Raw genomic sequence first — 144,179 nt, forward strand, 5'->3', positions numbered from 1 at the left:
TCATGCCACCGTTATCGAAATTTGGCTCAAGAGAAAGCCCAATTTCAATCGCATGAATTTTACCATCCTTCCAAAAAACTAATTTTTGCGCCTCAGCTTCACGGAATGCACTATACTCCCTCTTATCATGTTGTACACTGTCACACCAGATACAACGTCTTTTGAAGCCTTCTCGTATGGGTCTTTGGGCAGCTGTCCATCCTCTTTCTTCCACTTTCACATCAAGCCTTTCCACCTTGGAATTAATCTCCGTTAGATTAAGATGGAGATCCCGCATGCTCTTGATCAGCTCGTCCATGACATCCTTCTTTGGAGGTGGAACAACAGGATTTCTTGGTTGCTCGGCCATAGAAACAGGAGGTCGAGATACAGGAACATGCTCTTTTATGGACTCAGATGGTGCAGAGGTAGAACCCCACCTTAGGCGCATCCGCTCTCTCCGAGCAATCATATTAACTACTTCAGTGACATCACCCCAAGCAGTCTTCCATCCCGTCTCAGAGTCAGGATCTTCAAGCCGATCAGTCAACTTCTCTTAAAGAAAAGGATCCGCAGCCTTCAGAAACAATTCAATCTTCTAGCTCTCCATACTCTACTGATCATCAGGATCTAGCTAAGCAAATTTGCTTTCAAATTCACGGTGAAGAGTAGTGGCAGTTAGTCTGTTATTGGGCCTTTCAACCCATTCAGTGAAGATTTTCTTTGTCATGAGGCCAGAAACTTCAAGAAATAATTCTTCTCGAAGAACCTTCTTGAATGTAGACCATCTCGCATCTTTTTGGAAAAGACCATGAATCCGGTCTTGGAGGCCATGCACGGCCAAACGAGCAAAGTATTGGCTCCAAGCATGATGAGGGACCCCAAAGAATACCATCTTGTCAGTATAGAGGTGGATAAAAGAGGACACATTTTGCCCATTAAATTGCTCGAACTTCTGCCCTGAGCTTCTGCCCAACTGCTTCCAAAGGTTTAATGGCAGCAGCATCATTTCACTCTTCATCTTGCCTCCGTTGTTGCTACAGTTGCATCTGCCTGCTGAAATTGCAATTATTTTTGTTGGTTCTCTTGCATCAGATGAATGAACTGCTGCAAGGCATCTCCTCCCGAACTTGATGATTCTCCCATTGTACTTTCTCTTCTTCAACCGACCTTCACGTCGAGTTCACCACTGTCATCGTGTGGGGGGGTCGAAGGTCTACCACCGGGGTTTGGAGCAGAAGAGGAGTGAGAGATTCAAGGTAAGGAGAGAGAGAGAAATGAAAACCCTAGACGACAAACCCCGTAACATTCCATGGGAGTGCTGGGCATCGACACTTAGATTATTTCGATGGACCGCTAAAACGTGCTTGGACAGCCGATAGGCGGGCAACGACACTTAGATTCTTTCGATGGACCGCTAAAACGTGCTTGGACAGCCGATAGGCAGGCACATTACAACCATGCTATTGTGGACATGGGATCCTCTGTCAACATTATGAGTTCGGTATTGATTGAGAGGCTAGGATTAGAAATAAAAAAAGATGCCTCCACAATCATCCGAATGGTTGATGACATTTTAAGATAACCCGAAGGTTGCATCACTAAAGTCCATGTGATTGTTGCCAATGTAGAATGCATTTTGGACTTTAGGGTCATTACGTTTGCAGGGCGACCTAGCTATCAAGTATTGTTAGGCAAGCCATGGATCTTATAAGCAGACTGTCAGGTTGACATACCCACTAGGCGATTGATCTTTGGTTGAGGTGTTAGATGTGTAGTAGCAGATGTGTATCATGAATCACCTCAGAGTGAGAGAGTTCCTTAATCTTCGTCAAAGTTTGATATGCTAGATTATCCATGTACTAGTGAGATGTCATCAAGTAACGAATCCAATGAGGAATCCACTACAAAAGATATTTGCCAAGTGACTTTGAATGAGCCAATAGAGGCTCAAGAGAGGATAACGGATGCATATGTAATTGATATTGACCTTGGTACGATGAATGGTTCACAACCAATTAAATTAGGGTCCATACTCAGTTTGGAAGAAAGGAAGGACTATGTGTCCTTGATTCAAGAATTCTACGATATCTTTTCTTGGAGTTATGATGAGCTAAGAGGCATTCCTTCCAACTTGGCTGTTCATACAATTCCTTTAAAATAAGATAGCCGCCCTATGCGATAGAAATTATGGCATACGCCTTTTGAATTAAGGGGCGAGCTATTAGAAGAATTGACAAATCTACGAAAGGCTAGCTTGATATTTCCGGTTCAACACACAGAATGGTGTTCACCAGTGGTTATTAGGAAGAAGAAGAACAATCAGATTTAGCTTTATAGATTTTAGAGAGCTTAATAAGTAGGCGTTAAGGATTACTCCCCGTTGCCATTCATTGATCAGATTTTGGATCAGTTAGCAGGTAGGGAAATCTATTTGTTTATGGATTGCTTTACTAGATATAACTAGATGGCTATTGTGGAGGAAGACAAATTGAAAATGACATTTATTACCATCTTTGGTACCTTTGTGTATCATTTGATGGCCTTTGGTCTATGTAATGCGCCTAGATCTTAGAAAAGAACAACTGATAAGACCTTTGGCGATATCTCCCCACACGAGTTAAAAGTCTTTATTGATGATCTGGGGGCAGCCACAATAAGGGAGTGACAATTGATTATTCTTAGGAAATGTTTTGAGTGTTGTAGACAGTTCTCCATTGCTCTTAACCCTAAGAAGTGTGTATTTAGAGTGCCCTATGGATTGCTACTCAGCCATGTGGTTAGTACAGTTGGTATTGCGACCCTGACCCTGAAAAGATAAAGGTTATAGTCTCTATGAGCCTATCGCGTACTTTAAAAGAGGTGCATACCTTTCTATCTCATTAGTGGAATATTATCAATGCACTAGTAGAAAGAGCATTGCCATTGACAAACCTTCTATCTTTTAACTATTTGTTTGAGTGGAATGAAGACTGTCAAGTATCCTTTCAGGATGTGAAGCAAGAATGAGCAAAAGCACCAATCCTAAAAACACCCAAAAGAGGTGAAGTTTTCTACGTATTTTCAACAGTCCAAAATGTATAGTATCAGCTCTGTTTAGCTCAAATTTGGAAGGAGAAATAGTATCATCCAATCGTCTTTGCTAGTAGGAAATTGGGGATATCTAAAGTTAACTATACGTACATGGAGAAATTGTACCTTGGAATGGTCTTTGCGACAAAGAAATTTAGGCATTATATTCTCTATGAGAATGTAGTATGCTTTATGAAGGCGAAAGGACTCAAATTGTTGCTGAACAAGTTATAGCTGCCTAACCGTTTAGCAAAGTGGTTAATCACTTTTTGCAGGAGTTTGATTATGAGATTAGGAGCAAGCCACCAAAGCAATAGGATATTGTAGAATGTCTTGTGGATTTCAAGGAGCCAAAAGAAATTCTGGTTGAGGGAAGTGATATTGGAGGTCTATTTAAAATCGATATAGCTTCCATCCCTTCCTGGTATGTGGCTATAAAACATTATTTATCTACATGAGGATTTGGGGATGCTTTATCGAAGTTTGAAAAAAGAAAGATTAAGAAGCATTAAACTTTTCGATTATAGCAGGTGTCTTGTATCAGAGAGGAGTAGATGATATCTATCGTCGTTGTGTAGTACCCAAGGAGGTACCATTTATTCTTGAGGAGTGCCATGATTCAGCATGTGGGGGACATTTTGCTGGTCGGCTTACCGCCCAAAAAGCTCTCCATGCTGGATATTGGTAGCCATCGATTTTCTAAGATGCTTTCAGTTGTATTAAGCGCTGTGATGTTTGTCAAAGACATGATGCGAGGGAAAATCGTAGGCGATCTCTAAATCCCATTTTGGTTGCATTACCCTTTGAAAAATGGGGTATTGATTTTGTGGGACCAATATCCCTTAAGGCATCAACTACACGAAAGCAGTATATTATTATAGCAACGGACTACTTTACAAAGTGGTCTGAAGCTCGAGCAACGGTGAAGGACAATGCTAAGGAGATGGCCAATTTCATTATGGAGCAAATTTTTTGTTGTTTCAGTCCACCGAATGAGATTTTGTCTAATCGAGGAACACACTTTTTGAACAAGGTTATAGTGGCCCTGATTGAATCTTTGAAGATTAAGCACAACAAGACTACTTCGTATAATCCTCAAGTGAACGGTCAGGTTGAGAGTACAAATAAACAACTGGTAGTACGAAGCTTATCCAAGATAGTATCAGAAAGCAAGCGCAACTAGGATAATAAATTATATGTGGAAATGTGGGCTTATAACATGACATTCAAGAGAGCCACAAGCCACACCCTGCTCAAGTTAGTGTATGGGGAGGAGTGTGTTTTACCATTAGAAATAGAGCTTCCCAATGTATATTTTGCCCTCAATCATTCATTGGGAGAGGAAGAAGTGTTACAAGAATGGTATACTTCTCTGGCACATCTTGATGAGATTCAGTTGCAAGCTTTATTACACCAAGAAGTAGGGAAGAGGAGAATGAACGCACTTTGACATTATCTTCAGGCTAATGATTCGGGCTAAGAAGTACAAATTTGTGAAAGGTCACTTTGTTGTATTATGATGCTGAACTCTTTCCAAGAAAATTAGAACCTAAATGGAATGGACCATACAAGATTGTACGTTTAGGAAAAAATGGCTCTACGACTCTTCTAACAAATTTGTAGGGGGTAGAGTTTAAGACTAAAGTTAACTTTAATAAGCTAAAGCCTTACTATGTGTAAGGGCTGACATTGGGCTTGGTGCCTATGCAGGTCCTTTAGGATTTAGCTTTAACTTGCAGTAGGTATCAAGATGTTAACCCTCAAACAAACAAGGTGGAAAATCCAAAAAATCTAAAGCAAAAGACAAGGCCAAGGCAAAACTAGAATGAAAGACAAAGGCACGCCAAGAAAAATATGGAAACACAAGAAGTACAAAAAAATCCTAAATTAGGGAGAAAGACGCACAAGAAAATGCACAAGTCAATACTTTTGTAAAAGAGCGCAAGGCGCACCGTGATTTATTTTAAGAGCGCCAAGCTCTCACCCATGCAAATTGTAAAGGAAGATCGGCGGTAGGAAGGAAGTTAAGAAGATAGGAGAACAATGGGAAAAAGGGCCTAGGCCATGTAAAAAAGGGGATAAGGGAATGACCACCCAAAAGGGATTTAGGGCTTTGTATATAAAGTTCAAAAAGTGAATGAGAGCTCACTCTTTGGTGTGTGGCAAAGTGGACTCTTCTTCTTCTCTCCTTCTCTTCTCTTGCTTGCTTGTGAGTGCTTGAGGGAGGGAGTGAGGGAGCAAGCTTGTGAGAGTGAGGGATCTTGGAGGTGAAGCTCTCCACCTTCTCCTCTCCTCCTCCTCCTCCTCTTCTTCTTCTTCTTCTTCTTCTTCTTCTTCTTCTTCTTCTTCTTCTTCTTCTTCTCTCGTGAGTGGCTATGGAGGATGGAGCTTGGAGGAAGAGGCTTGAGGATGCTTGAGATTGCATCACGAATCGTGGAGCTATCGGAGTGCTTAAGAGAGGAAGCAACTCAATAGAGCATCAAGGTAAGCTCACTATACTCGTAGAGAGGGATAGCGTGTCGGTTATGTGAGAGGTAGCCATTAGTGCTTGCTTGAAATACTTAAACAATAAGCGGTCCATGGGTCTTGGTGGTTGAGCTTGTGCTCTCCTCAACATTTTGGTTCCGTTGCCAGGACCAATAGATCCAAGCTTGTGCGCTTGTACACTTCAAATTGAGCATCAAAGTAAGGGTTCCATCCCCGAACCAAAGCTTGAGGTAGATAGGAGATTTTGGGTCTTTAATCTATGCTACAAGTAAGTACTTTTTATCTTTGATGGTTGGTTTAGTAGGAGAAATTAGTTTAGTACCTTGCTTTTGATTCTTGTTGCATTTAGAGTAGGTTAAGGTTAGAAAATCGGTTGGAAAAGTGTAGGGTTTACTGCTATAAAACAGGCCAAACAAGGAACGCATCTATGAAAAATGGGAGGAAAGAGAGTTGAAGGGAGTTGAGACCGACAAGCAAGGGGGTAGAAGTGGCAAGAACTTTGTGGAGGAGGGGTTTACCAACCAAGAGACCAAGGGGAAGCTCATTTGAAACCCTGGTTACCTTAGAGAGAGAAAGAGAGAGTGGGAGAGAGCTTCATTGCGTGGACCTGCTTCAATCTCATCGCCGATGAGCTCATTGCCCACTATAGGTATTCCCACACCTTCTCCTACATGTGTAGCTAGGACTTGGAGGTGCCCGACTAGTGGGAAGGCCTCGATCATTCCTTGATCATTCCACACGATGAATTTTGTGCAAGCTTGTTGAAAAATGTGTCGTGTTTGACCCATCCGAGTGATGATGATTCTGAGCCGAGTCCCAGAATCGGCCCTCAGTCCACCTTGTATTCGGCCATTCGGCCCACTTGACTTGGACACCCGCCACTCGGCCTATCCAAGTCAACCATTTGGACCAACTCAATATTTGGTCCATCTTTCTTGGACACTCAAAAATTCGGCCCTTGGCCTTGTCGACTTGGCCAAAAATCCCACTTGAACAAAGCCCGCCCGAACTCACCTTTTAGGCCTCGGCCCACCTGACTCGGCCCTCAGAAGTTCAACCATTCGGCCTTAGACAACCGCATTCAGACTGTTCGAATTTGACATTCGGACCAATTGCATTTGGCCCTTTCTCATTTGGCCCTCGGCCATTCGAATGGGCCGAATCAGACATTCGGCTCCTGCAATTCAAACCTGTTGGATTGAGTTTGAATTTTTAGAATCTTTTGAACATTAGACCAGACCACCTAGACACCAACTGTCTGAACATCAGAAGACCACACAGACACTAGAGAAGCCTTTCTGGCACAAGGAACAAAGGGATCATCAAGACTCAAGCATAGAAGTGACGCTAGTCAACCATCTAGTGATTCAACCCAACAACAGTGTCGAGAGGAGTCTTAGGGCACCATTGAATCATGACAAGGCAGAGAGAGCAGTAGAGAACCCTATAAACTAGCAGGGATAAAAAATTGGGCATACAAACCTATCGAGGTAAACCCACGATGAGAGTGATAGAGTCATCTAGGCACTTATCTTCTCACTCACTCTGAATTCCAGTCCTCTAAGCACAACTGAGAAAAGTTAAAAGCCTGACTTCACATAGTACACTAAAAAGAGCACACACACGCACAAACACACAGAGTGAGGGTAAGTTGAGGACTGGTTGTAATTAATAAGAAACTCGTCTAGACATAAGAACTTGAAGAAACCCACCAATAGGAGAAGACCCAAAGACATAGGTGGGTGATTGAATCCCCGAAGGGATGACCAAGCGAGGAATATAGCTGAAAACTAGACGCATACTATTGTGGAGGTGGATCTACTCAGCCTTATCAACGTGATCAACGACTTGGCAATACAGGAAGTCCTAGACATGGAAGAGGGTAGCTCAAGCCATAGAAGGGATGATGAGCTTAACCTAGGAGACTTTCCTGAGGTTGTCCAACAGTTAGTGTACAAATACGACGCTCAAACCCATCTAGAACACCACGGTAGACTAGTCGAGGACATCTTAGCAGACTTAGAGGAGGAAAGAAAACTGGCCCATAGAGCTCTGCAAGGCCTAGCTACGTACAACCAAGATCAGCAAACTAGGAACTTATGCCAGATTTTAGAAATGCGAGAGATACAAAGGGTGCTAGCTCTAGCAGGCAGGAATCGATCAGAGAGTGAGAGAGTGCTAGAAGGAGATCTCACATTGAGCAAGCTCCTGACAAAGCGGCTACTGGATAATACGGCCACAAAACAAAGCGTTGCAGCATTGGCAACATTGCTAGTAGCAGGGTTAGGACTCAACCAAGGCTCTAAGAGCCAATCGAAAATCCTTGTGGTAGCAAAATAGCTAGACAAATACAGAGCTACCAACAATCCATACAGCTTCGTGGAGCAGTTTGAGTAGGTCCACGAGGCTAACGGCCTCACTGATCCTACTCAATGCTCCCAAGCATGCTTACGCAACAAGGGTTGGTGGACCTGGTACTACACAAGGCTAGATGCTGCAGAGTGTGCTGATTTCAATGGCTTGAAAAATCTCTTCATTAAGAGATTTTCCAAACCTGGATACTCCGATAACCTATTAGTGTGACCTATGAACGTCAAGTAGAAAGAGAGAGAGGATGTTCGAGATTATGTGACCCACGTAAGGAGCCTCTTCAAGAGAATTCCCATGAGTGAGAGGCCAACCGAAAGGGCAGTATCCACAGTATTCCTCAACGGAATACGAAGTGAAGAGCTCTACAAAGCCTTGGCTAGCAACTCAAGCTTACAGCAAGACACACTGGCAAGGGTCTTTGAAGAAGCTATTAGAGTGGATGACCATTTTAAGGAAAGAGGATCCGGAGGCTTGAATCAAGAAGAGTCTAGTGCCAAGAGTTCCGAGAGAATCTCAACACCAAGTGAAAGAGTAGACCCAAGCATGCTAAATAAAGGGAAGGGTACTGATTCTAGACAAGAGCTAGCAGAGATCAAGATGGACATAGACAAACTGCAGGAGATGATGAGACGGCCAACACACGCCCGCATGTTCAATGTGTGCATTCTAGCGGAAACCACTTGCCAGCTGAGTGTCATGATCTTAGGTCACGACCTTGTGCTAATTGTAGGTTTGGCCATGACACCATACATTGTCAATTACCTCAGAGCCTCCCATACCCACAACCTTACGGTCAACCCTACCTTGTGAACAGGCCACCGACCCTTTTCAGAAGGGAAGCCCCATTGGCTCTCCCGACACCTAATGTCGCTAAACCAACCATCCCTAGAATGGAAATAAATCCCACAAGCATCCCTAGACTACCAAGACCCTACGTGACCCACCCACCGAGTGATACTCCAATCCACTATGTGGACAAGCCTAGCAGCGAGACGAGCCTTATGTAAACCCATATGTGTCGTACAATGAGGAAGGCAAGCTATCCTCATGGACTCGACCAGTACCGTTGATGGCATTAGGTAGAGGGAGAGATAGATGCCTAGAAGGGCAAGCCCAAGAACCGATCATATGTTGGACTTGCGGTCACCCTAGACATATTTCTTCACGCTACCCCGAGAGGGAGCAAGCAAATAGAGATAAAGATGACTTGAGATGCACTGATTGTGGAATCGCTCATCTCTTTGTTGATTTCCCTAGACGGAGGCCATTCTAGTTCAGCAACCAAGCCATTAGTTCCATTGGGGTTGTTCGGTGTCGAGACACTCGACGGGGAGGCCACACCTATCTCGTTGCACATCATGACCCGAGCGCAAGCATGTCGGCATATCATTGCCAAGGCCTAGCAACCTTGACACAACCTTGGTTGGAAAGAAGAGCCAAAGATGAAGGAAGAAAAGACCGGATACCAAGGTCACCCTCAAAACCAAATGTGCCACAACATTGCCGGTTGAAAGGAAAGTCATTGATGCAGAGGAAGAAATGTCGGCTCCACGGATAGCTGAAAAGGGAAGTGCTAAGCTCAAGGGGTACCCCAATCCAAAGCACCAACTCAAAGCCATAAAGAAGGTGAAGGAGTGGGTGAAGGAGGCCCAGGAACACCTAAAGGATGTTGAACCTATACAAGAGGACGAGATCGATGATCTCTCAAGCATAAGCACACCAATCTCTCCCCCACAACCAAGATCAAGGGAGGAGATGGCACCACAAGCTGGGCCACCCAAACAAAGTCTAAATGCTTTGAGCCACCAAGCCAGTCAAGGCCATTGGGCAAGAACCGCGGAGTTAGAAGAGGGGCAAGTGGCTAGCAACCTCCTCAATACACTGGTGACCACCCATGTAACTCTAAGCTTAGGCGAACTGCTTAGGCAGCACCCAATGCTATGGTTGGAGCTAAAGCAGCGGGTTGAAGAACCAAATGAGCCAATTACCACGGGCTTGCCTAAGCATGACATAGAAACTCAAATACTGAGTCTGACACTACACTCCATGCCTAAATCCCTTCACGTCAATGCCTTTTGGGAAGGCACAGAAATGCATGTGGTCTTACTAGGGGGATGTCACAAGAAAGGGAATTGTGGACACAAGGGGGCAGGAGTGAGTGTGCTAAGCCATGCGGTGCTCCAAACTTGGGGTAACCCACCAGTCAAGACTGCTAGGTTTAATGTCACATTGGCAAATGGAATGAAGGTGAAGCCATTCGAAGTGTTGAAGAATTGGCCAGTAAAGATCATAGGGATCCAATTCTCTATTGACTTCATAGTCATGAAGGGAGTGGACTACAACATCTTGCTAGGCCGACCCTGGATGTGCAACGTAAGAGTTGTAGAAGACTGGGGCAATGGTCTTATCTTCTTAAGCAATCGAACAAAAGCTATGAGAGTGGAGATGGACACTTGGAAGACCCATGAGTTGACCTAGACGCCATCTCCACCATGATGAAGGGCGATGGACAAACTAGGGGGTCCTATGGAGCTCTTATCAAGTATATCTCATGCCCTAAGGAGCAAGACTGGATGCATGTTCTTGTTACCATTGACCTACTATTCTCGGACACTGAGGAGTACGAACAAGCCATCAAGGCAACTCACAAACTCAAGGACACACCTTCGGTGCCAATTTGCATGATGACTAGAAGCCTACGTGGAAGACCTAACCCTTTTGCATCCCAAGTCCCAAACAATAGATGAGAGCCACTAGAGATCCTAGGGTACTTGATCAACGAGTTGGCTAGCAATCTAGCAACTAATCTTAAGCCACTCCTCTTGGACAAGCCTGAATGGCGATGGTCCAAGGTACATGATTTAAACTTGAAGTACAATTGGGCCTTAATCCTCGACCAACAAGAAAAGAATTCTCAAAACCAAAAAAATGATGAGCAGCCAAACAAAGACAGCTCTGATGACGAATATGAGGACTACTATTCTTTCAGTGACGAGAGCGAAAGGGAAATCGATACCATAGAATATGACACTAGGGGACATATAATCAAACAAATACGAGTAGACTCCAGACCACGCAAACAGAGTGGCCTTAGAGTAAAGAAAAGAGTCAGCAGACACAAGGACTGCGATTGAACTTGGTTGGAGCACACGGGACCAATCAACTACGAGCAAGCATGACTAGCTCACAACCGAGTGATACGCCATTGCTACGAACAGACTCACCCTTCGAGCTACGACCACCAGGAGAGAGCCCCTCTTCTAGCAAAAATGAAGAGTTTGATTCTGAATCGGAAGTTAGCTCAAATGCTGGCCCTAAAATACATCGACCTTCCAAGACTAGATACACTAAGGGGGACCTACCCATCCACCTATGACATTGGCAATTAAAGGAGGAACGACGGGCGTGGAACAAAGAAACATGGACAGATGAACAACAAAACCACAATACCTGTCAAAATGATTCACAAAGTTCAAAAAGGGAGATAGGGTGGTGATCTTGCTGGGAGCCAAACGACAGGGGCATGCAAGCAAACTAATCAAGGGACCCGTCAAGGTCAAGGAGGTCAATTTAGCCAGGGAAGGCGAGACCCCATGACCTATCTTTATAGCATATGACTTGGCTGAGCAAGATGAAGCAAGTCTCGTTACTCTCCTGCGAGAGTATATAGACTTCTTTGCTTGGTCCCTAGAAGAGATCAAAGGAGTAGACCCGAGCGTGGTGACTCACAACATACCCATGATGTTTGACACAACACCTGTCAAGTAGTGACCATATCCCATGAATCCACAGCATGCTCACGTTATTAAGGAGGAAATTGAAAATTTGATGAGAGTAGGATTCATCTATGAAATTGAACACACGGACTTGGTCTCGCCCATAGTGTGGGAGCTTTCACTCAACCGCCAAGACCCACGGACCGCTTATTGTTCAAGCGTTCCAAGCGAGCTCTCATGGCTATCTCTCACCAAGCCAACACGCCGTCGATCCTATGAATGCAGTGAACTTACCTTGATGCTCGATCGAGTGCCCTCCTCTCTCTCATACTTAGGTAGCTCCACGATTCTTGATGCTGGCTCAAGCATCCTCAAGCCTCCTCCTTCTCCAAGCCTCATCCTCCATAGCCGCGCGCGCAAGAGAAGAGAAGGAAGGAGAAGAGGAGAAGGGGGGAGGAGATGGTGGAGAGCTTCACCCTCTTGATTCCTCACTCTCTCACGTGCTCACTCCCTCACACTCTCACACTCCCTCTCTCAAGAGCACACACAAGCAAGAAGAAGGAGAGAAGAAGAGAGGAAGGAGAAGACTAGTTTGCCACACCAAAGAATGAACTCTTCATTCACTTTTCAACTTTTTATACAAAGTCCTACTTCCCTTTTGGGCGGTCATTCCCTTTTTCCCTTTTTTACATGGCCGGTCATAGCCCAGGCCCTGTTTCCCATTGTTCTTTTCTCTTCCTTGCTTTCTTTTCATTACCCTTCTATCTTTACAAATAGCACGGGTGAGAGCCCGGCACTCTTTTACAAGATTTTAGAGTGCGCTTTTTATGCGCCTTTCCCTTTTTATGGTTGCCTTGGTCTTTGACGATTGTTCTTGCGCTTTTTGGGCTTTTCTCCTTCTTTTCCTTCCATCGGGCTACCTTCTTTTCGCCTTTGCCCTGCGTCTTCTCTGCCTTCTTTCGCTCTTGTCGTGTTTGAGGTTAACATTGCCCCCCTTCTAGACGAGTGCCAGTCCCATGGCACTTACTGGCGGAGGGAGCAAGTGGTGGTAGGCGTTGAGGACTTCGGGGGGACCGGGGCTTGGGGGTTGCAGTGGCGACTGGGTATGCGGGGGTTGGTTGGGGATGTCACGTTGGTGGAGTTTGTTAGCTCGCTGGATGCCGGGTGGGCAATTAGCATGGGAGGTTGATGAAGAATGCATGCCACTTGGGTCGTGGTTGTCGATACTTGCAATTGAAAAACCTGTCAGGTGGTCTCTCCCTAGGGGGGGGTGCTAGTCTCTGTATTGTGCGCAAGACTTAGTTTGGGAGACAGGTCGAACTCTGAGCAAGCTGAGAGTGTTGTCCTGCACTTGAGGACCCAAACTGTGAATTAGTTCTGTGTAGGTATTATATGAGTGTCGTGCGTGTGCATACTTAATTATTACGTAGTTAGGAGACTGGGCGACGGGGGCCGCGTGGAGCAGGAGGGTGGTAATGGGGAGATAAAGTACACCTCAGTTTTTTGTTTTTGTTTTTTTTTTGTTTTTTTTTTGTTTTTTGCCATGGTTACATGGGAGCAGCAATACAAGGGATAATGGGAGTTCTACCCCTCATCATCCGAATTATGGGGGAGTGTGGGTGGAGGCCGGGGGGCCTTGTTGAGGAACTTCCGGCTTAGCAAGTAGCCTTTAGTATGGAGGCCGGTTTTAAGGGTGGTGGTGGAGAGAAAGGGGTGATTGCACTATGTGAACTTGCTGTCATTCATGTCCTCCAGCAATGCAACACAAAAGGATGGCAAAAGGGCAGTGCGCATCATGAAACGAGTCATGGTGGTGCTATCTATGGCGTTGGGATCAAAATAAAGGGGTGGAAGATGGCGCTCTTGGGGTGCAGGTTCCTAGTGTACTAGTATTCTAATTAATCTGAGGTAGTTACAGGTGGTGATGAAGGCTGGGTCAGGACAAGAAGAGAATTCAGTAAGGAATTTATTTATGGAGCTGTACAAATCGGGTAGGGTGAAGAGAAGGGCGCTCCGATGGGAAGTGGAGTTGACATTGTAAATAATGGGAAAGTCAAACCTGTCGTGGATGGACGGGTTAAAATCGACGCCTACCCTTCGAGGAAATGGCATAAGGGTGGGGTCGTTCCTTTCCGAAGGGAGGGTGTTGCAAAACGCCATCCACGCCTCCAGGTTGACGTAAAAAATGCGCTGCCTCCAGGTAGGTTGGGAACTATATCCTTCCACGGTGCGGGGTACCTGGAGGACTTTGTCCTGCCAAAATTTGCGGTCCTCGGTCCCCCAAGCAGTTGGGTGGGCCTCACGCTCTTCTAACCATCTAGCCTTGAGCTGGGCCCCCATGGCGATGACATCCTCCACCAACTGAATGGGCAGCACCCTATTCAGAGCGGTGGGCAACTCGAAGCGTAGGTCGAAGGGGACCCGGCTATACTCCTGCTGCTCCTAGATGATCATCTCAGCACGGTACTCAGCGAGTGAGTCTTGGGTGCGCAGCGGGAACGGGACAGGCTGTTTCAGGGCGGGTCTGGCCTTGAGTTTTCTTCTTGCCTTCTCCACTAGTTCCTTCCTTCGAGTGGTGTGGGCCGCTCTTCGTTCGGCAGGTGCGTCATGGGGTGGCACTTCGGTTTGTTGGGGTTGAGTGGGTGGCGGGGCATATTCCTCGTCCTGAGGCCCTAATTCAAGCTCGTGCTCACCCCCTTCCGCTTGCTCCTCCTCCTGTGTTTTTTCTTCAGTGAACCCCAGATCATCCATTTCCTGTGTTGTGAGTCCTGCTTGTGCCAGATATTTCCTTTGTTCCTCCAGGCTCTGCGGAGGGCCTTTCAGTTGCGGTGGTACGTGCAGGCCTGCCGTAAGGGCCTTGCGCGCAATGGTTAGCTTTTTCTGCAACTGATCATTGGTCTCTCCTGTTTCTGAGTGGGTGGTGTGGAGTAGCGTGTTGATGAGAGTGTGCTGCTGAGCCATCATAGCAAGTTGAGCTGCCTCTGCTTGGTTTTCAGCCATCACTTTGTCACCCTCAGCCTTGGCCAGCTGGCGTGCTAGGTCTCGCACTCTCTGCTCGTTGTGAATTGCCCACTCCTTTGCCCGCTTCTCCATGTCCTCCAGGCTCTCTCCTTGTCGGAGGGTCATTGCCCTGAGCTGCTGTTGTTGGGCTTCGAGCTCCTGGTGCAAACGGGACTGCTCTCGTTGTTGTTCTGCAATCTGCTCGTTGAGTTGGTCCCGCATCGCCTGTAACTAGCGCATCTATTCTACCCGCAATTGATCCAGCTTTGCAACGTCTTCTCTGATTTTTTCGAGTTGGCTCTGTGCTTCCAAGTTAGTTGCAGATAGATGGTCATTTCTACGCTGAAGGTGGGCATGTCTCCCTTTCCTTGGTGAGACGCTCCATCAGAATTTTCCTTCATCCTTCCCAAGTAGCATCGCGCTCCTTCAGGGTTTTCAGCTCCTCCACCTCCTTGGTGTTGGCTTCCTCCTTAAGCGCAGCAATTTCTTTTTGATATTCTGTTATTTGTCTTACTCTGTCTAGTTGGAGGACCGCTTGCGATTCGCGCTCCGCTGCCAGCTCTTCCACCGCCACCCGCCTTTCCTGCCTGGCTGTTTGCAACTGCACGAGCAGCTCCTTTACATAGTCATCATAGTGGCCTGATGGGGGTGGAGAGTGGGGCCTGATCGTAGTAGTGGCAGTCTCCTCCACCTTTTGTCTTTTCTCGTCTGGCCCCTGCTCTAGTTCGGTCTTCGCCGCCCTTTTGGCCCCTGAGACTGGGGTGGCCTTGGCTGCGTCCCTTGCCAATTCTCGTTCCACTAAGAATTGTAGCCAGGTAACTATATTGCTTTCATCTACCTTTGCGGTGTGCACCAGGGTGGCCGTGTCAGGGGGCGTCACCTTAAGGGGAGTGGCTTGTGCGGCTGGTGCGGGGGAAGGGGAGGCGGGTCTGATCGGTTCTTTTCCCTTCCCTTCTGTAGGAGGCGGCGGCACGGGTTCCGGTGCACCAGTGCTGGGGCCGGGCGCTTCAGATTCAGATTGGTATGCCCTGCCCGCTCTCTCTATTTCTTTCCTACACTGTTCCTCGATGGAGCGACGCGTTGCCAGCTCCAATTCTTCTTCTTCTCTCCTCCTCAGCTATTTCTCAGCTCTTTTTCTTCTTTCCTCTTCTTCTCTCTTTCCATGCAGGGCTTTGGTTCGTTGCTCCGCTTCCTTTTCTGGTGCCGCCTGGCGCTCTTCCTCCTTGTCGGCGTCCGTCTCTGTTTCATCTGACTGTTCGTCCGGCCGAGGCTGGGACTGCGACGGCGATTCGCCTCCTTTTTCGCCGCCTCCCTGTTTGTCCTCTTCAGCACGTCCCTACGCTATTGCCTCGTGGAGGATTGCAGTGAGGACACCTCCAAACCTTACGGTTGAGGCCTTGGAGGACGAGGCCTTGCGGGTCGATCGAGGCGAGAGGGATTCTCCTGCCCCGGCCCTTCCTACCATTGCCAGGGCCTTTGCTAAGGCCTCGATCGTCCTTCTCACGAAGCCATTGAGGTTTACCTCATCCAGTGCCTGAGCCGCGATGCTTTCGAGTAAAGGTACATTTATCCTGGACATGATGCTATTGTACCATTGACTCGAAAATAGGGCATGCATCATTTTTGCCTGCAGCTGGATCTCTAGATCAGGGATGTCTGCCAAGTTGACTCCGTCGTTGGTGTGAACTTTCACCTTGTCCATTCCCAACATGGCGTAGACGTCCCTTTTCGGCTTCTCCACCTTGTTCGGAAGTTCCAGAGCTCATTGTACTAGTTCCGAGGTTAGCTCAACCTGCATCTGTTTGGTGGCTCCTGCGTCCCGTATTGTGATGGTGCCTCTGTTTTTGTTGAAGGTGCATAGGAACTCTGCGCACAGGGCATAGTCTATTCTCCGGCCTACTACTTCCAGGTACCGTTGCAAGTGGCATTGCTCCATGATCCGTCGCACTGCTGGCTCCTCAATAACTACATCCTCCAAATTGAATATATGGCGGAACTTCAGCTGATTGAATGCTCTGGTTTCCACCGTGAGGCCGTACAACACCTGTTCCTCCTCCGAAAAAGGGAGTTTGCCCACCTTGTCTTGGCCTGCCATGGTCACTACCTGTACATCTAGTCAACTCGCTCCTTAGTATTTTGGCAACCAATTTGTGGGACAACCATAACAGATTTCATCATTTTTTAAAAAATTATTATTATTTTTTCAACTTATATCACCTGTTCCTGCATGGCATTTTAATTTGGAGCTTTTTCATGCGTGGTTCACTTTTTTAACTTTCATGCTTGGTTTGCTTTTTAGATTTACTGATTTACTGCCCCACTATTTAGATTTACTGATTTACTGCCCCACTATTTCCTGCCCTTTCCCTAGAGGAAAAGAAAAATCCGTCCTAGGATTGGGGTGTGGGCTACAGGTGGTCAGGTTGTTTTAAGGAGGAGCCAATCGTAGAAGTTGGGGTTATATTCGAGGTGTGCAGTGTGGTCCAGGTCACAAGGTCGGATGCCTACGTGGGTGATGTATGTGAGGACATCGGTAAGGAAATCTCCGGAGTTGGTCCGACTTGCGATGTGGAGCTCTTCTTCGGTCAGGATTCAATCGAGATAGGGGTGTCCTAAGATATGATCATCCATGGTTCGACCTCGAAGAGTGGTTAACACTTGATACGAGGTGGGCGTGACGTATGTGGGATCATACTCGGCGGTCTTGATGGCTCGGCGTTGTTCGGCGTTGGTCATTGTGCGGCATCCTTCTATTGTCTACTTTAATCGAAGAGTGTACCATTGCTTCAAGAAGGGAGATTCGGTGTCCGCGAGGTGGGACAACCTTGCTGTTTCTTGGTTGGTGAGGCTGGACACCATGCACGGGTCAAACGATGGGATGAGGCGTTGCCTAATGGCTTGCTCTTCGGAGACCTCGCGAGCGAGTAGCTCAGCGGCAGAGCGTGAAGCTTGTGCGAAGGTGAATTCGAAAGTCTCCCAAGAGCAAGACATAGTGCGTACGTCCGTTCCAAGGGGTTCTGCTAACAGTCCTAAGTCTAGGCGGTCATAGCTAAGGGCCAATGCCATAAAAGTGGCGTCGAGTTGTTTGATGCAGTCCACAACGTCAATCCCTGTGTCCTCGGCAAGGTCCGCGGCCAGCGTTAGGAATGACTTCCGTTCATAGGAAGGCTTAAGGCCATCGAGTGGTTGAGGTTTGTTGGGGCGAGAGGTTCGGTCGGCACAGAGCTGCTGGTGGGGGCCTGTTTGAGTCAGCGGCTCGGCCAACGATTGAAGGGACGGGTCGAGGTTGGTCTGAGGGACCGTGCTCGGGCGGTCGGCAGGGCTGCTGGGTTGCGGGCCAGGGTGGTTGGGTGAGACCGCCGGCAGTAGTGGCCGGTGCTTGGGCCGTTGGGCGTGTATGACGCCTGTGGAATGACTATCAAGGGAGTCGGATGGCTGGGATGGATTGCGCGGTTTGTGGTCTTGAAGTGTCCGAGGACCGGACTTTGCGATTGATGTAGGAGCAGGACCTGTGTCAGTGGGGACCTTGGGGATCCACAACAAGGCATTCCCTTCATAGTAGCCTTGTGCATGCAGCAGGGTTTTAGGGACCCATATTTTCTTGACCACGCGGCGCTTGTGATGATGGCATTTTGGTCTTCTAGGTTTAGGTTTGTATGTGTTTTGCGGATCCACACGTCTAGTTGTAGACTGATCCCGCGGCTTTTTCGGCACCCAATGCAAGCGAGTCTGTTGGGGTTTTGCCTTAGGTTTGGCGGGTTGCGGTGCATGGGGATCTGGGGGTAGTAGATATGTACGGCCTTCTTTCTTGGTCCTTTGTGCAACTATTTCTAATGGTGGTTCGTTGAGCAAGGTTGGGGTTACGAGCCGCTGGTTGAAAGTCGTGGTAATGGTCACATTTCCGATTGTTAGGTGGATGCGTTGTAACTCATAATCAACATTACAGCGGGTCTGCTTTTTAAAAGCTCGCCCGAGTAGTGACTCTGCGCCTGCCTCCCTGCCATTGGGTAGGACATAGAACAACATGGGGATAGTTTCAGTCTCGATAGAAATTGCAACCCTGCACGTGCCAAGGAGAGGGTAGGATTGGGCCCCATATGGATTCAATCTGGCTGCTATGGGGTGAAGCGTTGGAGCGCCCAGTTGGGTCCAATGCTCGTGTGTTAAGATGTTAATATCCGCCCCCTCGTCGATCAGGGCGTTGATCGAGCACGTTTGCTTGGCCGTGATCGTGATGCGGAGGTAGGCGGGTTCGACAAGCTCGTCCTCATCTTCTTCGATTTCTATAAGTGTGGCTACTCGTATTTTAACGAGCGGTTCCAACATTGGTTGTTCATGTAGTGGGTGCGTGGGCGGATAATACTTTTTGACTCAACTGCCGTTAAAGAAGCCGATGCCCTCTCCATCCAGGGTTTCCAGCTCGACATTACCAGTACGACTGATTGCGCGGACCTTAAAGAGCCCAAGGCCTCTGAATTTCATCTTCTCTTTGTCTCCTTTAACTGAATAGAGGAGTACTAGGTCGCCCTGCTCAAACTCTCGTTGCTTGACGTGCTTGTCAAACCAGGTTTTGCGTCTAGCTTTCTCACAAATAAGTGCATGGGTGGCTAGCAGACGTACCTCCGACAGGCGTTCTAGCTCGACTAAGCGTTGCGTCCATGCCTCCCTCCCCTCCCATCGTTCTTGTAGTGCTATCCACAGGCTAGGGACAAAGAATTCTAGGGGGAGAATAGCTTCGGTCCCATAGGTTAGCCTGAAAGGCGTTTGCCCGACGGCCGTCTTATAAGCTGTTCGATAGGCCCACAGGGCCGCCATCAACTTGTTATCCCAGTCACTTCGTGAGGTTGAGACAACTTTGGTCAGGACGGTGATGAGAATTTTGTTGGTTGACTCAGCCTGGCCGTTAGCCTGAGGGTAGTATGGTGAGGATTTGCGATGGATGATGAGGAATGTGGATAGGAGATGGGCTATCACTTCGTTGATGAAGTGCGTTCCCTGGTCGCTGACCAATTCGATGGGGCACCCAAAGCGTGAGATCACTTGTTCCCATAAAAACTTGGCAGTTGTCCTAGCGTCGTTTTTCCGCGTGGCTCTCGCCTCCGCCCATTTGGTGAGGTAATCAGTGGCTACCACTATATATCTAGCCTGTGAATATTGTGCCGCAGGGCTGATGGGTCCTAGGAAGTCCATACCCCACTTTTCAAAAGGTTGGCGAGCAATGACCGGGGTTAACTCCATCTGATCTTTACGGATTGGGACCCTCGTTCATTGGCCGTTTCAGGATTAATCGCCTAAGTCGTGCCCGTTCCATTGGCCGTTCGGGCAGCCCATGCTCGAGTACTTGGACTATGTCGTCTGCCCAATATGGTGTCAGGTCGGCCCTGAATAGGTCTTTTTCGTTGGACATGCGGAATAAGTGGCTGTCTGGTAAATCGTCCACTATGCCTTGTCCAGCAGCTTCTCCTGTGGGTATTCGGGACAGATGGTCAGCCATATAGTGTTGTTTTCCCTTCCATACTACCACTGAGAAGTCGAACTCTAGGAGCAGGAGAAGCCATCGTGCTATACGCCCGGTAGCGCAAGGTTTGTTGACTAGGTAGAGCAGGGCTTGATGGTCGACAAAGAAGGTGAAGGGGGTGGCAAGCAGGTAATGCCGGAACTTCTTCACGGCGAACACCATAGCTAATCCTTCCCTTTCTGTTGTTGAATAGTTCATCTCTGTTTCAGTGAGCTGCCTACGTGCAAAACTTACTGGGTAATCTAAGTTATGCTCACCTAGTTGGCACAGCACCGCCCCCACGGCGAACTTAGAAGCGTCGATGTGTACGTGGAATGGCATGGTCCAATCTGGGGGTCGTAGGATAGGTGCTGTCATTAGGGCTTTTTTCAGTCCCTCGTAGGCTCACTGGCAGGCCTCGGTCCACTCGAAGGCAACTAGTAGTTGGTACAATGGCCTAGCGATGAGCGCATAGTTTAGTACAAACCGCCTGTAGTATCCTGTGTGACCTAAGAAGCATTGAACCCCCCTATAATTGCTTGGGGGTGGGAGGTCCACGATAACCTTGACTTTTGAGAAGTCCGTGGCAATGCCGTTCTTGGACACCACGTGTCCCAGGATGCAACCGTGCTTTACCCAAAATTGACATTTCAGGGGGTTGAGGGAGAGACGGTATAAACGGCACCGTTCAAAGACCGCGCGGTGTTTTTCGAGATGCTGGTTCCAAGCTAAATGGACACACAGGTCATCGACGAAGACCTCCAACTCCTTGCGAAGCATATCCTTGAATATGGTGCACATGAGGCGCTGAAAGGTGGCGGGGGCATTGGTTAGCCCGAATGGCATGACTACATAGGCGAAGACGCCCCACTCAGTGGCGAAGGCGGTCTTGTGCCTATCTGCAGGGTGCACTTGCACCTGATTATATCCCGAGAAGCCATCCAGGAAACTGTAGGCTTCCTCACCTGCCACCCTCTCCAGTATGTGCTCAGTGTATGGTAAGGGGTAGTTGTCTCTCTTTGTCGCTGCGTTTACTTTCTTATAATTGACGCACACTCGAATCTTGCCGTTTTTCTTCATCACAATGACTATGGGTGATACCCAGTCCGTGTGCTCAATTTCGTAAATGAACCCAGCTCGCGTTAACTTGTGAATTTCCTCCTTAACAGCATGGGCGTGCTTGGGATTCATGGGGTATGGTCGCTGCTTGACCGGCATTGCATCCGTCGTCATGGGTATGTTGTGAGTCACAACACTCAGGTCCACCCCTCGTAGCTCGTCTAGGGACCAAGCAAACACATCCCGGTACTCCCGCAACAGAGTGATGAGGTTGGATTCCTCCTCCGTGGTCAGGTCCTCGGCAATGAACACCAGTCGGGGTGTTTCCTCTTCTAGGGCAAGGTTTATCTCCTTGACCTTGGCTGGCCCTTCGATGGGTTCGCGGATTTGCCCTTGGCGTTTGGCGCTTAGCAGAACCACCACCCTATCCCCTTTTTTGAATTTCGAAAAGTGCTTAGGGAGGTCCCGTGGCTTTCGTTGTTCTTCCGATCGCATGCCATTGGAGCGCTTTGTTTTATTCTGTCGGAGTCGTTGGCGCCTCAAGTGGATGGGCAGATTTCCCCTGGTGCGTCTGGCCGTGGGTGGCCTGGGGATTTCCGGGTCATCCTCCGAAGTAACTTCAGATTCAGAGTCGAATTCCTCATTTTCACTAGGGGAGGTGGTCTCTCCTGGCGGCCTCAGTTCGGAGGGCGACTCGGTTCTAAGCAGGGCTGCTGCTCTTGGTTGGGTCAGGCCGGCCTGCTTAAAATCCACAGCCCCCATTTGTTCTAACCACGCACGATCGCATTTCGCACACATGACCCCTTGGTCCATCCAAATGGCCGGCCTCGGCTGTGGTTTTCCATCCGCTCGGATTTGCTCAATCTCTCGCCCTTCGGTATCATATTCTACCGTGTCCATCTCACCCTCACTTTCTTCATCGAAGGGTTGGCAATCTTCGTATTCATCGCTGGAATCCGCCTCGCTGGACTGCGCATCGATCTCCAGGGCCTGTTTTGCCTCATTTTGTTGGTCGGAGACCAATGCCCAGTTGTATCTGAGATTTAGTTCGTGCACTCTGGTCCACTTCCATTCGGGTTGTTCCACGAGGTCTTGGAGCGGCTTGAGATTGGCGGCTGCGTTGAGCTCCAGTCGGTTCGTTAGGTGTCCCAGTATCCCTTGAAGTTGTCTCCTATTGGTTGGCACTTGGAAGGCGATAGGTTTAGGTCCGTCATGGAGGCTTGCTGCCATCATGTAGACAAGCGCGAGCTGTGTTTCTCTTGGCTTGCCAACTGTTTGGACAGCCTGCTCGTACGCTTCCTGATCTGAGAATGGCAAATCGAGCGTAGCGAGAACGTGCATCCAATCCCGCTCGTCCTCCGGGCAAGGGATATACCTCGTCAAGGACCCGCGGGATTCCTTGTTCTGGTCGGTTCGTTTGAGTAGAGTGGAGATGGTATCTAGGTCGACTGGTGAGGTCTTCCAAGTGTCCATCTCTATTCTCACAGCGTCAGCTCGGTTGCCCAAGAATATCAGGTTGTTACCCCAGTCTTCGATAACTCTGGCATTGCGCATCCAGGGTCGACCCAATAAGATGTCATAGTCTACTCCCTTCATGACGATGAAGTCGACAGAGAACTGGATTCCTGCAATCTTCACTGGCCAATTCTTCAAGACCCCGAATGGTCTCACTCGTATGCCATTTGCTAGTGTGACGTTAAACCGGGCAGTTTTGACGGGTGGGTTTCCCCACTTCTGTAGCACTGCATGGTTGAGCACACTGACCCATGCGCCTGTGTCCACGATCTCCCTTCTCGTTGTGTCCACTAGGGCTAGGATTGGCAGGACTGCGTGCATTTTTGAGCCCTCCCAGAAGGCGTTGATGTGCAAGGACTTAGGGCTTGAGTGTAGCGTCAAGCTTGGCAAATGCGTTTCCGCGTCCTGGTCTTAAGCATTTCCTGGTGCTTGCTCGTGCAGTCTGTCGATCCACCGCTTGAGATCCTGCCACAGGGTCGAGTGCTGCCTGAGCAGCTCTCCCAGCGCAACCGTTACAGGGGTGGTTACTAATGTGGTTAGGAGATTGCTAACCCCCTGTCCTGGTCTATGTTCAGACTGTCCGGGCCAACGGCCAGGGCTGTCCTATGGTTCTGTTACGTCTAGGCCTGGCCTTTCCCTTGTCGGTACTGCTTGTGGCATAGCCGCCTCGGCAGACTTAGGGTGGGGTAGCGATGATGGTGCACTCATGCTGGAGAGGTCCTCAATCTCATCCTCCATGATAGGCTCGATGTCCTTGAGGTGCTGTTGAGCCTCCCTCACCCATTCCTTTACCTTTTCTATGGCTTCCAATTGCCGCCTGGGGTGTGGGTATTCCCCCACCTTAGCGCTCTCCGGTTGCGCAGTTCTAGGGGCTGAAGTTTCTGCCTCTGCGTCTGAGACCTTCTTGCCCGAGGGGCAAGGTTGTGATGCTGTCGGTTTTTAGTGCGACCTTAGCCTCTGACCTCTTCTTTTTACGCCTACGACTTTTCTTTCCTACAGAGACAGCGTCGAGATTGCTAGGTCCTGGCAGAGAGACGCCGGCCTGCCTCGTTTGTGCTCGGGTCATCACTCGTAGAGGGATAGGTGTGGCCTCCCCATCCGGGTTTTCAACCCCAAACAGTCCCAGTGGGACGGACGGCAAATTGGCCGTCCCAGAAGGCGGCTTTCGCTTTGGGCAATCTATAAAGAGATGAGTGATTCCGCACTCCGCACACCTTTGGTCGGCTTTGTCCCTATTTTGCTACTCTCTTTCTGGGCACCTTGACGAGACGTGGCCGGGATGCCCACATGTCCAACAAGTGACTGGATCCGGTGGCTGCCCTCCCAGGCCTCTACCCCGTCCTTGTCCTAGTGCCATCACCGGTACTGGTCGATAATCCATGAGGATTGCATTGCCCTCGTCGTCGTGCGAGACGTACGGGTACATGTAGGTTTCTTCGTCACTAGGCTCCTCTACGTAATGCACAGGAGCATCACTCGCCGGGTGGGTCACATAGGGACTAGGCGGCCTAGGGATACCGGTAGGGTTGATGTCCAGCCTAGGGACCGCTGGCTTCGCATCGTTAGGTGTTGGTAGGGCAAGAGGAGCTCCCCTTCCGTAGAATGGCTGTGGCATGTTAGCCGGATAGAGCTGGCCGTAGGGCTGCGTGTACGGCAGTCGTCGTGGTAATCTGCAGTGTGCGGCAGCATGGCCGAACCTTCCGCAGTTAGTGCAGGGTCTCGACCTAGGGTCCTAACATTCTGCTGGCAGGTGGTTTCCTCCGCAGTACACGCATTGGGTATGCTGACGCGCAGGTCACCTTAACATGTCATGTATTTTGGCCAATTCTGTCTTCACCTCGGCCAAGCCATGGTCTGCCTCGGCAGACTTCCCCTTATCATAGGATGACGTGTTGGGTCGTTCGCTAGAGTTGGGGTTCGTTCTAAACTCCGTGGGTTGAGTTCTTCCGGGTTCGAGCTCCTGGAGCTCCGCTCCCTCAGCTGGTCATCGGCCCTAATGGCCTCCTCGAAAACTCTAGCCACCACGTCCCTTTGCAAGCTCGAGTTGCCCGCTAGTGCTTTGTAGAATTCTTCATCCCGAATTCCGTTGATGAACACGGTTGACACCGCCCTGTCGGTCGGTCTTTCGCCCAAGGGGATTCTCTTAAGGAGACTTCTAACATGGGCGACGTAGTCGTGGATGCCCTCCTTCTCCTTCTGCTTGACGTTCATCAGACGCACTAGCAGGTTGTCAGAGTATCCAGGTTCGGCAAATCTCTTAACGAAGAGATCCTTGAGGTTATTGAAATTGGCCCGTTCTACATTATCTAGACTTGTATACCACGTCCTACCCTTATCACTTAAGCAAAGTCCGAATGCTTGTGAACGCTGGGTTTGGTCATTGAGGCCATTGGCTTCGCAGACCTGCTCGAACTGCTCGACAAAGCTGTACGGGTCGTCCGGTGGTTGATACTTGTCGAGTTGCTTAGTGACAATAGGTATTTTGGCCTGGCTCTTTGAGCCCTGGGTTGCCCCTAGTCCTGCAAGTAGCGAGGTTGCTAGTGCAGCGGCATTTTGCTCCGCCGCGGTGTTATCGAACAGCCGTTTCATGAGGAACTCGCCTAGCGTCAGGTTTCCCTCGAGTGCTCTCTCCTAGTCTGTTCGGTTTTGGCCAGCCAAGTTCAGTACTCGCTGCACCTCATGCAGCTCCATGCTTTGCCTTAGGTTCCTGGCTTGTTGGTCCCTATTATAGTCTGCTATGCCCTGCAATGCCTTGCGGGCTAGCCTCCTCTCCTCCTCTAGGTCTGCAATAATTGCCTCCGCTATCCTGCCATGGTGTCCGTACCAGGCGTGCGCATTGTAACTGCTCACCATTTGATGTATGGCTTCCGGAAACGTGCTAACATCTAGCTCCCCTGCAAACTGATGATCTGGAACTCCCTCTGTCATGGTGAAATCCTCACGCATGGTTGTCCGTCCACTCTTCGGCAATTTATCTGAGTGAGTTTTTTTTTAATTTTTGAATGCAGCGCTCAACTTAGGGCCACTCGTAATTGTGTTATCCTTGTGCACTCGTGCTCAAACAGGCTTTCGACTTTCCTAAGTGTTCTTCAAGTGCGGAAATTCGATCAAGTGCTGTGAGTGCTCTCCCTGTGTCTTGCCCACTCCTGTTCGTTTTGGGCCTAACAGGCTTTACTACTCTCTTCCTAGCCGCCTCATGGGTCGCAGGGCCCCATGCTGCTTCCTGTTGCGCACGTGGGAGGTGGACCACCAGGGGAGTGCCCCAATGTGCTCCTAAATGGGTCAGATTTTGTTCTAGGTTGACTCTGGGAATCGGACGTCCGATTTACCAGTGGTCCGATTTACCAGTGGTCCAATTGTGGGGATCGGACCAGGTATGTCAGGGCGAAGTGGGGGTCTTAGGGTCCGCGTGTCCGATTCTCAAGAATCGAACGGGCGGGTGTGCGACGAATCGGTCCGATTCTAGGAGGTCCGATTCTAGGCGTGTAGAGCTCTGTCCGATCGGACCGGTGGGTCCGAGTCGGGGCGTCCGAGTCGGTCCGAGCGGTTGAGTCGGACGAGTTGGTCCGAGCATCCGATTTTAACAAAAGGGACTCATCGGTCCGAGTGCCACGTGGCACATCCGATCGGACCAGTTCGTCCGAGTTAGTGATTGAGTGGGAGGTCCGATCGGACGATTGTCCGAGTGTCCGATTCTGGGAATCGGACACTGGGCCGGCTGTCCGATTCCGTCGATCCGATGGGTCGCACACACCGACTTGCTTGATTTTCACTAGGTGTATTATCCTATTGGTCGTGCGACTACCCCGCGACAGAGTTGGAATGGGGTGGACAAGATCGATTACCTGAAGTCACCGAATGCAATGTCCTCCTGGCTCCAGACGATCGGACAGCTGCCCAGCTCGCTCACTCTCTCCTTCTCTGTCTCTTTCGCTCTCTGTTGGTTGAAAATGGGATCCTCCTGCCCCCCCCCCCCCCCAGAGTTTTATACTCTGCTAGTTCTGCCCTACACCCTCCAGGTTCTGTCCCTGGTGTTCCTTATGCCGTTACCTTGCATCTACTCCATTTTTTCCCTTTGTTCCTGTGATCTCTCCCTTGTTTCACAGCAACAGCCCTCTGCCTCCTCGTGTGTGATTTCCTACTGCTAATCTATCCTAAACACATCCTGAATCGAAAACAAAAAACTGAACCAATTTCTCCATGTTGTCCAGTCATTATTAACCAGATTGTTCAAAAACACTTACATGTTCTGAAGATCAAAAACACCAAACTTCTTACCTTTCTCAAGCTCCGTTTCAGGGTGAATGCCCTACTTCGGTGCTCGATATGGGGCGCGCGAGTGCTCGAGCTTGAATCCGTCAGTCCCGGCAACGGAACCAAAATGTGGGAGCTTTCACTCAACTGCCAAGACCCACGGACCGCTTATTGTTCAAGCGTTCCAAACGAGCTCTCATGGCTATCTCTCACCTAGCCAACACGCCGTCGATCCTATGAATGCAGTGAACTTACCTTGATGCTCGATCGAGTGCCCTCCTCTCTCTCACACTTAGGTAGCTCCACGATTCTTGATGCTAGCTCAAGCATCCTCAAGCCTCCTCCTTCTCCAAGCCTCATCCTCCATAGCCGCGCGCGCAAGAGAAGAGAAGGAAGGAGAAGAGGAGAAGGGGGGAGGAGATGGTGGAGAGCTTCACCCTCTTGATTCCTCACTCTCTCACGTGCTCACTCCCTCACACTCTCACACTCCCTCTCTCAAGAGCACACACAAGCAAGAAGAAGGAGAGAAGAAGAGAGGAAGGAGAAGACTAGTTTGCCACACCAAAGAATGAACTCTTCATTCACTTTTCAACTTTTTATACAAAGTCCTACTTCCCTTTTGGGCGGTCATTCCCTTTTTCCCTTTTTTACATGGCCGGTCATAGCCCAGGCCTTGTTTCCCATTGTTCTTTTCTCTTCCTTGCTTTCTTTTCATTACCCTTCTATCTTTACAAATAGCACGGGTGAGAGCCCGGCACTCTTTTACAAGATTTTAGAGTGCGCTTTTTATGCGCCTTTCCCTTTTTATGGTTGCCTTGGTCTTTGACGGTTGTCCTTGCGCTTTTTGGGCTTTTCTCCTTCTTTTCCTTCCGTCGGGCTACCTTCTTTTCGCCTTTGCCCTGCGTCTTCTCTGCCTTCTTTCGCTCTTGTTGTGTTTGAGGTTAACACATAGTCATCGTACTAAAGAAGAATGGGAAGATTAGAGTATGTGTCGATTACAAGAAGGTAAACATAGCTACCAAGAGAGAGATAACTACCCGCTGCCGTACACCAAGCACATGCTTGAGAGAGAGTAGCTGGCAAGGAGGCCTATGGCAATCAAGTGCAAGCGCATCCTAATGATAGGCATAAGACTGCGTTCACCACTGAATGGGGAGTCTTTGCCTACATAGTCATGCCTTTTGGATTGACTAATGCGCCAACCACTTTCCAACTATTGATGTGTACAATATTCAAAGACATGTTGAGGAAGGAGTTAGAAGTCTTCCTGGACGACTTGTGTGCTCACTCCACTTGGCGAGAACACCTGGATAAACTACGAGCGGTTTTTGAAAGGTATCGACTATACCATCTCTCATTGAACCCCTTGAAGTGCCCGTTTTGGGCGAAACATGGATGTATCCTAGGACACATGGTGTTGAAGAATGGCATTGCCACATATTTTTCAAAGACCAGGGCCATTGTCGATCTTCCACCCCCAACTAATTTCAAGGGTGTTCAGTGCTTCTTAGGACATACAGGGTATTATCGGCGGTTTGTATTGAACTATGCATTAATTGTTAGACCTCTATACAAGCTATTGATCATATTTAAATGGACCGAGGAATGCCAATGCTCGTATGAGGAATTGAAAAAGGATCTGACCACAACACCAATTCTACGAGCCCCAAATTGGACACTTATGTTTCATGTACACATCGACGCTTCAAAATTTGCCATAGGAGCGATGTTGTGCCAACTTGGTAAACACAACCTGGATTACCCGGTGAGCTTTGCTAGCAGGCAACTCTCTGAGACCGAAATGAATTACTCAACAACGAAGCAAGAAGGATTGGCCATGGTGTTTGTCGTAAATAAATTTTGGCATTACCTTCTAGCTACACCTTTTACTTTCTTTGTTGACCATCAAGCCTTGTTGTACCTGGTTAACAAACCGTGCGCTACAGGATGCATTGCTAGATGGCTTCTTCTTCTTTTGGAGTTTGATTTCTCCATGACGTTGCATAAGGGGAAACATCATTACATGGCTGACCATCTATCTCATATCCCCACGGGAGAACCTGCTGGACAAGGCATTGTGAACGAACTGCCAAATGCGCATCTATTCCGCTTGTCCAATGAAAAAGACTTGTTTAGAGTTGACATGACACCTTACTGGGTAGATGACATAATTCAAGTGCTTGAACACGGACTATCATAACGACCGATAGAAAAGGCCCGACTTAGGTGGCTTATCCTGAAAATCCAACCCTATCAGTTGATAGCTGGTCAACTTTATAGGCTGGGGCAAGATGGGTTACTGTGCAGATGCATGTGTGAGCATGAGATGCATGACATACTGACAGAGGGACACAACGGAGTCGTAGGAGGACATTTCGATGGAGACATGATAGCTCACAAAGTGTTGCAATCCCAATTGTGGTGGCCTACCCTCTTCCGAGATGCGATGCAACTCGTGAAGCATTGTGATGAGTGCCAACAAACTAAGTACATATCTGTAAAGATCACATGGAGCTAACCCCAACTATCGCATGATAACCTTTTGAGAAATGGAGGATTGAGTTCATCGGCCCCATTAGTCTTGTGGCACAATATTCACAAGCTAAATACATAATTGTGGCCATCGACTATCTAACCAAATGGGCAGAAGCACGAGCTACAAGAAAGAATGATGCTCAGACCACCGTTAAGTTCCTATGGGAGCAAGTGATCTCATGATTTGGTTGACCCATCAAACTAGTTAGCGACCAAGACACCCACTTCATCAACGGAGTGATAGCTCACCTCCTATCCTCCTTCCTAATCATCCATCGAAAATCTTCACCATATTACCCACATGCAAACAGTCAAGCTGAATCAGCAAATAAAATCCTAGTGAACGTCATGACCAAGGTTGTCTCTGTGTCATGCAGTGATTGGGATAACAAATTGATGGCGGCCTTGTGGGCCTACTGCACAGCTTACAAGATGGCGGTAGGACAAATCCCCTTTAGATTGACATATGGTACAAAGGCAATCCTTCCCTTGGAATTCTTCGTACCAAGCCTCAAGATCACCCTTCAAGAAAGATGGGATGGGAAGGGGGCATGGACAAAACACTTGATTGAACTCAAACACTAAACAAAAACCTGGCTTCTAGCCACCCATGCGCTCATATGCGAGAAGGCAAGACACAAAAGATGGTTTGACAAGCATGTCAAGCAGCACAACTTCGAATAGGGTGACTTAGTACTGTTGTACTCAATCAAAGGACATAAGCAAAAATTGAAATTTCGGGGGCTAGGACCTTTCAAGGTTTGAACCATTAGCCGAACTGGCAATGTAGAACTTGAAACCCTAGAGAGCGAGGGCATAGGCTTCTTCAATGGTAGCTGCATAAAGAAGTACTTTCCCCCATGCATCCATTGCATGAGCCCCAATGCCAATGCTACATGTCAATGTATGAGTAGCCACTATCATTGAGATGGATAGTGAGGATGAGGAAGTAGGACCATTAGCTTACCTATGCATGGACGGTCACTGTCAAACACACATGCACCATCAGCGCATTGATCGATGAGGGAGCTAATTTTAATATCTTGACTCATGACCATTGGACCCAAATTGGCAAACCGCAGTTGTAGGCCACTAATACCAGTCTCACCCCTTATGGAGGCCAACCTTACAAAATTCTAGAAAAGTGCAAGGTTGAAGTTTCTATCGAGTCTAAAACCATGCCGATAATTTTCATGTGTTGCCCAACACTAAGATTATAAGCACAGAATCACTGTTAAGACGAACTTTCAAGAAGAAATCTCATTGCAATGTCGACTACGAGTCTCATCGCATCCACCTCACCATGGGTAACATCCACATAGTTATAGCATTCAACAAGGGTGGTGTGACTCTTTCCAAGTCCACAAAGCCACCAGTAGAGAAACCCACCGCCAAGGCTAAGGAGGGGGTCGTGACTCGTCACAACCACCTAGCCTCGAGGCCAGCAACCCATTAGAACCCACACTGAAGGCCATGAACCCCTGTTCAAATGGGTACCTAAATAGGGAGGGCCACCTAGGAATAGAAACCCATCGCCTCTCAAGGCTCATCATTTGCACCCAAAACCTAGGAAGCCAAGGCTTTGCCATAAACATTGACACACTGATCCCGAAGACCTTATTGCAAGCACAAGGCTACTATGCGGGTAACACCTAGATTTGGATACCTAAAGCCAAAACAACCAAAGGCTCTACTCAAAATGCCACCCTCAAACTTGACCACACGAAACATCATGCCAGAGACACTCACAACACAAGAGAATTGGGCTGCTAAATCCGTAGAACCTCCAAAGTCTAGCTCAGCAGGGCTTGAACCAATGTATCACCCAAAATCACAGCCTGCCCTACTAGCAAAATGCCCATCTCTAGCGCTAATGATACCTCTCACATCTCAAATGCATCTAGTGGCATGACAACTTTAACTCCCACTAAACCCATCGAATGTGAGGCCAAGCTCCAACCTAAGGAACAACCCAAACTACAACTATTGGTTGCTAAACTCTCTAGTCTCGTTAAGCCTCAACCCCCCACCGGCCTTCAACCCTCTTATGAGCGACCATCAATCTTAATCTTGTCCATAGACTTAGCTGAAAATACGGGGGACGACTTGGTTGCTTTCCTTTGACACTTGGCCACTACTTTCATGACCTTGGCTAAAAGCTATGAACGACTAGACTTAGGCCTCTTGGACAAACCTATAACAATGGATGTATGAACACTCCCTTGCTCTTGGGAAGAGTTAGAATTTGTATTCCTCAAGGCTTCCAAAGCAGCTCAAGAATTAATTGCAACAGAGATATCCCACGAACAAGCCATCAAGAAACATCTCATTATGTCATATAACAAGACTACAACCCCAGCCACAAATCAAGAAATCACGGAGTTGGAACAGCTTATCAACAATGACTCCTCCTTCTTACGAAAATGGTATGCTCTACGATTGCAATGGGAGCAAGTGGGATACCAAATAATGACCAATGTTGAATAGCAATACATAATCAAGGCATCTGAATATGACCCAACCTATGTCTCACTCCAACTTCCTATAGAGTGTTAACTTCCATTTATAACCAACCCCTAGAAGAACACATTGAGGGACATCCATTTTTAGATCACATCATCACAGAGGAGGAGTTGCATGTCGCTAGTCAAACAGACTCCAGTGACTTCTTGCTTGATGTCCTCACTTGTATTACGCATGTAAGCATTTGGCCTTTCGACATGGATAGCTATGCCAATCTCGAGTATAATCCAAATTTCTATGCCTAGCTCATGCAAAGGTAAAGCTCTCACATTATGTATTGAACGGCCATCATCCTCTAACCCTTTAATCCTAGGAAGGATTCTTCTCAATTTAGAGAGGGGGAAGTGTGGTGAAACTAACCAAATACATAACACGAACCATAAAGGAAAATAACACATGCAGAACATGAGAAACCTCAATAGTAGGACAAAGCAACTTGTGACTGAGGAATTGACAATAAAACTTGGAAGCAATGTACTTAGATTGTTTGGAAGAAAAAGTCTAATTATGTACTAAAAATGAGTTTATCTGCCAAGCATGAAGTCTTTTCTTTCAGTGAATAGCTAGGTGGAAAAGCACTAATGGCAAACCATGGCTTATGACAGGAGCTGAAGATGTCGCACCAAGATCGAGCCCATCGCCTACCATTTAGAAAAGAGGAAAGAGCGAAGTACGACCTACTAACCCTTGAAAATTGGCAGCTCAAGTTTAGGAGCATCCACAATGTCGAACGGGTGGTGACCAGTGAGAAAGCCGTTAGAAAGATTGTGGATCAATGCAACCTTGCCACATATATCCAAAAGTTTAGACAAGAGCCTAACCACACTAAGTGTGTGGAATTCCTGAGGACATATGACCCCGATAAGGAGAGTGGGATAGTGTCCTTGGCAAGTAGGGAACCAAGCAGGTGCATGTCCCACTCAACAAGACCTTCATGGAAAAGGCACTGAGATTGGAACCAAAGGTGGAGAAAATGCACAAAAGAGACATCTATGCCATGCTGGGCATGAAGAAGGAAAGTGTCTTAACAAATGATGGCATAAGTATCCATGACATTCCCAACGCGGAAATCAGATTGCAAGCAAAGGTGATCCACACCCTTTTGTCCAACCTAAGGTACAATTTTCTCATGCATAGGATTAGTGTGCCCGTGCTGGAGAGCATGGCGGCTCATTCATTACATGAAGTGGATTGGAACGGCCATGTTAGGAAAACCATAAACCAATTAGGCAAGATACTCAACCTTAGAAGTAGACCGGCAGGTGGAGAATCCCCAACATCAAAGGAAACTGACAGGAAGAAGCCCTCAGCCAAGGCCACATTCATAAGGTAAGGAGGAGTCTTGACTGCCCTTATTTAAGAGGCTATAAAAGAGGCACAAGATGGAGAAGAGGGATCTGATGAAACACGTGAGACGTCACCTCCTCGGCATGGCAAAGATCCACCAAGTGAGAGGATGATTAGTAAAGAAGAGGGAGAGCAAGAAGCTCAATCCAGCAAACAAAAGGTAAAGACGCCTAAAAAGAAGGAAACGAAGAAGAAGAAAGAAGAGAGGAAGAAAAAAGAATAAGCGGACCTACTTAAAGCCAAGGCTAAGTCAAAAAGAGCTACGGAACAAGAAGAGGAGTTGAGAAGGAAAGAAGAGGAGGACCTGGCACAAGCTATGCACATGTCCATTGAACAGCAGTGCAGGCAGGAGGAACTAGCAACAATGAGCCCGCCTAGGCAGGATAGCAGGCCGAGAACCAGTGCCCAAACGACAAAAGACTTGCCTCCACCCGGTCCCTGAAGGAAAGGGCAAAGCCACACTCCACTCAACCCCGCCTACCCTCTTGCCCACTACCCCAACCATCACAGCAATGCCAAGCACTCTAGCCATAGTGGACGTCAGCAACCTCATGGCATGGGTGCAGTTCTTAGTCAATAAGGCACATACCCCAATTCCCACCTCCAGTGCGGGAACCCCAACTACAGGAGTGAAAAGATCAGGCTGCAGACATCAAATCTCAACAGGGACCCAAGTGATCAAAGGTAGATGCTATCACCAGGGAGCTGCATGCCGTAGACTAGGACGAGCATGTCAAGGAGCTCTACGCTCAGTTGGAAAGGGCAAAGGAGGAGAAGAGAGCAGCAATGGCGATGCTGGAAATGAAAAGGGAAATGGCAAATGCCTCCTAACTAGAAAAGACCCGCCAAGTGGCCTTGCAACACAAAGAAATCTATGCATTGAAAGCAGAGCTAAGAGCCAAGGTAGACGGCAAAGAACAGTGGCAAAAAAAACTGGAGAAAGAGAACCAGGAGCTGGTTGCAATGCAAAGGAAATATAAGCTCATGGTTCTACAGCAGGCAGAGCTCGAAGCACAGGTGAGAAAACTTCAAGAGGGCATCAAAGAGCTTGCCGCGTTGGAAGCAGAGAGAGCACAAGAGCAGGAAGAATGGAAAAAAGAGAGAGAAGAAGTAGAATGTGGAACACAAGACAAAGGGAAGAACGAGCAACACTAGAGGAGAAGATCGGGCACCTAACAGAAGAAAAAGAGGACCTTGTACAAAAATCGAAAAGGCAGGAGCCAGTGGTAGTAGCGCTATCACAAAGGTAAAGCAAGGGCCTGGAAGAAATGAAAAAGAAGGCAAGGGAATGGGAACCCAAGAGTGAGAAGCAAGTGAAGGATCTAGCGAGCCGCTTGGCCCTTGCAGAGGGAGGTTGAATATTAGCAAAAAACTAGAAATAGCCCAAAAGGAGATCGAAAAAGGGGTGTGTTCCCAGGTCCAAGATGCAAGCCTCGACCCGATTAGTCAAGATTAGCAAGAGAAATGGTTAAGAGCAGGCTTGACACCAAAGGAGATTGACGCCCTAGAACTTTAAGAATAACAATCCCAAGAGGCAGGGGTAGGGTCAAAATCCGTGAAGGAAAGTAACAAGATGAGGAGTGGATCTCACCACCCCCCTCACCACAACCAGAGCCCCCTCAAGAACAAGATGCCATAATTGAAAGGAAGGTAAAAGCAAAAAATAATTGATCACTAACCCCCATCAATCCAATTGTGACAACCCCCAAGCTCTCTTGCCAAAAATCCCCTCTACGATCTCTCGATTAAAGACTATGGCCCCAAAGAAGTAATTAGGTAATTAAAAAATACTCTCTCGAGGAAAGCAAGAGGACGGATCCAAACCTATGGTTGGGTGGTCTCAATAAGCCAAGGGCTTTCCTAAGAAGGAATAAAAATTGCATTTTTGATGGACCGTTAGAGATCAGAAAGCCTTGACTTGCATCACTTTAGAACCATGGGCATAAAGGATGAAGGTGTCGTACTTCCCTTCATTTATCATTCTCTTTGAACCTAGCACAACGTAAGCCCGTTTCAATCAGCTATTTTTATAAGGGATGGAATCTTGAACCATTGACACCAGTCAACTATTAGTAGTTGATTTGACAAAAAAGACTCAGGTTGATCCTCATGGGAACGTCCAGAACTTCCACTGCGGAGTAGACTCAAGTGAGCCTAGTTAGCAAACTATGAGGGTTTTCATGAAAATCCCAGATGGCATTTTCTAGGACTTCTCTTAATGGGCTACTAAGAATGTACTACCAAAGAAAGCTCTAGGCGGGCACGTTACACATTTTCAACCATTTGCAATCAAGATTTATAACAAAACAATGAAATTTATCACTTGCTCATAAAATCGCACTTTATCTCACACGTATCTCATATTTGGAAGGCTACTGACGCTCACTAACAGCCACTAATGCTCCTCCAAATATCAATCTATGCTCCATCGTGTCTCAACATCATCTCCCAATCGAAATCTCTCAAATCAGTCCACCCCCTTCTCTCATAGATTAAGGCATAAAAACATGCATCAAGAGGAGAGAGAGAGAGAGAGGAGAGAGAAATTTTGAATTTTGACATTCTCATTTAGGCAGCAATTTCACACAAGGAATCTGGCCATTGGAAGTAAAAATTTCGGAGAATCCATGGAGATGATCAATTTGATGCCTTGTTTTCAACCCCAAATTCCCCCTCTCCCACAAATCGACATGAAGGCGAGGGTGTCGTTCTGCAACAATAGGCCACCATGAAACACCCCCCCCCCCCCCCCCAATTGATAAATTTTTTAAGTTTTCCCTAAAGGCCATGCCCAACTCAATTTTAGTCAAATTTTGACATTCTATGTGCTCGACTCTAGTTTCTTCCCCGTCCGGCAAACCAATTTGCGATTTGAAAAATCCTATGCATCCAACTTGAGGTCTAAACGATTGAGAATGGATCTTACTTCTATTTGGCACTCAAAAATATTATGAAAAATATGCAACCATTACAAAGGTTGAAATTTCCATTCCCATCTTCCACGGTCACTAAAAATCGTTGAATCTGTGTCTTCCGCTTCCATCGGGCTTTAAATTTAGCATTGATTTTGCATCATTTTGCTCCTTTCTAGCATGCCTTGGGTGTTTAAAATCCCACTCTCAGAAAGGCATGATGATCACAGCATTGTCCCAAGTAAGTCCCAACATCAAGATTGAAGAGATTAATGTAGTGCAGATTGATTATGATCATGATGACATACTTGCAGCTTCTTTTCTATGTTGACCGCCCCATATACCTCACCCTAAAATGGTATGGATGAGAATATAAACAATATGATTCAAGATAGAGTCTATAGGATGCTTAGCCATATAGGCTTACCATAATATTTTTGGGGTAAGGTAGTTACTAAAATCGTACATTTGATTAATGGATTCCCATGCATTGCTATATTGGCTATCATGTTGTAGAGGAGGTATGATCTGTATGCTTCTTTGCACGTCTTTGGTTGTGAGGCTTTTTGCCATGCTCCCATGGACACATGTAATAAGCTGGATCCTAAGTTAGTGAAATACATTCTCCTTGGTTATGGGGATGTAGGTGAAATGGGCTATCACCTATGAAATCCATAGGCTCAAAAGGTCATCCATAGCCCCATGATATTGTTCTCCATGAAGAGAATATCCATAAGTAGCCTAAGCAAGGAGTTGAGGTACACATGGTGATATTTTAGGAGGAGCCTTCTACTTCTGTATAGCCAACTAGATAGCCTGCAGCATTAGCTAATGCTCAAATAGCCCATAACCATGATATTAGATAGGATGTAGAGGAACCACGACCTACTTTGAGATGTTCTACTAGAGATAGATGTCCTCTTGAGTGGTTTGTGCCCTCCACGAACTATGGTATGGTGATAGATACTAGTGTTAAACCCCTTGCTATTGGGGGTAAAGGCACCTATAGACCTATGCCTAACCGCATATGTATTCATTACACTGATAGTACCTACATTTCTTTACATTGCAAGTGGCAGGCATCCATCACTGTCATTTCATTCTTTATTCTTTTAGTGACATTTGAATAAGGAAAACTAGTCACACATTGTGACTATTGGAGTTCCCACATCCTATGTATCTTGCTCTTAGTCTCTTGCTTCTCCTACCATAGCTCTCACTTTTTCTCATGTGCTTTCACTTGAGACTTTCCCCCTTCAACTAGTATCAATCTTAGTCCAACGAGCTTCTCTTCAATTTGTTTAGCTCGTGACAAATACTTACAATACTCATACACTCATCAGTAGCCATTGCTCTAGCCTCAAGTGGTAACCATTGTTACTTACTCTTTGCCTGACTTGACAAAGCTTCTTCCAGGCATCATTTAGGACATATTGAGCATTGCTTTATGCTCCATTGAGCTTAGCATTGCTCGCTCCACCATTTTTAGTAGTAACATGAGCTAGATAGGTTGCTTCTATTTTCAAAATAACTCCACCCTTGTTTGGCAACCTTTATACTCCTCGGCCTTGGCCATGAGTTTTGGAGCTCCCAAACTCTATTATTGTTGTATATGAATAGTAGACATGATGTAACACACTTGGAATAGCGTCTTCTCAGATATTGTGGCTTCTGTATTGCTCTATTGATTCTCATATGCATATGCATTGGTGCTGAATCATTTGAGGATATATTAGATTGCTTTTAGGATCGATTTGAGCTCTCATTGACTTGATTTTGATAGTTTTTTTACTATTCTATACTATAGGCAGCATCATGTTGTAATAGTAGCAGGACAGATATTTCATCTATCATTAACATCCATTTGATATAATTTCCAACCATAAATTGAAGCTAAGGAAATCATTGATCTCATTGTAATCATCTTTGCCGCTAGACTAAATGTCTCCTCATAGTCCAATCCATATGTCTATGCATAACCCTTTGCAACCAACCTTGCTTCGTACCTTTCCAATGAGCCATTTGACTTGCACTTGACTTTATAAACCCATTTGTAGCCAATTTCCTTTTTCCATAAAGCAACTCAACAAGATCCCATGTCTCATTCTTTCTCAATGCATCCATTTTCTCATCCATTGAATTCTTCCAATCTTTGCTTTTAACTACTACTTCAAAGCAAGTAGGCTCTACATGTTGCACTTTCCCCTACCTCTAGGCATAAAATCACCACTTCCAAAGGTATGATCATGTACAAAGCTATTTGCATGACCATATGAAGATCCTCTAGCTCTAGAAGCTATCATGGCCTCTCTAATGATAAAATATGCTATCCTGACTTGCATTGTTTTCACTATTATAGATGCATTGAGGCCTAACTTAATATCTTTATAAGTAGCAAAGAAAAATCAAACATAGAGTTGCCTCTCACAAAAATGAAGGTGTCAAGGGACTTGTATGCATATCCAAGTAACAAATACCAAATCATCATCATCAATTGGTGCATTGATCGAAGCAATGTCTTTTGCAATATGTTTTACCTCTACCACATAATCACTAATGCTTCTATTTCTATACCACGCACCATGCAATCTCTACTTTACCTATATCTTCTTAGCCTCCATGTAAGTACCCTGTATTTTCCCAATGATCTCATGAGCATCTTTTCACGTATTAGCCTTTTTAATAATGCAAAATCAATGCCTCTAAGATGCATATAGATATCCAATGCAAGACCTTCCTATTTTTAGCTGTCCAATCCTTGTATGCATTCTTTTCTTCCTCCATGCGCTCATCAAGAAGTTCAAGGCATGCATCTTCATCTATAATGATATCCCATATACCTCTCCCCATTAAAAAATTCACCATGTGGTAGAGCTATACACTCTAGTTGTACTCCTTAATCAATTTGTCACTCACAATTTGAGTAATTGATGTGGTTTTTGATATTAGGATATCTAAAATTTCATAAAACCTAGCAATCTGTAATGTGCCAAATCATTATCCAAACATGTGAACAAGTCCCAGCATCAACCACTCAAATTTGAGACCAAAAAGTATTCAAAATGCCCAAGAAAATACACATAAACTAAGTTCCATTGTTATGGCTATCATACATGTATCCAATTGTTATCATATATACCCATAAATTATATCCATATGTCAATTATCAATTGTCCGACAAGAAACTATGAAAACAAGACTCAAATAGTGTTCATACAAGCTACAAATCATCAAAATATGGGCTTAAAATTAAACATTTTTCTTGCTATTTTTTTGTAGTTTTTTGTGCAAACAATGAAGTCCTAGATGAGCTCAATTCATAGTAATTTTCTTGGAATTTTTTTGACAAATTCTCCTTTTCCAATCAGCACCCAAATGGCATAAAACTGGTCTTTTAGCCTTCAAGCATCTAACTCAATAAGAGTGCAATGTGAACACTAAACAATGAACCGGTTTAGAGAATAACTAGGCAAGCTTGCCTTCAATGTGAATAGAGTTCATGAAATATCGAGTTCATAGAGCAGTGGGGCTTTCGTGTGAACAAAAATTCTCAAATAACCAATTCTTCTCTTAGTGTGAACACCCCAAAGCAATAAATTGGTTTAGTTGCCTCATGTGAAAACAACTTCTAAAATATCCAATGCAACAAGACCCAATGTGAACACAAATGATTCAAATCAATTTAGCTAGATCGTAGTGTGAACAAAGCTTTGTAAAAGCTTAAACTAAGGCTTATTATAAAGCCTTAACAAATCCGAGTGTGAGTTGTACAATGTTGTTTTCAACAGTGCCAATCTAACCAAACCTTTCACAGGCATTGATGAAATTGAATTGGTGGAAGACATACTCATCTACCATGCACTGAATTTTGGAGCTTGATTTATGTTAATCATAAATCATCACACATAAAACTCTTCTCTCTCTCTCTCTCTCTCTCTCTCTCTCTCTCTCTCTCTCTCTCTCTCTCTCTCTCTCTCTCTCTCTCTCTCTCTCTCTCTCTCTCTCTCTCTCTCTCTCTCTCTCTCTCTCTCTCTCTCTCTCTCTCTCTCTCTCTCTCTCTCTCTCTCTCTCTCTCTCTCTCCCTTTGTCCCTATAGTGATAAGGTCCCAGCTTAAATTAGCCTCCGAGCTTATTTCACACAAGTAGGCCATGCGGTTAAGCAGTCCCCAAGCTTAAGCAGCCCCCTTGCTTCCAACAATCAATACATAGGCCGATTTGAAACCAAAATCAATCAAAACCTTTTTGTCATACATCCAATTTCAACCTTCCATGGCTTCCAAATGCATTTAAAGCAAGCTCAATAGCTCCCAAATCCAAACCATTATAGCTCTTGAATTTGAGTAGCTATTTTTGAGTGGATTAGATGAGACTTTGTACCTAATTTAATGGTAGACAATAAGCTTTCAATTTGATGTAGACCTTGATTTGTCACACTCCTTGATCCAATCTTTTGCTTCCACACTCCCACTCTGATACCAACTAAAAAGAATCAATATGGATGCACAACAAAAGGGAGAGATGGCACAAGATATGGAGGCTCAAGCAATCTCCTTCTTCATTTTTCTCTTTCTTCCATTGTCAACAATCTAACACAAAGTATTTCACTAAAGTGATATATACCTTTTGACCTTTAAGTTTCTTTATACATAGCCTCTCTTTTATGTATGCATACATAGGATATAGACTTAACATATGTCTTATCTCTCAACATTGTGAAAGGGTGATATCTACATTGATCTTTTAAATCTATTAAGATGAATGAATTCTATATCCTTCATTGACTTAACTTGACCCTATAAGGATATTACTCGAAGTTTATGAGTCTTTGCAAGTATACACTGCCAAACGATGGCTACCCAAGAAATTTCAAGGTTTTGCCAAGGGTTAAATCCACCTCTAGATACTTCTGAATTGATGAGACTAGCAACCCTTGAGGATACCTTAATACAAAAAAACCCATAGCTAAATAAAATACTAGCATGCAACTAATATGGACAATGTGTAATGTGCCTATCAAATGTACACTCACGACACAATTTGGCAGTCCATCAAGAGATAGTCTTAGGATGTCATCTGGAACTCCCTTAGAATATAGTGGACATCGTTACCTAGGCTCACTTTAGTCTATATTTCATAGGAAGCTTCACTCCATACCCACAAGCATCAACTTCAAACAAGGCTCCTAGATAATATTAATGTCACCTAACAGTCTTCAAGCAGCTAATTATGCAAATCAACTCAAACTAAGGCACAACTGTGTCACACTTGCTTTAAGGAGGGTAGGAAATGAGGGGAAGCTTTTGTATCGACCCCTTTTCCCATATGGAAAAGTTTCGTATCAACCCCCTAAAATGATACAAAGTCAATTTTAAACTAATCTTCCTAAGATGGTAACATTTTTTACCTATCCTATTTTTTTTCCTCCTATCATCCCATAGAAACCCCTAAGCTTTTATTGAGACCACCCTACCACAAGATGGATTCCCACCCTCTCACTTTCCATTTAAGACAGAGTTTCTTAATTATCTAATCAACTAATACAATTAATTCAACATGTAAAAATAATAGCTTTAATAAACCCATTGATAGGAGGTTCATTCACATAACTTTAGAGATACAAATACAATGACATATCAAAAATGATTAATGCTGGTCATAAATATCACATTCAGTGACTCAAAAAAACAAGCATTCATATCTCTATTGTTGTTCATTCACACAACTACTTGTTCACTTGCGACCTCCGTAGTGTTTCACATATATTGGTAGCTCAAAAGAATACTTACATACATCGATGCTTTAGTTAGAGTACTCAAGACTTCAATCAAGTGCACTAGGTATAATCCTTTGTCCAAGCAAGACATTACAATCCCCACTATTGAGTGCACAACTAGCCCCAAAATTGTAATAAGATTTCTACAGCAATATGGCCTAAAAAATAAGCCAAAGTGTCTACCACAGTGAGTGCATTTCACTCACAAGTCTACCCCAAATTGTGACAGGGCTAAATGCATCCAAAACCCAGAGAGTCTATCTCAAAATGATAGCACACACTCTGCAACATATACCTTCATACCACTTTTAGAAGTACTCAAACACATGAAAATGGTGCCAGGTCAATACCAACCATTGGACAATGTCTAAATGTGTTTCTCATCAAGCATATGCAGTTGAATATGTTTGAAGATCTCCACGAAAATAGGTGCATTTATATTGTTGTTCACGTTGATTTCAAGGGTCTATCTGCTACTTATAATGAAGACTATGATGATTACTCAATAGAGCCAAAGTTGCTTCAAACATTGGCCCATAATAAACATCCATTACCTATGTCTCGAGCACCAATAGAATTTGTAATCTAATTGTTTGAGCAAGCAAAAAAAACAGGCACAATCTTCTTGTTCAGGTAATCCCATAAGCTGAAATTGAACACTTGATGAGCTCTAATGAGTAGTCAATGAAGCCAATGGAAGCTCCTCAAGGTAGATATAACACCTACCATACATTAATAACCAACAAAGCTATCTCTCAGGGCTACAAGGTTGCCCAAATATACAATGTGAAAACAGGTGCAACGCTTCTTAGATCATGTTGATTTGTTGGTGTGCTTTTTGAACAAAATGATCTCTTTCCAAGGCTTCAATACATGCCACTAAATCCACTTTGAATGCTTCAATAGGCCCTGACCAAGAGACACATCAAATGCATGCCTTTTACTTGAGACTATGGCTATCCATTTACAAGGAATTTTCCTTCACAAGCTATAGTCTACATTCAGCTCCCAATTATACTCCAGTTCCTATGCAAGGCCAAGCTTTGATACCATGTTGAAATACAGGAGGGAAAGGGAGGCAAAGCTTTGGAGCAGTGTGCTCTATCAATCATCTTTTTCCATTATTATTCATCAATCTTCTCACACTAAGTCTATAATAGTGATTAAAAAGATGTGTCTAACTGACCATAGTGACTAGCTATAGTTAAGCCTACTCAACCAATACTATGTATATCCTAGCAAAATATCAATCAGCCATGAAGCATCTAAGGAAGAGGCTGCCAATATGAGATCATTAGGCACATCAAGCACATTAATCTCCACAATCTTGATGTTAGACTTGCTAGGCACAATGTTGTGATCATCATTATTGACTTGCACTTTACCCTTTCCCTTTTCCTTGAGCTTCTGACATCAAACAATAGATGTTTATATGAGCTTCCCATGAAGCATGTACGAGCTCCAAACAATGAGGTAAAGCCTTCACAAACTTGTAGGTAGTAGGGCTATTGTTGTATACAATAGTGAATTGAAGTGTATGGACTCAAATCAAATGTCCAATGCTCAATGTCAATGCCAAGGGTGCCCAAGGAGCTAAGGGAAGAAGAGCAATGTGACTTGGAGCTTATCGGAGCTGGAGGAGATGCCAAATGGGGCCAAGAAGTGGGTAGCAGCAATAGGCACAATTCGTGTGGTTGCTTCTACTCCTGTTGTTGTATTTATTGATGGCAATGGGGGTGGGAAAGCACTTTAGAGTGCTCAAAAAAGCCTACTAGGGACCTAGAAGAAGTTGAATATCAAATCTCACCTTGAATGAAAGAAGCCATAGATGCCATTAAATGTGAACTATTGTATGAATTTGAATGCAAGATAAGAGCTCCTCTATGCCGATGCAATGGCTTTGATACCAATTGAAAGGAGTGAGCTCGAAGTGGAAGCAAGAGCTATGGAGAGAGAGAGAGAGAGAGAGAGAGAGAGAGAGAGAGAGAGGATGTGGGAACTCAAACAGTCACAATGTGTGGCCGGCCTTCCCTTATTCAAATATCACTTAAAAGAATAGAGAATGAGGTGACAATGATGGGTGCTTGCCACTTGCAATGTATAGGTATGCAGGTATTGTCAGTGTAACTAATACACCAACGGCTAGGCACAAGTGCCTTTACCCCCAATAGTTCATAGAATGAATGAGCCAAGATAAAGGACAATCATGCAAGTAATGATTGTTTGTACTACTACTAAGATCACCTTTATGTCCCAAAAGCACAAGCGGTAAAGGCCAACATCTTATGGGAGGCTCATAACAACCCAATTACTAGATAACTAGGATATTCCAAGAACCCTTAATGCAATTTGCAAAAGTTATCATTGGCCAAGACTAAAGAGAGATGTTTTATGATATATAACCCAATACCTAACTTGTTAAAGGGTTAAGACTAAAGGAGAGATGTTCTATGATATATAAGCCAATATCTAACTTGTTAAAGGGTTAAGACTGAAAGAATCAAAATGCCTAGGGAACTACAACCCTTCAATCTTCCATAGATGAAATGGGAATCAATAAATATGGAATTCATTGTCGCATTACCTACTATCATTGGTGGATATGATTCTATCATGGTGCTGGTGAATAGATTGACTAAAGTCACACACTTGATTTCAGTCAAGACTACATATTGATCATCTGATATTACCTAAGTTTGTATTATGGAAATATTTAGGTTATATGGAATACCAAGAAGGATAGCAATGATGGGAACTCAAAGTTCACCTCAAAGTTCTAGAGGTGCTTATTTTAGGCCATTGGAACTTAGTTGTGCTTTAGTATTGCCTATCATCCACAAATGGATGGCCAAATTGATAGAATGAACTATTAAGGATATCTTTAAATTTGACCATGGGGCAAAGAATTAAGACTATGGATTAAATGGCTACCTCTTGTGGAATTTGCCTACAATGTTGCTTTATCAACAAACAATCAATATTTTCCCATTTCAAGCCTTGTATGGGTAAGAATGGCACACCTTTGAACATTTCAAACTCCACCCTTGAAATGGAAGCATCCAAAAGTCATGCTTGAAGAAATGGACCAAAAGATTCAAGCTATCCAATACAACATCGAGGATGCCCAAGATCGAGAGAAAGCCTATGCATATCTTGAAAGGTCCATATGAACATTCAACGAAGGTGACATGGTCTTCCTAAAGAGTGAGACCCAAAAATAGTCGCTTTCCCTAGGAAAATACAAAAAGCCTTAGTCCGAGGTATTGTGGACCTTATGAAGGAATCAAAGCAAAAGGAAAATAAGCTACAAGCTTAAGTTGCCACCCCATCTCAATATTCATAATATAGTTCATGTAAGCCTACTCAAGCCATATCTACCTAATTTTGAACATGTACTTGTTGATGAACAAATAGTCACACTTGCCCAAGGAATTTTGGAAATGAGACCTGAGAATATCCTAGAGATAAGGAAAAAACCTCTAAGGAGTTGAATCCTAAGGGAACACCTTGTATAGTGGAAGGATTATCTTGAAGAGGATACCACTTGGGTTGACGAGGCAACCCTTATGAAAGAACACCCCTAGTTCCTCTTGAGATGAGGACATCTCAATTTCTTTTAGGGGAGAGGATGTAATGTCTTCATTCCTCAATCCACTTCAATAAACACTGTGTATATACAAATCACTTTTTTTTAAAAATGTGTGTTTTAAAAACAAGTTAATTAATGCATGAGTTATTTCATTAATGAAATATAAATACTTGTCACATTTTACATACATTTATTTATTATTAAATGTAGATGTATTTAGTAAAATTTAACTTGTAACGTTAAAATACAAAAAAAATGTACATGCTTTGATTTGGGACATTTAACATGGAAAAGAAAAATTAATAGCATAGATGTGTTCATCTCGAAAATTTAATCAATCTATATTTTTACAGTACATTAATCCAACATCAAGTGTGAATTAGACCCTAACATGGACTAAAATGCTTTTGAAACTGAGGGGGAAAGGAGAAGGGAAAAACAAATTAGAGCGAAAAAAAGAAGAGTGAATTTGGCTATGGTTAAAAAAAAGAAATGCACACTTTTTGGAGAAAAAAAGGTTTTCAAATATATATTTAAAAAAAAAGCAAAGGTGAGAGAAAAGCATGTCGTGCTCCTCTCCCCTAAACATCTAAATAAGCATTCCATATTATTGGGCAAACCATGGATTTGAATATCTAAGAGTTAGGTCAAACCCATGGAGCATTCTATTCTATTCTTCATAAGGACTCTAGCCATGTACTTTGATCATTGCTTCATGATTTGTGCTTTGTGCAATCTCCTAGCATCTTGGATATTGGCCCCCTCTTTTTTGGCATTTTCTTGTCCTTCTCAGTAGACATAAGTTGTTACACTCCCATTAAGTCTATTTATAGTATTCTTAGCTCTCTCCTCACTTACTCAAGGCCTTATTTCTACAAGTTAATCCCCAAAGGTCACCGAAAGGTCCAAACAACTTCAGAGTGAGTAGAGAAAATTCAAGAGAGTTGCTGTAGTCCTACTCTCCCCAGAGCAACAATAGACATAAAATTTAAAGGCCATTCACATGTGTTTGTGAAGATCATACCTTCAATACAATTCTTATGGCCCAAAGAGATGTAGATAGAGCATACGAGCTCCCATCAAGAACAAGGTAGCCCATGAAACTGAGGCTTAACTCGAGGCTAAAGCGCAACTTGAAAAAGCCCTAAAACCTGCATAATGTGAAGTTATGATGGTTGCATGCCAACCTAAAGTTGGGATGATTCGGTGTAATGATGGATGGATGGATGATGATAATCAAGTTTGGAGTAAGAATTATGATTATTTGTGATATTTTAAAATTATTCTTATAAATTCTCAAATTTCTTAATTATTTTATTGAGGTTGGTCGTATGCATTTAACGAGAAGTAAAAAAATAAACTCAAATTTGTGAAAGAAAACACGTAAGATTGGTCTTTTCCCTTCTTTTCCCTTTGTAAAATTATAATAGATTGTAAATTACTTGAAAAGAATTTAAGAAATACTAAAACCAACTTAGAATTATTTTTTTCAAATAAATAAATATGATAAGTAAAAAAGGATGGTTTTTATGCATGCATATGTAAAAATATGTTAAGAATATTGTTTTATGATTATGGATGTTCTTATATTTAATTTGTGATGGAATATATTGTCTTATGGTTCCGTGCTTGTAACAACTAGATAGTTTATGGATTAATGGTGGTTTGTGATGTCCAAATCTGTAGCCCAATGCTCCTTCGCATTCTGTGGGATGTCAAAAAGCTCATATATGCACATGGGGGAGGTATGTGCTTTTTGTTTACGGATCACTCAAGCGTTTGAGAGGGTAAAGGCCCGAGTGGTAAGTGCCCTTGTTACAACTTTAGAGATTTAGGGAAGCTTAGTGGGGCTCTAAGCTAGTAAATTCCTTATTGTCCTTAGAAGGAGTGCGATCATGTATAGCCCAACCTTGACGGGTTGGGAGGTCCCATCATAGGTGGGATGGTTGTCTTCTTGTAGAGAGACAAAATTTGTACCACTTTGTAGAGTGATGGTTTTGTATGTATTTTATGAAATAAAGCATTTCATGTTCCAAAGTGTTTATCATATGCTTAAGGCTACGCTAATGAACCCTATTTAACATGATAATAAAAGGAAGCTGTTTTTATATATTCCAAGAGTGTAGTAGTATGCTTTGCTAATTACATAACTAAAACAAACTCCTAAAGGAAAGTGGGAGGCCTAGGTCTTGATGATCAATCACCTATGGCTAGGTGGACCTAATAAGTTGCAAACCTTTTTTAACACTAGATAGCGCTATTTAGTATGTGATCCTCCATTTTTGATATGATAGTTAGTGGGGTTAATATCATTTTAGGGGGGGTTGCAAATGAGATTTTACCTTATAGGTAAAGGGGTTGAGTCACACTCCCCTTTGTCTCTCGCTCTGATCGAGCTAGGTGCAATATTAGCTCTACTCTTGCCTCTAATTGCTTAGAGGTGACCCTTCTTAGGTGGATATTTGACTAAGGGTGACTTGTCCATACTTCCCCTATGAAGTAGAACCGAGATTTCCATACTCAACTAAGTTAGACAGTTTTTGAATGGAGAGCGTGGTGATGTGCATGGCCATAGATTTCAATTGACTTCTCCAAGTCTATTAGAGGAGGCACCTCACAATTACAATATACTTGTTATTATATATTAGCACAAAGTATTATCCTAGATCACAATGATACTAGGGAGTAAAGTGACTACAATAGCTAAGCTTGTATAAAGTGGTTCACAATGAAGATATAGATTGAACTAAAATACCAACATTAGGGGTGTTAACGTTGAAGAGCATTCTAGATGCAATATAACGAGATCCATTAGATATTGATTTGTTAGAGTTAAGCTTAGCCACCAAGATGTTTCTCGCTCATCATGTGGCATCCATAGATCTTGAGGAATTTATTTGCATAGTGGCACCTACCTTAGTTGTAAGGCATGGAGTCTAGAGTCCATAAAATTGAATATAGATGTCTTGATAACTTAGAAATAAGTCTAGAGCTTATTCATTGAATATAGATATATTAATTGATAGTTTGTAGTTGGATATTCAACTATTTATAGGTTGGGAAAAATGGACATCGAGGTTGTTCCCATCTCCAAAATTGAAACTACTTTACATACATAGTGTAATATGTTGGTAAAAGTAATTTGTAGTGGATAGAAGTCATTTGTTAAGTATGCATGATAATGGATCGAAATGTTATTTCTAATAGAAGTTCCTATTCGTGTGCGGTACAATGGTTGCCCCAACCTCAAAGAGCTAAAGATGATTGTTCAAGTAAGATAATAAAATTGACACTCATAAGAGTGGCTATGAAGCCATATGATTTGCATAGGATTCCTGTTGTTAGAAAAGATTTAAGAGCAACAAATTGGATGTATTTGGCTTGTGCTCTAGAGATCCACTGCAATTGGATATTGGTGCAACATACGAGGACATAAGTATGGAGATAAGGACATATTCATGCAAGTAGAACCACCTTATTCATTAGGCATAAGGGATAATGTTCTAATTTGTGGAGAAGAATGTGCACTTTGGCGATGAAGTGTGTGCAAGAAGGTATTGAGATGTGATGTAATGGAAGTGATATTTGTGTGCAGTACAACAATGGCTACTCTAACCCTCACAAAGCTCATGATGGTTATTCAAGCAAGGATGGTTGTACAAATTGGACATGGGTATTAGGGACTGTGCAACCATACAGCTAAATAGGATTTCGAAAGTGGAGAAATCATACATATGTAGATGTAGACATGTTTATAAACTCAAGATATCCACTACAATTGGATGATGGCATACAAACGAGATCGTAAGTATGAGAATATGATACCTCTCTCTCTCTCTCTCTCTCTCTCTCTATAAACTAAGACCCTTCTATGATACTTCTATCTCTTCTCTTTTTTCTCTCTCTAAACAAAGACCCTTCGTAAGGGCGTATGGTGCCTAAGGTACTGTATCAACATGGGGAAAAATACTCTCTCAAAATAAAAAGACCCCTACCCAAGGTAGTATATATCAACCCGAGGAAAAATACTCTACCTCCTCCTCTTTTTCTGTCCCGGTCTTCGTGCTATCGATCAAAGGCGTCAAGATGCACACTGCTTGCAATTCTATACTGTGTTTACGAGGCCCCTACGAGGGTCCTGTATGCTGAGCTCCTTCTGTTTGTGGGTGCTGCTGCTGCTGCGATGAGGCAAGGAGGAGGAGGAGGAGGAGGAGGAGGGGGAGCCATAGCCATAGCCGCATCCTCAGCACCAGCAACAGCTACTACAGCAGGAACAGGTTCCCCTGCCATGGCCAAGCAGCAAGCAGCTGCCGAGGAGAGCGCCCAGCAAGCTGTCTCCTCCTCCATGGGCCCCCTTGAGAATTCTGTGCCCCTGTCCCGCGCAGAGAAGAGTGTTGCCCGTGGCGGTGAGCTCGCCGATGAGCCCCGCGAAGGTGGGCAGGAGTCCGTCGTTGTCGAGAAGCGGGGTGACCATGCTGCCATCTGCAAATGGACCATCTTCCAGTTCACCAAGGTCAAGGCACGCGCATTGTGGAGCCGGTATTTTGAGGTCGGGGGATATGACTGCAGGCTCCTAGTCTACCCAAAGGGTGACTCACAAGCCTTACCTGGTTACCTTTCCATTTACCTCCAAGTTATGGATCCCCGCGGCTCCTCCTCATCAAAATGGGATTGCTTTGCTAGCTATCGGCTCTGCGTAGTCAACCAACGAGATGAGGTCAAATCCATACAGAGAGATTCGTGGCATCGTTTCTCAGGGAAGAAGAAGTCACATGGGTGGTGTGATTTCACACCATCTGCTACAATTTCTGATCCGAAAGCAGGGTTCCTGGTGAATGATGCTATCCTCATCACTGCAGAGATATTGGTTCTGCACGAGTCTGTCTCATTCTCCCGAGATAATGAGCTTCAACCAATGATGGGCCCCATTCCAGAGGTACTAAGTGGGAAGTTTACCTGGAAAGTACACAATTTTTCTCTGTTCAAAGAGATGATTAAAACTCAGAAAATTATGAGCCCAGTTTTCCCCGCTGGAGAATGTAATCTCAGGTTGAGCGTCTATTTATCTTCAGTCAGTGGCACTGAATATTTATCTATGTGTTTGGAGAGCAAGGACACAGAAAAATCAGTGACATTGGAAAGAAGCTGCTGGTGTCTATTTCGTATGTCTGTTCTCAATCAAAAAGTAGGACAAAGTCATATGCACAGGGACTCATATGGGAGGTTTGCAGGTGATAATAAGAGTGGAGACAATACTAGTCTTGGTTGGAATGACTACATGAAAATGGCAGATTTTGTTGCACCAGAAATGGGGTATTTAGTTGATGATACTGCAGTTTTCAGTGCTTCGTTTCATGTCATAAAAGAGGCTAGTACATTCCCCAAAACTCCTGGTTCTGTCTCTGGGAGAGCAGGTGCCAAAAAGTCAGATGGGCACCAGGGAAAATTTATCTGGAAAATAGACAACTTCACAAAGCTGAAGGATCTATTAAAGAAACGGAAAATCACAGGATTATGCATCAAGAGTAGGCGATTTCAAGTTGGAAATCGTGATTGCAGACTGATTGTGTATCCGAGAGGTGTGAGCATTTCTATTTATTGATTTTGAATTTGATTGCTGCAAGTGGAGATCCTATTGTGAAAAAGGTTTCTTGTTTATTGTGCTTCATGTTACATCAAGCTTGGAAAGCACTTTTTAAAACAATATATATAGTAGACAGTGTTGCTTATCAGTCTACTTGTTCTGATTTCTTAGGCCAGTCGCAGCCACCATGTCACTTGTCCATGTTTCTAGAGGTTACAGACCCTCGGAATACATCAGCTGATTGGAGTTGCTTTGTCAGCCATCGTTTGTCAGTAGTTAATCAGCGCTCAGAGGATCGATCTGTCACAAAAGAGTCTCAGAATAGATACTCCAAGGCTGCTAAGGACTGGGGTTGGCGGGAGTTCATCACATTGACAAGTCTATTTGATCAAGATTCTGGGTTCCTTGTACAGGATACTGTAGTCTTTTCAGCTGAAGTTCTTATTCTTAAGGAGACTTCCACCATGCAAGAGTATGCTGATACCGATGAACTCACATCAGCTTCGTTGGGGACTGAGAGTAGTCGGATCTTGCAAAGGGGCACATTCACTTGGCGAGTGGAGAATTTTCTCTCATTCAAAGAAATTATGGAGACTCGAAAAATTTTTAGCAAGTTCTTTCAAGCTGGTGGCTGTGAGCTGCGAATTGGTAGGTCTTAATATCACACTCCTCAAAATGGAGTCGCCAACTTCCCTTAGTTCTTACAAAGATTCAGTGCCATGGTTTCACACCTCATTTTACCTGCAGGTCATGTACACATCCTTGTTATGAAGCTTGCTTGCTGGGCCCCATGATCTTTTTGGTGCTTAGCTAGTTTTTCTTCCGTGCAGGTGTTTATGAATCATTTGATACTCTATGCATATATCTAGAGAGTGATCAGTCTGCTGGAGTGGACCCAGATAGAAACTTTTGGGTTAGATACCGGATGGCCGTTGTTAATCAAAAGTATCCTGACAAAACAGTGTGGAAAGAATCCTCGATTTGCACAAAGACTTGGAACAATTCAGTTCTGCAGTTTATGAAGGTTTCGGACATGGTGGAGCCAGATGCAGGTTTCCTCATACGAGACACTGTTGTATTTTCCTGTGATATATTGGATTGTTGCCCTTGGTTTGAATTCTCTGATCTTGAGGTGAGCTTATATCCCTTGCTCTTACATTTATTGTCTGGTCCATCACCTTGTATATGTTTATGTCATATATTGTTTCTTTGGTTAATGGTTCTACTGGTTTGCTCTCATGGGCCAGGTGATGGTTTCAGACGAGGAGCAAGATGCAATCTCCACTGATCCGGATGAGTTGTTGGATTCTGATGACAGTGAAGGCATGAGTGGAGATGAGGAGGATATTTTTAGGAATTTACTGGCTAGAGCTGGTTTTCATTTGAGCTATGGTGACAATCCGCCACTTCTTTTAGATCCATCACAATTGCAAGTCATCCTCAGAGAAAAGTTGTTGATGGATGCTGGAGCAATAGCAGCTTTTCTTACAGGGCTTCGTGTCTACCTTGATGATCCATCCAAAGTAAAACGCCTACTTCTGCCCACAAAGTTGCCATCATCAGCAGCTAATGGGACAAAGAAAGGTACTGGAAAGGGAGAGGCCACATCCCCAAGTTTAATGAACTTGTTGATGGGCGTTAAAGTTCTTCAGCAGGCTATTGTGGATTTACTACTTGATATTATGGTGGAATGTTGTCAGCCTTCCAATGCAGATGAGTTTCCAGAAACCAAGTTACGGGTTGTGCTGTCAGACACAAGTCACCCTGGTACAAAGGGCTCTTTTGACTGGAGGGCTTTTACAGCTGCTGCACCTGATACTAATGCACAGACTCCTGTTGCTCATAGATTAGATAGCGGCTTTGATGCAGCAGTGGCAACTCAAGCAGTCCAAAGCAGTGACCCTTTCGCTGATAAGGCTTCCCTTCCACAGACTCTGCTGCTTTCAGAGTCAACGCAGCGAGAGTCATCTGTAGAGAGCAATTTGAGTCTGAATCAGAAGGTATTCCCGGTTTGAGCAGTGTACCTTCTTGAGTTTTATATTCCTTTTTTAAGGTAGGTTTGATGTAGATGTGTAGGTTGCAATTTATAAGTGAGAAAGCGGGTGCCTGTATAAATGTTAATCTGATTTTTGTAAACTTGTAGCCCAAATGGCCAGAGCAGTCAGATGAACTTCTAGGTCTCATAATAAATTCGTTGAGGGCACTGGATGGAGCTGTTCCACAAGGCTGCCCTGAACCTCGAAGACGACCCCAGTCGGCACAGAAGATAGCTTTAGTCTTGGAGAAGGCCCCAAAGCATTTGCAGGTTGACTTGATTACCTTGGTGCCAAAACTTGTCGACGTCTCAGAGCATCCCATAGCAGCAGATGCTCTACTTGATCGTCTTCGCAAAGCAGATGGAGAAGCTGCATTACGTTTGCCTGTAAGTTTGCTCTATTCTAGCACAAAAAATGCTTTATTTTCTCCCATACTTGTATCAATTCTCAAAGACATAACAAGAACATACCAACTTGCATTTCATAGGTATTAGGAGCTCTCAGCCAATTGGAAGTAGGTAGCGATGTTTGGGAGATAGTGCTGGACCAGGCTTTGAAAATTCTTCCAGATTCCAATGATGAGCCTCTGGCTGCTGTAATAAGCTTCACATTCAAAGCTGCAGTGGAGTGTCGACGGTTACCACAGGCGGTAAGTGGTTTGTCCTCAGAAAATCAAAATCCTTCTCTTATCCATTAGTCAAATGCTCAAATTAAAGTCCACGGTGTCTGCAGGCCAAAGCTGTTCGGGAGAGGCTAAAATGGTTGGGTCCTACAGTGTCACCTCGCATTCTTGATGTGGTTAGAAACGTTGTATGTAGCCAAACAGCTGTTGCAAAGGCCTTTCTACGGGATATGGACACAGACTGTGAATGCAGTGAGCCTGACATCTCTTTGCCATCATCAAATGTCTTGTTTGAGGATCGTGATTGTGGGGCTGCAGCTGAGCAGTTGCATTTAGCAGCTGCCTGTTGGCGTGTTGCTGATGTGGATATTCTTGTAGAGATGCTAACTGTACCTTCTCTCAGATTAGATGCACAGCAAGTTTTTGAGAGGGGCATAGCCAGGGGTGCTTTTGGTGAGCATTCTGTAGTCATGGTCTTGGAAAGGCGGCATTCTCAGAGACTGATCATGGATTCCTCATGCAATTTGGCCACATTCCAAAGTTCAGAATCGTCAATAGGAGGTGAAACAAGCATTTCAGTGCCAGAGAATGATGATGATTTTCCGGCAGTGCTTAGTTTGGCAGAGGCTTTGGCTGTCTCAAGGGATGCAAGAGTAAGAGAGTTTGTTAGCACGCTATATGCTGTTATGTTTAAAGTCTATGGCGATGAAGGTTATCGTGAGCGGATGTTAAGGGGTCTGGTGGAACGTGCAACAAGCAATGCTAGCGGACCACCTGAAGTTCAGCTGGCCATGGACATCTTAACTTTTTTGGTGCGGGAGGAAGAGGGTACTGCCAGACCTGTTCTTTGTATGATGCGAGAAGCAGCAGAGCTAGCCAATGCTAACCATGCCTCATTGTATCAGCAGCTTTGTGTAAGTGAAAGTCAAGTTGCACATGCCCGTAATGAAAGGCAAGGAGAAATTAACAATCTTGTAAAAGAGAAAACCTTGCTGTCTCAGAAGGTTGCTGAGGCTGAAGCAACGCAGGCACGATTGAAAGTGGGTTGCTCCTCTTACTTACAGCATTGATTTTTTTTTTTTCAGGACAATGATAGAAATGACTTCTCTTCTAATTCTTGAGTCTTTACACAGGGTGAAGCAAAGGCAGAGCTGGACAGGCTTGCACGGGAGAAAAAGGAGTTAGCGGAAAGACTACGTGATGCAGAGAGCCAGCTTGATTGGGTGCGGTCTGAATGTGATGATGAGATAGCAAGGCTTTCTGGAGACAAAAAGATTCTTCAGGATAGGCTGCGTGATGCTGAAACACAAATTTCACAGCTTAAATCTCGTAAACGGGATGAATTAAAGGTATTCCAGATGCTTCCTATGCTGACCTTGTTACGTTATTATTTGTGGCATAAATGAAACAATCTCACCAGTCTAGCTATGATGGTGTTCTTGATTGTATGAAGCACGAGACTTTCATCAGTTGCATGTGGGAAAGTTTTGCAGAGCTTAGAGTTACTGTCTTGATCAGTACAGCCGAAGGTACAAATGTATGTAATACATTGTATTGCTCTCTTACAAGCCTCAAGATTTGAAGACAAGAGGGAGGACTCCGCTCTTGTATTGGGACTAGAGCCATCACTTTCTTTGGACTTTGTTTTTTTGACTCTGCCTCGTAACAGAGTGTCCCTTTGAGAGGACTCTTAAGTAGAGCGCCAGCTATGTGCAGCGAGTCAATTTGGTCAAATGTTGTGGGATGGAAACACTCGACCAGAGGCCTAATTTGCTCTTGAAATCCTTATGTGAAATAGTCTATTGTCTCATGCTACTATCGCGACAGAGGTACCTAAAGGGATACTCTTCATAGAAACAAGAAACGTCCGGAATGGCCCCCCGGCACGCCGAAACGCTGTCCCTGGCACGAAATTGTCACGTACTGCATTCCCAAACTGTGAAACGTTCCCTGTCCCATTTTGGACAGGAAACTTCCCTGTCCAAAACGAGACACGGAATGCCATGTGGCATGCCACTTACCCTCCTGCGTGCGCCTCGTTTCGCTTGAGTTCTGCTCCCGGTTTGCTCCTGCCCGCCTGCAACTGCTTGCTTCCGGTCCGGTTTGCTGCCCCCGTTGCTCCCAGTCTGCTCCTGCCTCCCGCTCGCCTGCAGCAATTGCCTCACCTCATCTTTCTTCCTTCTTCTCCAAGTTCCAACCTCCCTCTTTCTTTTTCCTCTACTTCCCTCTTCTCTCTCTTTGAGTTCTCTATTCTTCTCCTCTTCTCTTCTTCCTTCTTCCTTCTCCCTTCTCTCCTTTTCCCTTCTCTCTTCTAAGTGCTAAGTTCTCAACTTCTCCTTGGACCCTCACTCTTAACTCTTGAGTCTTTTCCCTTCTCTCGAGTTCTCCCTTCTCTCAAGCCATTTTTATTTCAGTTTTCAGCCTAAAATGGCTTCATCTTCCCGCCCCGCTTGTTGTGTTGGTGGTCGAGGAAGAAGGTCTAACGATTGGTCATGATGGGAAGAAGTAAATGCCGATCGCCCATTGAGTGGTGGGGGATCTCGACCATGGGCTTGTAAGCTTTGCCCATTCAAGCGAACTAGTGGAGCAAACAAGGTAATCCGTTAAACTGAGCATTTCTGTTTTGAATTTTTATTGATTTTAATTTTTCAAAGTTACTTAAATATTAGAATATGGAATACCAATTGCCACTTGTTCCGTTTAATGGATAATTAGATCCGAGCTCATCTCCTAGATGAGCCAAACTGAGAGGTATAGTTTTGTCCTTATTTGACCTTGGAGAAGCAAAGGGAGCTTCGTGACCGTATAGTAGGTCAACAAGCTTATCTTACATCTAGACCACGACGCGTTTACCTTGCAACTTTTGTGACACCATCCCCATATTAGATGTGTCTAGAGCAGGATCAGTATCAGGTTGTGCTACCTCCATACCTACTGCAGGCATTGAATCGGCCATGGCATCAACACCACCACATGTTGCACGTAGACAAAGCACACTTGACGCTAGTTGGAATCCCAAGAAGAAGGAAGAGGTGAATACATGAGTGACACGTTTTTTTAATCATGACCACATTCAATTTTATGCAGCCAGATCAAAGGAATTTAAATTGATGTGCAACAAAATTGGTGAGTATGGCTTACACATCACTTTGCTTGACGAGGAAAAGCGCCTTGTTGAGCAAGCAACAGTGACTAGAAAGAGCTTGTGGTCTAAAAATGGAGTTTCGTTGATTGTTGATGGTTGGAGTGAAACATGCAAGCGATCCATTCATGGTATGGTTGCTTATTCTCATGGGGAAATGTATTTCGTATCTTCACATGATGCATCGGAGACAGGAAAGGCGGTAGATGTACTTGCACTAGAGTGGGTTACCGGTATTGAGCTTATTGGCCAAGAGCATGTTGTAGGATTTGTTGCAGATGGAGAGTTTGCAAATAGGGTAGCAGGTGCTATTATCCTTGGATATTATCAGCATATCATAGCTTCATATTGTATGACTCATTGCTTGAATAACCTACTAAAGGATATTGGTAACCTGCTATGGATTGTAGCTGTCATAGAGCAAGGAGCTCTAATGGTTAGCTTTGTTTTGAATCACTAGTTTCTTCGCCATTAGTTTTCTTTGCGGTCAAAGAAGACAATTTTAAAATACTTTGATACGAGATTTGTCTTTAACTTCTTGATACTAGGCGGATTAAGAGAATGCAGTGGTGCCTTGATGCAACTATTTCTTAGTGATGAGTTCACCTCATCAGTATTGGTAGATACTCCTACAGGTATCTTATGCTTGGAGAAAGCAAATAACTCCACCTTTTGGGATGATGTAAAGCGGACAGATGCTATGGGATCACCTATTGTGCATTTATTGAGGGTTATGGATGCTATGCAACCTTGTATTGGCAAGGTATATGAGGCTACGGATAGGCTAAATGAAAAGTTGTAGGAGTTGACACCAAATGATGAGGCATATAAGGAGATATGCCATTTAGTTGTGATGAGGTGGAACTCCTATAGCTTACTGATGTATGCAGTTGCATTTGTTGTGGAACTTGAGTTCCAGGGTAAGAGCTAGGAGAATGACATTGAGGTTATGGATGCATGGAGACTTATATTGTCTTGTCTAGTGTCTGATCATGGCACTAGATGAAAGATCAGAGACCAGCTTTCATGTTATAGGACCTTTCGGAGCTCATTTGGTTGTGGGGATGCACAGGCGGATCGCTGTAAGATTGGGGCAGCTTTGTGGTGGAAGGAGTTCGGATAGTCCTGAGTTGTAGCAACTAGTCATCCGTATTTTGAGTTAGTCAGTTAACTTCTCTTGTTTGGAGCAATTGTGGAGTACATACGCTCACATTGCTTGAAAGAAGAGAAATCGTCTTGGTGTGGAGAGGGCAAACGATCTAGTACTCGTTAGTGCTAATTTGAGGATGTTATGTAACAATATGATAACAAAGCGCGATCCATTCACACAGTGAGAGATGCAGCAAGAAGAGGAGACACATGCTAATGTTGAGGGAGATGTAGCAGTTCATGGTACACACGATGATGAGGCTAGCACTTCAAGAGTAGCTAGAGCAGCCTCAGATCATGATGATGATCTTTGATTTAGTTTGCTTATTGTGAGTCTCATGATACATGTACATTGTATATGATATTATGATCATTAATGACAGTGTGACACTTGGGCCGATGTGCTATGTTGACATTATATTGTAGTCTTGTAATTGCTCTTTGGGCTATTTTGGCATGGGGCATGCCGCATTTTGCGTCAGTCTAGAGATTAGACTTCATACTTGTCTTTTTTAGGGCAATGAGCATGTTTTTTCAAAGATTAGACTTCATATTTATAGTCTTTTAAGTTTTTTGGCAATGGGATCATGGGCATGTTCTTTTAGCTTAGACTTTAAAGTTTAGTTTATGGTTCATTGTTTTATGGCATATTTATTATGCGTTTTATAATTGAATAGCTTAACTCTTGAGCCTTGTAAGTTGTAATTCTATTCCTAATGAGTAGTTTTAAAATGATGTATGATATCGTTAAAGTTAAAACTTAAAATGATTTGTCATTGTGGATTATATATCTTGGTTTTAACACTCCACATGGATTATGAGTGAAATATTATTATTTTTTCATGAATTTTAATTTTTTAAATGTCTTCTGGATTCCACGTCCCTATTTCCTAGGTTTGGTGTCCTTGTCATCGTCCCCATTTCCCTTCCCCATTCTTGTTTTCCGTTTCATGTTTCTATGATACTCTTGAAACTTGTTGTAGTACTATGCAATGGTCTCGTGAGACAACGCAACTTGTTATTCTTCCTTGTGGCACAAACTATCATGATGATGTGAAATTTTATTGCTTTGCTTAGCATTTGATTAAAAGCTAATCAAATGTTTAAGTATGACTTGCACATGTGAGATATATGTTAATTATTTCATAGTATGGGACCTAGGACCCCAAGATAGCAGTTGATACCAAAGACAAAAGTCATAATAAGTTATGCATTACATATACTAGATGGTACGTGGTGTCAGGTTTTAGCCTAGACCAATTTATTGGTTACTAATGTCAGTGGTGATATTAGAGACCAGACATTAATTAATTAGTTAATGCATTGGCCTAGCTAATTTAATTATTGGTTGGTAGGATTAATTTTTTGAGTACTAGAATAATTATTAAATTAATTTTCAGAATTAGTATTTTGAAAATTAATTTAGTAAGTTGGGTAATGCTGGAAAATGAGATTAGAAGGTTGCCACCAGACAAAACTTGCACATGTGAGTGGGAAAAACGTTTTTGGGGATTGATGGATGTCTATTCCAACCATGGTGAGAGAGGAGGAGGTTATTTGAGAGCAAAAATTTGGAGCCACTAGGGACTAATCCTACAATAGGGGACAGCAGTGTGGAGCCCTCCTAAGTGTAGATGATAGCAGCTCAAGGTCCTTTTGGTGCAGGTGACATCATACAGGAGGAGGCAACAACCTTTCTAGTGGGCATAAGTCGTAGGTGATAGCTTCCATGACTGTTCGAGCAAGGCAATAATAGTCTTTCAGTCTTTATTGTGATGAAACTTTGAAATTTCTCTCTACAACATTCTCTCTCATCCTATAGCCATCTCTCAGTTATTTGAGCAAAATCCAGCCATTTGAGTCACTAGAGATGGAGATATTGGAAAATATATGCGGTAAACCCTAATTTATAGCAGAAATTAGGGTTTGATAGCCACCTTAGGATATGTGCTCAAAATTAAGGACTTAGGATTTAAATTCCAACAGCTGAAATTAAAGAATTTTAGGAAGATTCAAGAGGCCAGCCAACCTATATTAGATTTGGGGCTGAATTTGTCTTTCAAGAGGCGAGTGAAGGCCAATTCTGAAGCAAACCAAGGGGCAAATTGGTTTAAAGGCTTGCTGGTCTATTTTGACTTCAAGAGGCACTTGGATTACTTGAGGAGATTAGAGGAACTCAGTTGTACTTTATCCATTTGCAATAAAAGTTAAAGAATTACCACAAGGGGTGTCAGTTTTGGGATCAATAGGCTATCCATTATCCAAGATTAAAGTGGTAAAGTGTGCATTTCAATTTATTTGAATTAATTACTTGCTATAATTAGCGTTAAATCAGGTTAGTAGCATCCTATTTGAGAAGGAAGTCTATTTTTACAAACTCTTCCATAGTGGTGGAAATTTGGAATGTAAGACACTATAAGGCATTAGGTCCTAAAATAAAACTCAACATAAAATGAGAGAATCCAAATGATCCTCAAGTCTTATACTATAGTAATATTAGGGAAATGTATTAGGTATGGCTTTGACAACCCAAGTTGTGCTCCCATGTAGCATACTCCTAGACTCCATGTACAAGAAGAATGTTCTTGCCCAATCAAGGATAGTCTTGATCTTATGCAGCCACAAACGCTCTAGACTGTGCTTCTCGAATCTCTTAATGATGCTCATGCCATTTTGGATTCGTGATGCCGTTGATCACTTGCTAAGAGAAAAACTTGGACTACTCGAGTTCATGATCTTGTTGAAGAGAGAAGAAGACTCAATAGTGATAATCTTTTTTCTCAAATAAGGACCAAGAGTTGCTTACAACTTTGAAACTCTTAAGATAAGTTTCAAAGTAGGCTAAACTTTCTAAATAACTAAATAAATTTCAAAGTAGGCCAAACTTTCTAAATAACTACGAAGTCAGCCAAATCATTAAATCCCACTTTTTGACCATTAAAATGATTGTCCAGCGCCATTTTTTATATCTAGAAGTTTTGCCAATTATGTATCTATGGTCTAGAAACCTTTTTGACAAGATTCTTACTCTATAGGCTTTGTAATGAAGGCAATAATGTAGGACAAACACTAGCACTGTGAAATTACAAACATAAATAATGGAAGGAGTTTGTGGAGTGACTCGAAATGATCGTCCTATTTTGGCTGATCAAGGTAGCAGCATGGACACAATGTACACTATGGAGGGAGTGAAATGTAGTCCTTTGGGCAGGGGATGTTGAAGAAAACACTGGATCAATTTGGACAATGATGAAGGAAGCAAAACACAGTCCCAGCCAGCGATATGTTGATGATGACTCTGGGCAGCAAAACACAAGTTTTGTTGCTTGACAATCAAATTCCATGATTAGTTAATGAAAGTGATGGTGTTTGTCAAATGGCGGTCCGTTAATGCATCAAAATGCAAGTGCCTGGAGTGAAAGACAGTCAACAATGATGATTTAATGAGCACTTTGAATGGACCGACGGCAATGGAATCAACTAGGCAACAACTCTTGGCTGTTTTTTGTCTTTTCTTTGTACTCTATGCTTATGAGAGAGAGTGAAAGAGAGGGAGAGAAGGAGATTGTGAAGGAGAAGAATAAGGAGCTTGATGAGATCGCAAAGGAGAAGAAGACTAGTGCGAAGGAGAGCTTCAAGGGAGCACCCATTTGTCTTTGAGCCTTGAGGTAAGCCCTTTTTTTCTTGTTAGGGAAGTTCCTCTTTGGATCTTCTGCACTTGCATACTTGTATAGATGAGGCTCACCTACCCCACCTCAAAGAGGGGGAACACTTGGGGTGAAGGGGGGTGAGTGCGCAATGGAGTGCGAGATCAAGGCGTGAGTTGCAGAGCTAAGCTGAGAGTTAGAGAGAGTGAATGCAAAGATAGGTATACCAGTTTGTGACAATACACAAAGAATAAAAGAATGTATTTATATGTAGGGTACAAAGTACAATAAGGGCGTGTTCACACTTGTAAGACTATTTACACGGAGATGAAGGGACTTTACACCCAACAACCTCCCACTTAAAGGCTCGAAGTGGTACCTTTAAGCTAACCAACTCCCACTAAACGAATGCAATGCTCATGCTGAGCATTTGCAAGACACTTAGTGAGAATGTTTGCAAGGTTATCTTGGGTTTTGACCTTAGTCAGTGTGACAAGACCATCATCCAAGACTTGTCGAATAAAGTGATATCGAATATCTATATGTTTGGTACGTGCATGGAACATGGCATTCTTAGCCAGACATACTGCACTCTGGCTATTACAACCAAGCATCGGAGTATATGAAGAAAGACCAAAATCCTTGACTAGATGACCAAGCCAAATAGCTTCCTTAGAAGCTTCTGTGGCTGAAATATATCCAGCTTATGTAGTACTCAGTGCCACAATTTTTTGCAATCTTGAACACCAAGAGATAGCCCCACCAGCCAAAGTAAAAACATACCCACTGGTAGATTTCCTAGTGTCAAGATCTCCTGCCATGTTTGAATCACAAAATCCCTGCAACTCTAGTGTACCCTTTCCATAGCATATACACTTTTCTTGTGTACCTTTCGAATATTTGAAGATACATTTCCCTGCTTCCCAATGTGGCTTGCCAGGGTTAGCAATGTCAAGGCGAGTTGCAACCATGGCATACATCAAAGATCCACAAGCTGATGCATAAGGTATATCCTTCATGGCACTAGCAGTTGTATCATCCTTGGGGCAATTAGCTTTGCTAAGCTTTTTACATGGCGGTAAAGGCGCACCAAGAGGCTTAGCATCAACCATATTAAACTTGTCAAGTACTTTGCTGATGTACTTGTCCTGCCCTCTGTCTCTTTTAATGCGCATGCCCAAACTGTGTTCAGCTGCCCCCAAATCTTTCATAGAGAAGGCTGAATCCAGCTGCCTTTTAAGAGCATTCAAAGTACTCTTATGCTGTCCTGCAATCAGCATGTCATCCACATATAAAACCAACACAATAAGGCTGCCATCATCAGCCTTTTTAGTGTATAAGTAGTGATCCGCATGACTGCATTTAAATCCATGGTTGAGCATAAATGTATCAAATTTTTTATACCATTGTCTAGGAGCTTGTTTCAGCCCATATAAGCTGCGTTTCAACTTACAAACCAAATGCTCTTTTCTTGGAATAGCAAATCCTTCTGGTTGCTTCCTGTACAGCTCTTCATCCAAGTCACCATGAAGAAAAGTAGTCTTCACATCCATCTGATCCAACTCTAAATCCAAGGATGCAGTGAGAGCAAACAAAACACGGAGCGTAGTCATCTTCACTACTGGTGAAAAGACCTCGTGGAAGTCTATTCCTTCCTGTCAGAGTGCAGCGGTGTGGAAGCGTAGGACTGAGAGAGAGAGTTCGCAGAGAGAGAAGAGAGAGAAAGAGACAGTGGACGATGAAGATCTGCTGTATGAAGAATGCTGAATACAAAGCTATGCAGATATATACACGGGCGCAGTGCGCTGGACTGCGTGTCTCCACCTCGACGATGCAACCTGCTGTCCACCTCGAAGTCCGCTGCAATCTGCACTGTCTGCTGTCTGAAATCTGCGAACAGAGACGGAATCTGCGCGTGTCACCGGTCTGTAATCTGCGAGCAGAGAAGTGTACCAGACTGCTGAGAATGTCGGGTATAAATAGCCGAAAAACCGGGGGAAATAGGGTGCCAGAAATGGCCAAGCGGCTGCATTAAATGCAGCCGATTGGCTGCTGCAGGTCGGACTGCCACGTGGCTTTCCGACTGCACCAGCCTGCTGCCCCTGATCAGGCTATGACCTGATCTCTAACACCCCCTCTCAGAGCCTGGGCAGGGCAGAAGCGTGAGGGATCTGGAATGTCTCCGAAGTAGAGTCTGAGGAAGCGCCTTCGTAAACAAATCCGCAAGATTGTCCTCCGTCTTGTAGTACTCCACAGTGATGGTCTCATCCAGAAGCTTTTCGCGGATGAAGTGGTACTGGATCTCGATGTGCTTCGTCCGGGCATGAAAAACAGGGTTCCTTGCCAAGGCAATGCAACTCTCATTGTTACATCACAGCAATGTAGGACGAGTCTGGGGGCACCCAAGCTCCTCCAATAATCACCGAAGCCACACAACCTCGCATGTGGTGGAAGACGCGGCACGATACTCCGCCTCAGTAGACGAAAGGGCTACCGTGGGCTGCTTCTTGCTACTCTATGAAATAACACCTGCACCCAAAGTAAAACAGTAACCTGTAGTAGACCGCCTGTGGTCCACGTCACCGGCCCAATCCGAGTCGCTCCAACCTGCAAGTACAAGATCTGACCCATCTGTCCCTGCGGGGTAATGAATCCCTAAATCAGACGTCCCCCTCAGATACCGAAGTATCCTCTGAGCAGCCTGCCAATGCACCGTCTTAGGTTCACTCATGAACCCTGCCAAGAGCCCAACATCAAAACATAGATCAACCCTCGTGTTGAGAAGCCAAATCAAAGACCCAATCAACTGTCGATAGCGGGACGCATCCGCCAAAGGAGAAGCGGAATGGGAAGTGGCCTTCCAGTTCGGATCCATAGGAGTAGAGAGGGCCCGACAATCCTCCATCGCAAAAGACACCAAGAGCTCTTGTACATATCTCTGTTGAGAGATAAAGATCCCCCTCTGAGATTGATAAATCTCATGGCCCAAAAAGAAGTGGAGTAGACCCAAGTCCGTCATCTCGAACGTCCGATGTGAAGCTGACTTCGTCTCTTGGACCTGCTGTGCATCATCACCTGTGACAATCAAATCATCAACATATAAGACAAACAGCACAGAACCATCCTCGGAAGTGTGAACATACAGTTGCGGATCGGCCTTGGAATGCCGATATCCCAACTGAGATTGGAGGAACGAATCAATCTTCTCGTTCCATGCACGCGGAGCCTGCTTGAGGCCATACAAGGCCTTCTTCAACTTGTAGACTTTCCCATCTGAGGATCCAAAGCCAGGAGGCTGCTCAACATAGATCTCCTCCTTCAAATCACCATTGAGGAAGGCCGACTTCACATCCAACTGATAAACAGGCCATCTCCTATGGCCAGCCAAAGCAAGAATAGCTCTAATGGTCGCCATACGAGCTGTGGGGGCAAAAGTGTCATGACAGTCAATCCTGGGGCGCTGTGCAAAACCTTTAGCAACAAGGCGAGCCTTGTGCTTATTCAAAGTACCATCGCTTAGGTATTTGGTCTTGAAGACCCACTTGACTCCAATCACCTTCTTCTTCGGGGGGCGAGGCACGAGTGACCAAGTGCCATTCCTCTCAATAGCCTCCAACTCGGCTTCCATAGCTTTCTTCCATGGGGCGGACTGTAAAGCCTCCTTCACGGAGGTGGGCTCCGTAGAATGTGCCTGGTGTCTCCGTGACCGCCGCGGACCATCCTGCGGTCCCCACTCCTTAGGAATCCCTGAATCACGGAGTGTGTCACGGGCCCAGCGAGGAGGAGGCCGAACCTCCCCTCGTCTTTCTCCATCAGCAGAAGACTCTGGAATATCCATCGGCGGTAACTTCTCAGAGGTGTCCGGTGGAACAGTAGACTCTGTGTCAGAAACAGAATCATAATCAAAAGGCACGGGCTCCAGTGGAACTGTCGAAGGAGCCCAACTCTCCCCTGGATCTCCAAGAACGGGATGCTCCTCACCCGTTGAAGTAGCCGGAACCTCCATAAACCGGACATCACGGCTAGTGTACACATCCCGCTTGACGGGATCATACAGTCGGTAGCCTTGGGACTGGGAGCTGTAGCCAACAAATACCTGTTTTCGGGAAGCTGCTTCAAATTTATCACGGTGAGCCTTGGGGATGTGAACATAGGCATCACACCCAAAGACCCGGAAGTAAGAAACATCTGGCTTCGACCCAAAATAAGCCTCAAACGGGGTCATCCCTTCCACGGCTGAAGTAGGGAATCGATTAAGAATGTGGACTGCAGTAGCCACAGCCTCGGCCCACAGAACCTGAGGGGTCTGTCGGTGCTCCATCATGGTGCGCGCCATCTCGATCACACTGCGGTTCTTCAGTTCAAGAATACCATTTTCTTGAGGAGTGTTGGTATTGGCAAACTCCTGGTGAATTCCTCTATCTGCACAAAACCGAGCAAACTCATTAGACACAAATTCACCTCCCTTGTCGGATCGCAAGGTCTTCAACTTCCGGCCTGATTGGTTCTCCTCAAAGAGAAGCCAATCCTTGAAGTGCGAGAAAGCTTCTGATTTTAGTGCCAAAATGTAGGCCCATGTCATCCTGCTGTAGTCATCCACGATCAGCATGAAGTACGAGCTCCCACGCAGGGATTCATTCCTCATAGGGCCACATAGATCCGTAGATACTAGCTCCATGGGTGAAGTAGACCGCCGCGAAGCTGTGTGGGGAATGGCATCCCTATGCTGTTTCCCCCGTATGCAGGAGACACATGGCTGCTGGCTCACCACTATATCCGGCAACCCTCGAACAAGCTGTCCACGTGACGCCCTCCAAAGATAGTCATAGTTCAGGTGACCAAACCGAGCATGCCATAACTCGGACTGTGACTAAGAGGTAAGAAGAAGAGTAGAGAGGGCGGTAGAAGACTTCAGTTTGTAAATGCCGTTCTCCTCATATCCGGATGAGAGAACCTTCCTCGATCCACGATCAAGGACTCGCACCGTAGTACTGTCAAACTCCACCAAAAGGCCAAGGGAGCAAATCTTATGAACTGAAAGAAGATGGTACCCTAGTCCTGGTACATGCAAAACCTCTGAGGTATGGGTACCACCTCGTCCATCCGGAATAAGCCGCATCTTACCCCGACCTGCAATAGATACTGAAGAGCTGTCTCCAATGAGAATCTGCCCACGCGAGGGTCGCAATTGGGCAACACCATCTGATGAAGGAGTCATGTGCCGTGAGGCACCACTATCAACAATCCACTCTCGAGCTTGGGGAGCCGTCATCGCAGCATCAGAAGCATTCAGTGAAGCGTCCTCAACGACAGCTAGATGAAGAAATGCAGCTGATGAGGGTGCAGCCACCGCTCCAGAATCCTTGGTGTCCTTCTTCTTGGTGTCCTTCGTATCTTTGTCAGGGCAATCCTTCTTCCAATGGCCAGTCTTTCCACAAATATGGCATGTGGAGTCTTTGTCCTTGTCCTTCTCCTTGTCCTTCTTGGACTTGTTATCCCCCTTCTTCTTCTTTTGGTCCTTCCCCTTTTTCTGAGAGGCTTGACCTGTCAGCGCCTCCGACTTGGAAGCATTCTGTCCCTTTAACTGTTCCTCTTGGTCCAAGACCATAGGAACCAACTCTTCCCACCGAAGAGTAGACTCTCGCCCCGAAGCAATAAGGGCAGAGTAAAATGTACCGAATCGTGGCGGCAACTGGGACAATAGTGTGATCGCCATGTTTTCAGAGGAAATCGGCTTCCCCGCATTCTGAACTTGCATCTATAGCTGCCTTAGCTTGTTAATGTGCTCCCGTAGCGAAGAAGACTTATTTACGGGCAAGGTCCGCATCTGTATCTCCAAAGAAACCCGCTTCATTAGGGTCATCCAATTGTACATTTGATCAAGCTCCAGCCATATCTCCCGAGCCACCGTCAAGTGCTCGATGTGAGCGATCACGGCTGTAGTGCATGATAGAAAGAGAAAGGATCGAATCCTAGCATTCAGTTTGTCCTAATGAGACTGGGCCTTGGCCAACTCCGCACGAGCATCGGAAGAGAGTTTGGACTCATCTCTTACCGAGGGCCAGTCAATCTCCTCCTGTACCAACTCCGCCAAATCATAGGACTCAAGAATGGCCAACATCATAACCCGCCAAATGCGGTAGTTGTCGCCGTCGAGCTTTTGATCTGTAGGAAGAGCCGGTAAGACAGGCACCTTCCAGTCCATAATCGCCTGGAACTCCAAGTCAATCTCTGTAGACATCTTCACCTGCAATGCCTTCACAAACGCAAAAGCAGCCCCCTCTGACTGGGAAAACTCAGTCTGCTAAGGCTCTTCCGCGTCCTGATCCTTCTTCACCCGCCGGAGGCGATGAAAAAGCAATACCTGCACTTGTAGGCTGAAAACTCAAACTTCCTCCGCGTCAAACAGCAGTAAACAGCAGCAAATCCACCACCTGTTCTCCTTTCCTGTGCGCCCACACTCGTTTCAGCCTTGTTCCAAGGCGCAGCCCTCCTGTTTGCCCTTAAACGCAAAAAACGCAAATTTGTGTCGCGATGGAAACTCCTCTTCAGGTTGATTCTGCGCTCAGTCAGCCCTCAAACACTGCTCTGATACCATGTCAGAGTGCAGCGGTGCGGAAGCGTAGGACTGAGAGAGAAGAGAGAGAAAGAGACAGTGGACGATGAAGATCTGCTGTATAAAGAATGCTGAATACAAAGATATGCAGATATATACACGGGCGCAGTGCGCTGGACTGCGTGTCTCCACCTCTACGATGCAACCTGCTGTCCACCTCGAAGTTCGCTGCAATCTGCACTGTCTGCTGTCTGAAATCTGCGAACAGAGACGGAATCTGCGCGTGTCACCGGTCTGTAATCTGCGAGCAGAGAAGTGTACCAAACTGCTGAGAATGTCGGGTATAAATAGCCGAAAAACCGGGGGAAATAGGGCGCCAGAAATGGCCAGGCGGCTGCATTAAATGCAGCCGACTGGCTGCTGTAGGTCGGACTGCCACGTGGCAGTCCGACTGTGCAGTCCGACTGCCAGTCCGATTGCACCTCCCCTGATCAGGCTATGACCTGATCTCTAACACTTCCTTTAGTGTATAGCCCTTAGCAACTAGCCGTGCCTTGTACTTGGGCTTTCCATCAATACATTTCACTTTGTAAACCCATTTATTAGGAATAGCTTTCCTATCCTTGGGCAAAGGTACAAGCTCCCATGTGTTATTTGCATATAGAGACTTCATCTCTTCCTGCATAGCAAGCTCCCACTTTCTCTTGTTTTCACATGATTGTGACTCTTTAAATGCCAGAGGCTCACCCTCATCAGTCAACAAAATGCAATCCAAAGATGGCTGAAACCTCTGTGGCTGCCTTCTGACATGTGTAGACCGTCTTACGCAATGATTTGTATTATCAGGCAGTGGGCCTATATTTTGAGGAATGTGCACACCATCACGAAGTGGCTGATTTTCAGCATTTTCTTGCTGCTGTAATCTGTTTTCAGCATGTTCTTCTTGCTGTCCTATTTCATCCTGTGCATCTATCTGCCGTCTATGATCTTCTGGCTGTAGCACAATAGGTTGCTGCTCATTTTCAGCATCAAAAGGGACAGAACTTTCAGGTAATGGCTGCTGAATGGCTGGCTGTTTATACTGAAATTTGACCTTCTTTTTGTCAAGATCACCATGCGTAGCATTTTTTTGCAACTTTGCCTCATTAAATACTACATCTCGGCTGCATACTATCTTTCTGCCTTGAGGAAGCCAAACTCTATAACCCATCTCTCCCTTATCTCCATATCCCATGAAGATGCCTTTAATGGATTTCATGTCTAGTTTGGTCCTCTGTTCTACAGGTACATGCACAAAGGCATCACAGCCAAAGATACGCAAATGGTCATATGAAGTAGGTTTGCTAGACCAAATCTCTTTAGGAATGCCATTTTCAAACGCGATTGGGAGAGCGATTGCATACATGAACTGCAGTTTTAAGAGCCTCTCCCCAAAACTGTTGTAGGAGATTAGCTGTGGACAGCATGCATCTGACTCTCTCACAAAGTGTACGGTTAAATCTTTCAGCCACGCCATTTGATGCAGGATTATAAGGGGCTGTCAACTCCCTCTTAATGCCATGCATCTCACAAAACTTGTTAAATTCTTTTGAGACATACTCACCCCCATTATTTGTTCTTATGGCTTTCAACTTAAGTCCTTTTTGTGTGATCCAACACTTCCTTTTTGCCCTAAAGTACATACATCCATGACTTTCTATTGAAATCATCAATGAAAGTAACAAAATATCGTGCATCCCCATACGAATTAACAAGCATAGTACATACATCAGAGTGTACTAGGTCAAGAGCATTAGACTTTTTAACGACACCAGAGTAATAAGGAGATTTCACTTGTTTTCCATATAAGCAATCATTACAAAATTCGAGACTAGAGCCTTTTACATCAAATCTCCCTAAAGAGGAGAGAACCTGAAGGCCTTTCTGGCTCATATGACCAAGTCTTTTGTGCCAAAGCTCCATCTGTGAATGGACTTCAGCCATAGCCAAGAACTTGCCAAGTAATGCTTTACAATGCAAGTAATATAAAGTCCCCCTTTTGCTGCCTTTTACAATTAGCATAGAGTCCTTAAGGACCTTCCAAGATCCACCACCAAATGTAGTAAAATACCCTTTAGCATCAAGGTGCCAAATTGATAGTAGACTCTTCTTTATGCCAAGTACAAATCTGACATCTTGCAAAATCAGCTCTTGGCCATTTTCAAGAGCTGAGTGAATGGTGCCAACACCCTCTATCTCACATACATAGGCATTATTCAAGTAAACCTTGTCTAGACAACTTGCAGTGTATTCAAAAAATGACTCCAAAGAGGGAGTAGGGAGTAACATGAAAGGAGGCACCGCTGTCCACTATCCATGATTGTGACAGCCCATCATGAGCTGAAAGTAAGGCATCAATTACCTCCTTTTTGGTGATGTGTATATCACCTGCTGCTGCCATAATATCTGCATCATTACATGAGGCTACAACAAGTATCTCTTCAGTGTCAAGAAGCTTTTCTATGACCACGCTAGATGCAACATTTGCCTTTGCAACTTCTTTTGAGGAAGAGATGTCATCATCTTTCTTATCATCCTTCTTTTTCTTATCTTGATGTTTCTTTCTTTCTTGCTCTTTCTTGAAGTACCGGCAATCGGGCTTTTTATGCCCTTTACGCCCACACTGATAGCATGTGACATCCTGTTGTTTGCCCTTGCTTTTACTTCTGCTTTTCCCTTTACTGGCTACATTACTCCTCTTTTCAGACTTGCCTCTCACATGGTAAGTTGAGCCACTGCTTTCACCATTAGACTTTCTTCTAATTTCTTCATTAAGGATTGAACCTTTTACACCATCAAAAGTCAAAGTAGGATTGTTGCTAAGTGACACAACCAAAGATTCCCAGCTCTCAGGCAAAGTCATCAATAAGAAAATAGCTTTCAATTTATTATTGAAAGCTGCCAAACCAGAGTCCTGCAACTGGCTTAAAACCCCTATGAAAGTATCAAATGCTCAGATGATGGCTTAGATTCATCCAACTCCATGTTCACAAGTTTATGCATAAGATGCACTTGATTCACAGGAGTTGTATTTTCATAAGTATCCTTAAGCTTTTTCCATATAGCATAACCTGTATCAAGATGCTTGATGTCTGTAAGTACGTCATCAGACACTGCCATCTTAATGTATGCAATGGCCTTCTTATTAAGTCTAGCCCAATCCACATCTTTCATAGCTGCAGGCTTAGTCTCCAAGACAACATCTTCACTGTCCTTGAGAAACAAAATGCCTTGCATCCTATCCTTCCACAAGTCAAAGCCAATGCCATTAAACCTCTTGATTTCAAAGAGGGATTTAGTGTCATTGCTGCTAGGAGCATTTGCAGCCATTTTTCAGCAATAAACCAGAAATTCAATGCTGCAATTTATGACAGGAAAAATGAGCTTAATATTCAGATGATTACAACCCAATTTTTCAGCAAATAATAGCAAGATTCAGTCCAAGTACATGTACGGCAGTAAAACGAATGACTTTCAGCAGTATGACTGCAATTTCAGCATACATTAAATGCATACACCACTTCCAGGTAACTCCCACTTCAGCAATATTACGAAAAATACATTGGCACCAATCCTAGATTTGCAAATGATCACTAAGGCTGCTGCAACATGAATAATCAGCAATACATTAACTCAATGGGAGTTGTCCAGCAAGTGTACTGCATACGTATGTGTTCATATTTTTGGGAATAAAGGCCTCGTGCCTTTAAATGTGCTCAGGTGTGAACACACCCTTAGCACTTGTACTTACACATATATATCTATCTAAAAACCTAAAGGTACACACTCGTCATTGTACCTAAAATCGTGCACTCTCTCTGCTTTGCTCTCTCTTACTCTCTTTGTCTCTTCGCGCGCCTAAGGAACACCCATTGTCTCGATCTTCGTACCTACCGGTCACTGGTACCAGAGCTGTGTTTGAGGCATTCGTACTTCCGAGAGTTCGTGCAGGTCAATAGGTCATCTCTAGACAGACGACAGGTCGTTTCCTGACCTGGCAAGTAGGCGTGAACTAGGCGACATCTTTCAAGTGCATGACAGGTCAGCGACTGACTGGCAGCAGCTTCCGACAGCAGGTGACTGGTAGGCGACAGCTCCCGTGGCATCAGGCGGCACTTTTTTTGCAAGGCGATAGGTCACGAAGGTTGCGTTTGTTCAACGATAGTTGATTTGTCATTTTTCTTTGCAAAAAATTTTAATTTTTTCAAAGGTTCCTTGCAAACAGGCCCTTTGTCCATTGACGGGCATTTGTGCGTGTAGGCACAGTGAGGATTTTGGGCAGATTTAGGCCCAAAAATTCGGGGCTTTTCTCGAATTTGGGGATCTTAACGCAGATTGGACAATCTAACACAGAAATTGCAAAGTCGGTGCACATTTGCCCGGGAATTTGGGGCTTTTCACATTTTAGTGAAATCCTTTCAATTTCACTGAAATTAGTGCACACAGGACTTGGAAAATTTGGGGATTTGTCCAGATTTGATGCGAGTAAGATGCAAGAGTGTTATTTGTCTCAGAAATTTCAGGAATTTGTGACATTTTGTCCCCGACATTTGGGGCTTTTCATGTACATGCACAAATTGGGCTGAAATTTATCCAATTTCTCGACATTGATGCACGTTGGACCCTATGCAATTTGCGGCTTTTGCAGTTTGGGCAAAATCTATGCAGCATTTGGTAATAGTATGTATATGCAGGTTGAATTCCATGCAACTTGGACATCAACACTTGGTAAAATTTGGGGGTTTTGCTGAAATTGCTCTATTTTGGCAAAATTGGCCTATTCTATGCATGAGAGAGAAAATGCAGATGTGTGGTTGATGCTTTGAGCACAAAAATTTTGGGGCTTTTGACTGTTCGTGTCAAATTTTATGCCCGTGGGTACATGTACAATAGAAATTGCAGCGAAAATTTGGGATTTCTCATGTAATGTGATGCATATGCCCATGGAACAACTGTAATCAGTTGTGGAATGCTGTAGCACATGGTTTGGTGCTTTTGAAAATTTAATTACAGATCTGAAATCTGTGCTTCTAAGTGGTGATTTATTACTGGTTGGTACTTATTTGTACCTTGGTCACTAGCGTGACAGTTTGGGCCTGCATTTGCTGATTTTTTAGTCACATTTTGGCTGAAAATCATGGCTGGCAGCAGTGACAGCAGTAATTTCATGCACATAAGGAAGCTTGAAGGAGCACATAACTTTGCAGTTTGGCAAAAGCAGTGCTACAATATCCAGTTGCAAAAGAAGTAGGCAAAGCCGATTGAAACCAAAGGGGCAAAGCGCGCGGACATACAACAGGACGATTGGAATGAGTGAAATGAGCTTGTAGGCTCAACCATTGAGCTATCGATTTCTGATGCCCTCTTGTTTAACATTGAAGGTTTGGATCTCCATATGCTATATGGACTCCACTAGAAGAATTGTATGCACAGAAAAGTGTTACAAGCAAAGTGCATTGATTGAAAAAGCTTATGGATTTGCGTATGAAAGAGGGTAGATCAATGTCTACTCACCTGAGTGAGTTTAACTCTATTTTCAGCCAGCTGGTTGCCTTGAAGTTCTTGATTGATGAAGAATTTAAGGCTACGTTTCTGCTTTGCACTCTTCCAGAGAGTTGGGATACATTCAGGACTATTACGAGCAATTCGAATGCGATTCTTTTGTATGCTGATGTAGAGAGTGCTCTACTCATGGAAGAAATGTATTGGTAGAATAATGCATCTAGTAAGTCTTCTAGTGCTTTGCATACTAGGGGCAGATCAAAGCAGAAAGACAAATCTGATAGCAAGGGACGTAGTAAATCACGTGGCAAAGATGTTGAATGCCACCATTGTGGTAAGAAGGGTCACTTTAAACGTGATTGGTACAAATGGAAGAAAGAGAAAGGAAAGGGCAATAAGATAGATGATAGCTAGGAAAAGAAGAAGGAGAGTTAGCCTAAGAAGAGCAGTGTAAAAATTGAAGAGGTGAATGTAGTCACTCATGACAGTGATAGTGGGAGTGATGTACTCTTTGTCTCTTCACACTTTGGTGCACATGCTTTACTTGCAGATACAGATGATGACATGCATACCTAGATTCTCGATTCAGGTGCTTCCTTTCATGTCACCCCTCATCGAGAGTGGTTCTCTGCCTATATAGGGGGTCGACATGGTGTTGTCTATCTTGGGGATAACTATGCATGTGACATTGCAGGTATTGGTAGTGTGCAATTGCAGTTTTAGCATGGCTCTGTCTTCACACTTCAGCATGTACGGCATGTACCTCAGCTCACGAATAGCTTGATTAGCATAGGGCAGCTAGATGATAATGGTTTTCATACCACCTTTGTTGATGGAAAATGGAAGATCCGTAAGAGATCTAGAGTGATTGCTAGAGGTTGCAAGAGTGATACTTTGTATCCACTTCATGTATCTAGTGTGCATGACCATGTTGTTGCTGTGATCGAGCAGCGAAGCGTTTCTTTGTGGTATGGCCGGTTGGGACACATGAGTCAAACATGAATAAACGTGCTTTCTCGTTTGGGTTACTTGCCTTCTCTTCGTTATGCTGATTTTGAGCATTGTGATCATTGTATTTATGGTAAACATGCATAGACGTCTCACAAAAAGTCTCTTTCTTTGAAATCTTCTCCTCTAGAGTTAGTACATTCAGATGTATATCAGATGCCAGGATTATCTTTAGGGGGAAAGTAATATTTTGTCACCTTTGTTGATGATGCTACAAGGAAGGTATGGGTTTATTCTATTCGTAGCAAGGATGAAGTGCTCAACAAGTTTAAAAAATTCTTGGCATTGGCTGAAAATCTGACAGATAAAACACTTACGTGTCTTCGCTTTGACAATGGTGGGGAATGTGTGTCCAAGGTCTTTCAGGCATTTTGTGACAACAAAGGGATAAAGTGGGAGCTCACTGTCTCTCATAATCCACCCCAAAATGGAGTTGCAGAGCGTATGAATCGGACCATACAGGATAAGGTCCGTACGATGCTGTCTCATGTTGCATTACCCTATGGTTTTTGGGCAGAGGCTGTTATGATAGCCGTTCACTTAATTAATCGGTTACCAAACAGGTCTTTGGAGGCGGGAGTTCCCTAAGAAGCGTGGTCGGGCAAGCCACCTTTATATGCTCAACTGAAAGTGCTTGACTGCGAGGCTTTTGTGCACATTCGTAAAGAAAAACACAGCAAACTTGAGCCAAAGTCCTGTAAATGCATTTTCCTAGGATATGGTGACGAGGGTGAAATGGGATATAGATTGTGGGATCCTGAGAAGGAAAGTAGTACGCAACAATGACGTTATCTTCCGGGAAAAATGGGGAGGTTGGAGAGGAGGTGATGGATTGAATGAACCATTCGTGAAGAATGAGTGACAGAGGCAACCTACAAATAGGCAAGAGACTGTCTAGAGTGGCGTCGAAGGGAGCGCGTTAGTTGTCTAGGGTGGTGTCCCACTATGGGTGCCCAGCCCCTTTTTGGGGCTATCCACTGTGAAACCCTAAATGCAAAACGCAGAATGCATATTTCATGTGAAGGGTTTCTCAATAGCGTGTTCTCGTTCGCCATCTACACTTTTATCCTTTGTAGGGACCTAGATTGCCTTATTGTCATATCCGTGTAGTTGACCTTTACTTGTGTTCCTTTTGGGATAATACTGATGGGCTCTTCCAAATCAATGAAAGGGACCACTTTGCTTAATTGTGCTTGTAGGGCATCTATTTCTAGGATGAAATCTTGTTTCAATGTTGGAGCAAGATTCTCCCTATTCTAGCCCTGGGGGAGACCACCAATCCTTATTGGTCTCTTATTACTTTCAATTCTCTTGTTCTCCTTGGTTATGGGCATAATCTTTGTACACAGTGTGTTAAATCAAATGAGTTCACTTTTTGTATCTTGTTGGCCAATTCTACTTGTAGCAACTCTGTTCTAGGCTCCTCCTTGGCTTTTTGTTGTTCCTTCTTCATGCCTTGTAGTTGTCCTTGCAAGTCTTTGATGTGTTCTTCCTTCTTGATAATTTCTTACTTCATTGAATAGTTGAGGGAATGATTTGAGAGTGTCACTATGGGGATGTCCACAACATGCGATTTTACAAAGGTTTTTTGGGCATTTGTCCTACTATGCACAAGTAAGACCTTTTTATGTATGATATGAGAGTAAGCACATGAGTGTGGGGATGCCCACAACAAGCCTATTAATAGGGAATTTTGGGCATTCGTCCTATTGTACTTAAAATAAAACTTTTTCATGTAAATAAAGCTTTTTTGGGCTGTTTTAAGGAGCAAAATTAGGCATTAGTGCATGATAATCGAATGTGATTGGAACCTTGAGTTTGGTGGCGCAAGAGTCCTTCTCAAGCCCAAAATGGTCTTAAGATGGAGAGAGTCATAAATTGGCAGTAGTATCCTTCATTACCTCCATTAAGAAGAGTTATGTGGCAAGGGTGTCATTGACGAGGATCATCAATCACAGAGATAACAATGAAACATAGTCCATCCCAACCATTCAAGACAATATTGAAATAGAAATGCTTGTAGTCCAAGAATATGAAGCTCTACCAAGGAGGAAACCTATAAGGAAGAGCAGTAGCCAAGGTTAATAGCTGAAGGTGGTCGAAATCAGGCACCCTCGAAATTTTTTTGTAATAGTTAGAGTTAAGTTGTCCATTTAAGGTTCCATTTGATGGGTATTGCTAAATTTCCCTTGTTAAAAAAAAAAAACCTGTAGGTTCTCCAACAATAGAAAAATAATGCTAAATTTGAGATTGCCCCCCTATTTTTGGATTAATAATTGTGCACCATTGTTGGGAAAAATGATCTTCTCGACTAATGATGCATTTAATGACACTAATTATTCCATGTGCTAGTTTCCAAACAATTGTGTATGTATCATTTATAGAGAGATCTTCAGAATCGATTGTGCAATAGTTGCATCATCTTCTAATGATGGAGGATTGATTATTACTAATGGTTTGTCAGGTTCAATATCTATTGCTTCTTTTGAAGTGAAGGGGGATGGAAAGGATGCACAAGCACATGCATTGGTCGTTCTATTGTACTAGAGATAAGTTATCTCGCATGATTGGTCATGCTAATGAGCCAAGCAAGCTTGGGACATACTTTGATCATTGTAACATATGTGAGATGTTGTGCATATTGCATATTTGTGTAAGTAGTCCGAGGCATAGCATATGTAACATGATTGAGGGAGATTATCTAAAGGAATAGTTGTCCAACATTGATAAGATTATTGAAAACCCATATCTTGTTTCCATAGTCTAAGGTGGATTGTCAAATTTGTATCAAAAATTTGCTACTACTCTTTGTATGGTTGTTGAGGGCAATGCCAATGTATTAAAATTTTGATGAGTTGCATCTTTCTTGTTCCAGTAGGTGTGAGGTATCTCCTCTAACAATCCGAGAGGAGTCCTCTCTAGTTGATTGAAATTCGTGTTGTCACGAGGACGTGAAATTTTGAGATACTTTAATCTTGTTGATAACATTTAATTAAGTTACCAATCAAATATGCAAGGTTGTTTAGCACATGTGATGCACATGGCAGTTATTTCATGGTAGCTCAAAGACCCTGAGGATGCAATGGGTGTCAAAGGCAAAAGTTGTGACAAGTTTTGCTAGCTTGGGCTTTGGTGGTGTCAGTTTTGACCCTATGACAGTTGTTTGGCCAATAAGTGTGAGTGGTGACACTAGGGACTAGCATTAATTAATTAATTAATGCGAGTGTAAGGGTCAATGGAGGTTGGAAACCACTCTAGGTTGCAAATGGCTTAACCAATTTAATTATGGATGGGCACATTTAATTTTGGGTAGGGTTAGAAGGGTTGAAATTAATTTTTAGAATTAAATGGTTGGATAATACTGAAAATTGGATTTAGAAGGTTGTCACTTGGCAAAAACACCCATGCACACTGAGAAAACGTTTTCAAGTTTCAGCCATTCAGAAAGTCTTCTAGCCTTTGAGAGAGAGAGAGAGAGAGAGAGAGAGAGAGAGAGAGAGATGTCTCTTCGGAGACATCTGATAAAATTGGAACGATACAGAGAAGATTAGCATGGCCCCCGTGCAAGGATGACACGCACAAATCGAGAAATGGTCCAAGTTTTTTCCATTACGAAAAAAAGAAAGAGAGAGAGATCAGAATTCAGACCAGTTTTCAGCTATTTGCTGCAGGAGGCAGCAGCCAGGAGCCCTAGGGGATGAGGTGCCAGCAAGAGAAGGACCATAAAGGTCGGGTGATAGCAACTTGAGGCTGGTGATAGCAGTTTTTAGGGGGCAAATTTGACAGGCTGCATGAGAGAGAGAGAGAGAGAGAGATCAGAATTCAGACCAGTTTTCAGCTATTTGCTGCAGGAGTCAGCAGCCAGGAGCCCTAGGGGATCAGGTGCCAGCAAGAGAAGGACCATCAAGGTCAGGTGATAGCAACTTGAGGCTGGTGATAGCAGTTTTTAGGGGCAAATTTGACAGGCTGCATGCAGAATCAGCCATTTCGTATGAGGAATCTTTGAAATTTCTCTCTATGGTATTCTCTCAGGGAATTATGCTGGAAACCCTAAATTTTTGCAGAAATTAGGGTTTTACAGCCACCTCAAGACCCGTGCCATTGCTAGAAGGCATCGTACACTAAGATCAACACTTGAAATTTGTGGAATTATTAGGGAATTCAGATGCCAGCCGATCCATTGTGAATTGGGACATCATTTGGCGAGTTTAGGTCTAATTAAAGGAAGTGTTGGGTGAAATTCAAGGGGCAATTGGCCCATTTTGTGTGCTTATTGCATCTACAGCCAGGGGCTTTCGGATCAGCCAAGGAGATTGTGAAATCTCAACTTGTATCCAATCCATTAGTTAATAAAGTTAAAGAAATATCGAAAAGGGACACTAGTTTTGGGGCCATTAAGGTGTCTACTGTCCAATAATTTTTAAGGAACATATTGCATTTTTAGTTTATGTTTATTTACTGATTGTTGTAATTAAGTACTTGATTAGGAATTACCACCCTGTTTGAGAAGAAAGATGGGTTTCATGGTTTCATTGCCGGGATACTAGTCAATCTCTTGATTTGGTGGGCCCAAGGCACTTGATTGCGCTTTGTGCTAGTGTTGATTTTTGTGCGTAGCTAAGAAATTACAACAAGATGTCTTCGTATAGTGAAATGGAATTAAGTAGTGATTATGCCTCTTAGTATGGACATTCACATAGGGAAGAAGGAAATGGAATGCATGATCTTGGACAAGGCTCAAACCATGGATAGCAAGTTGAAAATGTTGCTCTTAGGCAAGATGCAGAGCTTTCAAGGCATGATGAGGCTGATGACCAGCAAAGTTGAGGAATTTGATGACTAATTCAAGAATTGGATGAGGACAGTAGCAAATCTCTTTGCTGAATTGGCAAAGGATTCTCAGTTCACCTGATTTTTGAATGCTTTGAAGAAGGACAACAAAGGCAAGGAGTAGTAGTCATCTTCTGCACCTCTAGGACAGCAAGGTATACCGAAGGTAATGGCAAAGCCTTCTCTTGAAGCTCCCAAAGAGGCCAATGAAGCAAAATGGTACCTACAAGGCAAGAAATGCAAGTGCGAATCTATTTTGGATAGTTGGGTATGTATGCTATGATGGAGCAGCCAAGATACTTTGGTTATAGTATGATTTTTCATGCTATGGTTGGACAGGGACCGCATATAGGAATGTATCGCACAAGCCCTTATGATATACAGTAGCAAATGCATGATGTGCAAGGCTCAATGTATTTGGGTATAGTTGGAAATATGCAAAACCCTATGTATGGTAGCATTCGCTTGATGCTTGGGACACAAAGTAGCATGTTTGGTAATGCTGTTACATTGCCAAATATTTATGGGGCTCAAGGAATGAGTGTTGGTCATGTAAATGCTTTGTTTGGTGTTGGTTTTGATGTAAATTCAGCAAATACACCCTTTTTGTGGTATCCAATGTATGATAACTTGACACGATATACCCAAAGAAATAGCAAGAGACTACGATGAGGGTGGAAAAGTAGTAAAGTTTGAGTCCTTTAGTGGTGCACAAGATAGGTTGAAAGCTTTGACTTTCATTTAATAGTTTGATGTAGCCTATTTAGGGAGAAACTTCATTGAATCCTCGAAGATTTGAAAGGCAAGCACTTTTTTCAAGGGGAATGCATTGTAGCATTGCAGTGGTGGTCTATGCTTCTGATGTAAAGTAAAGCACCATCAACATGGATACAATTTAAGGAAATGTTTGCATTGAATTGGTTGACAAGTATCTTTGAGGTGGATATCATGATATCTTGGAACAAGTTGGATGCTAAGAAATGTAAGAATTTGGAGCAATATAATAATAAGTTTTGAAATGCATTGCTATCAATCACTTCTTATTGCCTATCACGGAAATATGAATTTTTAAGATATTTTAATCTTGCTGATAACATTTGATTCAGTTATTAATCAAATGTGCAAGGTTATTTAGTACATGTGATTCACATGTTAGTTATTTCATGGTTACAAGCCAAGGACTTGGAGGATGTGGTGGGTGTCAAAGGCAAAAGTTTTAATAAGTATGTCTGATAGATACTAGGTGGTACTCGGTGCCAAATTTTGGCCTAGACCAATCTATTGCCCACTAATGTCGGTGGTGACATTAGAGGCTAGTCATTAAGCCAATTTAATTATTGGTTAGTCAAATTAATTTTTTGAGCGCTAAAATAATTATTAAATTAATTTTCAAAGTTAATATTTTGAAAAATAATTAAGTAAGTTGGATAATGCTGAAAAATAGGATTAGAAGGTTGTTACTTGGCAAAACTTGCCCATGCAAGTGGAAAAACGTTTTTAGGGGCTGGTGGAAGTCTATTCCAGTCATTGAGAGAGAGAAGGAGACTATTAGAGAGCAAGGAGAGTGTTGATGTGATTTGCAGCCACTGGAGATCAATCTTACAACATGTAATAGTAGTTTAGAGCCCTTTAAGAGCAGATAACAACAACCCAATGTTCTTTTGGTACAGATGATAGCATATGAGAGGGGATAGTAGTCTTTTTGGTGGTCCTAAGCTGTAGGTGACAACTTCCGTGACAACTTCTGTGGGGATAGTAGGGCAGCAATAAAATTTTAGTATTTCTCGCAATGAAACTTTGAAATGTCTCTCTCTATAACATTCTCTCTCATCCCCCAATCATCTCTCAAGTTATCTTAGCATTCTCTAACAGTTTAAGCAATCAAAGGAAGAGATTTCAATTAATCTTTTGTAAACCCTAATTCGTAGCAGAAAATAGAGTTTTGACAATCGCCTCACGATGTGTGCTCAAGATTGAGGGTCTAGGGCTTGAATTCTAGCAATTGAAGTTGAGGAATTTCAGGAAGATTCAAGAGGCCAGGGAGTCAATATCAGATTTTGGGCTGAACTTGTCTTTTAAGAAGCAAGGTAAGGTCAATCCACAAGCAAACCAAGGGGCAAATTGGTTTGGATACTTGCTATTCAATTTTGACAGCAAGACATACTTGGATTAGCGGAGGAGATTAGATGATCTTAGTTGTACTCCTTTCATTTGCAATATAAAATAAAGAAATACCCAAGGGGTGCCAATTTTGGGGCCAACCAGGTGTCCAATATCCAAGATTAAAGTGGTAAAGTGTGCATTTTCAGTTTACGTGAATTTTATGCTCGCTATAATTAGTGCTTAATCAGGTTTCGTCACCCTTTTCGGGAAGAAAGACTGGTTTCATTGCCCCGTGTCTCCCCTTCATCATGAGCAAGTGAAAAAATATGTTTGTGGGTTGCCCAAAGGAATCAAGGATTTTAGTTTAAATCCATGGTCTCTAGCATGTCTCAACTTATAGAGACTATTGCTATAGTGGATGCTTTGTTGCATGGAAAGGATTTGGGCTTTCTAGAGAGTGGGGAAAAGTCAAATATAAAGTTAAAGGCTGAGAAAAGGAGCAGATTTGAAAATTAGCTTGAAAACGGCAAAGAAAGGGCTCGAAAACATTGGCACAACATAGGAAATTGATGGCTGTAAATAAATGCTTTATTTGTGAACAGGAGGGTCACATTGCAAGGGATTGTTCCAATAGGCAGCAAGTTGGAAAATCGAAAAATTAGGGGGATCCTAAGGGAAAGAAGCCCAAAATATCAGTGGGATTGGTACCCTATGCTATTAGTGATCGGCCCAACGATGATGCTATTGAGTTATGCAGAGCACCGGGCAAAAATTAGGAATTAGTATGGATTGATATTCTTTAATAATAGTGTACGAGCCAATCATCTTTGTAGATATGGTAGCCTGTCTAGGCATTAAAGAGGATGAGATTGGACCCTTGAGGGAAGTTGAAATGGCATGTAAGGGTCATGTAGAGCTTGTCACACTGCTCATTAAAAAGCTTCGGTTGCATATATAGGGATATGTGGATAGTGAAGAGTTCTTAATTGCTCTACTTGAGGGTTGTGATGTGTTGCTTGGTATATGCCATGGTATCAGTATATGCATGTGGTGATTGATTCACATGTAAAAGAGATTACTATTCAGCATGAAAGACTCTCACACTTGATGTAAAGTTGAAAGGAAAATTTGTCTATTGTATCTACAACTACTATTTCTAAAGTAGGGAAAAATCATCTTTCAGTGTACTTGGTTTTTCTTAAGGATAAGCATGATAGTGAGAATGTTGAAAATATGTTTAATTTAGAGAAGGATTGCATGCCATCTTTGAAAATGTATGTTGATTGCTTCTCTCAGTCATATAAGGCATCTACTGTCTAAAAGGCTTGAAGATCATGGCATAGATCTTATTCTTGAAAGTAGCAAGCTACCTTATAGAGTCAGTGTAACCTTACAGGAGGAGATTATGATCCAGGTGAATGAGCTCTTAGAGAAAGAACGGATTCAGTCTAGCTCATCTCATTTTTGTTCTCTAGTGCTTTTGGTGCAAAAAAGGGATAGTTTATGTTATACATGCGTTGACTTTTGTGCTTTGAACAAAATCACGATAAAGAATCAGTCTTCGATCCTTGGAATCAATGATGTTATTGATAGATTGCAAGGAGCAGCCATATTTAGTTGTATAGATTTGAAAGTGGTATAATCAGGCACGCATTAAATTGAAAAAAATGCCTAAGACAGCTTTCAGGACATCTTTTGGATTGTATGAGTTTCTTGTCATGCCTTTTGGACTTACGAATTCTCTTGTCACTTTCAATTGGATGATGGATTGCCTCTTCAAGCCACATAGAGCATTTATAGGTACTTTCTTTGATGACATGATTGTCTATTTAAAGAATGAGGCAGAGCATAGCAAGCATTTAGACATTGTGTTCAATGAGCTGTGTAAGCATAGATTGGTTATCAATGACAAGAAAAGCAAATTCTTTTTGTATGGATTCACTTTTTTTGGGCACATTGTATCGGTTGGTGGTATTGATATGGATATTGCAAAGGTTGAGGCAATACACTCATAGTGACCTTTGACGAACGTTCATCAGATTCATAGCTTGTTTGGTTTGTGTTCTTACAATAGGAAGTATGTATGTGGGTTGAAAGAAAAGATGACTTGAAATCTTGTGCTTGTGTTGCACAATCTAAGGAAGTCATTTGTAGTTCAGTGTGGTACATATGATAACAACATTGAGACTGTTATTATGAAGGATAGTCAAGTTGTGGCTTATGAGAGTGAAATTCTCCATGGTGGAGAGAGAAATTCATAGGTCTGTAAGGAAGATCTCTTGGCTGTAATTCATGGACTATCTATATGGAAACACTACTTGTTAGGGGCTGATTTTAGAGTGTAGATAGACCATCAGACTTTGAGGTACTTTCTGACACAGACAAAGTTGTAAGAGAAGCATATGAGATAGATCAATTTTCTTTGTATGTTTCATTTTTAGATTGTACATATTGATGGTAAAAAGAATGTTGTGTCTAATGCATTGTCATTTAAGCCATGAATTTCAGCGGACAACATGGTTTATCACACTGTGTTGGATGCTATGAAGGAGCAGTATGCGTTGATTCAGACTTTGCTAATGTTTATGATCCGCTTTGCAATGGTAGAGGCATGAGCACTTTGTGCTTAGAGATGGATTTTTGATGATGTATGGATGATTGTGTGTCACAAAGCAGTTGAGACTTAGAGTTATTACTGAAAGTCATGCTCCTTCGTATGCAAAGCACAGAGGCATTGATGCTATAGGCAAGGTAGTGAAGTATTTCTTTTATTGACCAATTTTGAGGCATGATGTAGAGTAGTTTGTCTGGACATGCATCGTATATCATAAAGTAAAGCATGATAGGCTAAAGATGCTGGGCTTGTTGCATCCCTTACCTATTCCAAATAGGCCTAGGCAGAGCATTGCAATGGTTTTTTTTTTTTTTTTTTTTTTTTTTTTTTTTTTTTTTTGAGCCTTCTAGGACACATATAGGGAATGATGGGATATAGACTATCATTTGCAGGTTTAGTAAACAAGCCTATTTCATTCCATTGAGGAAGAAAATAAAGGCTAATCATATCGCACAATTATTTTTGCAGCACATCTTTGAGTATCATGATGTGCTAGAGTTGATTGTCAATGATGGAGACCCTCAAATGACCAGTTTATTTTGAAAGGGTTTGTTTGAGAATATGGGTACCATGTAGAAATTCTCATCATTCTTCCATCTGTAGACAGATGGTTGTTACGAGGAAGCAAATTTCATAGTGTTGGAACTTTTGAGGTGCTATGTTCTAGACCACAAGACACAGTGGGAGCAGTATTTGCCATTGGTTGAGTTTGCATACAATAATACAATGCATAGTTCCATTGGCAAAGCTCCATTTGAGGTGGTTGAGGGTGGTAAAAAGGCACCACTTATTTTGCAGAGGATAAGATCTTTGTGGCTGATCGTTATATGGAAAACTTGGATGTAGTCTACACAAAGATGTGTACTTCAAAGGTCACAAGAAAAGCAAGAGAGGACAGCTGATCGCCATAGACGTGCTTGCAGTTTGCAGAGGTTGATTATGTATTGTTGCATTTTGAAAAGGCAAGGCTAAAAAAGATGAGGAAGGGAGAGATTGTATCTGAAGTTGAGTATGAGATATTATAGGCCTTTTCAATAGATGGAAAAGATCAACAATGTGGCATATTGGCTGAAATTACCACCACATTGGTAGACACACAATGCCTTTTATGTTAGTTTGTTGAAGCTTTTTTATGGTGATGTGTCAAGGGATTTATTTGCAGAAATTCCAATTGAGGTTGAGCAGCTGAATGAGATACTGGTACTTGAGTAGATTTTGGCTCATAAAGAAAGAAAGGACAAAGGTTAAGTTTCTAAGAGATATTTGGTGAAGTTTCAGAACGATTCACCAATAGATGCAAAGTGGATGACTTGACAGACCATTCTTAGTTGTTGCAGCTTTACCTAGATGCCTTTTAGTTAGAACCGACTTTGGATCAAGTTCAATTAGGTTTAGTAGAGTAGGGGTCCGGAGTATTGGTTGATGTTCAAGGGGGAGGTAGCACTTCTACTCCAGTAGTTGTGGGCAATTCTCATATGTAGTGGATCTCGGATGTATTTAGCATGCACCCAAGGTATTGGGTTGATAGTATGTTTGGGGTTTACTACTTAGTGTACTAGTCTTTGTGAGATGTATGGAGATGAGTATGAGTTTCACACGGGCATTGAAACTATACTTTTGTAGTAGTTTATGATTAGTTTAACATAAGTTTTTGCCTCGATTTTGAGACAAAATTTTGATAAGTTTCAGCTCATATTGCTCAATTTTCAATGGTTTACAATTGATTCCATGGACAACAGCATGTAAGTGAATGCTATTGACAGTTTTAGCCACGGTTTACGCCGAGAATATGCTTTACTATGGTTGTGAAGTCAAAATAGTTGAGAAACATGAGTTATGATGTATCGAATGGGTTTCTAGCAATAGTTTTGGATCGTTTTTCAGTTTTATGTTATGTCTTTGCTAGCTGGAAAATTTCAGCAGGTTTGGGGCATATGGCATGGTTAGATAGCAATGGCCAATGTTGTGAATGTGATGCCTTATGAAAATTCCAGTGTAGCACCCATTTCCTTTGGCACAATTCAATGCAATTGAGGATGATTGCAGGGATTTCAAGGGGGAGGTCTATCATAGGGATGTGAAATTTAGATGGTTTAATCTTACTGATAACATTTAACTAAGTTATTAATCAAATGTACAAGGTTGTTTAGCACATGTAATGCACATGGCAGTTATCTCATGGTAATATGCCAAGGACCCCGAGGATGAAGTGGGTGTTAAAGGCAAAAGTTATGACAAGTTATGCTAGCTGGGCTTTGGTGGTGAGTTGGTGTCAACTTTATTGTTTGACCAAAAGCATTAGTGGTGACACTAGGGGCTAACATTAATTAATTAAGTAATGCCAGTCTAAGGGTCAACAGAGGTTGAAGACCACTCTAGGTTGCAAATGGCCTAGCCAATTGAAATATTGATAGGCACATTTAATTTTGGGCAAGGTCAAAATGATTGAAGTTAATTTTCAGAATTATTTAATTATGAAAATTAATTTGAGGGACGGATAATACTGAAAATTGGGTTTAGAAGGTTGCCGCTTGGCGAAAACACCCATGCAAATTGAGAAAACGTTTTTTGGGCTAGGTTTCAGCCATTCAAAGAGCATATATATATATATATATAGAGAGAGAGAGAGAGAGAGAGAGAGAGAGAGAGAGAGAGAAGGTGCTTTTACGAAAAAAAAAAGAGAGAGAAGGTGCTGCAGATCAGAATTAAGACCAGTTTTCAGCCATTTGCTGCAGAAGACAGTAGCCAAAGGCAAGGTGCCAGCGGGAGGAGGACCATCAAGGTCGGGCAATAGCAGTTTGGGCCTCTTTGGTAGTAGGCAGCAGCTACAGGGGCAAATTTGACAGGTTGCAGGCAGAATTTAGCCATTTCCCGCGAGGAATCTCTGAATTTTCTCTCGCTTTGGCATTCTTTCACCTATTCCAGTCCATTCTTAGGAGATCTCAGCTTATCTCACCCATTTGGAGGAGATGCTAGCCAAATTTGGTGGATAGCAGAGGGAATTATGCTGTAAACCCTAAATTTTTACATAAATTAGGGTTCAGCAGCCACCTCGGGACCCGTGCAATCAGTAGAAGGCATCACACACTGATTTAGCACTTGAAATTTGTAGAATTATTAGGGAATTTAGATAACAACCCATCCATTGGGAATTTGGGGCATCATTTGGCGAGTTGGGGTCCAATTAAAGCAAGTGTTGGGTAAAGTTCAAGGGACAATTGGCCCATTTTATGTGCTGATTGTATCGATAGAAAGAGGCTTTTGGATCAGCCAAGGCTATTGTGGAATCTCCACTTGTTCCCAATCCATTAGTCTTGTTCCCAATCCATTAGTCAATAAAGTTAAAGAAATACCAAAAGAGGCGCTAGTTTTTGGGCTAACATGGTGTCTATTGTCCAATAATTTTAAGGTAAATTGTGCTCTTTCAGTTTATGTTTATTTATTGATTGCTATCATTAAGTGCTTGATCAGGAATTATCACCCCTTCAAAGAAGGAAGATTGGTTTCATGTGTCCATACACATTGCCCAGTCTCCCCTTGGGCAATGACAAGCTTAATTGAGCATGGGAATTTGGGTTTTACTTCACAAGGGATGTGTGGACAGGTCACCCCTAACAACAGTCTAACACCTACCTAAGAAATTTCACTTTGCAACCAATCAAAGGTAAAAGTAGGGCTAATAGTGGACTTGGTTCAATCAGAGTGAGAAATGAGGGGGAATATTCCTTTGCCAATAAGGCATGGTCTCACATTGCCCCCCCTAAAACGATATTAAACTTGTAACTATCGTATTGAATTTGGAGGGTCACGTACTAACAACGCTATCTAGTGTTTAGGAATGCTAATTGATTCATTGGGTCTCCCTAGCCATAGGTGATTGGTCATCGGGACTCCTTGATGAGGTTTGTTTTGGTTATATCAATTACGCAGAGCATGCTACCACATTGTTGGACTATATAAAAACAACTTCCTTTTATTATTTAGTTAAACAGGGCTCATTAACATAGCCTTTAGTATATGACAAACACTTTGGAAAACAATACTTAAGATTATTTCATAATAAGATATGCAAAACCATTATTTCACAGAGTGGTATAAAATCCATGTCCTTTGTAAGAGAAGAGGGCTAGGATGGGATCTTCTAACCCTACAAGGTTGGGTTGTATGTGATCACACGCCTTCCATGAACTTAGAGCCTCGCTAAGCGTTCTTTAGCCTTTGGAGTTGTCCTACATAACACAGACACTTATTGCTCCGGTCTTTTGTTCTATTTGGCACTGGAGTGATTGAAAAACAAAAACACCTACCTTCTGCAAGAGCATAGGACCCTCATTTGCAGAGGTGATTTCAAGTGTCCCACAGGATGCGAAGGCGCATTGATATGGGGATCCCAACAGCCTAAACCACCATAATCATTATTTCATTTGGATGTTACAAGCTTGGATTCATAATATAAAATAATCAATCATATTCCAAATACAAAAACAGCCATAACCTTAAAAATAATGTTTTTAAAGCACTTTTAAATATGCTATATATAGAAACTATGCTTCACTGATTATGTTCATAAAAAGCAAATATGATTCTAAGGTTGAGTTTTATGTTTTATATGCCCTCGTTTAATTTGTTTACAACCAATATAATTTATGAAGAAAAAAGATTGATTCTACGTGCCTTTTACACTAACTTGGGTTTATTTTTTAATTTTTTGCTATTGTGTGTGTGACCATCCATATAAACTATTTCAAGAAAAGTGAGAATTTTGAGAATAATTTTAATTACCATAATTTTATCAAAACCTAATTGTTATCATTAAGGCCATTTGCCATTGCATGAAATCACCTCAACTTTGGATTGGTATGTGACCATCAGGACTTTAGGTCACATGGGTTTTAGAGCTTCTGTAAGTTGCACTTCAACCTTGAGATGAGCCTTAGCTTTAGTGACATCTTTGTTTTTGATAGAAGCATAAGTGTTCGACCTATGTCTTTTTAGGGCCATAGGAAATAGTCTTTAGGTCACAATCTTCACAAATGTGAATAGCCTCTAAAACTTGTATTTGTTGTTGCTCATGGTACAATAGGGTACATCAATACTCATGAATTTTCTTGGGTCAATTAGAAGTCGTTTGGACCTCCAAATCACCTTCGAGCTTAGTCCTAGAAATAGGGGCTAGAATAATTGGCAAGGGGTTGTAGGACACGTGAAGATATGCTTGGGTTTGCATTGAGGCAACACAAAATGTACAACCACGATTAAAATACAAAGACTCAGACAGTGATGTACAAAATTCAAATGCAAAACACAAAATGCAAAATGCAAAGGCACAAGCACAAACAGAGAAGAAATAGAACTTTCAAGTGAATCAATCAATGTTGTAAATGGATGAGAGAATGTACAAGATGCTCAAAGACAGAGTTGTCCAACAATTGGTGGCTCTTGCAGGAGCAGGCTGAGGGAGATGTCGATGTGTATTGTCCACCGAAGACAGATCCTGAGTACAATAACCAATAGTCGAAGCAGAAGCTAATGAAGAATAAGTGTTGAAAACACAAAAACAACCTGATGTAGATGATGGAAGCTGATCACAAGCAGTTGGAGGTTGGGTGACAACTGTAGACCATGTAGCAGCAGTCATTGAGGGTTGGACAGCTAGTGGAAGAGCGTTAATGGTTGAAACCTGCAAGACAAGGATAGGGCTGAATGGTAGGCGGCTTGTCTATTTATAGACATGGAAGGATTCTCCCAAATTAGGGTTTTGCATGTGGAACATAGAAACTCTTTGGGAACTGCTCCCTATTTAATGAAACTTTTGGTAATTTGCTGTTTTGGGGCTATTTTAAAGAGCTAATCAAGATGTAATGAATTTTATGCTCAACATCCTCTCTGAGGTTCAAAATTGAAACAAAGAAAGGATTCAAGGAAAAACTCAAGTCCATTTTTAACCAAAGGCATTCCATTCCAAAGTAGCAAGGGCATTGGACAAAGGGTGCACGTTGGTTGCCTAGTGGTCTACCGAGACTACATAGGCGATGGTTATTTTACCAAGGGAGTCCAATTAGTCACCATAGAGAGGATAGGGCATTGAATAAAGGGTATGCGTTGGTTACCTAGTGGCCTACCAAGTCATACAAAGGTGATGGAACCAATGTGTTTTTTTGTGTGTGGGAGAATTTGCAGCCTTTCAAGTAACTATGCCCCATAGGGAGAATGAAAAGGGATGGTTAGATCCAACACATCACAAAACAAACAAGCAAACCCAACTACTCAAGGGCGTCGATGAATGAGGGAAAGCCCAAGAAGGACCAGTGCAAAACCCACATATTAGATCTACTTTAAAATACAAAACCTTGCAAGAGAGATGAGAATCTGCATAGTAGAGGTCAGTAGTGAGATGCTCCAAAAGCAAAACAATAGAAAAAGTAAAGCTAAAGAAAAGAACAATGGAATGAGGGTATATGTGGGAGTGAAGGCAATGGAAGATTGAAGAAGGAAAAAGGCTATCATTGTGTACATCCATCAATAGCTCTCTGTGAATGAAGTACTTGACAAAGCGGAGAAGTGATCCTAGATGAAGGTGCAAAGCATGATCTAGGAATGGATGTGAAGGGTGTGATGGGTGGGGAGCTAGCAGACCAATTAGCTAATCCTTCAGGAGTACTGAAAGATGTAGGTTGTTGAGGTAGTCCTAATGCCACATGTCTAGTAGCCGTTGTGCAGATGGGGCAACAATGGGAGACATAGCCCCACTAGACTATCTAGTAGGAGTGGAGGCAGTCGTAGTGGTTTACTGGGGTTTTTAGGAGAAAGACCTTGGGCCTTGGTGTGCGACACTTGTCCACATGGCCCGCTCTGTGGTAGTCTGTGCAAAACCTATTTTTCTTAGGGTGTTGTTGCCAGATCGATTTTGTTTGTCACCCTTGTTTGGGCTTGCCTCATAGTGAGTTTTTGCTACCACTGGTTTTTCCTTACAAAGAAGAGAGAATTAGATCCCTCTCTGAATAAGAGTATGTGGAGGACTTTTCGTGCACTTGATTATGTAGCCTTGTGTAACGCAAGAACTGATACTCAAACTTATAGAAGATCCGGCAATTGGGGCAACAAGATAATGTGTTGAATGAAATGGAAGTATTTTTTAGGAAGCTTCTTTAAAAAGAATGTAACTTGATTGTCATTTGACTTTGGAGAGTCAGTCGTAGTAAACTCAGTGGGTAACCGTTGATATTTAGCCAACTTGACTTTCAAATCATCCCCTTACTCCATGTAAAACTCTTGAAGCTCAAAATCGAGATTGGTATGCGGAGTGGAATTGCGTGTTGCATAGCAATTAATGAGATGACTTCAATGCTCTAATGCGAGGGGAAAATATTGTAACTGAGAATGGAACTTAGGAAGTAACCCTTGTATTAACTCAACATTGGCTGTGGCATTGTGGGTTCTCCATTGATAGATGTGCTCAAGGTGAGCTAATTGAGCGTCTGCCATAGGCTCTAGACCAACTAGAGGTTCCAAAGTCCCCAAGATTCAAGTACTTGTTGCATGAAGTTCAACCAAGTGATGAAATTCGACTTGTTAAAACGAGCCTTATCCACGAGGGCATTCTTGGTCGTAGCAATGGGAGTGGTAGTGTTGGAGGGAAAAGGTGGGTAATGGGGATAGGATGGGGGAGTGAAATACACTTGGGAATTAATCTCAAAGTGCCCACCATGTATACGAGAAGTGTGCATAGTGGATCCGAATGTGGATATGGTTTGACTAGGCATGGCTATGGTAACCACATGAGGAACCCATGGAGGAGAGAGAGAGAGAGATGTGGGACATAGAATGGAAATCCTTGCATGGGACTGACCCATGTCCCATTCAATTCAAAAAGATTCAGGCATTGGATAGAGGTGCGGCAAAAAGGAAAAGTGGGTAGGACAATAGGGAGAATAGGATGGACAATACGAATGATACATCCAGCATGGAAAGCAGGCATTCACATGGTAAAATGGTAAAAAATGCACTCGAAAATGTGATTGAAAATTAATAACAGAAAATGCGTTCGTCAAAATGGAGGGCACTAAAAAGAAAAAATGTATGGTTTGACCATTTATTGTATTTTCTTGCGTATTTTTACTATTTTTTCCCATGTCAATGCACCCTCTTGCCATTGGAACTGCATTTTGACTCAAACACCACTATTGTGACACTTTTTCTTTTCGTTGCATTGTGTTTCAATTGTTGGATCTTCTCGAATTAATGTCTGTTTTTCTTTTTGTGTGCATTTTTGCCATTTTTTTCATGTGGACATCCCTATTTCTCATTGGACCCGTGTTTTGATTTGATAGTCAGAGAGACTGAGAGGGATTCCTATCATACCCGTCCCAAGGTAAAAAAAAAAAGTGGTTACTTGTGGGTATGTGGAAGACACAGTGTCAAAGGGTGGCATTTCCCTTAATGATGTAGCGGGGTGCAAAGGGGTAGTGAATTGAGGGAAGGTAGAAGATGGTGTGGAGAAAGAGAAAGTGCTAGGAGCAAAGATGGAGGATCTAACTCCTATGTGCTCGATGTGGAAGTGGAGTGTAATCGGAGGTTTTGAAATGAAAAAGAGAGAAAATCGAGGTGTGGAATCAGAAAATGGTGGGATGGGTGGAATTTGAGAAGAGTGATTTACATGCTCAAATGAAACAGAAGATGTAGATATACTTGATGAAGGATGCCTACTTCAAGAGCCTTCTTTGTTGTAGCTTACATACTAAAAATGATCCTAATCCTTCACAACAAAAGGAGAAATAAGAGAGGGTTTTTGATTCATACGACTCGAAGGGGATGTATGAATGTGACATTGGGCTTGGCTGAGATTCATTCAGTCTGTCACCTCTTCTCTCCAGCCTCTCCACTACCCTCACACCCCTTCAGGAGGACATTGCGGTTCGTGGTTCGTGGCTGTCTTCATCATCTTCCTTGTGCTACGACACCCTTGTTCCCTAACTTTATCATTCCATTCATCAGAGTTTCTTCTCTCTTCTCTTCTCTTCTCCATGTTTGCCGAGTTCACTCCATGTTCCTCCCCACCAACCCGACTATCTGGCTAGTACGTCATCTTTTGACATGGTATCAGAGCTAGATTTGCTCACCTAGTAGCGAAGATCCTCCACTCCAGTGAAGGCAAAGACCGGTGGTGGGTTCGGCATCCACTTCTCTTCTTCTTCTGCTGCATCAAAATCTCGTTTTTGCAGATTTCAGGTGTTTTCAGCTTGCTGCCCACACCCCTTTCGCGGAGGACATCGTAGTCTTATCTGTCCCTTGCTGTCATCTACAGTCTAGCATTTGTTTCCAGCCTTCCACCCGCAGTTTGCAGCTGTTTACAACAAAGTGACTGTTGCTGATCACTCTCCATTCAGAAAACAATCTCGCTTTTGTATATTTCAGGTATTTCAGCTTGCTACCCACACCCCGGACGTGGAGAACAGCGCAGTCTAAGCTGGCCATTTCTGTTTACAACAGTCTGGCGCCTCTTTCCAACCTACCACACACTGTTCGGAGCTGATTTCAGCATATTGATTGTTGCTGCTGTTTTTTTCTGCGTTTTTAGTCTTTCTTTCCCCTACTGCCTACGTTTTTAGTCTTTCTCTCTCTTGCAGGTTGTCCTGCTTGCGTTTTTAGTCTTTCTCTCTCCTACAGGCTGTCATGTCTGCGTTTTTAGTCTTTCTCTCTCCTCACCTGCGTTTTTCTACTGCTTGCAACCTCTTATTGTTGGCCGTATCCTCCTCCCACTGGCAGCTCACTTTCAACCCTTCCACTATCCTCCCACCCCTTGAGGCGGACATTGCGGTTCATGTTTCACACTGTCCTCACACCCCTTGAGGCGGATATTGCGGTTCGTGGTTCATGGTGGCTGACCTTTTCCTTCTTCAGCAAGGCACATTGGTATCCATGGCTTCTTTACCAACAGATGACTAGACTACTGGGTGCTCCTAGTGTGGCATCACCAGACACACCACCGATGCTTGCCGACTTTGACCTTTACTCCCCACCCCTCGGAGTATATGCGTCTTCCACCAGGCACTCCTTGTGCCATCTCTCCTTTCTGGGCCACAGAGATCGTTCTACATCGTCTATCAGAGTACTATGCTTAAGGCAATAAGGTGCATCCGATGCGCACTAAGTCCTTTTGAGCACATGGGGAATCGATTGGCGCTGCGACCTCCTAGAGATCATCGCAATGCCAACGACAGTCTTCTCCCACTTATTTTCAGGTATAGTGACTTCCACGACCTACGGATTTGCAGTCCGCTCCACCGAGAGACAGTGATTGTTTGATACCGTCTCCTCGTCAGTCCGCTCCTTCGAGGGACAGTGGCTGCTCGATTGCTTTCTCTTCTTCAACTACCCAGTTTGCTCCACTGAGAGACAGTGACTGTTGCCCACCTCTTGCTCATTTTGAGTCCCACCCTTCCCCACCCTCGACTACTCAGGTTCGAGAGGCTACATCTGGGAGCTCTTCGGCACCCCAGATACCTTCTTCGGCATGACCGGCGGCACTTCCTTTGTCATTAGACATTTCAGAGTCCGTGATCCATGAGTTTTTGGATTTCCTATCTACCTCAGAGGGGGATTCAGAGGGGGATGTTATTTCTTTGCCCTCAAAGGGGGCATCTACTTCTTCGACTTCAGTGGGGGCCTCTCCACCTCCCAACTCAGAGGGGGACCCTACTTCACATGAAGTTCTTCACTCATCCTCTACTTTCTTGGGGTGGCTGTCTTTGACCAGTCATCTCTTCTACTGATACCGAGGAACTTCAGGTACCACCTAGATCGGGACCTCAGAGGTTTAGCCGCGACTTAGTAACGAGGCCTTCGTATTCCTTCCAGCATGGATGCACGGAGCTAGTGGCTTCTCTCCCGAGGTTGTGTTTCGGGTTCTCCAGTTCGCTCTATCTATTGGTCTTTACTATAGGCTCTCTTTCCGGTGGAAATCTTGGATCTTAGGGATCCTCTACCTCCTATGCATTGCATGATTTCATCACCTTTGTATTAGGGCGTTTGGGCAAGTGAACAATTTTCTCACGAGGGACATTGTCCAAGTGGCATGTGCTACATGAGCATTCTTCAGCATGTAGCATTGCATCTTCACCTCACTCTTCTCTTGTTCCCCTTTTTGGGCGTGAGAGGGGGTGTTGAGAAACCCTTCACCCTTCATCCGCAGTTTGCGTTTTTGCGTTTCTGCATTTTGCATTTGCAGCCCCAAAAAGGAGTGCCATCCTAGACTCTAACTGTGCCTATTTATAGGCCACTCTCTCATTCATTCCTTACGGTTGATTCATTTAGTCCGTCACCTCTTCTCTCCAACCTCTCCACTACCCTCATACCCCTTTAGGAGGACATTGCGGTTTGTGGTTTGTGGTTGTCTTCATCATCTTCCTTGTGCTATGGCACCCTTGTTCCCTTGTATCACATTCACTCCATGATTCAGAACTTCATCATTCCATTCATCAGAGTTTCTTCTCTCTTCTCTTCTGTTCTCCACGTTTGCCGAGTTCACTCTGTGTTCCTCCCCGCCAACCCTATTGTCTCGTTGGTACGTCATCTTTTGACATATTGTCCACCAGAGACAAGTCTTGAGTGTAGTAACCATCGATTGGAGTAGAGGATGATGAAGAAAAGTGCTAAAGCCTAAAAACACAAAAACGACCTGATGTAGATGATGGAAGCTGGTCACCAATCGCAATGGGAGGTTGGGCGACAATTGTAGACCATATAGCAGCAATCATTGGGGGTTGGACAACTAGTGGAAGAGGGTTGATGGTTGAAACTTGCAGGCTAAGGATGGGGATGAATGGTGGGCAGCCTATCTATTTATAGATGTTGAAGGATCCTCCCAAATTAGGGTTTTGCATGTGGAACACAGAAACTCTCTAGAACATCTTCTCGTTTAATGAAACTTTTGGTAATTTACTGTTTTGGGGCTGTTTTGAAGAGCTAATCAACATGTTATGAGTTTTTAGCTCAATAGGAGAGTGTGAAGGGACTTAATAGGGATGCTACAATTGATGTTTGTTGAGAAAGAGGGGGGAACATTAGCAAATAGACACCAATAGGGAAAGATATTAGAGGAGATTGTGGAGAGCACTATTCACAAAATTTGAATGGATAGCTTGGTTGGAATCCTCACGTCTCAGAGATTAAGATTCTCCAAGGGCTGTGCCTCTCTCAAAGAGATTCAAATCCTAAAGCATGCTTTCTTTTATCCTCTCTATTTTTACTCAAAATACCAAATTTAAATGCCTTTTTGTCAGAAGTGGAGCAGCGGTGGAAGCATAAACATGTGCTGAAATAAACTGCTGAAACACAAGACAAAAAGAGAAAAGAAAGAACACGATACAAATGAGAACCTAGATGTATGCACAGGAAATGGAATCCATATATCTGAACACGAGACAGTCGCATACAACAGTGAGTCACTGGCTGCGTGGGCACTGGCACTGGCTCCTCTCTCTACAGAGTCTGCAGATGGTGAAGATGAAGTGACTGACTAAGGAGGAGCCACTGAGTATAAATAGGCTGAAAAAGTGGGGAGCAATAATGCTGGTCGGACAGCATTAAAGCTGGCCGACTGGTGTATAAAATGCCCCAATGGCATAAAATGCCACACTAGAAAAAACCTAAAATACCTAATAAAAAATGCCCAGCCCAGATCAAGCTCAGACTCACACATGAGCTGACAAATACTCTGCTAACACCCTCTCTCAGATCATGAGTGATCTGATACAATACAATAGTACAATGAAAAGGGATCAGAAACTATACAACATAGAACCACCAAGTAGAACCATGGATACCCAAGCAGTGGGTGATCAAGCCACCACCAAGGTGCCTCGGAGAGAACCTGATGTCGATGTCGAGTGTACCAAACACCTGAAAATAGAGAAGATCATAGCATGTCTCTGTGTCCATCACCAATGTCTCGCAGTAGCATACAAGACCATCCTGTCAAAAATGCCTCTGAACATATGTGACCATGGAATCCCCGCCTTTGGCCAGACCGCCAAAGTGTCCCCTCATGTGAGCTCCAGACGAAAGCCTCCAGCTCCAGACGAAAGCCTCCCGCTCTCTGTCAGATAACCAGCTCAGCATGAACCTGGATGTCAATCCCAGCTCCAGGATTTGATTCCGCCAGACTGAAGTCGATGCGTCAGGGGCGTCCCTCTCTGGAACCTGTGCACCTGTATAAAAGTATAGATGAGGCGCGGCTGCCCCATCTGAACACCCGCTCACACTCTCTCTCTGGCACAAGAGAGTCGTGAGGGATGACCTCATCACCACCACTAGAAAGCAGCCGAGGAAGGGGATCCCTTCCGCGCCTTGGACTTCACCTTGGTCGGAGGATCGGAGTCGGAGTCTGAGGAAGGAGAGGACTCATCGGTAGAGTCAGCATCCCGCTTCGTCTTCTGCTCCTTCTTCCTGGAAGCTGCTAACTTCTTGCAGTCCTTCCGCAAATGTCCCTTCTTGCCACAGTGGTAACACTGGGCCTTCGACTTCTTCTTTCCGTCACCCCTCTCTGAAGCTACATAAGCCTCACCTCCATAATGTGCCGGAAGCCGCCCTTGTAATCTCAAGGATGCCTCATGCTCAAGAAGCATCGAGGTCATATGTGTAAAACTGACAGGAGTCGATGATGTCTGCGTCCGCAAAGCATTGGCCACTCCATCAAACTCCGGGGGGAGCTTGTAGAGGACCATCCCGACAAGATGCACCTCGGGAAGAGCAGATTGCATGTGCCGTAGCTGGTCCTGTATCTGCGTAACACGAAGAAGAAAAGACTGAATAGTATCTTTCGGCTCAAACTTCATCTGCTGGAGCTGGCCATAAAGTGTGACGGCCCGCATGGTGGAAGGTGCCTCGTACATCTGCTGCAACTTCTGCCATACTTCAGGAGATGTCCTACAGGAGGTAACCGCCGGTAAGACCGCTTTAGAAATACACCGAAGCAACGCCGAGTAAGCATGGGCATCGTCCGAGTCCCATGTGAGCACCGCTTCCTCATGGTTGTCCTGATCAAAGTCTTCAGGAAGAGGAAAAGGACGGAGAGGTCGAGCAAGAGCTCCATAGACGATGTACCATAGCCGCTTCTGCACAAACCAAGCTTTCATGACAGCACTCCATGTGAGATAATCAGGTCCATGTAACTTATCATCAGTGGAAGTGCACGGAGGAGCCATATGGAGAGGATAAGAAGAGAAGTAGAGAAGAGATGGAATTTAGAGAGGAAACACAGCCAAAACACAAGCACAGACTACAGAAAAAGAGAGTTCACATGCAATAGAACCCAAAATCTGATCAATAGAAGACAAAAGCTGCTGCAGAAAGTCAAAAAATCAGTCAAAAACTGCCAAAAACAGAGAAAACGGCCTGAAGTAAGAGTCACCCAGCCACGAGAGATGCTGAATCAGCAAAACGCAGACTGTAAACTGCAGAAAAACAGGTAGAAAACTGTCGCCAGTAGCTGCAGATGAAAAACGCAGGCAGCAGAGGGTGCGTAGGCAGCAGACGATGGCAAAACTGCAAAAAACGCAGGCTGAAAACAGCCCCAAAACAGGTCGCCTGGCTGCGACAGCAGCCGTCTGATCAGTAGGGGTACAAAACAGTCCTGAAATCAGCAAGAAAACACAGCAGAAACACAAATCCTGAAAACTGATACCATGTCAGAAGTGGAGCAGCGGTGGAAGCATAAACATGTGCTGAAATAAACTGCTGAAACACAAGACAAAAAGAGAAAAGAAAGAACACGATACAGATGAGAACTCAGATGTATGCACGGGAAATGGAATCCATATATCTGAACATGAGACAGTCGCATACAACAGTGAGTCACTGGCTGCGTGGGCACTGGCATTGGCTCCTCTCTCTACAGAGTCTGCAGATGGTGAAGATGAAGTGACTGACTGAGGAGGAGCCACTGAGTATAAATAGGCTGAAAAAGTGGGGAGCAATAATGCTCTGGTCGGACAGCATTAAAGCTGGCCGACTGGTGCATAAAATGCCCCAATGGCATAAAATGCCACACCAGAAAAAACCTAAAATACCTAATAAAAAATGCCCAGCCCAGATCAAGCTCAGACTCACACATGAGCTGACAAATACTCTGCTAACACTTTTTTCCCCTCTTAATTTAATTTTTCTTTCTTCCATTATTTTATGAGGTTCCTCCCATTTCTTGTGGCTGTGGTCTTGTGCACTCCTAGTGTGGGATTAGCATGGTGTAAATTTGTAGAGTGACTAAATTTTTGACACAATTAATTTTTTCAGGTTTCAACATTGTGGGTTTTTTGGTCTTTTAATGTTACATGTTAAAATTTATCAATTGTGCTTGCATTTAACTTCTTTTGAAACACATTTTTTTATTGAGTTGAATTGTGTAATGGGGGCATTATAGACGCTAGTAGGAGCAAACACGGGTCAATTTATCAGGCATAGTTTTAAGGGATCAAGCATTTGCAGCCTTCCATAGAGGCAAGGGAAAGTCATGGCAGCAGTTAGTACAAAAGTTTGAAAGCAAGGCAACCCCATCCTTAGAATTTGTGCATTTTTGGAGCTAATAGTGCAGAGAGCAAAGGGCATGTTTGTACCCCCATGATAGGAAAATTCATTGTGGCAAAATCATTGTAAGTCCGGATGTGGGATTTGTTGAAAATACATGTCAGTCAGCCATATAATGCAAAATGCAGCCCCATTTGGCTCCACATGATGTGTGTTTGACACATTGTTGTCTTAATTTCAAAGTGATGTGTCACGAGGACGTGAAATTTTATTGCTTTGCTTAGCATTTGATTAAAATGTAATCAAATGTACTAAAGTGACTTGCACATGTGAGGTGCAAGTTAATTATTTCACAGTGTGGAACCTAAGACCTGGAAATATTAGTTGGTACCTAAGGTAAAATATGTAATAAGTTATGTTTGACAAATACTAGGTGGTGCCCAGTGTCAGATTTTAGCTTAGACCAATTTATTGGTCACTAATGTCAGTGGTGACATTAGGCATTAATTAATTGATTAATTGCTGGTTTAAGGGCTAATAATTGCTTAGAGATACTTGGGAGACAAAGTGGCCTAGCCAATTTAATTATTGGCTGATGGAATTATTTTTTGGGCACTACAATAATTATTAAATTAACTTTCAAAATTAATATTTTAAAAATCAAGTAAATAAGCTTAATAATTTTTAAAAAATTAGATTACAAGATTACCACTTGGCAAAACTTGCCTATGCAAGTGGGAAAAACGTTTTGGGGGATTGGTGGAAGTCGATTCTAGCCATTGTGAGAGAAGAGGCTATTAGAGAGCAACGAGATGCTGTTGATGTGATTTGCAGCCCACTGAGGACTAGTTCTATAGTAGGCTTCAACAGTTTGGAGCCCTCCAAGTGTAGGTGATAGCAACCCAAGGTTCTTCTAGTACGTACATATGACAACATATAGGAGGAGGTAGAAATCAAGGCTGTACTATAGGGGTGTGAGGTGATCGATGTGTAATCCATGTAGCCTTAGCCATGCCTCTGTTCGAGTATACTAGTAATCAGTATCCCTCTATAATACTAGTTGTCTAGATGACTCTAGTGTGAGCTGAGAGTATCTTTGTCTTGGCAAGTTCTAGAGGTTGTGCATGAATGTTGCTATTTGGAAGAGGGCCTTTGCCACTATGAGTGGTGCTTCCATCTTTGCTTTGATGATCTCATGTGGTACCAAGGGCTTACTCTGGATCATTCTAGTACGTACATATGATAACATATAGAAGGGGGTAGAAATCGAGGCTGTACTATAGGGATGTGAGGTGATGGATGTGTAATCCATGTTGTCGTAGCCATGCTTCTGTTTGAGCATACTAGCACTCAATATCCCTCTATAATGCTAGTTGTCTAGATGACTCTAGTGCGAGCTGAGAGTATCTTTGTCTTGGCAAGTTCTAGAGGTTGTGCATGAATGTTGCTGTTTGGAAGAGGGCCTTTGCCTCTATGAGTGGTGCTCCCATCTTTGCTCTGATGATCTCATATGGTACCAAGGGCTTACTCTGGATTATTTGCAACATCATGAGTACTAGGGGTCTCTCCATTTGCTCCCTCTCTCATATATCTCCTCTTTCCTGGTTAATGGTTGATCTTATGTGGCTCTCTTCGTATGATAGAGGCTCGATCCCCATATGGGGAGCTCATATAGAAGTGCCGGTGTAACCATAGTGTCGAAGAGCCAGAGCTTCATGTAAGGCTTGTGAAATGGTACATATGCACATTGGCTTTTCATCGACACTAGAGCCACATAGCCTCGTGTCATTCTATCCTTTGCTATCCTTCTCAAAGTGAATCTTGGCCTTGAAAATGTAATCCCCAAGTAAACATATCTTTGGACCACCTCCATTGTCTCCTCTACATGTGTAAAATGGGGTACTGATTGCCGAATCCGATGGGTGGAGGTATTAAGCACAATAACCTTGGTTTTCCCAAGGTTTATTGTGAGATCCTTGTCTCGACAAAAGGCTTGCAGCGTATTTAGGTGGCGTTGCAATCCCTCCAGTGTGTTGGGGACTATATCATCTGCATACTATGATATGGATATCAATAACTCCCCAGGCTAGATCCCTCCCCTCCATTGGATTTAAGATCTAGTTGGGACGAATCTGTAGAATGGAAATCATATGGATATCAATACCTCCCCGGCTAGATCCCTCCCCTCCATTGGATTTGAGATCTAGTTGTGTAAGGGACAAATCTGTATAATGGAAATCTTGAGGCTGGCCATTACATGTTAGTCTTAAAGTAGCATAAAAAGTTTTGATTAGTATGATTTCCTTCTTCTTGCCATTGTTACCTTGAGCTCAGAAGTCTTTGGATGAATTGGTAGAGACCATTTTAGTTAGACTTGCTTGCCTTAGGAACATGTCACTATTGCAGAGTGCATGGGTGGGGCTGCTCGTTTGGATGTCAAGAAACAAATGGTGGCTCTTTGGTTAGCCCTATTTTCAGATATATGTTTGGAGTAGCTCCCTTGGGCAGACATTGCGAAAGCTTTTATGGAAGAGGTGGGGATTCCTGCGGATTTAGGTCTCTTTGTGGCATGTTTTGAATTCTACTCAAAGAACTAGAGGTCCTAAGTTTTGTTATTGCACTTGATTTCTTCATGGCAAGGCCTACTATTTTTGTACTTGCTGGTGGCCATCAGAGTAAAGTTGCAATGCCAATGTCTTACGACCTCAAGTGTTGGCTACCTCTAGATTGTTGCATTGAAAAGATAAATCTTTGTTAAAAAAGGACCTGAATAGAATGGCAAAGTTATGTGTAAAGACGGTGGGAGGTTTTGCTATTCCTCACTAGTCGGACTTTATCATTTTTGTCCTTTGCAATAGTACTTTCACCTAACCAGAAATCAGTAGGCTGTGGTCTAGGTTGCAGGAGAAAAATGGCAGTGTAGTCTAATTCTTAAATGCGAGGACTCTATGCCTTGGTGAGATACCGATCTTGATGACTTTTTGTAGCTTTTAGCAAATGTGATATATAATAATATGATAAAAGATGGGTTACAGAAATCGCCAATAAGGTGTGGTTGTGTAGAGATGGTTGTACAAACAGTGGGATATATTGCTATAATAATCAAAATCAAAGATCCCATATATGGGCAACGTTTTTGTGTGGGGAGTTCTTATTGAAGGCCTCCCTATAGGTGACATGGTGTTGCAATGCAGATTGCTAGTGGCTATTGTGGCTTTCATACTACATGTGTCCAGGTTGCATAACATTTGTTTCCTGCTTGGTTGCTAGACAGCTATGGAATCTAGGGTTTGAACTTCCATGACATTGCAAAGAACTACTAATCGACCATGGGTCTTGGGAAGATTAGGCCATACTGACACACTGCAGCTGCAATACTTGCATTTGTTTCATTTATTGCATTGGATTGGGCTTTGGCGCATCTGGTGTATCTTTATTGTGTCAGCTGGCTTTTACAGTGTTGGCAAGGGTTGCTATCAGTGATGTTGCTGTTCCACGGTTTTCCATGATTTTGAGTGCTATTTTCTGTGACAATGCTGGACATTCTTGCTGTTCAAGGGCTTCAACAAGTTCCATTTTTCTGCTAGTAGCCATATGGCTTTTTTTGGTGGTCTTTTGGTCGTGTATAAGGCTTTTGCATGTTGGCCAGATGGCCTCTTGTACCTCTGCTTATTGTTTGATTTAGCAAGCTTTATAGAGAGAACCACATATGGACTACATGCATGCCTTTAAGTATTTGCTCACATTAGGGTGTTTTCACAACATATAGATATCCTACGTTTCCATGTTTTCACAGGAATAATAAGTTCCAGAAAAACTCATGGACCATAATGTTGAAAGAAGTTTTTGCAGCTCCATTATGCATTCTTGGAAGCTAATGTTGAACATAGATTTTTTGGCTTTGAAAGTTCTTATGCCATCCATTGTTAACTGGCTACATGCAAAATAGCATTCACACCTTTTTCCATCCATATGACTCTATTGCTTACTTGATACCTTGAAGAGACCCTGGAGGCATACTGTGCTCCTGGTCCAGTGTCGCTGGGTTTGGTTTGCAGAATATATGAGCTCTATGGACTTTGAAGGCTTGGAATTTGAATCAACCTACTATTTTTCTTTCAAGAAGTTTTTGAAGTAAATTTTGTAGCTAATTTATATGGAGTTATACATGAATTTTCTCACAAGCATGTTTGTTACTGGTTTTCCAGAGAGTAATGAAGGAGAAGAATGCACTAGCTGAGAGGCTTAAAAATGCGGAGGCAGCTCGCAAGAGATTTGATGAAGAACTCAAGCGGTATGCAACTGAGACAGTAACTCGTGAAGAGGTAAGACAATCATTAGAAGATGAGGTTCGACGCCTGACTCAAACAGTTGGACAAACAGAAGGTGGGTTGCGAGAGAAGGAAGAACAGGTGATGCGATGTGAAGCATATATTGATGGAATGGATTCCAAGCTGCATGCTTGTGAGGTAAGAGATACACATACCATAATGCTTATCATGGGTACAAAATCATCTTATCTTGATTATGTCCATCATCCTGGCTGCTCTGTCATACATTGCATGCAAATAAAGTATTTTTAATTGTTTAGAATGTATCCTTCTGACAGTATACTGAACTAAGGGTAGAGTTTATGGTTGTCATCCACTTTTTAAAAAGCTACTGTTGAATGCTGATGTGCAACTACATATGAAAATATATTCTCACTGTTGCATCCTTTTGTGTCCATGTGCATACCTGCATGCATATGAGTCTCCGTGTACTTTGTGAGTTTGCTTATTTACGTAGAATGTTGTTATGTTTGATGTGTGTGTATGTGTGCACAATTTTTCTCCAAGTGCATGTGCTGACATACATACATACATACATACGTACATGCAGTTTGTTGAATAGATTGCAAGTTTCTTATGTGGAGCCTTAATTAACTAATGCAGCAAGAAAAATTGGGTTGAATACATATTTTCAGTTCACATGTGAACTGGGATTATGCCATACTTTTCTGCTGTATTTGATTAGATAGAGTTTTGAAAGCATCTATAGCAATGTGCCTAACTTGCTCACATTTACTGCAATTTTATTGAAGACTTAAGCTTTCTGGATTTTGCAGACTTACATACAAACATTGGAAGCGTCACTGCAAGAGGAAATGTCGAGGCATGCTCCACTTTATGGAGTTGGTGTGGATGCATTAACTATGAATGAACTGGAGACTTTGGCTCGCATACATGAAGAAGGCTTGAGGCAGGTGCGAACATTACAACAGCAAAGAAAAGGAGGGGAAGTCATGGTCTCTAATCATCTTGATCCCTTGGTGAGTCTCTCCCCTTTGCCTTCGCCACTAAGTCTATTCCCAACACCACCTCCTGTAGCCATGGGATTACCCCCTTTAAGTGCGAATGGTGTGGGGCTGCATGGAAATGGGCATCTGAATGGGACTGTAGGGCCTTGGTATGCACCTCCATGATGATATTTTCCTTCACACTCGATTTTCTGGATCGTGATCACGTACATAGCTATATTTGCATAGAGCCCTTTATGTTGGTGCACTTGTACGATTCACACATAGAATGCTTGAAACTACTGCATAAAGCTAGTGGCCTGGGATGCTTTTCTGCATCAGGTTAGCAAAGAAGGTAAGTTGGGGTCTACCTGAAGATGCGCTTGTTACTCTTCTGAATTAGGGGAAGCATTTAAAATCTTCAATGTCATGGCCAGACCCAAGTGGGCACTTCAAACGAAAAACTTTTAAGGGTTTATATGAGATTTCCCTTGTACCCTTCTAATTTACTGGCTCCAAGGAAAAGACCAAGAGCAGCTTTATTCTGCATCCTTCAAATTCTAAGGAATCATTTAATTTGAAGAAATCAGGTGTCCATCTTTAGTTCTAAAGGTTCTCAAGGTGCTGAACTGCAACTTGAAGAGGAATTTTTTTCCTAGGCTGTAATAAGTTGTACATGTGAGGTTTCTGAAATGGTGCAAATCCGGTTTACCAAACGCTTGCGTTTGATATATTCTTTTTTGACGTAATATTTATTTATCAAAATTTAATGAAGACTGCCATGATCTGACATGCCCTAACTTTTGTATTAGTAAGATTGGTTACTTGCCTGTCAGACAGTTGCCAGTGTTCTTGTCCGAGTTAGATAATACATGTTTTCTGGGATGTAGGGTTATATGATAGTTCCGAGTCAAATAAGTGTATTTACTTATTGCCACGAAACTTGTTGGTTTGCTGAAACTTTGATAGTACTCTCGGGAAGAATACAAAGCAGCAAGCACCTGAGTTCATCTCTACTTGTCAGATTTTGGAGAGAGGTCTGTTGGTTGAGATGTTCCACATACTGTCTTATATACTTTTTGGCCTAAAATTGCAGAAATTGAATGCTACATTATCATGTCACCATATTGAGTCATTGCTATGCAAGCGCCATGCATTTGTTTGCTTCAATGCTGTGCATGGATGCATGCATGCATACTCATCCACATCTGCACACATGCATTAATAGAGCTTAGTAGTTGCAGAATTTTCATCAGGGGTCCTGTCTTCGGTGAACCAGATGATGTGAATGCATTGCAGAGGGAAATTGCGGACTTCGCATTGGTCTTAGAGGAAGCTTTGCCAGCTTGGGTGATTTCTGTTTGCATACGTATGAGTTTATTCATAAAATTCAAGGGCAAATGTTCGTTTATAAAAATTTCAAGCCATTTCATTGTCAAATTAGTCTGTAACCTTCGTATTAATTTAGGGAAATAAAAGGTGCCTGTGCCCTGTGTGTGTTGCAGCAGAGGTATGCATTGATAGGAAACCACTTGAGGTGTAGAAACCGCTGAGGTTTGTTGAGGGAGATGCATGCCGACTCTAATCTTAGACTTAAATAAGGTGCTTTGTTATTCCTATGACTACGAGAGTCAACTGCCTAGTTTTAATTTTGAGGATGTGATATAAACCAAAGTGAATGGGAAAAAGTATACTGTGTGGCATGATGTCGAGTGATTTCTCTACCATGCAAGCCAGTGTACAAACTTGTTTCTCTAGAGTTGCCCAAAGTTAGATAATGCTCTACATGCCTTGGGAACTTTGCATGGTGATTGGTAGAATGCTTTTCAAAGAACTTTTGGGTAGGAGCTTTGCAAGACGAGCAGCATCCCCTATCTTGGGGGGAAGCCAGTTTTCTTCAAACAGTTGTATGAATTTTGGAAGCACAACCCTACCTATAGCAGGGCCAGCACTTTGATTGTTGATGATACACTTGTAGAAGTTTATGGCAATCCCAAAGGGATCTTCTTGGCTATTCTAGGAATGGACATACGTGCTGACATGGGGGAGGGAAGAAAGTTCAAATTTTTCTTGGAGGAATTGGGCACTTTTTGTGCAAGTGGCTCTGGTTCACTAACCTTGTAGAGATTGTGTAGTCAAACCCTTGCGGGTAGTGACAAGACCAGAGGTATAGGTCAGACAGATGGAGTTGGCTAGAAATGCACTTGGAAAAGGAAGGATGATGACCTATGTGGATTGGTCTGGAAGTCGAAGAAGATCCATATCATGCTTGAAGGGTTGCTTATAGATTGTTAGGAAATGTCCCAGAATTGCTTGTGTTATGTTGTTATGTGTATGCTCACAAGCTTGTATGCCATATGTGGTCACTTGAATGTTACACCTCAAAATTTTATATATCACGCATTACACTCAATGTAAGGCCTAAGGCAATATACACACTATAGTGATAGAAAGTTGTACATTATACTCTTGATCCTATGTATGTATTGTACTCCATATAGTGATGCATACTTAACAAATTTTAAACATATCAATACAGAAATATAAAGCAACTTGGTGTCAATTTCAGAATTCGTGTTAACAAGCAAAGTGTTTTTTCTCTTGCCCTAGAAAAGAGCAAGTATGAAATGTCTTTATTCCATGTGTTTTTCATACATTTGGAATGCCAATCATATGAGTATCAATGCAACTATGTCTCGAATTAGAACATTAATTGATAGAGCCATGAAACTAAGAGCAAGGGGTTTTTAACATTTTCATACTTCGAGTCAATTTACACAATAAAAGTCATACTTTTATAAATGTTTTCTTCTGTCTCTGTGCAGCTTGCATAGGTTTGAGTACACGCTCCATATGGAACTAGATGACTCAGACCAACTATGAACACATGAGAACAAGGTCTTGTCCATGAGCAACCACCAAACATCTTTGTGCATTCATTTGTAATAGTTTCCACTAGTCACCACCAAGTGTATTGACATGTCATTACCCTAGTTATCAGAACATGTCCAAGTTAGTTTCTCCTTGGTAGAAATGCTTTTAATAATGGAAAAATCTACCTCATTTAAGCTTTCCTTTGCATTCACAACATAAATTTTCCCAATAGACAAGGCATCACTCAATACATCTAGGTGCCTTGCATACATGAGAAGACTAGTATTCTTATTGTCATTAGAGCTATTGTCTTTTTGTTCGTCATTGCTCTCATATCCACCACCTGCAACATATGTTCCCCGTACATGCACCACATATTTGTCAAGCGTGAACCATCATGGTTTTGTGAGCATAAGTGATTTTGTGTGAGAAAAAACGTACCTTGCTCTCATACCCACCACTCATGACACATACCCCTTGTACATGCTTCTTCTGCCAAGTGTCCCATACCACCCTTAACGAGTTAAATGTATACACACTCTCCTCAAAATTTTTTATCCACCAAAGTTTAAGATCCCCTATGCTCCAAGTGGTAGGTTGCAAGTCGTACTTCTTACACTATTTCATAGTAAAGACAATATTATACTTGTTTCTAGGATCATTAATTAGTGTAAGGAACTCATTGTCAATCATTTTCATGGGTGGAGCTAGAACATAGCTTGCCATCTCCATATTTTACATTGGTCATAGAAGCATGATAGTGCTTGACATCTTATAGAATTTATATTAGTGGTTGAATATCCATTCATTGAATGCACGAAGCGGGACTTGGGTGTGCACTTGCAATCCCACTAATTTTTCTGTCCATGTCACCTATCTTGACCTCCTTGAAAACCATGTGCACATCATTATTAATAAACCTTGCCTTCAAGCAAGCAACACAATCTGAAGCACATTTTAGGACAACCCCATTTTTTTAAAGCTATTCGTGCATCAACTCTCTCTTTATCACACCACCTACAACCTCATGCTCTCTCTGTGTCGTGAGCATGGATAACTCCGTAACATCTCTAGACTAGTCACAACGAAGCATCTTGCTACAAAATAGAATGGACACTTAGATTTGAATTTTGTTGCACACATCCAATGATGTTTCAACTCGTACTCTTGATCCTTCAACCACCTATTATGCAAAAGGAAACAATGTATCATGTATTTGGTGATCAGAGATATAGGAGTGATAAGTATTTTTTGTATCTTCGTTGTAATGAACATAATTGATATGTACCAATATTATGACTTGGTCATAGGCCAGTGCATAGACTTTATTTCATTTTGTTCTTTGAAGGAATAGTTCTTTACAAAATCAATCATCGAGACTGCTATGTCATCATGAAACCTTACTTGGCAATCTTAACATTCTTGACTTTGCCACCTATAGATGAAGATATGCACAATGAAGCTTCTAGTATTCTCTTTTAGATGGGATATGAATTCTAGACACCCCATTTGTTGTACTGAGAGCTTTTCTCTTCTTTTTATCACTCTCATTGACTCTAGTATCTATGTTTTCAAACACCTTAATTGATAGCAAGAACGAAGTGTTGCTAATCTCTATCGGGCACAAGGCCAATTTTTTATTGTCACATTGATAACAAATCCCAAGTGCATTTTCTATCATGGAATGTAGACCCTTTAGGTTTAGGGCAAAGCAAAGACTCCTAGAGAGATATAATCCCACTATAAATAGATTGCGTTTAGAGGGCATGCACATGCGTGGCTTGTGTCATGAAGCCTTTGGCACATGAAATTAAAAGTATCCTTCAGAAACATCATTGGATATGAGCAATGCAACATGTATACATGTCTTTCAATTGTCATACAAAAATATGGTTTAAGTTCTTGAAATATCTGAAAGAGATTTGAACATAGGGATATGTTTCCTAAATATCTTGAAAAGCTTTGCATACATGCTATAATGGGAAAAAAAAACTCATATATTTTCCAGGAAATAAGCAGTGGTTATCACTAGATTTCTCAAAGAGAAAGTTGTCAAGTTGATTGAGCTTACTACAAATGGATTGAAAAGTAGGTTCCCAATGGAAAAAATAAAATTTGTGACAACTCTCAGAAATAGAAAAGTGCTTTCGAAATTAGAAAAGTTTTATAAGATTTAAAAAAGTGCATTTGGATATAAAAAATGCTTTGGGATATGAAAAATGCTTTCGAAATTAGAAAAGAGATTGAGAAAATAGAAAAATGTTTTTTGAGATAGACAATTTCTTACGAAAATAGATAGGTGTTATTGAATATTAAAAAAGGCTTTTAAAAGTAGAATAATAATTTCCTCAATATAAAAGTGATTTTCAAAGTACAAAAAAGCTTTCCAGAGAAGAAGGTTGCGGCTTTGGAACTAGAGGCTGAAAGAGAAGTTGCCGTGGCCCTATGGCTAGGGATGACATGGCAAGCCGTTGAGCATCAGAAAGACATTCGAAACCTGAAAGAGCAACTTAGTGCCAAAGAAAAGGAGGCACAAGAGAACGAAGATCACCTAAGGCAAAGACTAGAGGATGAAGCCCAAGACTTGGTGGTGGAGTAGCGGAACCACAAGTTGCTCATCCAACAATACGTTGAGCTCCAGCAACAAATGGCATGGGTGGAAGCTATGCATACAGAACTACGGGCAAAAGAGGTTTTCTTAGAAACATGTTATCTAATAGAAAAAAGGCTTTTAGGAATAGACACATACTTCCACAAGAAAAAAGGGCAATTTATGTGTACTAAGTGCTTTCTTACTTATATGAAAAATCTATTCTCAAAGAAGAAAAGGTGCTTTCCAAAAAAGAGAAAGTGTTTAAAAACAAGAAAGTGTTGCTTGAATGAGAGAGCACCATTTGTGTGAGACGACGTGCTTTTATGCACTTCAAAAATGCTTTGAACCATAATAGGAACCGAGCAAGAGGAAATGATGTACTAGTACTGCAAATGAATAAACATGAAAAAGCGATATTTGAAAACAAAAAATAGCAGTATGAAGAAGGGGAAAATTGCTTTGAACATAGAAAGGGTTTTTTGGATTAAGGAGAACATCAATAAATACGATCTAATATTTGAACTTGAATAATATGCTTTTTGATATAGAGGAAACATTTGTATTTTGAAAAAGAGAATGTGAAGTGCAAAAAAGGCCCCAACCAACATGAAGCTATAGAAAAAGAATAAGAATATGTGAAAATTCACTACTTGAGAGAGAGAGAGAGAGAGAGAGAGAGAGAGAGAGAGAGAGAGAGAGAGAGAGAGAGAGAGAGAGAGAGAGAGAGAGAGAGAGAGAGAGAGAGAGAGAGAGAGAGAGAGAGAGAGAGAGAGAGAGAGAGAGAGAGAGAGAGAGAGAGAGAGAGAGAGCTTTTAGGAATGTTGTCAGGAGTGAGAGGAGTGGTGGTGGCCTAGTGTACTAGGTAGTTAATGAAAGAAAAAGAATGTGGATATTCGATTCTCCATTTTTCGAAAGCTTTTTCCACTTTTGGAGTCTTGAAAATCACCTCCACAAACCACTTCAAAAGTGGTGTCACTGACACTACTTTTTGATACAAGCTAAGCATGCTTTCACCCACCATTCATGTTTGTGCAAACTTTGTATCTTGTCACTTTTTGCTAGTCGTGCAAGCTTGTGAGAGAGTGAAGGAGAGGAAGAGAGTGAGAGTGAGAGGGAGTGATGGACTTGGCAAGTGTTACCCTTTCTTTTCTTTTTTCTTCCATCCATCCCATCTTAGTGAGAGGTGAAGGAGAGTGTGTGAGATCATATGAGAGAGAGTGAGACATGAGTATGAATAGTTTCTCTTACTATCCCCATCGATTCTTCTCTCTTCTCTTATCTATATTTATGTGAGGGGGTAGAAAGATCATGGTAGATGTAAGGAGCATCATATGGATTGTGGAGCAAGCGATATAAGCCTTGGTAAGCACTTAGAATGAAGGTAAGGCATGACTTGTATATCAGTTGTGTCTATTGCTTCATGCATGGAATGGTAGATCACATATCAATGTTGTGTAGAGTGCTTGACGTGGTCATGCGAAAGGTGGCCATATGATGGTAGTGAGCTGAAGCTCATGAAAATAATAGGAGTTCATCCTAAATACCACATGCACACATGAAGCATAATATTTTGGTTCTGTTGTCGAAACCAAGGACAGTTTGACAATGACAAGGTCACTCCCACTCATCACATTGCAGAATAGGAGGCCATATTTATGTGCTAGCTCCAAAATGGTAGGTAGAATTGTATTTTTGTATTGAAGAAAAAGAAGATACAACATGATTTGTGAGATTGCTTGAAAAATATTTTTGTATGATTAGAAGCTAGTTGAAAACACATACTAGAAATTGGTAACTTTTGATCTCCCACTATTGTGGGTGCAATAATAGCGGATGTGAGCGACCACCATGGCTTGTGCTAAGTCGTGTGTTGTAGGTCATAATGAGTTGTTAGGTCGCTAAACCTTATTGTATCCACCACCTTGTGAAAGCAATATTGTCACTATGAGATGGACACTTTGTGATAGCTGCCTCACCCACTCCTTGTGAGCTTGGTGAGGCTTTTTTGGATGTGTACTCAGTCATAATAAGTATTGAATGTGGAGGAGCCAACTTCATAGGCACTTGTGACCATAACAAATACCACTTGGGTGATATGTATATTTGTTGCTTTAAGTTCATACACCACAATAACCAGTTTTAGTTACACCTTCTTGATGCTTTTAATGCACATGCCTTCTTTACACTCCAACATCCTATCATGATAGGAGTGAAAGGTTAAGAAAATTGATTGAGTTGGCAGTTAAATGAATTTAAGAATTGTAGGTGAGTATGTAGGAACAATAATGACAAGTTGTACGTTCCTAAAATAATTGTGGCACTTGCCCTTCTTGAAATAGACCCTTGTGCACACACTCTCATGCATAGACACTAACACTCTTGCACCATACATTGAACCCTTGTGCACTTAGGAGCTCACTCATGCACACACACAAAGATAAAAATCCATGCACATAAAATCATGCACATATGATTGTGCACATATTCACTTAAGTGTAGAGAAAACCTCTTGCACAAAAACTTTTGTGCACATATGAACTCATTCGTGCACATAAACACATGCTCTCTCATGCGTTAGATACCATGTGCACTCCCACTCTTATGCTCTCAACTCTCTTGCACACAATCATGTGCACATAGCATAGAAGATATTGTGCATGTACATGAAGAAACTATAGTGTATTGAAACACTCGTGCACTCACACTAACATGCTCTCATGCACTATACATTGAACCTCATGCACATACCTTCATAGCCTTGTGCACGTACACTCGTGCACACACTTTTATGTACATACACTCATCACACACATTTGTGCACTTATATTGACATAATCTTGTGCATTCACACACTAAAACACTCTTGCACACAACCTTGTGCACATACCTTTGCACACGCACTTCGTGGACACACACCTCATGCACATGCATTGATACCCTCATTCACATACCCTTGTGCACATGAGCCCTCTTGCACATGCTCTTCAAACATATATGAACAAATTGTCATGCACTAGGAACTCATGCACACGTGTAGAACCCTTATGCGCACACAAACTAGCACAAGAACTCATGTGCATTCAAAATATCAAGTGCACACAAGGATTCTTGTGCATACACCTTGTGCACACATATTGAAGCTCACATCCTTAGGTGGATCTTCTACAACACATAAGCACATACCTAGAACACCCAACCCTAGACCACACACTCTCACATTGTAGCTTAGGGAATGTGCACCGCCACTTGAAAACACACTAAGGCCTTAGGAAAGGTAGTGTCTACCATTCCCTTAGGAAAAAATTTGCCTTCACCCACAACTACCCACTTGAGCACATGGCTGCACCCCTAACCTAGTGCAATCGTTTCCACATGTACTTGCATGTTAAGGCATGATAGGGCACACCTTGGCATATAAACACACCTTAGGTTGGATCCATGAGAACTCGTGCACTTATGATAGTAGTGTACATATGTCTTGAAGTATAGCACCCTATAACTCCCTCAAGCACAAATGCATGTGCACCTCATTAACATCGAAGCACGAATGCATGAAGGGTAAGCACTTGTTAGAGGCACTGTTCTTGCTCAAACTCTAGCTAGTCTAGGGGTTTAGTGAGATTGCATGAGGAAATGTTGAATGGGAGAAGAACCTTAGGTTGTGCTTTAGAGATACTAAACCCTTGTTTGTACATGTTCCCACTCCATAAGTGTAGGTGTGCATGCATGCACATGCACACACACATAGATCACTTGTAGCTATTAGAAAATCCTTGCTTGTTTGCATGTGGGTAGTGCATGACACTCGGGATGTACTTTGTACTTCTCATTAGACAAACCTATTTGTAAGAATGTAGATCATTGTTGCTAGCTCAACCACACCTTCATTAAAATACAACTAGTTGCATCAACCATTAGGAGCTCCATACTTGGCTTGAGACAACTCACCCACACTAGGGTGTACCACATAGAGAACCACCACACCTATTGGACATATCACTAGACATGCTCTAGGGACACAAGGCCATCAATTTCCATTACACACACATATGCTTACAATTAGTATACCTTAAGGGTCTTTACACACAAGCCAAGATTAGGATTTCACATGCTAGGGAAAATAGTGACACTTCACAAAGCTTGTAGCACAATAGCTAGCTTGCATTTGCCACACGCTTAGGTCAACCCAGTGATGCATTAGGACCAAAAAGGGATTTGCATTTCCACCCTTTAAGTAGCAAGTACCTCACCCAAGAAATGAGAGCACTAGGAAACTAGGCCCCAAGCTCTATTGAGCTCACAATATAGAATAGAATCGAGATAGTTAAAATAAGCGAAGAGGCAAACTTTCACCAACTTTGAAGTTGAGGCAAGTACTATAATAGTGCACACAAGAGTTGAGGACACACCTTAAGGAGCTTAGATACAAGAGAATGCACTAATGCCTTATACTAAGACTTTTTATCTCATAATCCCTAATAATCCTCCCTAGTCATACTTGTGACCTTGGACTTCTTGACTTCTTGTGCATAACTCCAACTTGGGGCTAAGTCACCAAACACATTAGGTGCATGCGTATTAAGGTACATATTTCATCAACCACTTAGAATGCATAGATTTCCCACCACTAAGGGAACCTTGTAAGGGTAGTCATCTTCTTTTAGGAAGCAAGGAACCCTAGGACATCCTCACAATGTCATCACACATGAAGCTCCACAATGAAACCCTAGTTCCTTAAGGTATTTTTAGCACATTGAATGACTTACCTTAAAGTCCCCATGTGGGATTGGGATGAGGTCTCATTCCATTTAACAGTCTTAGGACATGCATTGACATCGTGAAAAAGTAAGATCTCAATCACCCAAAACATCTAAAACCTCATCCTTTTAGTGTCTTGACTTGCATGGGTATCAACCATTAGAGCATTGCACTTAATGCATAGATAGTTTTAGAAAAAAGTTGCATTAGAACCCACACAATTCACACTTAAGCTTGTTAGTAGTAGGGTTGCATTGCACTAGCATCATCTCATGCAATCACCTAGGGATTAGGACATCAATCATAGGACATAGGAAATTGTGTTGGAGGGAATTGTGTGTCTCAACTACATGTACAACCACCTAGGCATGAAACTCTAGGAAATACAGAAACCATCACACCTAGGCCTCAGACAACAACCAAAAAACACCCTCCCTCCCAAATTACATAACTGCACCAACACCTAGATCATCCTTTAACCACTACTCTAGGCAAGATTTAGGAATCATATATCTTTTTAGCAACTTAGGTTACCTATACAACATAACCACAAGAAGACTATCTCTACACTTACTTCATTAGGATTAGTTCAACTTGATGATCAATTGACTGAGACCCATTGGCCGCAAACTAAGGCAACTAGTAATTGAGAAACTCATCAATTGGAAATTGGGAACCAATAGATAATAGACCTTGAACCTAAGCGCATCACCTTAGACTAGTATAAAATCAAGCACCTTATGATGAAGTCACACATAGATCTAGTTTAAAGAAGTCGCACCAAGTGTAAAGGCTATGACTGCTACTCAACATCATAATTGATTATATTGAATGAAAGGGCTATTTGAAGTCACATATTGCTATGAAGAGAGCTTCATTTTGCACAACCACACTCTTAAGTGGTGCAATGAACACAACTTGGTTGAAAGAAGGAAATTTTCTTGAGCACAAGAGTCACTATTGCACATATAGTGAATTGCTAAAGAAAGAAGGAATTATAATTAATAAACCAACCAACTACACACTGACAAAACCAACAACGAATAAGGAATCTAGTCCAAACACACCCAATTGAGACAAAACCTAACCTAGACCAATAGAGAAACCTTGGAAACCCAACCTATCGATACATATCAATCTAGTTAGGAAACAAAACAATACATAGTGTATGTGTTTGTGAAGTGGTTTTGAAATCCCATCTCCCATTGAGAGCAAAGGACCTAGCCCCAATTGAATGGGAGAAATACGCCAGATAGAGAACATCCCAATTTTGATGTTGATTGATCAAGTCGTGGAACTAATCAACCTAGAAGCCAAGGGTATCCCACATAGCACCATGGCTGGAGTTGGATCTTTAGGGGAGGCCTTGCATGGTTTCTAAGCAACCATAGATACCTTCTAGAATATCATAGAGTTCGATGTAAAGCTTGTAGAATAAAAAACCCAAGGAGTTAGCACTCTTAACCGCTGGTAAATATTAATCAACTATACGTGACAATGGATGGCATTAGATGGATACTACTTAACATAGGAGCAACACAGTGCTTGTAAGATTTGATATTAGATCTAGTGTTTTAAAGATGACTCTTTGGCCACATGCATATGCTCTAAGTTAGGACTCACATAGCTCATACCTTACTAATTGGAATTGGGAACACCCCAAGAATAAGGGATTAGACGAAGATCCCTTTATTTTAGCCAAGCAACAAGACAATATAGAGCTAGGGACAACACATATAGCTTTGTCAAACAATTAGAATAGGTTTGCAAAGCTAATAACCTTACGTGATGGAAAGTAGACTTAGGTGTTTGGATTATGTTTAGGTGAGAAGGGTAGGACCTAGATTGTGCAATACACACCCAAATGAGAAAAAACCAAGTAATATATTCTAGCACAAATATGTTAAAAAAGTACATCTTTATGAAGTATAATTTAAAAAAAGCACACATCTTTATCAAGTACATAAAGTCAATTTAAATGTTCATTAGTTGAAAAACCAAGCAATATTTTCTAGAACAAATTTGTTTAAAAAGTACATATTTTATCAAGAACAATTAGGAAAAATATTTAGCAAGTACATAACGTCCATTTAAATGTCCATTAGTTGATCCTTAGTCACTCTCTTAAGAAAAACATCTTTATCAAGTACATAATGTCCTTTTAAATGTCCCTTAGTTGATCCTTAATCATGCTATAAGTAGGAATTGAACCCTCACTATTCTATTGAGGTATGATATGTCTGTCATGTAACCACTACACCACTTTAATTTTTTGGACAAAAAGATTTGCAAATGTAATTCATAGTGTTTTAAACTTGTTATTTGTGACTTAGAAAACTCCACTTGCCAATGACGTGCCACACAATAAGCTCAAAAAAGGGACCGAGACCCTTGACACGTGCGTGCCATGTAAGGGATAGGGCTTGAAATATATCTTGAGCCTTGAAATGCATGTATTGGGTTTCAAAGGAGGCAAACTTAAAGGCTTCAAAGTTTTTAAGAGATTTAGTAGACCTAAGTACAAAGCCTTAGGATCAGCGTTCAACAATAAACACCTTGTTGAATGCTTATAACCTATAATGTATTGGTGATTGATTTGGTATAAATGAGTCATTGATATCTTTGTTGTGGAATTAAGAGGGTTGCCAAATTGAATAGCATGGCACCATATTTGATTGTATGCAGCCTCTATCACTCAACCTTGTCTAGTGTTCTAGTCTTTGATAGTCACCACCACATGGTTTGTGACAACCCTTTGCCTAGAGGCCCCCTCTATTGCTCGATGGTGACCTTGTTCTAGTGTCTTTGTCATCGAGGTTCACCACCAAGTGGCTTGTGGCTACCCTCATCCAATGTCCTTGTTGTCATCTAGGGTTACTACCAAGCAGCTCGCGGCTACCCTTTGACAAGAGGTAGCCTTTGTCACCCAATGGTGAGCCTCATCCAGTATCCTCGTCATGGAGGGTCACCACCAAGAAGCTTGTAGCTACCCTTTGCCTAGGTGTAGTCTCTATCACTTAGTGGTGACCCTTGTCTAGTGTCCTTGTCATCAAGGGTGAAGCGGCTTGTGGCTACCCTTTGCCAAGGGGTAGCCTTTGTCACTTGATGATGGGTCACTACCAAGAAGCCATGGCTACTCTTTGTAGAGAGCCACTCTCTCTGTCACTCGTGATGGTGACCCTCATCCAATGTTCTTGTCATCGAGGGTCACCATCAAGCAGTCCATGGCTAACCTTTGTGGAGGGGTAGCCTTTGTCATTTGGTGGTGACACTTGTCTAGTGTCCTTGTCATCAAGGGTCACCACCAAGCAACCCATGGCTACCCTTTATAGAGGGGTAGCCTTTGTTGCTTGATGATGACCCTTGTCCAGTCTCAATGGTTTTGTGGTCACTCTTTAGGGTCTATGATTCTGGGTTCATTGCATGGTTCTTAATGAGCTATGTAGGATAGAGAGGCGAATGCAGCATGTAGTACCATGCCTACCCTTTCAAACATTGGTATCTTTGTTCCTCCGGGCATAAACATGTGATAGACTTCCATCTTGATAATTCTCACATATCAGGAGATTTCCCAAGTCTTTCTCATATCGACATTTTTAAAGACGCATATTTTCTCATAGCCCATGCCCATAGGATGATGGTCATGCCTAGACATTTTGATAGCTTATGCCACTTGTGACTATAATATGATAGACTTCTAAATCATGTAGAGATCATAGACAACCACATATGTGAAATTCTTATTGTCTCACCCCTTCACCAATGATGAGCTAGGTTGAGATCTCTTGATAGATATGAGAGGGACACACAGTTACAGAGAGCATTAACAAGGAAAGAGCTCAAGCCTAGGACGTAGAGCCTAGCCAGACCGCATTGAGATTGTGAAGAGCATGAGTACCACCCCAATCTCATGATGACCCCCCCCCCCCCTCCTCTGAATAGAGCCCTAGCCTAGTGAATTGACCAAGGCTCGTGAGCTTGAGCCCCACTCACTCAAGGTCCCAGCCCCAATCCCGATCCCAAGCCTAGCACAATCCCCATGACCTAGAGCCCCAAGCCCAAGCATCCTTGCCCCAGGAGCCCAAGCCCCAGATGTCCCCTGCCCCCCAAGTCCTAGTGATAGCCCCTGACTGAGGTCCAAGTGCCCTTGGTCCATGAGCCCCAAATGCCCCCACCCCACGAGCCTAAGGCCATTGAGCCCCAAGTCCCCCCACCCCACAAGCTTGAGTCTGAAGTGCCCTCCCCATGAGCCGAGGAGCCCTAGTCCCAAAAGTGCTTCAACCCCATGAGTTCCGGCCCCAGCCCCAATTGCAACCAAGACCCACCAGCTACCACCCCTTACCTCTTTTGCATAGTCTCTATCCTCTACCTCTACTGCAACTAGCCCTAGTAGAGCTCACCAACCACCACCAATTTCAATGGAGGAGGGGCATGTTCTTGAGAGAGAGCTCAATTTCATCCTTGGCAAGTTCCTGGCAATGTTGTCAGGCATAGAGGCCCCCACAGAGGTCATTATACCCTTGAGAGAGGGAGTCAAGTGTGGATTGAGCTCAATCATGTTGACATTCACATGCTCTCTCATCCTCCTTCAAATTCATTGATAAACTCCATCATGATTGGACTACAATAGTAAGTTCTTATTGTTTGTTGTTTGTGTACCTTTATCCTTGATCTCATTGGGTATGTTTCTTTAATTATCTTTTTAACCCCTCCTTGGTTTTTGATAGCTATATTGTAACTTTGTTGCAATTGATCCTACACAACTATATACATTGTCCTATTTTGTTAGTGTCGAGGATCCTACGAGACGATAGACAATCATACCCCATCATTTTGAGGAGATTTTCCACCATGAGGATTGATGATTTGAGAGTTCTTTTCATTTCCTATCATGAGTACTAAGTGCTTGATCAAGAGCATTGCTTGTTTGTATGTTCATTGACTTCTTCTATCCTAGTTTTGATGCTAGTGCTTTGGAATTCCCGTATTGTTCAATGATTGAATAAGGAATAGCTAGACCCTTATATTATATGGTGAATAGACTAATATATGTTACTTTGCAAACACTACTATGGTAGAGGCTCCCACAAAAGTGCTCAAAAGTAGGTATCTACATCTCTCTTATTTGAGGGTAGTTTATATTATTTGAAGGGTGTCATCATCGAGAATAAACTTGGGGCATATGTCCCTAGGTCTATACACAAGCTTGTTATCTGTATGAAGGCCTTTCTTGTTATTTAGGACCTTGTGGGTAAGATGACCAATTGGATTGTGTGAGTCCCACAATAGCCTAATTGAAGATGTGAGTTGTGGGTGGAGAATATGACTCAATTCATTTTTGATCCTCAATACTATATCCAATCTTCCAAATGTGAGTGGTTTCTACAATGCAAGATTATTCTTGCCAATCAAAGCCCTCATTTTGTAACTTTACTTTTGGTGCAAGATATTAATATACAAAGCTACTCTGATTTTGATGTTAAAAATTTTAAGATCACCACCCTTTAGTTCATTGTATCTCATATACAATATGGCTAGGGGATGGTTAGTAAAGTGGATAGAGAAAGAGAGCATAGGTGTAGGCATGATGCCAAAATGAAGAAGCATTAGTAGCCATATATGCACATGAAGAGGCCAAACTACAAATTGAAGCTAGCATGGAAAACATTGAAGAATGGATACAATTGAGGCAGGCTATGGAGAATTAGTTGCAATTGTTGAATGAGCGGCAAGAGGGGGTGGGGACGAGAAGGTCCAAATTGGAAGCTTTATGGCATGATATGAAGGACACCCTCCCACGCCCAAACCCACCAACCCCAACTTGGTGACTGCAAATGCAATCCCAACCTTGTCACCCATGACAATCTTGTTGCACTATCAAGCACATCAAACAACATGAGTAGCAACCTGAAATGGCATTCATGAAAGGCAATGAAAAGAGGTCATTAACTCTAGGAGCAATGGCACAGTAATGCAAGACAACATAAGATTACATGAGGCTTATGCTACAATGATTTTATGGCAATATGGATATCGCAAGATATATAAGGATGAAGGAAGACGTGTTGTACTCTCTTTAACTAGATATTTCCTTTTTAACCACTCTCTCTATCCCTTTGCCTTGTTTGGTTGTTTCCACTACTCCTTGAGTCATCTTCACATGGATACTCCTAGCTCTCACCCGTTTTCTCTTGACTTTGCACCCATCTATCTTCCTCTTTACTTTCTCCTTCGATTATTGGGTCTTGACCATTCTTGAAACCTAATGATTTCCCCAATACCTTCCACCATAGTGTAACATGTTGAGAGAATCCAAGTCAATCCAGTCCATTAATATGTATTACTTCTGAGTAGTTGTCTTCTAAGATGTATCTTGTGTTCTAATGTCTATAGTCCAAACTTTTTATATATTTTTATGGAATATATGAGCGTACTCTTTTGACATGAATTGTTTATAGCTTAGGATGGTGTTCACTAGCATTGATATGCTTTAAAGTTAAGTAAAAAATATCACTATATCCTTGTGCTAAGTCTAGGTATGGAATGGCTCTAGTATTCCACAGAGCTGGTGCAACCAATTTGCACTTGGAAACCACACATAGAACTTGGACCCAAGTACACATGGTGACTATTCTGATCTTTTCTATGCATGCCAATATACATGCATGTGCTCACAAGTTTTGCCAAAGGCCATACACTATGTGTTCTCATGGTGATCTAGGCATGAATACCAACAATGGATTCTATCTCTTGAGAAAACTTCCTTTCTTAGAGATGATGATTTTTGAGTGGAATAATCCATTCCACAACCCAAAAAACAATGTTCACAGTCTATCCCTTGATCTCAAGATGTGCACCCTGGCCCATCAATCACCAATGTCACAATATTAAAGCTCACAAGGTGATTGTTTGCATTACCTAACCCAATAGTGGTTTTACCCATATTTCCATGTGGTATCCAAGTTAATACTTGGATGGATGCTCATGCATGATTTCCATTTTTGAAGTTTGTTGGCTCAACAAATTAGGATATGGATGCCTTCCTTTGGCAATTCAAAATGGTATACATGTATTAATTTTCCCGCCCAAGTGGAACCCACCCACAAGGTGGTTGTATTTGAGTCATTGATATGGAAAGAGACGATAGCTTTACTTGCTACAAAAAACAAATGGGCAACATTTAATGATGCCTAGACGGCCTTCTATTCATGATTCACCAAGTGAGATTGGACCAATGCCCAGAAACTTAAACGGCTACGTGGGCTGAAACAAGGTATGGTCACAATCCAAAGCTATACATCTTGATTTAAAGTCTTGATAGAACAAATATCCCCGCACCCAACCAAATGGTGAAATGTTGCATTCCTTGTACATACAAGGGTTGAATATGGAAATCGATAAAGCCTTAGAGTTACAAAAGATCTCTCTGGTCATATCTTAGATTATTTCTACCAGTGTACACTTTGCATATAAATATATTTAGCCAAAGATAGGACCAAAGGAGGTAGAAAGTCGACCAAACCCATTGACAAACCCCATTGGATGGAATCTAGTGACCTTGATATGGATTTGGACACAAAGGAAGCAAGTAGTAGTGAGAAGAAGGACTCTGAGGAAAAAATCCTCTAGTGTACCAAGTTTAATAATCTGGGTTGCTTGGCTATCGATTGTGGTCTAAATTGGTGTGGCATCTCCTGCCACACATCTACTCACAACCAATTTTGTAGGTATAATACTTGCAGTTAGATGGGTAATGCAAGGTCTTAGCATGGTGCCCAAGGGGAAGAACCAACTAGTTGGAATCGCCTGAAACCCTTGGCTACCCCAATAGTGACCTATACACAACAAGACCATCTGTCTCTTGGTATAGGCGAGGAAAAAATCAGGGTGGTAGAGGTAGATATTATCACCCCCCAAATAAACACTATTTTTTTTTGGAGATCTGAATGTCTAGAGGCCCATCCGTACGACTCCCAAAAGTGGTAAAGTCAGGGCAACTTGACTTGATTACCGCTTATCAACATGATGGAAATCAAAGAGCTCCCTGAGCTGGAAGTCAATGTGGCTACTCGATTGAGAAAGAGAACCAAAGGCAAAGATGATAAGCCCACAGGAGTCTCCTAGCCTAAAGAAGAGAAGGTCCGTCACCAAGTGGTGTGTGGACATCAAAAGAACTAGTAATGCTAAAAGATCCATAGCTATTGCCAATAGATGCCTCCAAACCCAAAGGAGTGGAAGGGACCACATGAACATTGGCACCATCACATGTTTTGGGTCTGACACCTACACATCTAAGACAGGAAGCAATCATCAAAGTATTGGCCACGATACCATGCCCACTATTGACTTGTGATTCAACCAAAATTGGAGGACAATAGGGAACCAATCTACTCACCAAGTCGAGACTTTGACCTCCGCATGAGCAGTTTTGAAGGCATCAAACACCTATACTTCATGGGGTCTAGTTTCCATTACTATCCCACTAGGAGATTTGTTGAGTTTGGTCCCAACATTCAAGGGTCATCTGCTAAAGATAATCCATCCAGATCGGTCCATTTTACTCAAGCCCAATGTAGTGGCACTACTACATCAACATTGGAAAAATAATTTTGATAGGTGTAGTAGGAGCCATCCCTTCAGGACCATCATCCAACCCTACCATTTTTGGCCATCTCTCTTAGATTCTAGAATCAGGTCATCAACAATGTCATGTTGGATAGTGAATCTGGAGTTGACATCATTATGGTGGCCACTTGTAGAGATATTGGACCAATGAATAGCCCCATTCTTGGTGTGCATGGCTAACCAACAATTCATATGGCCACTCAACATCATTTGCTCAGTCCTAATGGAGATTTCCAGTATGCCATTCATGATTTCCCTTGTAGTTCTCAACATGGAGATGTATTGAACTCATTTGTGTATAAAAGGCCTATTCATGTTCACACTATTTATGTTAAATTGGTTATTTATAAAGGAAAGTTCACACTCTTCTAAAGCCAAATCCAAGTATTGTATCAAAGCAGAAAATGCTATTTTATGTGGGATTTTTGAAATAAAAAAAAACTCTTTGTATTTTTTAAAAAATTGCATCTCTTTTGTATGACTATATATATTGCTGTGCCACTCACCAATAAGACCTCATGATTCCCAAAATATTCATAATCAAAATAGCTAAAAAATTCAATAACAATATTTTTTACACTTGAAAAATAAAAATCATGTACCATCTAATGAGGAAAGACCTTATGAAAATATTCGATGAACCTAAGGCCCCTAATGACCCAACATGGAAAAGAAAGAATAATAAAGCACTCAGGATAATAATGTGCGGATTGTGAGACGATGTTCTACACCTCATATCTGAGATTACAAATGCAAAAGGTGCATGGGATGAACTAGACAAGACTTGTGGCTCCCAAGCAAGGAACTCACAGAAAAATCTTATAGCGAAAAGTTTTAGGTTGGATCTAAACAACTATAAGTCCTTGACTTCACTAATAAATCAATTTAAAAGCTGGAAGGTGCAATTGGATTCTATTAATAAAGACATTAAAGAAGGTGAAGCAAATATTTTGCTACTTAATAGTGTGGACAAACCTTATAAATGATATGAGGAAGTGTTATAAACCTTGAGAAATGTGCTAGATAGAAAACTCAATTTAGTGGAAGATTCTCTTTATAAGCAAGAAAACAAAAATGAAGAGAAGACTCAAGAAAGCATGACATGCTAAGAAAGATTGTTGGGATCAAAATCCAATTATATACAAGAACCATCATATTCTAAGCAATGTAATGAAACACTCTTCTAAAAAGTTGTATTGCCTACACTTTTTTGACAAAAATCCACGTACATTCTTCTTAAAATAGGATTCAGCATGAGGTAAAAATCCTTGCAGGCATTAAGGGGGAACTTGCATCCTTAGATGCATTTATATAGAAGGTAAGCTAGTTTTGGGGGGGGGGGGGGGGGAATTGTATGGTGCTAGAGGCTATGCTACAAGCACATGTAAGGTACTATATCCCATAAGCAAAGAAAGGAGAGTGTGTCCTAGCTCAAAAAGCTATTAAGAAATGTACTCGTAACCATCAAATCAGTCAAGTTCCTTCATGGCATCATGATTTCCTATTTGTTCTTATACTTTTCTTTATAGCTCACTTTCATTCTTTTGCTCAAAACCATGTTTTTAAACAAAACAAGCCAATTGATAGTACTAGTAAATTTTGTTGAAAAAAGGATGTACTTTTTTGAAGTTCCTTGTATGATTTTAGGCAATATGAGTTTGAAAAATGGATATTCAATTTTTTCTAGGTACCACCCAAAGATTTAATTTGTATGTATTTTTGTAGGATGAAGTTCCTTGTATTATTTAAGGCAATATAAGTTTGCAACATGGATATTTAATTTTTCCTAGATACTACCTAGATATATAATTTGTATGTATTTTTGTAGGAAGAAGTGAAAATTAAGCTAACTCCTGTGCAAATTGTAAAAATTCCTAGTATTAAAAGAGGAGATCCACAATGGTGCTAGAGGTTGCATGCAAGCTTATTGATTCTTAGATGGAAAGTTAGTAATATAGATTGATTGTTTGCCCTAAAAGAGACACCTATGTATCTCTAGAATGAATAGAGTTCTCATTCTTGTGTATGCAACTATTGAGCCTCTTCTTCTCTATCCATTCTCTCGCGAGGCTTGCAACCTCCATATCTTTTGAGAGAGAGAGAGAGAGAGAGAGAGAGAGAGAGAGAGAGAGAGAGAGAGAGAGAGAGAGAGAGAGAGAGAGAGAGAGAGAGAGAGAGAGAGAGAGAGAGAGAGAGAGAGAGAGAGAGAGAGAGAGAGAGAGAGAGAGAGAGAGAGAGAGAGAGAGAGAGAGAGAGAGAGAGAGAGAGAGAGAGAGCCTTCTCACTTTCTTTCTTTCATAGGCTTGAGCAAAGAGAGAGCATAGATGATTCAACGCTAGAGTAGGAGCTAGCTATGTGAGAGGTAGCTTTAGCCATAGGTTGGGTTGAACATTTGAAAGGATAATAACTCTATTAATTTTTTGTTTCCAGGCATAAGTCATGACACAATGACCTTTGCATTTGTGTCAACAACCAATTTCCCATCACAAGCCCCCAAGAGACACAAACCATAAGAAGAAGACTATCTACACAAAGCTAATAATGGATAGGGATAAATCCCTTATAATCCTCATGTGGATCTATGTTCCGCGTGTTTAAAACTCCACCTTTCCGCCAGTTTAACCCCATCATAAATTGAAAGGAGTCACCTTGGCACACCATTTCAACAACGAGGGAAAGAGAGAAAGATTTGTAAGTTGAAAGTATGGCCCCAAAACGGTGGGAGAGATGCATAAACGCTAATCCCGCATCCAATAATGAAGCCACCAGAGGGAATTTTTGCTAATACGAACACAACGTCGGGTATGGATAACTCATATCCAAATATCCAAGTATTAATTGCCATCTCCAATATTCATTGAGGCATAGGCATGCGCATGAATTCATTTCAACTAGCTTGAATTTATTTATTTTTGATAGTTAACAAACTCATAGGGGATCATAGGTTGATCCTTCCATAATCGTAGATGACCATGCATAGATTTATGCATATGGCGCATTGAGGTTTGCACAAACCCATGTACTCAATACTTTGCATCCCAGTGCTATGTGACAAAGCCATACGTGGCATAAAGAACATAAAGGTTACTTAAGGGTTATAGACATAGACGATGCATGCATGGGGAAGATTATATGAAACATACATCGATGGTACATAAGTTAATCTGACATTAAAGTCTTGCTAATATCACGAACTATCAGTTTATTGGGATCTCGAAGTTGTGCTTAGTTAGTACAAACAACAATCATTGGGATTAAGACTACGATGCCTGGAGATCCATAGCGACTATGTTTATCAATCCTATTCGTGGTTGGGCTAGATGTAACAACAACTCTAGGGCAAGTGAAGAGCTCAAGGATAAGAAAACCCTAAGTCAAAGGAAATCCCGATGCTTTTGTCATTTTTGAAGAAGATTGGGCTATCGATCGATGTAAGCGATTAATAGAACTTAGGTCTTGTACAATGTTGAAACCTTAACACATGCCTTAGCCAAAAGAAGGGTGTGTTAAGTAAAATTTACTTAGAACCGCTCTTGATCCCAAGGAGGAGAGCAAACATGCAATGGAAATGTTATCGCGACTATTCCTGCAACGTTTGGAAAAGAATACCTTTGTTTTTGATGATTGATCATAAAAGGTCCTAAATGCTTTTGCATTAAACTGATTGTTTGATGTGATGTGGATAATTATTCCAAGTGCTTGTGTTTGATGGGAAATACATGGAAAGGGTTAGTAATGACAAGTAGCCATGGGAAAATGAAGGAATGTTTCCTTGGAAGATGATATTAGGCTGATTGCCTTGATTGTGCTTGATTCTTAATTGGATTAATTAAGGAAGGATATTTTACACGGGTGGATCATCTCCAAGGTCATGCCGCATTCAACCCGAGAGGGCACTAGCCAATTCACGGACCAAAGATCGAGTGGTGAAAAGGCCAACCATGGAAGTTGTGTCTCACTCCTAGGTCATTTGGGGTCAGTGGAGCTCTGGATTGCCCTTACTGAGTTTGAAATGGAGTTGGACACCCTTGTGAGCCCAACGTTTAGGGAGTTGGAAGATGCTATTCTAGATAATAGATAAAAAGAGAAATTATGGTGCCATATGATTTGGACTGGGTACTTTTGTTGTTGGATAGAAGGGATACATGATTCTCCTGTATGGGGAGGATACAAAGATTAACGTGAAGATAACTTAAGGAATCTGTTTGAACTTGTTTTGCTTGCTCTATTTTTGTATCTGTGCTGTAAGTTACACAAACGTACCCCGTTCCATAAAAGGATTAATTAAGAAAGTTGATTTTAAATGTCACACATAAATGTGATAGGACCTAATTAGAAAACTAGAGCTATCAAGAGACGTGGGTGGGCAGAATCCTCGATGGGTCCATCCTACGGCAGGGTAGTCCGAGAGAACTGGGAGGCTTCTCACAAGGTTTTACAGTCATTCGACCTTTAGGTATGGTTAAGTTAGAACCTGATTCATGCCATTTTAGGGGACTGGAATGGGACTATGCCCTACAGGTAGAGAGGTCGAGCGACGCATCTCTCTTGTTTCCCATTCTCTTTGAACCAAATGCGGGACGGGTCTGCTTTGGCTTGGGTATTTCTGCATAAAGTAGAATGTCCAGGACTCAATGCTAGAATGATGTTAGGAGACCTTGATCACTAGGAACCCAGACTTTAGGTCAATCCTAGTGGGTTCGGCCGCGAACGTTCCATTGCGAGGCGGACTCGGGTAACCCTAGGCGATAAACCCGGTGACATTCCATGGGAGTGCCGAGCAGCGCCACTTAGATTTGTTTCTCGATGGACTACTAAAACGTGCCTAGACAAAAGCAAAAGGCGGGCATGTTGTCAAAGAGTTTTCTATTCGTGATATAAATCATAGAGTTCTTATGTTTGCAGAAGAACTTCATTAGGATTCACATGAGAAACTTTCATACATAATTCAGTCATTGTTACCCAACATCCGACTTAGATATCACTTAATTTCATATGTTCTTTTGTAACTGTCATGCAATTTTTAGTTGTACCATGTATATTGACAAAAATTAAGTCTATGGGAACTCACAACTTGATCAACTGGAGGTAATTGATAGTCTGCAGGCTAAGTCACATTGGTTCAAGAGGAATATTTTCCTGGAAATCAAGAAAAGTGCCAAAAGTCCACTAGGTTTGTATGGGACCTGGAATAATGAACTTATGTGACTTATAAGTGACACTAAATGGTCAAACTCTAGTGTGGGAGTTGAAGGGAGTGCAGCCCGCATTTTTCAGTGCAAATTGCGGGCCTGCATACCTGTGGCAGATGGAGGATGAGTTGAAGGCTATGGTGCATGCTCCAAGGCATGCAAACTCAGGGCAAATTGAATCTAAAGAAGGAGATACAAATAAAGAAGGTAAGAGCTCTTCTTACCAGTCCATTTGGTATGACGAAAAAGAGTGGTATGATAGTCCATAAAAGGGGGAAACCTGAGAAAAAGTATTCAGCCTGCTCTTATGTATGTCTTCTTCCATTCTCTTACCATATTCATGGTCCAATGAAACCCGTCTTGTACCCAAGTACTTGAGTGACTTTGGGGCAAGCAAAGGGGAGGATTTTGGAGGTGTATGGGCTGTTTTGGACTGAAAAAACGAGTCATAAATAGGGCAGCCCACTATTCTTGTCCATTTTGAAGAGAAATCAAGTGATCTATGTGGTTGTAAGAGAAGGAATTGACCTCTTAACATTAGGACTTCATTTGAGAATGATTAGAGAGGCTTATTCTTGAGATTATGTGCATTTTTGGAGCTTGTTTATGGGCTGAAAATTACTGTTTTAAAACAAGGCTGAAGTAAATTTTATGCTTTGTCAATGCATTTCATGAGATTTTGATCTATGTCTTGGATGTAGTAGAGTCTACCACCAAAATACTTGTATCTTGGAGTTGTTGACCATTAATATTCATGAAATAGAAACCGTTTGAGCTTGCATTTGAAGTATGCATTTGGATTAAATCTGAGATAATTCCTAAATGTATTGGCTTATTATCTGCATATACATTTGATGTAATCAAGATAAAGTCTTTCATTCCATTCATGTATGCTAAGTAAAAGAAAAAGCTTGAGGTTTTCTTCTTCAACTGAGTCATCTCAAAAACCCAAATCTTATCAAACCCCAATCTTTTCTCCCTCTCCTAACCTTGAATCCCACACTCCTCTTCTGCACTAAACCCCGGTGGAAGACCTTCAACCCCCGACACGAAGACAGTGGTGAACCCGACGTGAAGGTCGGCCCTGCAGAAGAGAAAGTACAATGGGAGAATCATCAAGTTCGGGAGGAGATGCCTTGTAGCAATTGGTTCATCTGATGCAAGAGAGCCAACAACAACAATTGCAATTTCAGCAGTAGTTGCAACTGCAGCAACATCGGAGACAAGATGAAGAGCGGAATGATGCCGCTGCCATTAAAGCTTTGGAAGCAGTTGGGCAGGAGCTCATGGGCAGGAGCTCAAGCAATTTAATGGGAAAAATGTGTCCTCTTTTATCCGCCTCTATATTGACAAGATGGTCTTCTTTGGAGTTCCTCATCATGCTTGGAGCCGATACTTTGCCCGTTTGGCCATGCATGGCCTCCAGGACCGGATTCATGGTCTTTTTCAAAAAGATGCGGGATGGTTTGCATTCAAGAAGGCTCTTTGAGAAGAATTTTTTCTTGAAGATTCTGGCCTCATGACGAAGAAAGTCTTCATTGAATGGGTTGAAAGGCCCAATAAGGGATTAACTGCCACTGCTCTTCACCACGAATTTGAAAGCAAATTTGCTCAACTAGATCCTGACAATCAGTAGGGTATGGAAAGCCAGAAGATTGAATTGTTTCTGAAGGTTGCGGATCCTTTTCTTCAAGAGAAGCTAACTGATCGATTTGAAGATCCTGACTCTGAGACGGGATTGAAGACTACTTGGGGTGATGTCACTGAAGCAGTTAATATGATTGCTCGAAGAGAGCAGATGTGCCTAAGGTGGGGGTCTACCTTTGCACCAACTGAATCCATAAAAGAGCCTGTTTCTGTATCTCGACCTCTTGTCTCTATGGCCGAGCAACCAAGAAATCCTATTGTTCCACCTCCAAAGAAGGATGTTATGGATGAGCTGATCAAGAGCATGTGGGATCTCCATATTAATCTAACGGAGATCAATTCCAAGGTGGAAAGGCTTGATGTGAAAGTGGAAGAAAGAGGACGGACAACTGCCCAAAGACCCGTACGAGAAGGCTTCAAAAGACGCTGTATCTGGTGTGATAGCGTACAGCATGATAAGAGGGAGTGCAGTGTATTCCGTGAAGCTGAGGCACAAAAATTAGTCTTTTGGAAGGATGGCAACCGAAACTGGGCTTCCTCTTGAGCCAAATTTCGGTAACGGTGGCATGAAGAAAAGATTAGAGGATTTGGCAACAAGAACAACCTATGCAGCTGTTGATGCAGCTACCTATGGGCTGCAAATTGAGCCAACTAATGAAATTGTCAAAGCATGTAAAGCTGATGCAAAATCTAAAGTGTGGATGCAGGCCTTAGATCGCATGGAACGAGGCAAGGCATCCAAAGATGACTCAGTCAATGTATCCGAGGAAGAACCGGATGGACCGAGCCAGTTGATTCATTTTCAGCTTTCTCTCAGTTGACTGAAATTAATAATCATGAAGCTATGATAGAAGAAAAGAGAAGAAGAGATGAAGATGTTGCTGGTCCCTCCTCTTTGGGGCCAACCAAACGTGTGACAAGAAGTAAATTAGATCAGCAGAAGGCTGCTGAAAATCCACTACCACCACCAGAGCATGATATGAAAAATGCCCCACAAGTAAAGAAGACGGAAGGAAAGAGAAAAGGTAAACATCCCGGCTACAAGCTGCAGTCTGACATAGAGACTGCGACAGATCTCAAGCAGATCCTAGAAGAATGGATTCTTGGAAGCAGAATTGAATTTACATTGGGTGAAATTCTCGAAATTGCAAAACGAGGATTTCATGATGTAATAATTGATGTAATTAAATGGAAAAGACAATATATTAGTGAGGAAACTGAAGAATCTGTGCGTGCTTTTTTGCAAGCACTTCATGTGTATTTGCAGGATGAAGAGAAGCTGAATACTCAAGGGATTCGATTGGAGGCAATCAAAGAATTGATTGCAGCCATAGAAGCCAAAGATGAAGACATCTATGAAGCAGAAATTGAAGAAGCTATTGCAGAGAATGTTATGGTGGGGTCTTCTCAATCCAAAGAGCAACCCATGCATAAGAATGAAGCTCGTCTTCACAACATGCAAGAAGAGATTGATGCTCATTTTATTCCTAGTAGTCACTACTCCCGTACCCATTGGGCAAGGGCAACCACCGAAACCGTTGTCAAGATTGGAGAAAGAGAGACTCCATGTATTGCCCGTATAGACCATGGATCGGAGATCAATGTCATGTCAAGAAGTCTCTATGAGAATGGCGGATGGCCCATAGATGTGGACCCGGGTTGGCGCATGAAAGCAACCAATAATTCCTCTGGCGATCTCTATGCGGCATGTCCTTATGTACGGGTTACTATTGGTAATGTAAAAGATGAATTTCATTTCTTTGTTCAAGATTCATGCAACTATCCTATCATTCTTGGTCAACCTTTTATTTCTGATTCTCGTTTGGAGACAAAGGCCCTTGATGATGGTTCATCATATGCTCGGATAAGAAGTAAGGATAACGACAAAGCTGTCCAATTTCTGACTGTATGTGTTAATCATCATCGGAATAGAGATCGATTGAGAGATCATCATGTGCCTTCTAATGCCTGAGAATTTAAGGGTTTTCAGGTAGCACTGGTGCAAATGGAGATTATGGCAGTGCTTCATGTCATAAAAATTTGCCTCCACATGTAAAGGGGGCTATGCCAAAAGCTGACTTGCAAGTATTTACGGCCAACAGTGTGGGCTGTTATAAACCGTTTTCAACCATGAATAGGGCTGAAAGAAAGCATTTATGTCATGTGGAATGAGAGCTGAAGCAAGTTGATGTTTTGGCTGAAAATGAAGAAATTTCAGGGCTATTTCATGGGCTGATTTATAATGATACATTGGCTGAAATACATGCAACTGTTCATGCAGAAAATCAGGCTGGAAATTAGTCCATATAGGTATGCACATTGGATATTTATGAGATAATTCAAGAATTTGCAGATCATGAAGCTTTTGGACAGCCAAACAGGGTTGAGGTAAGAGTAGAGACGAAGTATAAGATAGTTGACAAGAAGGTTAAGCTGGTGGCAACTCCACTACCTCCCGAAAGTGAAGGACTGGCAGAAAGGGCATCCAAACACCCAAGCCTTCGTGACCCTAAAGATATTGGACACCAATTTATAGCTGAAAGTTTACAAGAGCTAGAAATTGGTGAAGACTCTTTTCTCTTGCCAGCTGAAAAGCAAGCCTTCATGTAGATATTAAAGAAAGATGGAAAAGCTTTTTCATTTCAATCTCATGAAATTGGCTGTGTGGATCCAAGTGTTGTGGCACCAATGTGATTTTCACGGTCTCACACATTCCTTGGAATCTTAAACCAATTTCGGTACCAAGGGCTCATTTGCCTAAGTTACTGGATCTTTTAAATGAAAAGATAAAGATGCAAATATTGGAGCCATCTTCAGTTCCGTATTCCAACCGATGGTTTACTGTGCCTAAGAAGAATGGATCTTTGCGATTCATTCAAGATTTATAGCCTGTCAATAAAATCACTATTAGAAATGTTGGTTCGGGGCCAATTGTTGATGAATTTGTTGAGGCTTTTGCAGGTAGAGCAATTTATTCCATGGGTGATTTATATTCGGGTTATGACCAATTTTAGCTTGCTTTGGAGAGCCGAGACATTACCACAATGAAGATGCCTCTTGGTTTAGTCCGCATGTGTACTCTACCTCAAGGAGCTACAAATTCAATAGCTCACATGATAAATGCCATGCATAAAGTATTGAGAGATTATATTCCCCAACTAACTCTTCCTTTCCTTGATGATGTACCGATCAAAGGATGTGAAATTCATGCGAAGAATGAAGAACTCAATGAGCTTGGATGCCGCAAGTTTGTTTCCAATCATATTAATGATTGTGCTCAAATCTTGTCTAAATTGGAAGAAGTTCATCTTACTCTTTCAGGTGCTAAATCCCTTTTTGGAGTCGAAGAAGTTCTTGTGCTAGGGCATATGTGTGGTCCATATGGCCGAAAGCCTTCTCCAATCAAGATTGCTATAAGCAAAATGCGGAAAATATGCACAAATGTTTCGGAGGTGAGAAGATTTCTTGGAGCATGTGTTTTCTATCTTATTTGGATCCCACATTTTGCTCATGTTGCTGAAAATCTTTATCAATTGTTAAGAAAAGGCCAAAGGTTTATATGGGAAAAAGAGCATACTCAAGCTATTCAAAAATTGAAGAAATTGCTGATTTCTGCCCCCACCTTAAAGAGGGCTAATTACTCTAATGGACAGCCTATCATACTCACAGTAGACACAAGTCCTATTGGGATAGGATGGGCAGTCGGTCAAGATGATCTTGAGGGCAACAGATATGCAATTCGCTTTGGAGCGAATGTTCTCAATGAATGTCAAAGAAGGTATGCTCAAATTAAAAGAGAACTTTGGGGAGTTGTAATTGCATTGAAGTGTGACCGGGAGTATTTCATGGGCGCACATGTAATAGTTGAAACAGATTGTCTTCCACTCTTGGGCATGATTGCCAACTGCTCCACTCTCGACATAGCTATGCTAAGATGGATAGCCTATATTAAATCCTTAAATCTTGATTTGAAACATATTGCAGGAAGAGATAATCCAATTTCTGACATACTTTCGCATGCCAGATATAAGGATGAAGAAGAGATGATGGATGAGGAAGAAACAGAGTCTATATTTGCTAAAAATGATGCTGTAATTGCAGGTTCAGATATGAAAATAGCAAGTACAGCTGTTCCTAATGATGGTACAACTGTCAAAAATACAAGTACATCATTAATTACAACAAGTACAACAGGTTCAGCTGCTATAAAAAAATTTATAGCAGCAAAGAAAGAAGAAACAACCATGGAAGGACAGTGGGCAGCTGAAAGACAGCATGCTCAGTGCTTTGTTTTGGTTTGTTCACACTTTAAAGAAGAATATTATGCAGGTGATTGGCTAAAAATTGGCCAATTTTTGAGCACTATGACAAAGAAGGAAGATTGGACTAATGAAGAGTTCAAGAGAATCAGGAGAAAAGCTTATGGCTTCTTTCTCAAAGATGGCTACCTTTGGAGGCATGTGAAAAAGAAAGGAGGAGTGCCTATTCGTGTCTTAGGAGATAAGAAGACTCAAAAACAGGTCATGCAAGAATTTCATGAAAGCCTATTGGCTGGCCATAGAGGCATATGGGGCACTTTTTCCAAAATAAAAGAGAAAATTTGGTGGCAAAACATGTATAAAGACATTGAGCATTTTGTCGAGACTTGTCATGTTTGTCAAATGTACTCTATGGTTAAGCATAGAGATGGGCTTTAGCCTACCTTTCCTTTATCTATTCATTACAAATGGGTTGTTGATTTATGGATACTGAGTAGCAAGTATCCAAGTTTTACCATGGCTTGAGCTCAAAATAAATGCAACTCATACTACTCAGGTAAATTGTATTTACAAGAGTAAAGTTTGGAGTAAGAAGAAGGGAGAGAGAGAGAGAGGAGAAGAAGAGGCAGAGAAGAAGAAGAGAAGAAGAAGAAGAAGAGGGAGAGAGAGAGAGAGAGAAGAAGAAGAAGAAGAAGAAGAAGAAGAAGAAGAAGAAGAGGGAGAGAGAGAGAGAGAGAGAGTGCGAGACTCTCCGAAAGAACCCATTCCTCTTCCTCTCCTTAGAGGGTGACCCGTATTGCTCTTCCCTCCATCTTTTCACCCGTTTAACACTACACCTTTTTTCCAGTTTAACCCCATCATAAATCAAAATCAGTCACTATGGCATACAATTTCTCCAATGAGGGAAAGATTCGTAAGTTGAAAGTATGGCCCCAAAACGGTGGGAGACACGCATCAACGGTAATGCCGCATCTAACATTGGAGCCATCAGCTAGGGCATTTCTGCTAACACAAACACAACGTCGGGTATGGATAATTCATATCCGCATACCCAAGTATTAATTGCCATCTTCGCTATTCATTTAGGCATAGGCATGCGTATGAATTCATTTCAACAAGTAGCTTGAATTTATTTTTTTTCGATAGTTAACGAACTCATAGGGGATCATAGGTTAATTCTTCTGCAACCGTAGACGACCCCGCATAGATTTATGCATATGGTGCATTGAGGTTTGCAAAAACCCATGTACTCAAATACTTTGCGTCTCAGTGCTACGCGACGAAGCCATACATGGCATAAAGAACATAAAGGTTACTTAAGGGTTATACACATAGACAGTGTATGCATGGGGAAGATTAAATGAAACATACATCGATGGTACACAAATTAATCTAGAATTAAAGTCTTGCTAATATCACAAACTATCAATTTATTGGGATCTCGAAGTTGTGCTTAGCTAGTACAAACAACAATAATTGGGATTAAGACTACGATGCCTGGAGTTCCGTCTAATAGCGACTATGTTTATCAATCTTGTTCGTGGTTGGGCTAGATGTAACAACAACTCTAGGGTAAGCGAAGAGCTCAAGGATAGGAAAACCCTAAGTCAAAGGAAATACTAATGCTTTTGTACTTTTTGAAGAAGGCTGGGCTATCGATCAATGTAAGCGATTAATGGAACTTAGGCCTTGTACAACATTGAAACCTTAACATATGCCTTAGTCGAAATAAGGGTGTCTTAAGTAAATTTTACTTAGAACCGCTCCTAATCCCAAGGAGGAGAGAAAACATGCAATGGAAATGTTATTGCGACTATTCCTATAATGTTTGGAAAAGGATACCTTTGTTTTTGATGATTGATCATAAAAGGTACTAAATGCTTTTGCATTAAACTGATTGTTTGACGTGATTTGGATAATTATTACAAGTGCTTGTGTTTGATGGTAAATACATGGCAAGGGTCAGTATTGACAAGTAGCCATGGGGAAATAAAGGAATGTTTCCTTGGAAGATGATATTAGGCTGATTGCCTTGATTGTGCTTGATTCTTAATTGGATTAATTAAGAAAGGATATTTTACACGGGTGGATCATCTCCAAGGTCACACTGCATTTCAACCCGAGAGGGCACTACTCGATTCATGGACTGAAGATCGAGTGGTGAAAAGGCCAACCATAGAAGTTGTGTCTCACTCCTAGGTTGCTTGGGGTCAGTGGAGCTCTGGACACCCCTTGCTGAGTCCGGAATGGAGTTGGACATCCCTGTGAGCCCAACGTCCAGGGAGTTGGAAGATCCTATTCTAGATACTGAATAAAAATAGAAATTATGGTGCCATGTGATTTGGACCGGGTACTTTTGTTGTTGGACAGAAGGGATACATGATTCTCCTGTATGGGGAGGAGACAAAGATTAACGTGAAGATATCTTAAGGAATCTATTTGAACTTGTTTTGCTTGCTCTATTTTTGTGTTTGTGCTATAAGTTATGCAAATGAACCTCGTTCCATAAAAGGCTTAATTAAGAAAGTTGATTTTAAATGTCACACATAAATGTGATAGGACATAATTAGAAAAAGCTAAGTCCCAGGTATTGTGGGCCGTATAAGGTGCTAAAGTGTCTAGGACCAAATGCCTACAAGCTGCAACTCCCTAATAACTTGAAAGTACATAATATATTTCATGTCAGTCTATTGATGAAAGCATATGTTCGTAACCCCAGACTGTATACTTAACGACCAACAAATTGTGATGCCAAGTCAAGGAGTTCTCGAATTTCAACCAGAAAAGATACTTGATATGCGGGAGAAGACTCTAAGAAGCAAAACCCTTAGAGAGTATCTCGTCCAATGGAAAGAATACTCTGAAGAGGATACCAATTGGATTGACAAAAAATCTATGTAACCAATATTCCTAGTTCCATTCGAGATGAGGACATCTTGATTCCTCTAAGGGGAAGAGGATGTGATATTCCAACTTTATTTTCAATCTTCCTGACTTCTCGCAAATTGGACTTGAAGAATTCTAAACCATTAAATAGAGGAAGTCTTGAGAAAAATAGTTTGAGGATCATAACACGATATTTTTGTGGGTTGATAGGGAATGTAGCCATCTTTCACGGAAGTTAGCATGCAAATGGGAGTCATGGGCCATAAGTCAAAATTGATCAAATGCATTTAAAACTTAGTAAAGGAAACAAGTCTCAAAGTTTTAAGCATTAAAGCTTAAAAAGATTATGAAGAAAAAGAAGAAGAGGAGAAAAACAACCATGACAGCAGGCCGCCGCCCTCCCCCCTTTTTTTATTAAAAAAAAACACATGATGATCCCAAATTTTGAGTCTTTGACAGCAATCTTCCGCTCTTCTCAGTTTGATGAGAGGCTTGGATTGAAGTAAGATCATCCAAGAGCCAAGTGAATCAGTCATGGCATCTCTAGTAGCCTCTTTGGACCTCAAAGATCAAATCGCCACAGCATGAGATTGCATATTGAAAGCTTCTAGCAAATAAGTCTCAAAGGTTTAAGCATTAAAGCTCAAAAAGCTTATGAAGAAAAACAAGAAGAGGAAAATGATGAAGACACCCCCCTTTTAAAATTAAAGCCATCAGAGTTGATGACCAACTGAAAGAGCGGAGCTCTAGGAGCTCAAATCTAGAAGAAACCAACCCGCGGGGTTTAGAGAGAACGCTAGCCTTTAGTGAGCAGTCGAACCCATCACCCCAAGATAAGGGGAAAGACACCGAGGCAGTGGCGGAGGTCAAGATGGAATTAGCCAAGATACAGGACATGCTGAGATGACCAATGCGCCCGCACATCCAGTGCGTGTACTGTGGAGGAAACCACTTGCCGGCTGAGTGTCAAGACCCTAGGTCAAGACCTTGCGCCAACCGTGGGAGGTTCGGCCACGATGCCGCACAATGCAGACTACCAAGAAGGTTTCCATACTCGCAACCCTACAGCCAACCTTATCTAGCTAACAGGTCGCAGCCATTCTTTGGAAGGGGAGCCCCATTGGCTCTACCCGCAGCTAACGATATGAAACCCGCCGTCCCTAGAATGGACATAAATTCCATCGGCATTCCTAGACCGCCTAGTCCTTATGTGACCCATCCACCGAGCGACACTCCAGTTCATTATGTGGAGGAGCCAAATGATGTAGAGACCTACATATACCCTTACGTCTCGCATGACGACGAGGGTAATGCGGTCCTCATGGATTATCGACCCGTACTGGTGATGGCGTTAGGACAAGGACGGGGTAGAGGCCTAGGAGGGCAGCCACAGGATCCAGTCACTTGTTGGACTTGCGGACACCTCAGTCATGTCTCATCACGCTGCCCTAAAAGAGAGCAGCAAAACAGGGACAAGGCTGATCAAAGGTGCGCAGAGTGCGGAATCACCCATCTTTTCATTGATTGCCCAAAGCGGAAGCCGTCCTCTAGCGCAACTAATTTGCCATCCATCCCATTAGGGCTGTTTGGTGTCGAAAACCCCGATGGGGAGGCCACACCTATTTCCTTACGAGTTATGACCCGAGCCCAAACCAAGCAGGCCAGCATCTCTCTGCCAAGACTTAGCAACCTGGACGCAGCCTCAATAGGGAAGAAAAGCCGCAGGCCGAAAAAGAAGAGGTCGGACGCTAAGGTCGCATGGAAGATTGAGAGTGCTATGACTTTAACTGTTGGGAAGAAAGTCTCAGACGCGGAGGCAGAGACTTCAGCCCCTAAGACAGCCGAAAAGGGAAGCGCTAAGATAGGGGAATACCCGCACCCCAAGCGACAATTGGAGGCCATAGAAAAGGTGAAGGAATGGGTGAGGGAGGCTCAACAGCACCTCAAAGATGTTGAACCCATCACGGAGGATGAGATCAATGATCTCTCCAGCATAAGCACGCCAATGTCACCACCTCAACCTAAGTCGACCGAGGATACTATGCCACAAGCAGTGCCACTGAGACCAAGCCTAGACGCAACAGAGCCGCAGATGAGCCGCGGCCATTGGCCCGGACAGTCTAGATTAAAGGAGGGACGAGTATTTAGCAATCTTCTGACCACACTAGTGACCACCCCTGTAACATTTGGCATGGGAGATCTGCTTAAGCAGCACCCTGCCCTATGGCAAGACCTTAGGCAGTGGGTTGAGGGCTCACAAGAGCAGGTCACGGTAGACCCTCAAGACCAGGATGCAGAAACACAATTGCCCAGTCTCACGCTGCACTCTGTACCTAAATCTTTGCACGTCAACGCCTTTTGGGAAGGCTCTGAGATGCATGTAGTCCTGCCGGTCCTAGCCCTGGGTGACGCAACAAGGAAGGGAATCGTAGTTAGACACAGGAGCCGGGGTTAGCGTGCTTAGCCACGCGGTGCTGCAGACTTGGGGAAACCCGCCTGTTGAAGCTGCTAGGTTTAACGTCACGCTAGCAAACGGTATGAGAGTGAAACCATTCGGGGTCCTGAAAAATTGGCCAGTGAATATCGCAGGAGTCCAGTTCTTCGTTGACTTTATAGTCATGAAGGGAGTGGACTACGATGTCCTATTGGGCCGACCCTGGATGCGCAATGCTAGAGTCATCGAAGATTGGGGTAATGGCTTGATCTTCCTTGGCAATAGAACTAACGCCATAGAGAAATGGACACTTGGAAGACCTCACCAGTCGACCTGGATGCCATCTCTGCTATGCTCAAAGGGAACACTCAGGTCAGGAAGCCCTATGAGTCCTTGACCAAGAATATCCCATACCCAAAGGATGAGTGGGATTGGATGCACGTCCTCGCTACAATTGACCTGCCATTCTCTGACCAGGAGGCATACGAGCAAGCCATCAAAACGGTCGGCAAGACAAACAGAACACTTCCTACGCCACTCTACATGATGGCAGCAAGCCCCCATGGAGGGCCTGAGCCTGTTACCTTCCAAGTTCCTTCCAACAAAAGGGAACTCTAGGGAATACTGGAGTACTTAACGGACCAGCTAGCAGGCAACTCAGCCGCCAACTTCAAGCTGCTCCAGGACCTCTTGGAGGAGTCCGAGTGGAAGTGGATCAAGGTGCACGAGCTGAACCTCATGTATAACTAGGCCTTGGTCCCCGACCAACGAGACCAGGCAGAGCAAGCCTTGGGAGACGACGAGCAGTCGAGCGATAAAGATTCATGTGATGAATACGAAGACTGCCAATCCTTCGGTGATGAAAGCGAGGGTGAAGTGGATACCATAGAGTACAACACTGAAGGACGAGAAATTGAGTAGATACGGGCAGATGCCAAGCCGCAGAAAAAATAGGCCCTTAGAATGGACCAAGGAGTCATGTGTATGAAATGTGATCGTGCTTGGTTGGAATGCATAGGATCCGTAGACCTTGAGCAAGCCGGCCTAGCCCAACTAGGAACGACATCAATACTTAGAGCCGAATCGCCATCTGAACTGTGGCCACCAGGGGAGACCACCTCTTCTAGTGAAAAGGGAGGGTTTGACTCTGAATCGGAAGTTACTTCTGATAGCGACCCAGAAATCCCTAGGCCACCCATGACCAGATGCACCAAGGGGGACTTATCTGTCCACCTAAGGCACAGACGGTTACGGCAGGATGAGGCAAAGCATCCCAAGGATGTACGATCAGAGGAACAGAGAAATCCGTATGACCTCCCTAAATGCTTCACTAAATTCAAAAAAGGGGATAGGGTAGTGGTTCTACTAGGTGCCAAGTGCCAAGGGCAAACAAGCAAACCAATCGAAGGGCCAGCCAAGGTCAAGGAGGTAAACCTAGCCCTGGAAGGGGAAGTACCCCGACCGGTGTTCATTGCTGAGGACTTGACTACTGAAGAAGAGTTCGGTCTTGTCGCTCTTTTGCGGGAGTACATAGATGTATTTGCTTGGTCCTTAGATGAGCTACGAGGGGTAGATCCGAGTGTTGTGACTCACAACATACCCATGACGTCGGATGCAACGCCGGTCAAGCAGCGACCGTACCCCATGAATCCAAAGCACGCTCATGCTGTCAAGGAGGAAATCGACAAGATGATGAGAGCTGGATTCATTTACGAAATTGAGCACACAGACTGGGTGTCACCCATAGTTATTGTGATGAAGAAGAACGGCAAGATTCGAGTGTGCGTCAATTACAAGAAGGTGAACGCTGCTACAAAGAGAGACAACTACCCCTTGCCGTACACCGAGCACATGCTTGAGAGAGTGGCAGATAAGGAAGCCTACAGTTTCCTGGATGGCTTCTCGGGGTACAACTAGGTGCAAGTGCATCCTGCAGACAGGCACAAGACCGCCTTTGCCACTGAGTGGGGCGTCTTTGCATATGTAGTCATGCCCTTTGGGTTAACCAATGCCCCCGCCACCTTTCAACGTCTTATGTGCACCATATTCAAGGACATGCTTTGCAAGGAGTTGGAGGTCTTTGTTGATGACCTGTGTGTCCATTCGACTTGGATTGAACATCTAGACAAACTCCGCACGGTCTTTGAATGGTGTCGCTTATATCGCCTCTCCCTGAACCCCTTGAAATGTCAGTTTTGGGTGAAGCACGGATGCATCTTAGGACACGTGGTGTCAAAGAACGGCATTGCCACGGACTTCTCGAAGGTCAGGGTTATCATTGATCGCTAGGCCATTGTACAAGCTAATAATCATCTTTGAGTGGACCGAAGCATGCAACGGGCGTACGAACAATTGAAAAAGGCTCTAACAATGACACCGATTCTACGAGCCCTGGATTGGACCACTACCTTCCACATACACATTGATGCCTCTAAGTTTGCCGTGGGAGCAGTGTTGTGCCAACCGGGTGAGCATAACTTGGACTACCCAGTGAGCTTTGCTAGCAGGCAACTCACTGAGACGGAGATGAATTATTCAACAACAGAAAGAGAGGGACTAGCCATGGTGTTTGTCGTGAAGAAATTCCGGCACTATCTACTGGCCACACCTTTCATTTTCTTCGTGGACCATCAAGGCCTGCTCTACTTGGTGAACAAACCTTATGCTACAGGACGCATAGCTCGATGGCTCCTCCTGCTCCTAGAGTTTGATTTCTCCGTGGTGGTACGAAAGGGAAAACAGCATTACATGGCTGATCACATGTCCCGTATATCCACAGGAGAAGCAACTGGAAAAGGCATCATTAACGAGTTACCTGACACCCACTTATTCCACCTGTCCGGAGAGAGAGACCTATTTAAGGCTGATCTGATGCCATACTGGGCAGATGACATAGTCCAAGTGCTCGAGCACGGACTACCTGAGCAACCAATAGAAAAGGCACGACTTAGGCACTTGATATTGAAGCTCCAACCCTACAGCTGATTGCAGGCCAACTCTATAAGTTGGGGCAAGACGGATTGCTGCGAAGGTGTGTGTGTGAACATGAGATGCATGATGTGCTCTCAGAAGCGCACAGCGACATTGCAGGTGGACACTTTAGCGGAGACACGATAGCACGGAAGGTGTTGCAGTCCCAACTATGGTGGCCCACACTTTTCCGTGACGCCAAGCGATTTGTCAAGCATTGTGACGAGTGCCAGTGGGAAAAAGTTCCGATTCGTAAGGATCAAATGGAGTTAACCCCAATCATTGCTCGCCAACCCTTCGAAAAATGGGGAATTGACTTCATAGGACCAATAAGCCCCGCAGCGCAGTACTCGCAAGCCAAGTACATCGTAGTGGCCACGGATTACCTCACAAAATGGGCAGAGGCAAGAGTAACACGAGAAAATGATGCTAGAACGACTGCCAAGTTCTTATGGGAGCAGGTGATCCCGCGCTTCGGTTGCCCCATCGAACTGGTTAGCGACCAAGGCACACACTTCATCAACGAAGTGATAGCACATCTCCTATCCACCTTTCTTATCATCCATCGCAAATCCTCGCCATACTATCCTCAGGCTAATGGCCAGGCAGAATCAACTAACAAAATTCTCATTAACATCCTGACTAAGGTAGTCTCAGCCTCGAGAAGCGACTGGGACAACA

The 144,179-nt window shown here is 42.9% G+C and overlaps 1 protein-coding gene and 1 non-coding gene across 4 annotated transcripts; both read left to right on the plus strand.

Moving 5' to 3' along the window:
- Positions 1–49,664: 49,664 nt before the first annotated feature.
- LOC148031428 (uncharacterized) lies at positions 49,665–110,566 on the plus strand. 3 transcript variants are annotated; one of them, XM_087684966.1, is made up of 11 exons: positions 49,665–51,207; positions 51,384–51,860; positions 52,043–52,344; positions 52,460–53,212; positions 53,356–53,634; positions 53,736–53,897; positions 53,981–54,910; positions 55,004–55,219; positions 104,191–104,451; positions 105,090–105,293; positions 110,525–110,566. In XM_087684966.1, the coding sequence occupies exons 1-11, from the start codon at positions 49,812–49,814 to the stop codon at positions 110,549–110,551; spliced, it is 5,007 nt and encodes a 1,668-aa protein (XP_087541092.1). In that variant the 5' UTR covers positions 49,665–49,811; the 3' UTR covers positions 110,552–110,566. The 3 variants fall into 3 exon arrangements, with proteins under 3 accessions (XP_087541092.1, XP_087541094.1, XP_087541091.1); XM_087684968.1 differs by lacking the exon at positions 110,525–110,566 and adding an exon at positions 108,086–108,524; XM_087684965.1 differs by lacking the exon at positions 110,525–110,566 and having other exon boundaries at positions 49,666–51,207; positions 105,090–106,036.
- LOC148031429 (U6 spliceosomal RNA) lies at positions 78,416–78,518 on the plus strand. Its single transcript, XR_015692044.1, has one exon. It is a non-coding gene; the product is annotated as a U6 spliceosomal RNA (small nuclear RNA).
- Positions 110,567–144,179: the final 33,613 nt, after the last annotated feature.

This window comes from Lygodium microphyllum, chromosome 9 (genome assembly GCF_053477565.2).
Source record: "Lygodium microphyllum isolate KBCC chromosome 9, Lygodium_microphyllum_v1.1.10, whole genome shotgun sequence".
NCBI lineage: Eukaryota > Viridiplantae > Streptophyta > Polypodiopsida > Schizaeales > Lygodiaceae > Lygodium > Lygodium microphyllum.

Bases quoted from the DNA above. Each gene is read 5' to 3' on its own strand.
- LOC148031428 (XM_087684965.1), top strand. From the start codon at position 49,812: ATGAGGCAAGGAGGAGGAGGAGGAGGAGGAGGAGGGGGAGCCATAGCC. The intron at 51,861-52,042 runs GTAGGTCTTAAT...TCTTCCGTGCAG, and splicing joins TGGCTGTGAGCTGCGAATTG to GTGTTTATGAATCATTTGAT. The intron at 52,345-52,459 runs GTGAGCTTATAT...CTCATGGGCCAG, and splicing joins TTGAATTCTCTGATCTTGAG to GTGATGGTTTCAGACGAGGA.